Genomic DNA, 144,179 nt, shown 5'->3' on the forward strand with positions numbered 1-144,179 from the left:
AATTAGTCCTTCACCAAAAATATATCTCTCACACAGAGAGGGTCAGACATTCATGGATTCATAGATAGATAGATAGATAGATAGATAGATAGATAGATAGATAGATAGATAGATAGATAGATAGATAGATAGATAGATTTGACCACCACGCCTACTGATATGGACACGTGTTTCCAGGTCATAAATGAAACACAGTTAAGCATGTTCACACACACCCACTTGCCAACTGCCATCTCAGCACACACATATCTCGCATCCATCATGAAAGTCTCCTTACAAGAGTGGCTGTCATTTGCAAGTCAAAGGAATAATAAATTGGAAGTACCACTCCAATATACAGCATTTTGGGGGCTTGTGTCACCATTACGCTGAACTGCTAAACTATATCTCATCTGATCATATATACTATATAATATATTATCATAATTTTTCAATAATTTGAGTTCAATAATATGTTTTTCTTTTATCATAGTGTTCTTGGTAGTAATGTGCATATCAGCTGTTTCTTAAAGAATGACTAAACTTTGTAAACCTTGAAAAGCTTAGATAGATAGATAGATAGATAGATAGATAGATAGATAGATAGATAGATAGATAGTTGTTGTTGTTGTTGATAGTTGTACTGCAATATACTATATTTGAAGAGAGATAAGTGTCAGTGTGGAGTCCTGTTTCCTAAACAAGAAGTTGGCTATTTCCTGCAGCTGCAGCAGCTCACACCTCAGGCTGTTGGGAAACAAAGACGCAGCAGCAAAAGCGTGATGCTTTACTTCAGTGCCCAAGATCTTATCAGTAAAACAATAGCTTGCAGACATGGACACTTTATGGAGTCAGTCAGGTCAGAGTCAATAGAAACTCCAGACTCCTAAAGGACAAATATCACTCTTCCCCTAACTGATTTAAATACAATCTAAAAATGCCTAAACATCCCAGTCATTTACTGTAAGGTACCTACATGATCCCGGTAGGTTTGCTGAAGTTACAGGTCATGATGGATAAGCATCTTCGTGTGGAATTTCTCAGACAGAGATGTGTTTTGCTCACTTTGAGAGGAAACAGCTTGTGGAAGGAACAGAACCAAAACCCTTCCAAATGCAGGACATTGCGTATCCTAAAGGCCATTTACCTGCTTTAGGTGGCTATGTAAGATTCATATGACATTATAAAGTCATATTATATGATTATTTGGATAACAGTATATAGCTCTTTATATGTTCATTAATTAAACCCAACTTTATTTTTAAACTCTTGTTAATTACAAAACACACAAACATTAAAATCAATATGTTTAAATGTATGCCTATCCATGAATTCCAGAATATCCACATTTGTGAAGGCAAATCACTTCATATTTATTATAGAGTTTAACATTAGGATAAAACAGAATTTGTCATTGATGAAGAATGCATCATTCTGGTTGAAAAAGTTCTCACAGCAATATTCCGCATTGTGACTTTGACCTGTAATTTTATTGTTTTTCCATCATCATATTTCATGGATCATTTTGTGTCAGATTTACACCTAATTAGTTACAGTATTTAACATTCTATAAATGGGACATGGATAAATACAAATTTCCCTCTTTTCACAGGTGTATTAAAAATGTCCGAAAAATCTGCATGACTTTATACTTATACAATCAACAGCTGTGTAGTATTTATATGAATTTGAGGCTTCGCTTCATACAGATGAAACTTTACATGAACTTATTTATATTTCACTCATATCCCTTTGCCTTTCATTCGATCCCCGCAGCTTCATGGTGACAGTTTTCAGCGCTTTGCAGTCACTACGTTCTTCTATTGGTTAAACGATTTAGAGTTTAACGTTTCAACCAATGGGAGTGAGGGCTGATTAGAAGCTTTGGTCACAACGTCACATCCGACTCAAACAACGGCGCGCGGAATGTTTGTTCAGTTAGGTTGACTATCTGCTATCTTTCCTACATTTTAGTCGTTAATAAGTAATAATGGTGAAGTTAAGACAACCTGTTGGAACATTTGTGTGATTGTTTGTGCTTTTGAACAAAAGGCACCGTCTTGCATTTATGGTAAGAAGCTATCCAAATTAAACTACCATGCTAGCGTTTAATGTTTTAGCATATCATAACGTAGCAAACACACGCTAACGGCAGTTTTCTTTAGTCCAAACAGAAAGCAACTTTTTAAATAACAGCGGCTAGCGAAGCTATCGCATTAAACCTTACTGAACTACAACTAATTCACTCGGTCACGTTGTTGTTAAACTTTCAGTCGTCCAGACAGCTGTCCTGATCTCCTCCGGAGACTGTTGTCATCATGTCCCAGACCAACACTTCTCTCCTGGACGAGGTGATGCAATGGAGCCAGGAAACCTGTCGCCAGGAGCTGAAGTCTGTCCTGCCAAAACTCACTATATCCTCTCAAACGTGACATTATATCCTTATTTCAGTCTCACGGTTCACAGCTTTATACACATGGTTTCGGTTAGGAGAGTCCAGGGATATCCAATTCTTCTCAAGTTTTGGAATGTGCAAAAGATTGGAAACGCATAGAAAAAATAATAAGGATTAGGTCAGTATTTTAAAATACATATCTATAGAATGTGTGCCTAACATTACAAATCATTTTGAACACAAAAATACTAAAACCCTCTCTAGATTATAGAGTTTGGCCAATATTAAGTAAAACCTTGATGAAGCGGGGCAAACTTTTATGTTTTGCCCATGCTAATTTATCTAACTCTGTTATGTTGCCATCCTGACATTAGAAACGAAAGGGAATTGCTGTGTTAGGGTATTCCTTGACTGTTTCCACTCTTTGCAGCACAAATCAGAGAGTTGGGATGATCATATACGTAAGTTTCTTCATTGCAAAATTTGTAATTACAATATCCTTGTTTTGCGCTATGAGTAATGTTTGTGATTAAGTATGACTTATCTTAAAAAACATAACATCCCTACAGGTGTACTGAAGATTATTACAGACATGTTCCTTCCACATATTAATTTGTCAGAGCTGGAAGAGGAGTGCTTCTCCAAGATCTTACCAAAGGTAAACAGCATAATGATTGCTTGTTGTCTTTAGGACCTATTATGTGAATACCTTCACTAGCATTTGTTAAATAATGAGTGGCTGCAGGTTCTGTGAAGAGTCCTAAAATGAAATTATACTATCTAAACTCAAGGTCATTAAAGATCTTAAACAGCATAATATTCACTGATTTAAATACCAAATATAACATTTTAGGTGTTCAATTTATTTTGTTGTTTGTCTCTGTTTGAAGGGGTTGACATTCAATTCAACTCATTGATGACACCTTCACCTAGAGGGTTTTCTGCAAAATGGCTCACTAAATTTTTGCTTTTTCTTTTAGGATTGTTGATGGAAGTTTTACTGTGAATTACTGCTTCGTTCTCATTACTTTTCTTAAAAGTGTATTGATCCAGATTTGTTAACGTCTCTGCCTTTTTCTTAATATCTAATGTCTGCAGGCTGTGACAGTGTTTGAAAGCATGATGAAAGAAATCTCAGACCAAGTTGGACGACTGTCTAGTCAAAACACCGAACCGTGTGCCTTACTAAGGAACATTCTTCAGGTACTATTATTATTATTATTGCTGATTTAAGGCAGTGTATTTCAAAATGGTACAATTAGTACCTTAAAGGTTTAAGCTAAGTATGAGACACGTATGTTGTCTGAAAAAGGTCCTTCTCGCTTCTCTTCTAACCAATATTTTGACAAGAACCTGTGGTCTGTTTCAGGCGATGATGCAGATAATTGATGCACTATCCACTTGTGTGCGCTACGTTGGCTCATTCAATGATGCTCCTGACCTGGATGCGATCCGCTCGTTACCTACTTGTATCCTGAAAATCCTGAGGGAAACCTTTCAGCACTGCAAGGTCGGTCTGTTCAGTTCAATGGTGGCTGTAATGTGCATGTCGTGCAGTAATTGTTCTAATTATGGCTGAATATTTTGATTGGTATTTAGAACATTATTATAAATCATTACAATTAATAAGATTCTAATGTTTATTTCTCAGAATGAATTCTGAAGATAACTAAATAAGATAATGTCCGCATATCCTGTAGATAACCGGATGTGGTACATAAAATTAATGGTTTAAATTTTGTGATTAATTACATCATTTGTTGGAATAACAAATAATTACACACAGCTAATTCTTTAGGTATAACCATAAGTGATGTGATATTTGTGTATACTCATTATTTTAAAAATTGGTGAAGGTCTGATTAAAAAATACATTAATTACAAAGTCCAAGTTCCAAATTTTTTGGTCTCTTCCTCCATTGTCTTTATTACCAAAAGTCAGATCTAAGCTATCAACAGCACAAGACGTCATTAATTAAAAACTTGTGTGATAAGCATCCTAATGCAGCAGGAAACACAACCAGACGGGGATGCAAAGGAACATAAAACCCAGTTACAATGCAGTTTAAACTGATCTGCCTCTTTTCAGAAATCTAATACTTTTCATAACTCTAGTGAAAACCAAAAAAAAATGAAAATTAGATAAAGCAGACTCTGCATGTTGTCCACAGGAAAGTGAGGTGGTTTACTGCGGCCGTATGTCCCTGGTGGCTGACCTGCTGCAGGGACTCTTCAAGGAGGCATATTCCCTTCAGAAGGGTCTATTGGAGCTGCTGGACAGGATCTCCCTCGACAGCAGTGCCTCAGAGGAGGAGGTCTCTGACATTGTTACAGGTGTGTGTATGAATCCCTCTGTGTTTCGCTGCCATTCTTTTTGTTATTCAGCCTTTCCATTATTGTACTGGTATATCGTCTTTGCAGTTTTCAATTCACTGAACAATTTTTCATCTTCCTCAGTGATTCACAGCCTGCTGGATATCTGCTCTATTATCTCCAATTTGGACATAGCACTTCATGCAAACACATGGAAATTCCTCATAAAGTCAGTAGAGCAAACATTCTATGGTTTTGGTAATGTCATATTGTCGGTCATACTAGATGAATCAGTTTGTTATAATAGCATTGGTTACTGAGTGACTAAATGGTCATTACTCTGTTCAGACAGAGTCTGAAGTACCAGTCATTGGTGGAGGAACATCTGCATCATGGTGACATCAGTACCAGCCTTTGTGAAAACCTATTGGCCTCCTTCCACAACTGTGTGGAGCTGGCTGAACAGATAAAACATGCTGCTCTGCAGGTACATGATAAAACACATAGTATGAATAGCTTTTATAGCAGCATTTTATGTTTTTTTTTTTTTTTTTGTATTGAATGAGGATTTATTGCATGTTTTCTTTACTTTGAAAGTTTGTGAAATTTTAATGTTGGAGATTAAAGAGTATGAACATCTCGATATGATGCATGTAAATGTGATAACCCAGGTACAGTGCAATATATTTTTGTGTTCACTGACCTAAAACCAACTAGAATCACCACAGTGGGAGATATTTCTGTGCCAATTAGTACTTACTGTATCCTGTGTATAGAATGAATGAAATATATTTCCCGTGTTGTGCCCTTTTGTACTGTACAAAAAATGACTAGTGTTTATCAGTGTAAGGTCAAAGACTTCATCTTTGTCACTGTTTGTGTTAATGTTCTTTTGTCCTTTTTAAAGGAGGCAACACAAACCCCAGAATACAAGTTGTTCCAGAAAACTGCAAAGATGTGCAGATTTTTTGCCAACACACTGGTTCATTACATAAAGGTACCACAAGTTAGAATCTTTTTGCAGACCCTCTGGGCTCCATAAAAAAACTTTGTGCAATCTCTGTGAGTGCAAGACTATTTAAATCTACTTCAGAATACAAAGTACAAAGTGGAACTTACACCCTGTAATACTTTATTCTTTAAACAGGAATTCAAATTTTTTCTCACAAAATATTGTAGCTGCTTTCACAAAGTCTACCTCCAGATCATCAGGTATGTGTGGTTTCAGTGTGGTTTTAAGAAGCAGATTCATATTCATATTGATGAGTTTATCATTTGAGTTGACAATATGAAGCAGTGCAGAAACATAATCTCTGATGTGCCTGTTGCCTTTCAGTAAATTCCCTCCCAGCTTGTGTGCTCCAACACTGACTATGGCTCTGTCCGAGGAATTGAATGCAGCTGCTCTGGTTCCCATGGATGCCCTCTTGCTCCAGCTGTTGCCTTTAAGACCCTTCGCTGAAGTTGTCGTCCAGCAGGAGCTGCGTGAGTTTGAAGCTTGTCCTCTGCTTGCCCCTTTTCCCAGACACTGTGGCTGTGTTGATAGATGCTTTCCAGTTTCCTTTTGAGATGGGGAGAATATTATATAAACTCAGTGATTAGCTGTGTACCAATTCCATTAACCATGGTTAGACTATGAAGTATACAATATGTATAATGTTGTGGCAAATTTTGGCAGTGACACAGAAATAGGTGTTTATTGTAATTGCAACAGAGAAGAATAGCAGTAATATGATGGTGGATGTAAATTGAACTGTGGGTTTGGAACAGCATTGTCGGTTTCAAATTTGAAAACTTATCTAATAGGGCAATGTTAGCTAAATATTTTCTGCTTTTTTTTATCTCCTGTTAGGGTAACTATGTAACATCTGCTCAGTGACTACAGAAGAAAAAAGCTTCTTGGCACACTAACAGTAATTTTTAGGTTTGCATCCCCGTCATAATATGTCATAAAAAATTTAGTGATTTTAGTCTGCATGTTAATACTTTTTAATGCTGACAGTGTAATGTATACTTCATCTCATCATTCTTATTTGTCTTTGGGAAAAAGCTGACTGCATGTTTTTACTCAATAGAATGTTGACATCATGTTTTTAGCTGCAGACTGAAAGTTGTGCTTAAAAATATGCAGCATACAGTCTTAGAATGACCCCTGTCTGATTTGTCTCCAGGGTTAAGTCCTGAACATGAGCTTCCTCAGTGTCTTTTGCTGGTGAGTGTCCTGGGTCAGCTGGCCACCCAACCGGACGAGGTGCAGCAGCTTTGGTACACTGGCAGCCAGTTCTCAGAGGAGACACCAAGGTAATAAAAAGTTTTTTTTGGTTGCTGTCATTAACTACAATATTTTAAACATTTGGTGCTTCAAACTAGTTGCCAAGTTGGCAACCAGTTATAACCTTTTGGTTACTTAAGTTGTTTAACATCAATCAGTTATTGATGTTGATGGATTACTGATTTTTGTTTTAATTCACAGTGTAAATTTCAGTTTTCCTATTATACAGAATAAATAAAGTTCAGCTCCAACATGATAGTAGAGTTTTTTATAGTTAAGTAGATTGTTTAATTATTTAATCATAATAATGATATTATGTTATTAAAATAATATATATTTTTAATGATATTTAATAATAATTTTTATGACAATTACATCACACATGAACTAGCCTCAGCCTTTTAGATCACAGGTATTTAAAGTTACTGTGCCAATTTTCAAGTTCACAGGAACAGTGCGTCTTCAGCTTTAATGACTTTCTCTTTACACTGGCTTCATGTCTAAATACTTTTTTTCATCCCCTCTGTCTCCAGGCTTCCCCTCCACAAGGCCTTGTTCACTAGTTTCCGTCGTTGTTATTCTGAGCGTAAGGTACCGGTGCTCTTGCCAGGAGTGATGATGAAGGGTCAGGCCCAGGTCCAGGTCACTCTGCACCACCACATATGCGTACAGCTCTGTGCCAGTGTGGCTGGGCTTCCTCCAGTGTACTTTCCTGTGTTGGTGAGGTCTACACTCGTAACCATTTTATTCTGAAGAATGCTGCATTTATTGTAAGTAAGAAAGGTTGATGCCAGAACCACAGAGTAGCACATCTTTCAACCTATGGAAATAATTTTTTGCATCTTTCTTTAAAAGTAGTAATAATAGTAGATAAAACCCAGCAATTGTCATGTTGTGGTACACATGCTTTTGACAGAAACTGTCATTGGCCAGTGGAACCTGATTGGCAAGCCATCTCTCAAATAATCAAGAATGTTTGATACAATTAGGATTGTAGTTGTGGTGCTTTGAAACAGTGGGGGTCGCTTTTATCACAGCAGGGTCATGATGAAACTTATCAGGACAGTGTTTGAAAAGGTTTAAGGTATTTAATGATATGTTGGCATCACGTATACTATATATTCATAGTGGCAAATATTTTGTCAAGTTGCAGTGCATTAGCATTTGAAGACTGCATTTTCACATTATATGACAGCAATTTTCCCAGTATTAATTGTTTCGATGTTTTTATTTACTCATACTATAAACTTTAAAAATTGTCATGTTATGTGATCATGAATACTGGCCATTATGCGATCATGAGATTTTATTTTATTACTCTCAATCAGTGAAATAGACAACGGTATCAGAAGAAAACAGTATTAGTTAAAATTTTAAGTAACACATTGGCTGGATTGCAACTGTGGGGCCAGCCCTATAAACACAAATGTTGCTACTGACTGACCGACTGACCGACTGAGTGACCATTGGTCAGCCAAAGGCTATGTGACTGAGTGATAAGGTTACACCATTGGTTGGCTGCGTGAGTGCTGGAGTTCCCCCAGCTGTTGTTACTGAGTTGGTTGTTACTCTTTCAAAATGATTTGGCACGAAGAAGCAGTGTTGCACGCGCCTTATTGGTAGACTAACAAACTTTTTACATGCCTTTACTGACTTCTTTTTTTTTTTAAGCATCTAGTGCTAGTGAAAAATCTAGCGACGTACCTTAGGCACTTTTAAAAGAAGACAGTTGCACGCACTTTCCTTTGGGTACGAGGTCGAGCTTTCTCTCCACAGGAACACCTCTTGCAGATGGCACAGAAGCATAGATGTGAATGAGCTTCTAACTTTCTCTCTGAGTGATTATTTTACAATTAAATATACCCAAAATGACAGCACAACTGTTGTCTTTAACTTATGTGTTTGGTGATTTTGACGGACAATGCCATGGTTATAAGATCAGGATTTTAGCGGAAGCTTGGAAATGGCTTGTGAGTGACTGGGGCTTAACATGTAGTCTTAATGGACTATATTTCAGTCACTAAAATATGTAAATGAGAGCAGCTTTATTGGGAATTCTGCTGTATCAAAATACTGTACATGTGAGTAGGAGAGAAGCAAATGGATAAAGGGCTGAAACTGGCTGACACTAGGTAGAATGCACATACAGTGTGTTCCATCTACAGTATGTACTAGATTTTGCACTAATGTTTAGGTGCATTTTACACCATTCAAAGCAAATTATTCTTTCACTTTCGTTTTGTTTGTGTTTGTTAAATTACTTATTTAAAGAACTTGTTTTATCTGGCAACTGCATTTTCCTCTGTATATCCCCCACTCATGTCTTTCTGACTTCCCCTCTCCTTTATCTCCTTTTTTCAGGAGCGTTGTTTGTTTGATGCTGTCCTGCAGGCTGATACACAAACAGCTTTACTGGCAACAGATGTGTGGTGTTTTACAGCACGGTAAGGGTGACGATTATTCATCATGTCTAACTGTGGGTTTTCCTTGTAATAGTGTGAGTGGTCAGTATTTTTTGGCCAGTTCATTTACAAGTGGTCACATAAATAATTTTGCCCTTAAAATAAAAGCCGCTTTAGACTTCTTACAAATTCTCTTTCACCAAAGTATGGTTGGAAGCATTTTTACACATTTTTTCTGTGCTAAATTGAATCCACTGCTGATTTTGTCTTTGCTGTTTACAGATATGGGACGGCAGAACTTTGTCTACATCATGTCCTCCTCATTGCTCAGCTGGTGAGTAGAAACCATGAAAATACACAATGCAGTTGAGAGAATGCATTTTGTGGTCGCATATTATTTTAAACTTGAAAGACAACAATTGGCAATTAAGGACCTATTATCATTTTTAAAGAGGCCCAGTAAAACTTCATACTGTACACTAGTTTTATTGTGCATACATACAATGAGTTACAGGATCACATCCCAACTTTTTATCTTGGCTTCCACCATCTTGGTAGGTAGATACCATGAGATCATGGATGTTTTACCATGTCTGTGACCTCTTCCTGAACACTTTCTGAAGTAACTCTAAATTTCCTTTCCTTTCCTTTCCTTCTCTCTCTGGGGTTATGGATTAGTATGGAGTCCTCACTGTCTTGTGCGGCACCCCAAAAGAGGTGACAATTGGTCTTGTTGGACCTTGGGGACTGACACCTTTTCATAGCTTGTTTTCTCATAGCATCATCAGATTAAGCTGGATCCCACTGATTTCCATACATGTCCCTCTTCATCTTTCTTCTGCCCTGATGCACTGGTGATTTTACTCCTCCTGAGCCTTCACACTGTCCCTTACCTCCTCTCTGTTTCTCCCTCTTCTCCTTTAGGTGAAGACGTGCACCACTGAGTGTTACCAGTTGTTCCACATGGGCCTGCTGCTTAAACGCATGGTTTTCCTTATGACACAAAACCACCAGGTTAGAAAAACTGAAACTGAAATAATTTTTTTCTCAGCACTGTAATATGCTGAATGAAATAGTAATTTCTGTCACATATTTCAACGATTAAAAAATACTCACTGAAAATGTGTTGTAATCCAGTTCAAATCAGACAATTCCACTTCATTTAGTTTCCTTTTATTATTATAATTTTTGGGGCATTTTGGCTTTTATTAGGATGGCTACAGTGAGAGAGAGACTGCGTCTTTGTGGTATATGCTCTACCGAGGTTTTTAACAGTGCTTCCGGAAATTGGTGACGAAACAGCTAATCAGGATTACTTTCTCCAAGTCTGTGATTGGCTGGTTTTGTGGCACATTGTGATGCTGCGCAATGTCAAACGAGCGCACAGGCAGAGTTGAGTGAGCGTGCAGCACAGTTGAGCGTGCACGGACCAGTCATGTTGAGCGTAAGGGAGACAGTGTGAGCGAGTTGCAGGTATCCGGCAGCGCACAAAGCACAGATCTGTGAGACAACAACTGACTTAAACTGAGTGAGAGACATTAGTATTATACGACTACTTGGATAATAGCAAACGGAGAAATACAATTATTGAGTATACAATAGATTTTTGTTTGCTCAGGTTAAGTTATTCTTTGCTCATAAATATTTTCCCTTCAAAATAAAATTTGTGTTTGCAAAATGTATTTGTCTGCACTCAGAAAGTCCCACTGCGTGCTTAGGAATGAGGTACAAAAATAATGCCATACAAATTAAGATAAGTAGATGTAGATTAAGTAGATGATCTTGCTCAAGTTTTGTGATGATCATGATTTAGAGCAGAAGACCAGTTGAGCAAGGATGCAGTTGAATTAAGAGATTGACATGAAGAAAAAAAATTGACTGTTTTTGTTTGCTGCATGAACACTTTTAGAGGAGGAAAATCCAAATAAAAGTTATAAGATAAAATTAAGAATAACAATAATAGGAACAAAAACAATGGGGTTCTCACGCTGAACTGTAGAGGATCAGAAACATTATTTTTTTTAATTAATCGAAAGTGTTTGTTTTTCCAGATGGAGCTGGTGATGCATTTCCCACCCTCTGATGTGGAAAACTTACGAGTCTGGCGTCATGTCCTCCTCAGAGCTCTCTCTCAAGAAGCACGTCACCGCGTAGAGACAGACATCATTGGCCTTACTCAGAAAGCTCTGACCGACTGGCAGAATGCAGAGTACAAACTGGGACAAATGGACAAAGTGGTGAGGACTCCCTCAGATATTAGAATTTGAGATATTTACTACATGGTGTTAATATGTGTTCACCCTCCATTCTACTTCCGAATGTAACAAGTGAATTGTAGTGACTATGATATTGAATACATGGAGAGAAAGAAGCAGTACAAACATCAAGGGAAATGCTACGGCATAGTGCCTGACCTTGTGCACTGCAGAGAAAGTGGTTAAATGACAAATGACCACAACAAGTGATGACAAGAGTATGATAACCTTGTTCCCATGTACGGGAACAGATAAGATTGTTATTGGTGACCTTTCTCATTTGCTTGAATCATTATCTGGCATCTCTGAGAGCCAAAATTCTCAAATAGCTTTCCCACTGAGATGATTCTTTTTGTTCTTTAGAAGTGGCAGGGACCTTTTTTTTTTTAAGGTTTTATGTAAACAAACATATTGCATAGAGTCATCAGTTAATAGTTTTTGTTTTTTTCCACAATATGCATTTCTGCTCACCTTTTCATGATTTGACACTAATACAGTGTTTAGAGATCAGAATCAGGTTTAGGTTTTCACATATGAGGAATTTGCTTAGTTATTTTGGTGTATAACAATAAACATGGTACCTTAATTAGAAAAATAAAAAATAAATATAAATCAAGAATCATAAGTAGAAACATGAAGAGGAAACATGAAGATATAAAAAATATGTACAAATTGTTGTTCAAACCAACAAGCTGTAGTTTCGAGCAGAAAGGTACAGAATATTCAGTTGGCTTAGACCATAAAAGTTCATGTGCAAGTAGAAAAGTATCTGATAATGTCTTGCTGGATTTAGAATATGCCACTATAATGTTCCTGGTTTTATTTATACATGACACAAAAATAATCTGACCTTTTACCCACCTTTTAACAAGTCTTGTTAAAAAAACACAATCTTCAGCTTCAGGGTGTTCCAGTATATTTCACAGTATGTTAACAATGCAAGGAAAAAGGGTGGTGGAAATGAAAATCAAAAATAGGCAAAAATGTCATATTAACAAAGTCCCTCCTGTCTCCAGAATGTGGTGCTCTTATCCCTCCTAGTGGTGGTTCAAGGGCAGTCATCTCCTGAGGAGCAGTGTGTGTTGTCCGCAACGAGGATAGTCACACAGCTGTGGTTACGCATGAGTTCAGATCAGGTGAGCTCCAAGAACAGACACACACACACACAGACAGATGTAATGTAAATGCACAACTGTTATCACTGTAACCTGTCACACTCCAGGTGGAGAAGCACCCTGTGCTCCAGTGTACTCTGCAGCTGCTCCTGTACCTATCAGCCATACTAGTGAAAAACATGGAAACTCAAGTCATTTGTCAGGTATTCTGTTAGTTTTCACAGTTCACATTAAAAAGATAAAGAATGGACAATACTTCTGTTGACTGATGTGTGTGTGTGTGTGTCTCCCAGGCTCTGTTGTGCGTGGACGCTCTGGTATCTCAGAAGTGTGCAGATCAGCTGCTGCTGGCTGCTCTGGAGTTCCTGGCCTCCCTGGGGAAGATCTTTGTCCCTCCTGACAGCCAGGTACGGAAACCACACTTTTGCAGATGAGGATTTTACTGTTTAGTTCCTTGCACATCTTACTAATGGTTGCTCTAGGAAAATTATTCTACTGCTGTTCTTAATAGAAGTCTCTCTTAACAGTTTAAATGTTGCTGATTGCGTATTTTATTTGCCTAACAAAAATCATGTCTTCATTCCTTCATGGAGTAAAGACTTTTTTGTTGCCAAGTATGCAGCAGGAAACATCACTTTGGTTTCTTGCATCTAGTGATGTGTATTTGTCATTATTCTTCACAGTTCATACACTAGAGGAACAATCCATTGTATGAAGAAGTCAATCAGTAATAATCATCAGTTGAAACTGAATGTTTGAAAGTGAATTCTGAATTTCCTCACTTTGGAAGACTACAATGTAAATATATCCTCATAGTTTCTCATTCATACAAACTTCTTTGATCCTACAGAGTCAAATTCTACCGAGGCTGAGCAGCCTGTTTGGAGTCCTGCTGGCTGACAGATCTTGGCTGCTACATCAGCATGCCCTGGAGGCCTTCTCTCATTTTGCAGAGGTAGCTACTACTACTACTGTTTCAGATGCAGTACTGTATACTGTTGATGCCTTAGCATAATCTTAATGTGTTTCTGGTATTTAAGGTTACAAACCACGAGGAAGTCATTTCCCAGAGTTTGTGTGTTGAAGAAACAAAGACCAAGGTGGTGAATTATCTTAGCAAGGTAAGAGATGCTTTTATAATTATGATGAACGTCTACCTAAAATAAAACAGATACATTTGAATGAGACTGTTTTGTTGTAGACTGTGAATGCAAAGGAAGATGTGGAGTCACGGCTACAGAGGCTCAAGATGGAGACACCAGAGATTGAGCAACACAATGACAAGCTTGAAAACAACAAAGAAAATGTTTCGAACAAACAGGCGGCTGAGGTGGTTTCAGATTTAGAGGTTAGTAGCATCATTAAATCAACTTACAATTTATTCACAGGCTTTCTGAATATATATGCTCATGCACAGCCTTGCTACGCATGCTTACTGTCTAAGTCACTGAGTGGCTACTGTCCAGTATGAGTATGATAAAACTACCCACTTGAAAACTTGGAAATGCATAAAATGCACCAGGGTATTATTATTTTTCATCTGTATTTGATAATTGACAGAGACAGAACACTGGGAAAGAAAGAGGCGAATGAAATCCGATGAAGTTCCTGACCAGAAAGGAATTGGGTTCATCATGGTTACTATTGAGGTTAAAATTTGCAATGGGTCTTCATTGGAAGCGGCTTCTGGAAATTTCTATTTCACAGATGTAACATTTTAATATGTTGGTTGATGAAATGTCTGTTTTTTCAATCCCAATGTAAAATATTTTAGCAGCTCAGTAAAAACTTTACTGAGCAATCACAAAAGTTCCATAAAGTAGTTGTAGAATATTGTAAAAATATTTAACAAATAACTACTTAGTAAAAGTACTCTATCATTTTATGAAAAATCATGTTGTGTGAAAGAGGATTTAATTCATGAAAAGATGTTTTTGTTTTTTTCCTGCCTCTCAGCCATGTCCAAAGAGAGCTCGGCAGGAGACCAATACAGAGGAGGAATACAGCCGCTACATCCAGACAGCTGAGAGTGCTTTAAAAGCCCTTCAGGCTCTCACTGAGGGCGAAGCCAACATGAAAGCACCACCACAGTGGCTGCAATCCAGACTGCAGGAGCTGCAGACCCTCATAACCAACATCTGTACAGCCAGGCACATGATCTAGCAGCCCCAGTTTGTTTTCCAGGCCCAGATTTACTTTCTGTATCAAAAAACTATTTAATCAGTCTGGGATCTTGGAAGTCTGCAATACCTGTTGCTGCTACTGAAAATAGTTTCTTTTACTTTTTAAAACTGTCAGTCTTGATTTATGTAACTGTTTATTAAACTTGTTGGAATACAAAGCACTGATTTTTTTTTTTTTTTACTTGGATAACTTTTCACAGCATAGTTTGGGTAAAAAATGTCTTTATTGAGAACCCATACTGAGTCAGGCTTTTCTGTGGGCTTGCTTTGCTAAAGTCCATTACTGTATAGATCCAAGTACATAGTGTCAGTAGTCCTGAGTAACTGCAATCGCTTTATAGCTAATTTCTCATCAAACAGAACAGGGCCATATTTAGTACAGTAAAATCTTTATTTCACCAGCAACCAAAAAGCTACTAATAAATTAGGTAATTCCTATTCCACATTCATTCAAAGTGCAAGCCTTCTGTAAATCAAACCTAACACATTTTGGACAAGTTGCATCCTACCAAAAAGTGTCTTGATCATAATGCCAGTAGTGAAGTTGGCACATTTAGAAGAAAAAAAAAAAAAAAAAAGAAGCAGATGAAACAGGATGACATTCACCTCTGATTAAGATCCTCATTGATTTCTAGGTGACATAAATCATTTGGCAAACTATTAAAAGCGACTTCATTTGTCCAAGTCTGCCAATATCTGATAAGCAGCCAATCCTTCCATTTTAATGAACATACTGATAATAAATGTCCAGGGACCAAGAGAATAGGATTTAAAATGTTCTAGCCCATCCCTGTCATTATTATTCTTACTGCCTCATGCTGCTAAAAGAGCTGGAGCAGCAACCAGTTGGCTGTAATTTGGCGCTTCCAGAGGTCCAGTGATCAAGTCTTTTGCTCCAGATAAACCAGACGGATCAGTTGTCATCACCAGGCACTCTCATCCTCCCAGTTCAGGTCATCTCCATCTCCCCAGCCATCTGTTTCCATCTTTGAGAGAAAACGGAAAAAAAGTAAAGCATGAACAATCAGAGGTAAGTTTGTAAATGGAAAGAAACTCTTGGAAGCCTATTCAATCATTTAGAGCAGTGGTTCTCAAAGTTGGATACTTGAGGGGGTTCCTGGGGGTCCCCAGCAAAAGGTGGAATAATTTATTTTCACTTTAATTCCAATAGGTAAAATAATGGCAGAATGTATGGCTACCTTGGTATTGATCTTCCAAAGACTTTCTGTAATAAAGCATCTACAAGCAAAAATCTTATCAGATGGGGGTCCATGATCGAATTTGTGTCACGACAGAAAAGGTTCATTACATACATTAGGGTTTTTGGCTCGTATAACAATTCAAAGTGCTTCCAACAGTAAGCACTTTTATACTAAACGGATGTACATTCAGACAAAGGGGTGCTCTTCCTGACTAAACAAACGAGGGAATATCTATTTAATGCAGTGCTTCCCCACAAGGGGTTGCATGATTAATACTGGGGTAGCGAATAAGATGAAAGTAGAATTCCACTATGCAAATTATGATCCTGGATTTGTTCTTGAATCTCCAATATCAGAATAAAACAGAGGAGAGAAAAATTTGCAATTTGATTCACAACTTATAAACATGCACCCTATGGTGAGCGGTTGCAGCGGACATTGCTTCATATTTAGAGATCACGATGAAAAAAAGCTTTGGAACCTAATATTAAAAGAAATATTCTATCTTTCCTTATGTTGTATTTAAATACTTAAAGTCTGTTTAAAGTATTCAGGCACATTAATTTGCCCTTCTTCCACCTTCAAAACCAGATCCCATCAAAATCCCAGAGAACAAAATCTGAAAATGTCGCCCTTCATAACACCACACACACTCACCTCTGTCAGGTTGGCAGCTGCGAACTTGGCAGTGAGTGTTATGGTATCGATGGATGAGTCAACCTGCAGAGATTTATTGTTTACTGAGGACAATGCAGACAGTCCCGCATCGCTCACACTTTCTTCCAGTGGCAGCAGAGCTGGAGAAGACATCTTGATGTCCGGCACCATGTCAGCAAACAAATCCAGCTCTGGGTCCTGCTCTACCTTTTTCTTCACCTTAATTGTGAACTCCTCCCCTAAACCTCCTATCCCACCATTCTTTTGTGGCACTGTAGGTTTGGGGTTCGGGTCAAATGGACTGTGTGATTTCTCAGAGTCCCTCTCCTCTTGAGCCCAGCCATTGTCCCATGAGGAAGTGATCCTGCTCTGTGTGGATTGTCGCAATGTTGAGGTCAGCTTTAGGGGTTTAGAGGACCCCAATCTCAGTGCTTCAGGAGCATGTTTTACAGGTGACGTAGTACTGCCCCCTCTGGGTGGTGTGAGTATAGCTGGGTCTGATAAAGGAGCAGTAGGGGAAAGATCTGAGGTAGGTTCAGTGTCCTCAAAGTCGTCCCACGGCTCCTCCTCCATGTTCTGGTGTGAGTGTGGCTGTCTGCTTCTGCCTGGATCTATTCTTTCTGACGCCTGAATGTGGATCTGGACTGACTGTCCACCTCTGTTCTCGCTTTCTTCGGGGTCGCTCCAGTCAGGCCAGTCTTCCACGGGGCCTTCTAGTCTGTCTGGCTGCTCTGGGCTGTATGACAGTGGCTCCATCTCATTGTCCTGATGAAGGCTGTTCAAAGGAAGAGTCATCTGTCTACTCACATCTGAAACACACAAGAGAGAAAGCAGATGGAGCTTCAGGCACAATAATTCCAAACTGTTAATTAAAATAAGTAGTATGAAGGGTGGTGTCCTACCTGATTTTGGTGCCAGGGGGTAGCTTTTTGGCGTCTCCCTACTACCTGCTAAACTATTCATATTACCCAGGACCAAGCCTTCAGTCCCTGACGGTCTGGGGAATAAATTCAGGATTTTGGAAGGCTGGGCCAACTGAGGCGGGGAAACTCCAACAATATGGACAGGTGAAGCTAAAAAAAAAAAAAAATAGAGATTGTTGAGAAGTGACTAAATGTTGCCTTTAAAAAAAAAAAAAAAAAAACTTTCCCCATTCCATGAATTATGTGCCGAGTCTGCAGATCTTTTGCAACGACACACTTTACTACTTTTTATTTTTAAATACTTTTTTTTAATGCTTGGCTACTCAAGAGCATCTTGGTTATACAGTTGTTGTTAATGGCAAGTGTGATGTTCAATTTTTCAAATCCAGATTTTCTAGTTTGGACCAGCCCACTGGGAAAACCTGTTCCTTGAAGCAGTGAGGCGATCAATAAGACATCATTTGGCAGACGTAAACATTGTTACAATACGCCGATCCCAATGCTCTGTGCTTCCTCATGCTTTCAAATTATCCAAAATACTGCTGTAAGGGTTCTTCCTGCAGCTATATTAGTTTGACCATTAGTTTGACTACAGCATGGTTTGATCATTATATTGCTGAACATTTGCATAAACTTACTTGAGTTACAACTTCTATGATTTTCTGTTTACTACTGACAACTATTCTTAATAGCTTTTTTGATAAGTTGCAGGATCATAGAGCTTAGACTAGTAGGCTTCTATTCTAGTTCACCAATTTAAAATACCTAGACCAGCTGGGAAACAAATGTATTTCTTGCCACCTCAACAGCTGCCTCTGAACAAAACATCTGGCCAAAAACCTCAATGCATAAAACAGTAGCAAAGTTTTTGTAAAAACAACAGTAAAGTGTACACATTGCATATCAATATGTGCTGTGGCACAGTAAAATTCTGAGGAAGCATGACTGTATGAAGCTGAAATGTTTGTATTATATACAATATAATGTATCTACATACAGTTATTGCTATTCAAAGCATTATTGATACATCATCTTCCATTGTTATTGTCATTATTAGGACAGGGTTGCTTACTTTCAGGCGTGACCTCTGTAGACTTGGTGAAGTTGGGTGTGGTGCGTTTAAAGACCTTGGTTCTCTCTCCTCCAACCACCACTTGAGCTCCTAGCAAAGGCACCAACACTGCCAGGCTCTGCAGCGTCATGGCAACCAGAGAATCATTGGTGTCTCTCATTCCTAACAAAACCTGTAGCCACAGACAAACAAAGATATTATGTAACTAGAAGAGAATACTGACATTTATGTCCACCCAGCCCTTATTCACTTTTGCTTCCAGGTTGTATGCTAAACTGATCTAATCTCCTCCAGGCTCTAGCTCTTTAAGTAGTGTTCACACATGAGTAGTATCGATCCTCTCATCCAAGGAAAAAAGTGAATAATTTCCCAAAATGTCAAACTATTCCTTTAAAGTTAACTAAAATGTTCACCATTGATATCATAGTCAATGTTGTGCTACATTGTCAACATTTTGCCAACACTCCACCTGAGGCAGGATCTGGCTTTTGAGCTCATCGTGGGAGAAGAACTCAGCATAGATGTGGATGTGACCCAGTAGCACGACCCGCACGTGTTCCTCGTTGACCTTGAAGAGCTTGAGAAGCTGAGGAATCACATGTTTACGGTAAAGGGTCACAGACAGCAGGCATTCTTCACTGCTACCACCACCACTGGAATCTGTCAACACAAATTAGATAAAAAGCAACATCCAATTTCAGTTTTACACATCTTTCTCTTATTAGTTATTATTAGCAGATAGAGTCTAATAAAATGCCATCTTACCCTGCTTTGGCCTTAGAAGATGAGGAAGGAAGCTTTTGACAGCCATGGGTTCTGCAAAAACGAGAGAGTTGAGGAGTTTGGGAACAAGGCGTGCAGCTATCAGCTCTTCAGGGAGACTCTGGACCCGGTCTAAAAGAAACCTAAACAAAAAACCACAACCAGCATGTTAAGGGATCCTTGTCAAAATGAGGTCTAGTTAAAATGATGCATTATTTATTCAAAGGAATGTATGGGACACACTATATCAACTCCCCAATCGTAGTCATCCTCAACTGACAATGTTACACAATTGCATGAAAACAGGAAATTCTAAGAGACTTATATATAACTAAATGTCTAAAAGTGTGGATTACCTTGGTGAACAATATGATACTATATGATAACATGACACGCTATGTTTTGCATGAACACAATGCACATACAACAAAAGAGCACACTGAATAATTAGAAAAACGAAGAACAGCATATTGTTTCTCACTTGAAGAATTCATTCTTTTCTTCTTCCGTCTTCAACGTCAGGCTCTTGAGAAAATTCATCACTTCCAGGAAGTCATTCCTATTCATCGAAAAACACAGTTTGAAAATAAATAATTTTCAGTATGTTCTGGTGACAACAACAGTAAACATGATTACACAAACCTGAAAAAGTCATGAGTCAGCAGGGAGCTGAGTGGAGGTCGAGACAAGGGGTCAGAGTTCAGCAGGCCTGCCTGCAGGGTCTTCTTCAGGCTGTCAGACAGCTCCTGCGACACTGGAAACAATGAAGGAAAGAGAGGTGTGAACAAGTGTATGAGAAGGTACACCAATCAGCCATAACATTAAAACAGGTACCTGGTTTTAATGTTGTGGCTGATTGGTGTATATACAGGCAAAATTTGACAAGATGCAAGATAAGGTTTAAGGTCACAAGTTCATCTCTACTCACCATAGCCATTCAGGAGAGGGATAAGGGTCTCCACCATCGTTCCAAAAGAGTAACAGTCCCGAGAGTGAGCGTTTTTATCCTGAAGCATTTTAAAGTCCTCAACCTATGAACAACATGTTTCATGAGTAATGAAAACACAAGGGGAACTGATTCCATTTTTCCACCATTACTTTTTATCTGCCTACCTGCTCTTCTGGAGGAATACAGCTCGCCTCTCTCACATTCTGAATGCTTGTGAGAAACTGAGGAGATCAAGAAAACCAAAACATAAAACTGATATACGGGAAACTGAATATTTTTTAGGAAACAAAAAAGAAAAAAGAAAAAAAAGGATTCTTCGTAATAGATTTGTTTTAATTCTACCTCTTACCTCTGGAGTTGCTTCAGAGAACTTGCAGACAGTCTCCATCCCTCCCAGTTTCCAATGACCATCTTCACTGACATAGACAGATGAAATGCAGACATTGTTGTGGCTTGATTTGCCCTGGTGGAACAAGAAGATAGGTTAGGAGCCACACCAGATTGCTTATGACCAGAAACACGAAACAACAAACCTCAGCAGTCACTTTCAATAACTTTTATTCATGTTCATCTTTATTCGTGTTAAACCTGCTGGGTCGTCCAGCACCCACAGCAACTCTTTCATGCTTCTTTTTGCTCACCCTCTCGTGCAAAAAGACAAGTGCCTGCAGGAGGTCATAGATGCCTGCGCAGATTTCCTCTGGGGAGAGGCTGTCCAGCAGCAGCTCCAGGGGCTGCACACGTTCTGTCACTAGGTGGATGCCACCGTCCTGCACTGAGCAGGACAGGAAACGTAGCAGACAAGGGTGCCTCAAGGTCTTCAGGTGCTGCAGGAAATTAAAGCATTCATTTATTTCTCATTCAAAAATAAAGGTGAATGTCAGACAACTGGTGGAGAATCTACAAGTAGGAACTGATTATGCAGCTTCAGTGACAAAATCACTAATTTGCAACTTGAATCAAAAACAGACTGCTGGCAATGTAAAGCATAAAGCCATATTTTGGTGACTTTCTTCCTATACTGATGCAAAATGCTTTACCTGTATGAGGGAGTTCAACTTCTTTGTTTGCAATGTAATGTTAAGATGTTCCTTTCTGATAAATATTGCTTCACTACTGCAGCGGTATTCTGGTGTCCATTTGGAGTGGGCACTTGTATGTGTAAGACAAATCTACTACTACAACAACCACCACTACCACTACTACTACTACTACTACTACTACTACTACAACTACTACTGTAACACAGCTCCGGCCAGTGTGATATGGTAACAGGAGGAGGCTTCAGCCTTACTACCTTGGCAGCTTTGTTGACTTTGTCTTCATTGCCACGCTTGTGAACAAACACAGAAGCGGGCTTTCCATCCTGGAGCACCGCCGAGTACATAGTGAGTCCGGAGGGCAAGGTGAGGAGCGGTTTCTCCAGGATGCAGCTCCTCACCGCGCTGCTCTCCGCACCCATGGCCGCGCTCGTTCCCCGACCTGTAGGGTAATTTGAGGGGAGACAGGGGGACGTGAAACACGGCCAACCACGACATGTTGCAGTGCGAGGTTGTAAGCTCTTACACACACAGTTATAAGCTCTAGCTTTATCAATGAATACCTGTTTAACTGGACTGGACGTACCACCGCTTTGTGGCAAGTTAGCTGCAGCTGGTGTTGGTTGCCTTGCTGGCTAACCTCGGTGCTACGTTAGCCACCTGGTCATTGCTATCCTTGTCGCTCGCCCTTTCGCCTCCAAACAGTCATGCCAATCGCGATGTGGCACAAAATGTTTTTTTTTTTAACAAAATTATCAAACTGTTGTTAACAAAATTGCACAAGTTTATTCCTATTCACTGCTCGTCAAATCAACTATGCTAACGTGGAGCAAAAGCTGCGCTGTAAACACGGACCTTTCCGGTAAAAGACGAAACCACAGAACAGGGGACAGCATTACTTTAAAAAAGGCTAGAAGTGGACCATTGAAGCTGATTTTCTCATAGTTTTGGGAAAATACCATTACAGAGTGCTAGTTTCATAACACGTAAACATAAGATTTTACATTAATCTGCGTCATTTTACATTTTAAATTCTTATAAAACCAAATAGACCCCTGCTTTAAATCTAATGGTTGCAACCAGAGTGGTGCGAGACGACGCAGGTAAGGCTATGTGCGCGCTGAGGTGATTGTCATATGGTGACTGAAATGAAAATAGAAACTGTTGGAATCAGGCTAAGTAAACTTCCCGACAGCCTGTGCTGCCTGGGTGTTAGTAAATGTGAGTGTATGGTCCTTGTGTTGGGGTGACCAGTGTGACAGGGAGCTGTTAAAAAGCCCTACATTAAAAACCAAACCAGATGACACTTTTACCACTTTGCCCTGAAATTCATCTGGTGATTAAAGGGACAGTTCTTCAAATTCTGCAGTGGCAAAGAATTATATTTATTCCAATATGTAAACACCAGTGCAATATTACAGTTGAAAGCATGGTTGGATTACTGAATAGGCCCACCAGGCACAGGCTTAGGAGCCCAAAGAGACAGAGGGTCCCTGGCATGTCACACTTCACTTCACAGGAAGGGGCTTCATATGAAGGCTTGTTTTGAGTGTTTTTTGCATCATTGAACAAATGGTATAAACACTGTTTATCTTATGGAATTTTCTATTCTATTACATTAGTGTCATTTATCTATTATTGGTAAATGAGGTTGAGTTTCATGGCATGTGGTGGCACTCATGGCCACATGCCACATAGAAATGTAAAATATACAAAAGTGCATTTCAACTTTAAATGTTATATTTCGTATGTGTGTGTAGCCTGTCTAGGCTAGCCTACTGTATATTAATGAAGTAAACCATAACAACATTAATAAAAGCTATATTGATATTGATAATTAATTAGGCCTAGTGAATCAGTGCACTGAAATTTCAAGTTAAAGTTACATATATATTACATATACTGTATGAAAACAGTATGAAATATCAAAGAAATTATATATATATGAAATGCTGAACATGTTTTATCAGAAAGTGGTGGCCAGTGTACTCTTTTATGCAGCATAAAAGACAGCAGCATGTCCGACATGAACACATAGAGACTGGACAAGCTGGTAAAAAAGGCTGGGTCTGTGCTTGGCAGGAGTCTGGACTCACTCAGAACTGTTGTGGAGAGACACATGTAATGTAAGATGGAGGCCATCTTGGGCAATACCAAACCAACATCTCCACAACATTCTGTCAGGACAGAGAAGCAGCTACAGAAGCAAACGTCTCATCAGAACAGAGAGGTTCAGGAGATCCTTTGTTCCCACTGCCATCAGACTATACAACACCTCAGCCAAATGATGTGGACTAATCTAATTATTATTCTTTATTTATATAAACTTATTATTAATCTTATCAGCAATGAACTAATGGACCCATGAATTTCCCCAAGGGGATTATATATATATATATATATATATATATATATATATAGCATTTCTTTGCCTTTGAAAAGTACTACACTAACTGAGCACAAAACACAGCTGTTATCTCAACTGGTATCTCACTTAAGAAATCGCTCTTGGTTTCCTGTTCACCAGGAAACCGCTACATCTCATATTAAATATGGAAATGTTTTGATTCAGTAACAAAGAAACACCAACCATTTTCAGAGGAAGTGACGGTTTTGACAAGATGAGAAATAACCTTAGTAACTAACCAGCAGCAAAAAAAACCACACTCACTCAAGCTTTGTGTTGAGTGAGTTTTGTGCTGAGATCAGGAACCAGCATGGATGAGCTTGGTAAGACAACTTTTTATCAGTCTGTGTTTTACACTGTTGATTGTGTGAAATGGATCAGGGGGCAGACAGTGTTGTTAATTTGATCCTGCCAGTGCAATGTGCCACAATTTACAACTGACTCAGAAACTAGAAGTGAAATGAAGAAGTGATTATGGAATAAGATCAGAGTGCCTTACGTGTTCTGTGACTCTAATACAGTACACTCTAAGAGAAGTATTTACTGCACTTGGTGATACAGTGATGTAAGTAATTTAATTTGATTTAATAAGTAATGAAAGTAATGTCCTTCTTGTTACATGCTATCTCTTACTTTGGTTTTTCATTTAATTACTGACATTTTATCCAGGACTCTTAAAACTCTGATCTGAACAGATTATCAAGGCAAAATAAAGCTTAAACAAATTACAACAGATAAAAGATAGGACTCTATTGGTAATCTAAACTTATAACTTGTGTCTTACAAGAAATAAAACAATTTGTTTTAATTTCAAGATTCTGTAAAAGTATTTTTTTCTGAGATGTGAAGACTCAGAGAAGAAGAACCTGATTAGATTTGCAAAGACAAACGTGCTAAAAGTTAATAATTTTCCCTGTTCTTTTCAGCAGCCATGTTGTCTGCTTCCCCAGACACCCAAATACTTCAATATCTTCCTATTTTCTTATATGTGTGGGTTTACATTGTGAGGAGACTCGAATCTGGGTTTACATTTGTGAGTGTTACAACATTATTTCAAGTTTCACTTCTGCACCACGATGTTGCACCATCACTTCCTGAGGAAGCTGACTTGCATGAAGCAACCTCAAACCTTGATCTGTATATTAAGGCGCACTCTGTATCAGTTCACAGGAAATATTTCACTGCACTGTGTTACACATGCTCTGGTTAAGCAATAAACACCTAAAGAGAACACTGTGTTTTATTGGTTGTGTGAATACTGTACTGTATATGTCCGGATGAGTATTTATGTTCATATGTGTGGTTGCAAGATTTATGGCCTATGTCCTCCCACAGATTTGCTGTTGGAAGAGCTTGCCCTGAATCCAGCAGGTTCAGAGAGCGTCAATGAAAACAGGGGGAATGATACAGCTGATGGAGAGGTGAAGAAAAAACCACAATAATTTAATTTCAATCAACCAGTTGACAAGATAACATCTGCAGAAACAATGTTTTTCAGCAAATTAGATGATGACATTTATTTGTAATCTTAGCACATCAATCACTGAAACTCCAGTACATTTTGATTGCATGTCCGCAGGTACCAGGCGCAAGCTATGCTGGACTTATCAAGAATGAAAAAAGCTCAGTCTGCTCAAATGTCTACAGGTGAACCACACCCTGATCGACATTATCACTGAGTAAACAGCATAGAGGAAACAGAGGATACCGGAAATTAATATATTAATTAATATTTTGTGGTTGTTTTTTCACTTTTAAACCACATTAATACACACAAAGATCTTACTGCCTTATGTCTACTTTGAACTTTAATACCAGGACTATTTTTACTAGAATATTTCACAGATCTCATGTAAGAGCAGATTTAAAAATTGACTAGTTCTGTATGGTCTTTGTAGATTTTTGTCATTACTACTGTTTCAAGGGTTTTCTTAAAATTATAAAACCACATTACACAATGTTAAAAACATCATCAAGTACCTTGGGTTATGCTCAGAGACAGTTCAGTTGGGCAATACATACTGTCACAAATGTACCATTAATATGAATTAACAGTAGTCCTGTCTAATCTGCCTCTGGCTGGGATTTAGTGATCTGCCAGCTCCTGTGGCAGCTTCTTTGGAGCCTGACTCACCCACTAAGGAGCTGGACTCCATCTTGCAAGACCTGATGTGTCTGGGAGAGGGAGAAGAGGTCAGTACACTTTAAGTGCATGTCAAATGTTTCAAACATGAGTGAAGTGAACCAGGTTTAACAGCAGAGGGCAGTATTGTACTAATCTCAACATTGCACAGTCTCATGTAATATAATTTCAGTATAGGAGGTTCTTAAGCACTGACCCTTTTTTTCATATACCAGCTAAAAACAATAGATGTCTGTGTTTATTTGTATCATTTTTTAGATTCCATCGTCTTCAACGACCCCGCCACCACTTATACAAAAGCAGTCCATGAAAAGGAAAACAGAAGGTGGACAACAGGAGAACAAGGAGAGCAGCGGCAGCACGGCAGGTTCAGATACGAAGGCCTCGACCACGAGCAAGAAAACAGATGCTATAGATGACTTGCTCGGAGGGCTGAGCTTTGACTTGGAGAAGATTGGCGTACGCACCACGGCCAAGGGCCACTGTGCTTCCTGCAACAAATGCATTGTGGGAAAGGTACAGTAAGTCACATTAACAAATGGGCAAGCATTTTAAATACATGTATTGTAGATTTAGAAATCCGCGTAACAGAAAAGGATGTTTTTTTTTTGTTTTTTTTACATATCTTTCTTACAGGACAAAAAAAAAAAGAGAATTTAGCATTATTGTGTCAAATTGTGGCAATTTAGACAACATGCTGCTTGTTCTGTCATTTACTTTTGTTTTTCATCTCTGTTCTCCAGATGATCACAGCACTGGGTGAAGTGTGGCACCCTGAACACTTTGTGTGTGTGGTCTGTAAGACTGAGCTGGGCACCACAGGCTTCTTTGAGAGAGAGGGGCGACCGTACTGTGACAAAGACTACCATCACCTCTTTTCTCCTCGTTGTGCTTATTGCAAGGGGCCCATTGTGCAGGTGGGAAAGGAGCCATTCATTTACAATCATATCACGCTTATAGAGAGACAGAACAAAGATCTCTTATACCTAAATGCCTCACCAATTAAACTTCAGCTCTCCCTTTGTGTTTGGATTCATACACTAATTTGTTCTGTCATATATTACATCCATTAGTTTACACAATAATCCTTTGAAGACTGGATGATGACATACAGTAGTATGTAGTTAATTTTTCTAAAAGTATCCCACATGTCATCTTAATAAGTAAAACACAAAACCATATTGGGGTTCTGCAGACTGAGGTTTCCAAATGATGCAGACCAAGTCATTAATCAGAAACTAATACAGCTTCTCCTGTGATTCACTTTATGTGTTTTACAATCCGCATTTTTGTGCTTCCTGACATCTGAACATGTGAGATGAGAAAAACCATACTAATCCTCAAAGGAAGTAAAAGCATGATGTAATATTTCTATATCTGGCTGGTTTACCAGAACATTCTGACAGCCCTGGACCAGACCTGGCACCCCGAGCACTTCTTCTGTACACACTGTGGAGGGCTGTTTGGATCAGAAGGTGACAGGCTTGTGCATTAATTTCTCTCCACTGGAAAACCACAACTTCAACAAAATTTGCAAATGATTTAATGGTAACTTGCAATGTCTCCTACGTATCTTATACTTGTCCTAGGATTCCTAGAGAAGGATGGAAAGCCATATTGTTGCAAGGACTTCTACCACCTCTTTGCTCCAAAGTGCTCAGGCTGTGGGGAGTCAGTGAGGGAGAACTACCTGACTGCAGCCAATGGCACCTGGCATCCAGAGTGCTTCGTCTGCGCAGTGAGCCTCTTACCTCAGACCACACACACTGCTCTGGCTCGCACACAAGCCCGAGTATAAATGAGAAAGATACCCACACATTTGCTTTATTTGCAACATTTCGACCACAAGGCTGATGAAAACCGTATGCCTGATGAATACGATGCGGTTGAAATGATGCAAATAAATCAAGGAAACCATATTCCTCAGTGTGGGTATCTTTTACATTCTCTTCTAACCCACTTGTATTCAGCATCTGGTCAAAAATGTTTCAGTGTGCAGCCTGTCTTCTGCTTTACTTACATCAGATGCTCTGAGTAGATACAGTATGTTCTGATATTAGGCAGCAACTTCAACTTAGTATTTTAAAGTACCTAAAAAGTTATTCTTGCAGAAATACATTGCACATAAATCTGAACATGAAATACATAAAAATACACTGTTCTTATAAGCTACCGCTCAAAATTACAATTAACAGCATCACATAAAATATGGAATAAATATGAAATACATCCACCTAATTGTTACCGCAGTTATATGTCTCACCATTAGTCACCATTCTGTCTGTTAGCCTAAATCTATCTCCAGAGGGCAGGAAGTCAAACTCTCCACAAAGAAGTGGACACTCCAAAGTGGCCGAGCCTTTCTAATCAACCCCCTGCTTAAAATAAATGAGCATGTTCATACAGTCTAGCCCTTCTTGGTCACTCTCACTGAGCTGTGCTGCAGCCTTGTCTTGGCAATAGCAGAACCATACCATGAAATGTTTAAATATGATTACTCTTCTCAACCATACTTAAACCAGTAGGGTTTAGAAGAGAGTCATTAGCTTCCTACAAACCCCAAATGAGTTGAGGTTCCTCTGGAAGTAGAGTTGCTGCAGACTGCAATGGTATTCTCATCAAATGTCATAGTTTTTAGTGCTGTTATGTTTTGAGAAACAGTTGTCACCGACACTGAACAAAACAGGCCCTTAATTCTCACAGGCGACATTTTGATTTGTTGGACATGCTGGCCCACTGTCATGGCCTACTGGCTCATATGAATGGAACAGAGCCACCACTAATGTTAAGAGTTACACCTGTTCTTTTGCTGCCTTGACAAGTCAAGATGTCTGCCAAGAGAGATTTCTGTAACCATATGCAGCTTCACTTCTGTACAGATCCATTTAGTTTATATTCTAGCATTCATTAACAGATTGTTAACAGAAACACAGATTTAATTCTCTTATAGCTTTCCTTTAGTTACATAAAAAAAAGGCCATGTCAGTAATTTTGCAGCACTGTCATTAGATTATATAGCTATACTTTACATTACAGATGACCATTTTGCAGAGCATACCAGAGGATACGTTCCTTGTTAAATATGTTCACTAATTACCCACTCCAATTTTCATACAGTACTAAAGCCATGGTGTGCTTTGGAAAATAACCAACAGTAATATTGGTGTGCATGTGGCGAAATCATGAAAAATCACTGGTTTGGTCCTTTAAAAGCAAACTTCCTCTCCAAATTTGACACTATTATCCTTCCTTCTCTGTTACCGTCTCTAACCTTTTTTTTTTTTTTTAATCCTCCCTCCTGTCTTCCAACTTTTCCCACATCGTCTTTTCCCCATCTTCCTCCTCTGTCTCGATATGCAGGACTGTCTGAAGCCCTTCACTGATGGCTGTTTCATGGAGTTGGAAGGTCGACCCCTCTGCTCGGTGCACTTCCACTCCAGGCAGGGCACTCTGTGCGGCCACTGTAGTGAGCCCATCACGGGCCGCTGCATCTCTGCTCTCGATCGCAAGTTTCACCCCGAGCACTTCATGTGTGCGTTCTGTCTGCGGCAGCTCAGCCAAGGCATCTTCAAGGAGCAGAACGGGAAGCCGTACTGCTCGGCTTGCTTTAACAAACTCTTTGTGTGAGACATGAAGGACATAATGAACAAAAGATGCAACGGAAAAACAAATGAAATACTGCAGCACTGCCACTGTTGAGTTTATAATATCCTTGTCCATAGTATGAATGATATATCTAAATGACTATATTCAACTCTTACAGTACATTACATATCTGATCTGTTTTTACTTTGGTACAGATGAGCAATAAACCTTTCACTTTTTCAGTACATCATGGCCAAAGGTCAGCCGTCACTGTGATCTCTCAAAACACATTTTTGGACATAACTCACAAAATCATATGTTAATTTTGACACAATTTAACACAAATGTCTAATAGGTTACTTCACTTCATTGAGTGATGACCTTTTATATCCAAAGGGGGAAGTTGACCATATTTCCTGCAACTTTGCTGGTTGGCTGAAGCATACAATTGCAAGGCGGTAGGCGGTGCAAGTTATGAATATTGTCATGTGAAGTCCATTGCAGACTGTCCTATCACTTTGCCATCTGTACTGTGGCTGCAGACTGAAGTCGCTGATCTACTAGCTTAAACCTGGGCTGAAAAAGGTAAAGCCAGTGAGATAGCTCTTCAAGAAGGCCTAGGGCAATGATTTTTGGTTCCACCCAGTATTAATCAAAATGCGATTGGTTAATTCACCTGCCACTCTCTAAACAAACACATGCAACTATGGGGGCTTCAGGCCTTCTGTTTCGGTTATGAAGTCCTAACTAAAGTGTGAGCCAGCTATCCTTTTCTCTGCCTAGAGATAAAAACATCAACCAAAAAAAAGAAAAATCTGATTAGATAACTCTATGTTCATAGTTTTAGGACAGTAACCCTTTCATTTCTGAAGCAAAGATGAAGCTAAGATTTAAAAAAAAAAGCTGATATGTTTTACCTCCTCTGAAGGGATAGAAGGCCCTGACAGTTCACCACTGGATCCAGAAATGATGGATTACACAATTAAAAGCGTGTAATAAGGAATGTGATGTCAGTTACTAATAGATATGTAAAAATATCAATGGAAAATGCTGCCATTGTAACATAATTAATGACATGGTTGTAAAACACAAGGAAAATACCTATTTCCCATGAGAAAAATACTGAAGAAACGTTTTACATATGTGAACTTTGGAAGGGTCTAAAAGGTGTGTTGCTGACACTTGGTCTAGATTTTATGGGATTTCATACATCATGATCACATAAAATTTATAAACGGAGAAAGAAAAACACAGAGGTGCAGGTTTAATCCGTGGTTTCCATTAAGCTATCCTCGGTTTGCTGTAAGACTTGGCAGAGCAGGGATACTCTGGCAGTAAGGAGCAGTTTGTCAAGGGGCTTGTCTATGTGGCCTGATAGCTTGTATTGGCATGGAGCTGGACTGGCATGGCATTGGACGTGCCAACCTGAGTCTCTTCTTACTCTGACTGACCATTTGGCCCCTTGCATGCAGTGGATCCAGACAACCTCTGGATTCTCCACACAGGGTCCTTTATAGCAGCCTGTGGAAGATTAATGGAGGTGGTGAGGTGAACAAAGGTGGTTTCAGAGGTGAAGAGTTCCTTCGCATCGCAGCACCTCTTCAGCAGCTTACTCTGACTGTTGAGGGATGAATCAACCACAAAGTGCTGTAATGCTTTAGAGAAAAATTATTTTTGGTGATATACTGTACCTTACATGTCTGGGCAGGTTTTGTTGTTGCCTGCCATTATTTTGTTCACTCCCACTTGAAAACTAATAGTGTGGATGATATGTAAGGGTGAGATACTTGTAGCACAGTCCAGTTCACTTCCATTAGGAGAAAATGTTTTATCTGTGCAAATGTTTGTATTGTTGTCAGTTCTGCAGAATCTCATCATAACAAAATCTGTGTTTTACACCAATACATATTACAATTTTCAAACTGCACAAATTGCAAGAAGCTCTTAAATCCAACTCAAGCAGATGTATATGCATGACGCTACAGAATTCACAGTTCCCTTCATCCCTGCATACATGTTCCCCTTTTCTTGTTTTATGTGTCTGATTTTGCAGAAAGATCAAATCTCTCCCAAACCTTTTCTCAGTATTCATCTCTGTAGGAATAAGTTCAGTGTTCTTGCCAAAGTCAAAATGTATCTTATCAAACAGTATCTTATCATCAGATGAACACTGGCTACTTTTTGTTGGCCCTGTTGGCAGCTTTCCTCAGCTTTTCTTCAAGCCACTTAGACTTGCTATGTGAAGTTAGTGTGTAAGTGAGAACGGAGGTGGCCATTAATCACGCTGTCATCGCTGTCAGACAAGGCCTTTCATGGTCTCTACAGAATATGGACCTTGCATCATGGAACGAGTGTGAATGTATCGCGTTCAGTCAAGATCCAAGATCGTAAGTGTTTAATGATCTGAGGGCCTTGTGCCCAAATTCCTACTGAACTCAAAGACATACTGTAATATTAAATGTTAGATATGTTTAAACACGCATGAGAGATTTGCATTTTGTGTTCTGAGATACAAGAGGAAGTGAACTTTCCAGCATGAACCATTCACAGAACAACGACTTGGATGTGATCTGACACTTTGGCATGTTACACAGCTGTAAAATTCCACATCATCACGTGGCTTGAGGACTGATATGTTCATTCTAGTATTCTTTTTTTTTTTCTTTCTGCACCATTCACTGTCACAACTGTATGCTATTACGAGTGGACTTAGCTGCCAAAACTGTCTTATGAGTGGGAATACTTGGTTAATACTGTCTTTCCTATATGGCATCAAAGAGCCATAAACTAGCGGCTATAGTTTAAATTTAGATTTGTTAAAAATCTCAGACACACTCACCCTAGCTGTCTAGTGTAGGCCTATTTACTGAAATACAGACAACACCAGAGCTATACAAAGCCTTAAACAGAAAAGTAAAAAACAAAATTATGATCCATGGAAAGACATTCTGGCATTCACTGAAAAAATATGAGTGTTATCATATGGCTGGGTGAATGGGGAGGAAAAGCGTTCTCTGGCACGTAGTAAAAATGAGAAAACATGAAATGTGAGCGGGGGTCTTTTTAAAAGGGTGGCGAATAAAGGGCCGTCTGTGGAAAGCAGAGAGAGTGTAACTCAGGTGACATTTACAGCAGTGAAACAGAGTACGAACAGTCTGGGAGCGCACTGGGCCATGAGATGGCAGCTAGAGCTCAATGGGGGAGGGAAAGGGAGTGAGGAGTATATTGGGACATAATGGATACTGGTGCTGAGGGAGGCAGGGTGAGGAGGGCAGCGGTTGAGGAGTGTAGTTGCAAGAGTTACCCCTGCGTGACACTGAAACCCAACACTTACGTTCCTCTCCTGTAAAATGGCTGTGTCTGTTAGGCCACCCCTGATTGGGACGGTGGGGCGGCCTGTCCGGAGCCGTACAGCCCCACTGTGGGTCACACCTGGCTGGCCCTGCCCTGCCCTGTAAACCCAGCAGCTCACATCTGCATTGAACCCATAACTGTCAGATAGGTCTTATGTACAGACGGACTCATTAATCAGTACATTTACTTACACACAGACACATTGAAATGCCAGCTGGAGACAACTCCAGCTGCAAATCAGTCCTGACAATGTGAGATCACAGCTCTGGTAGGTGCAATAAAACGTGGATGGATCAGATTACTGTAACATCATTACTAGGCATTTCCAAGCATGTACTAATGAACTTAACAGGTCACTGCGTCTGTTAGGGATATAAGTGAATGCAGATACATTACTCTGAAACAAATCACATTTACTTATCACTTTAACTTAACAATATATGACTGACTTGGTGAATTTGTGACAGAATTTGGAGATGATATGTACTCATCATTTTTCACAGTTTGATCACTTGACATAGGAGTCAGGACAAATCTGGTGTAAAAAACTTGAAAAATCCATTCAAAGTCCATTTAAATTAGCTGAATGACTATATTAGTGGTAATATTTGATTTTATTTTGATGTAACAGCCAGTGATTTTGCCTTTTTTTTGACACTTCTGTACTTTTTTTTGCCATATGGGAAATATTGTTGATGTCAGTAATTACTGATATTTCCAAGTCAGAATAAAAACTAGGAGGCTAATGTAAACAATTTCTCTGACTCTGGTGCTCCTAATTATAGAACCCAGCATTAACACCTGTCATTTCCAGTGGCCATCTTTATGTGTGATTAAAGATTATTTGAGGATAATGGTAAGTTCATTGTCATGACTCTATTAACAGCTGTAAGTGCTTCAGTGTGACTGTGGGAAATGATTCATTTGAACATGTTTGCTGAATGTCTTAGCTACGTTATGACCCGTAGAAAAACTGTCATCATAAAACTAAACAGCAGAGGCGAGACCAGAAGTTCGCTGTGACTTGAAAAACCAGAACATTAAAACACTATGTGAAGAACTAAAGTCATCTGAGCTGGGAGGATCTCATGCATCCATCATTATTGGCTAAACATGTACATGCAAATTGCAGTGCTGGGCAATGCCTGTATGAAATAGAAGTGTTTCTGTGTGAGAGTTCAAATTAATGTGTTTTTAACAGCAAAGGAAAAGTGACAATTTCAACACCTCAGAAATTACTTCCACACAGAGAGAAGTTGAGCTGGTGGCTCCACTTTTGGGTGTGTTTGTCTTGGCGTTCTGCTGATGCTGAGTGCAGGTATCACACCTGATTCATGACTGGCCGCTCTGTCCAAAAGGAACCTCTTGTTGTCCTTGGCCGAACACTGAGTGCTGCTTGCTATCTCACACTCTCTCACACACACCAGTAGGCATATGAATGCGCACACGCAGCAATGCACGCACGCATGCACACACACACACACACACACACACACACTACAACACACAACAAACTTGTAAATACTATTTATGGATTTTCTATTTATGCTGTCATGGGTTAAGTCACAGTTACACAGTTACACGTACAAGCACAAAAACACATGAATACAAATAGCTTCACACACACACGTACAAATACGCACACATCAACACTAATCACTTCAAACACACGCATACTGTCTGTGAGTTTGGTCAACATGATCACACACACACACACGCAGATGCAAAACACATGCACACATAAAAATATAAATGCTATTTATGAGTTTGGTCTATGTCTCTTTTTACATATCTCTCTCTCTCTCTCTCTCTCTCTCTCACACACACACACACACACACACGCTCACACACACACACACACAGACACACACACACACACACACACACACACACACACACACACACACACACACACACACACACACACACACACACACACACACACACACACACACACACACACACACACACACACACACACACACCACCACCAAGAAAAATATGCTCTTCTTGGGTTTGGTTGCAACAAAGCATATCTGTGTGAGCATCACTGCCTTCTCTTTGTGCTCGCTGATCCTTAACCAAGTGAACTTAGGGTCTCCAGTTTTATCGGTTAAATGGAGTCAGCTCCCGAGGGGGACGCTATGGGAGGTTCAACTTCAAAACACTTCGTCTCCTGTTCGTCCACTGCACGTCTTTGTCTCATCTCCCTTACATCTCCTGCCAAGTCTCTCGGTTGGACCTCTGTGCACAACATGGAAAAACAAGGAGGAAGACGGGGGGAAAGAGAGCAGTTTATCTGGACCCTAATAACAGCACAGACCAAACTGGTTGAGATTATGAGAAAGATTTATAAGACAGTGAGCTCCTTCTGTATGCTAGCCTTTAGTGTCAAGAAGATAGATGGTTTCATTATGCTTCCTCATTGTGTCCATGTGTGGGTGTGCACTACAGTGTGCCAGAGCGGTACAGTCTGTGATATGTTCGAGGGGAACCATTGTTGCGATCGATGGAGCTCTTTGAGAAAATTAAACCCTTCTTGTAATTGTTTGAACATGTTTTGTGTGGTGGGCAAGCCTGTAATGATTTGGCCGAGTTTCTCGAGATCACAGGACACTGATTTCGAAAAGCTGAGGTTCAGACTGGGTTTTCTCAAGGGTTAAAATTGGGTTATGGATGGGAATTTGACACTGGATTGGAGGTTGAAATTGTTCAGACATGGATCTCTGTTGGTGCCTTGCATTGTTTGCACGGTAGATGGTTGCGAGCGGTAGCTCTTGGCTCAGCCTAGGTGGCAAGGCTGAGGCTTGGACCAGGGGTCAGACACTGAACAGAGTGACTCTGGGGCTGAGACAGGGCCAGTTGGGGATGTGGCTCTAATCCAGATCCATCGCCTCGGTAGTGGCCACAGCATGGATCATTATGAGATTTGTTTTAAAGCACGATGGTTAACCGCAATACGGCCCTGTTGCCTGAGAGCTGAATGGCCTCCTGGGTTTAGACAAACTCAAGGAGGTTTGTGGAGGGCTGGGAATCCCTGCGAGGAGCAGATCAGGGCAGGCTGCTTGATAAATCACAGCCACTGCAGGGGGAGGCCACAAGGGCGGCCTCTAGTCAAACCTTCAACAGGCCTGCTGGAAAACACTGAGAAACTTTGTGGCGAAGTAGACACACACACACACACACACACACACACACACACACACACACAGAGCAAAAGAGAGAGAGAGAGAGAGAGAAATGCCTATAATTGCAACGTAATGGATTTAATAGTTAAACACACTCACAAGCACACACGCAAATTTCATCCTGGCAACGCCACTTGGTTTTTATAGTAATTTCATTAACAGGTGTCCATTTTCCAGCACCTCAGCTCTGGTGTGTTTGACAGAACATCCATTTAAATTGGACTGAGAGGACTCAGGTTTGCCTCGCTGAAGGGTACATTAGCGGCTAGCTCCAAATCTTTGGATCAGAGGAGACATTTTTCTAATCACTAATCCCCCAGTACTTTCAGTGACACCCTGTTCCCACTAAACCCATTAACATGCAATCATAAGCCCTTGTCTGAGCCTAGGGCTCGTCCACAGCTATGTGATGATGGAGCTGGAGTTACTTCTTTGCATAAAAATGATTTGGTGTGCAGTAATTCAAAACCACCGCATTACTTTCGTCATAAAGAATACTTCTTCATTTTTATAATCCTGCAGCCTCAGTCATTCCTTTTCCATTCATCTGTAGAAGAAGTGGAGCCTTTTATAGAAAGTTGTCTCTAAGGATATACTGCAATCCAAAAAAGTTCTTCAAATGTAATATTTAATCTTAGAATCTCACTTCCTTTGAAACAGTGCAAACTCCCAGGCAACCGAATTACTTCTATAGCATGCAAATGCAGCTAAATTAGTTTTGAAATGTCAGTTTACCATATTTAAAATGTGGATTCATTAATCGAAACAAAATGGAGCTTCCCCCCTTTAATTTACTAGTAAATCATTTATTTTCTTTTTCTGCTAATTTTAAAGAAGAACGTTTGAATTTTGCTATCATTTTTCACAGAATGGGTTTATTTAGATATAAAAATGAATATAGTCTATTTTGTATTTGCTTAGCTTTATTTTTGATGGAGGTTAAGATATGTACCTTTTTGGTTACCCTTATATTATACTATCTGAAGATACACCAACTTGGCTCCCTTATTCATCTATTTATCTAAAAATTGTGCTGTATTTTATGATAAGACTATAGCAGATTCATGCTTGTATCCATTTTGTATCAGTCGTTCCTTCCCCAATACAGTGCTACCCAAGCATAAACTCATGTAGTTTTTTTTTTTAAACCAGATTTTATTTCCTTTATTTAAAACAGAATCACACTCTCTCTCTTTCTCTTTCTCTCTCTCTTTCTCACACAGCACAGTCACATGGCAACCAACAAAGCCAAGACAAACAGGAACTCCAGGATCATTCAGTCATTTTTATCAATATCTTCTTCACTTTCCTTCCCCCCGAATGATGTCTGGCTTCGGAAATGTTTCCACTAAACAGTTGAGTCTCCGTCAGGGCTTACGGCGGGATTAGAGCTCAAATTACTGACTCTGTGGCTCATTTACTCTCTGAATCCACGGTCTTCAAAACAAAAGTTGCATGTGGACATGTCCAGTGATATGATAATAGCATGAAATGAGAAACACATTTCAGGGCAGAAACTCTTTCCAGCCGAGAGGCTTTTATGTGTAACGTTTGATGTAACAACACATAGACGACGTGAAAGGCAAGAGCACAGGCAAAAGTAAAGATGTGCTGTACGTCTGAATGATCAGTGAGAGAAAGAAGCAGTAGCAACAGAATAAGATACAGTGGGATGAAACCAACGATCTCTGTGAGAACACAGGGGAAAACATGTAATGATGGAAGGTTGGAAGTAATATTATAGCAGTACAGGCAATAAGAGTTATAGTAGTAGTGGGCCAGCTGGTTGACAAAGGTGTATTTAATTACCTTCAATTACACTATTACTATTACATTTTTATTGGGCGGAACTGAAGAACCAACAACAAAAGAAATGTCAGATTAATATAATTTGGACTGTGGAGTGATTAATGATAGTGATTATATTTTCCCTTGTGAATGGTCTTTATATTCTTGTTTATCCAAATGGATTTTCTGTGTGTAAACAGTCTGTAACTCACAGTGCTTTTTACCCTCTCAACGGTCCTCTCTGACCATCTTCTTATTCAGGAAATTGTTCAGTAATTCTTGCTTTAATGAGAAAAATCTGAGAAAACTTTGGAATTGAATCAGACAACATTGCCACAAACCAGTAAGATCACAAATGGTAATTTTACTGTAGTTAGAATATCTGTCATGAGGTTCTAACCACTGACTAAACAACAGGGGGCTCATTTTGGTCACTGGTGTTGCGAAATATTTGGTTTTGGATCGGTCTGTTTGCTGAATAAGTGGTTTGCTGAAACCTGCATCACCCAGCTATTGTTATCTCCCTCTCCTGTCTGCCAAACCACACGACTGACAGCATGCCATGCCCCATTTAGCATCTTCTGAGACATTATCACTGTATGCAGCTAGATAGCTGGATAAGACACTGCTGGCTGACTCCAGTTATGACCTGCCCCCCCTGTACCACCACCACCACATCCAAACACTATGTTCCACAGGATGAGGGAGATGAGGGTATCAAGACATGTTGTGTGATATGGGCATCTGATATCCAGGAGTTTCAGACTGGCAGTAAACAATACACAAACATGAGCTCAGCGTGAACATAAATCTTCTTGCTTGCACAGAATACAATGCTACAGCAATAGCATAAAAAAGATACATAGTACGTGGTCTTTCTGCATTGTTTGATTTTGAATGGCTAGAAAACTTCAGAGTGCAAAATTCATTATAAAACTAGTTGCATGTGAGTGCAGGGGTAGGATAGTGTATGGATGATGGGAGTCAAAGATAAAATGGTCACAAACAGGGAGAAGGGAGGGAAAGAGAGACTTACAAGGGACAAAATCCAAACACCACTTCACAAGAACAGTAGACTCTGTATCCTGTGTGCTCAAATTACTTTGTAAATGCTACTCTGTCAACTTCATTTGGGAGCCTGCGATATCAAAACAGAACACAGTCATCGCTGGGCGTGTGCAGTGTGTTGAATGAGTGGCCGGTACATTGGCTCGGATGTGACTTTCAATCATGGTGGCGTGCCTCGACCCAGCAGACTGTGCTGGGCTCAGCTCCGGCTCATAAATCAAGTGACTGTCTCACTGAGTCGGCTGCAGAGATCTGAACTCCCCGGAGTGTAATGTATGCTTTAACCCTCTGCAGCGAGACCAGGCTGCTCTCGTCAGGCCTCTGTATAGCCACAGTGGTCAGCGGGGTCACCACCACCAATGGACTCATGTCTGAACTGTAGGTGACTGGTGTTTGTCAGTGAGGCAAAGAATGGATCACAGCTGAGTGAAAGAGCTTTAACATTTTGTACTGTTCTGTTTTCATTACTTTATTTTCACATATGATGGCTCTGAAAAAGAAAAACATATCCTTGTTATGTTTTGCAACAAATTAAAAAGTTGCTGAGGGTATTTAATAAATGTGGAAACTAGATTATCAGTGGCAGAAAAAGTCACATTGTTTGATTGATTCGCCGACATGAGGTTTTCAAAGTTCATATACTGCAAAATAAATGAAGGATTTCATCCAATACTAATGTGATTACTGGAAATTGCCTCAAAATGTCTATAAAAATGAGTGGATTTTTTCTTTTATTGCTCTGTGGATGGAAATATGGGTTGGATGTTCTATTACTCTGGTTAAAGTCTACAATATATCAACAATATTGGATAGACTGCTCTGAAATTTTGTGCAACCAATGGTTTCCTAGACAGTGTATCCTACTGTGATCCTGTGACTTTTTCCTTTTCATGAGGTTCACATTTGTAGATTTTGAGTGAAATGGATGGATTGCCCGTAACACTTGGTATAGACATCCAAATTCTCCCTCAGTCTCAGCTCAACTGTATTTTGTGATAAATAGCAAACATTAGCTAAAATGCTAAACTAAGATGGGAACACGGGAAACATAACACACTGCTGCGCATCAGCATATCAGTATTGTGATTGAAATCATGTTAGCATGCTCACGTTAGCACGGTTGCAGACCAGCGTCACCGCTCTTTCTATTTAATATTGAAGACATTATATTATTTTTGATTTTAGAAGAAAGATTATGTAGCAACTTACATTTTAAGTTGTATATACTACTCTGTCAGAGCTGACGATGAAAAACTGTGGCAACTGTAACTGAATCACTGAATCACTGACTTGCTGTTGCCATTAACATATTCTAACCCTAACACTAATGTTTAGGTACTTTAAGTAAAGATTAAGGGGAAAATGCTCACAGGTTACACTATGTAGGCCTATGTGTCCTCTGATACAGTTTGTATATTCATCTGTATTCCTCCCCCCATATTTTTGCCCTCCCTGGTGAGGCATTAAGCTTCCAGTTTACCCTCAACCCAGACCTGAGCATCAGAGCTCAGTCAGATTCAGGCTGTAATTCATCTTCTATGAGGCCAGGTGGAGACTGGAGGCTGTCATCGTGATGTTATTGATGGGTTGCACTCAAACCACAAGGAACTGAGCTGTACTCTCAGCCTGGTATGCTAAAACAAAACACATTCACACTGGGGCAGTCCTCGCTCCATTAGGTAATTATGCAAGAACCAATGTGAGACAATGTTTAACCTTGCCTGATGCACTGAAGTAGTTAATGCCAGGGTAAGTAGTTAGTGATATCATTATACACACGCACATGTCTTTTGGCAGCCCAAACACAGCTCCAGGCAAGAGCATAAATAAATGTAGAAATGAAAGGAGTGGCGAAGTAGGTGTATTTTCTTTTCTCAGTCTCTTACAGTAGATTACAGTATAAACCCTGACACATGTTCAGGATCAGCTGAAGAGGCAGAAAATTACCTCTCAGACCTTTCCTGGAGGGACTGTTTGTGTATTTGTCTCTGCTTGTGTGTATGTGTGTGTTTGTGTATTCAGTCATAAAGGTCATGCTGTTTAATGTGTTTCTGTTCTGTGTGTGTGTGTGTGTGTGTGTGTGTGTGTGTGTGTGTGTGTGTGTGTGTGTGTGTGTGTGTGCGTGCGTGTGTGTGTTTTACAGCTCAGTCATACAAGCTGCACTGTTTAATGTGTGTCTCTTCACCTACTATGCACGTTTTTGTGTGTATTTTGCCATGGAAGCCATGTTGTTTGACATGTCTCAACTGCGTGTGCATGTATGGATCTGTGTTTATATCAGTGAGTGTGTGTGTGTGTGTGTGTGTGTGTGTGTGTGTGTAGCAGTGTAGCGTGGTAGCGCAGCCTGCTTCTTGACAGGCTCTGGGCCTGTTGACAGCTCCTCTGCTCCCTGTCAAGCACGAGAACAGCTCTATGTGTGAGTGAAGAGTAGCTGTAGGAACAATGCCCAGAGAGCTGTGTGTGCACGTGTGTGTGTGTGTGTGTGTGTGTGTGTGTGTGTGTGTCTGTATCATTGTCCATGTGTGTCTCTATTCCTCTGTGTTTATAAGCCAGGTTGTTATTACAGAGACAGATCCTGAGAGCTTCCACCTCCACCTCCTCTGCCCTCTGTCTATAAACCATTAATTGTAGACACTTGAAAAACGCCCTTTAAAGCAATAAATTATGTCAGAGTCATCAATCAGACCTACTCATCTCCCTCGCTGACATTCCTGTGTCTCTTCATGTCAAGTGCTTTCCATCACCACCTTTTCCTTTTATGTTTCTTTTAATTTCCTTCTTCTCCCTGCTCACTATCTCCCCCGCCTCCCCACAGGTCTCATGTTTAGATGAATGTACATCCACACTGACACATGAACTTGAGTCTTTGGGTTTGTGGGAGCAGACCGGCCAAGTGTTAGAGAACCGCACATTGATCTTGAAAATAAACAGAGCTGAAAACCAAAGGAGATGTGGAGGAAAAAGACACAGAGACTCAGAAAAGAGCAGATGATGGAGAGGAAGCATGAAATGTCATATTGTGTTACCAAAACAACATTACATGCATAGTGGGGAAAAAAAAAAAAAAGGGCTTTCACATTATTCAGCCCCTCTCTCCCACGGCTTTACACTGGTTCTGACCTCACTGCTCAAGTCAAGTCCAGTTTTATTAATCTCAGACATCGAAGCGCTTTTATCTGTGAACTCATCATATGGTTCTCTTTGACAGGGCAGCTGAGTCAAGATGTCTGCCCTCCTCAGCCTATTTCTGTGAGTTTCAACTACAGGGCTGGAGCCCACTATGACCCAAACGAGGTCAATCAACAGGACAGGCATTTGAAGTGTTTTTTTTTAATACTTCTAAACACATGTTCGAGCCACATGTCTCACTGAAAGACCCGCTGATTTAAATCCAGAGACCGCAGCCGTTGTGTGCGGTGAAACACAGGTACACAATGTGTGGTATTTTGGACACCTGGTTTCACAGATGTGGGTAAGCAAAAGCTCGAGCCGATGACTTAACCGACCTCCTCAAACACAACTACATCCAACATCGGCCACAGCAGCTGAGGTACAATACCACCACAGACAGAGATGTGCTAGACATACACCAAATAAACGGATAAACGCAGGATAAACATGGTTAGAGTTTCAGTGCCACCAAACTGAACTCTCCACACCCAAGCCAACAGAGCCTGCGCTGACTCAGACACAAAGCCAGGCTCTGCTTTCTCTAGTGAGTCCTACAAACTCACATTACAGAAAAGGGGAAGAGAAACCGTGTAGGAAAACAATGTGGCCAGACAGTGGTTAAAGCAATGCTTCCCCATCTCTGTTGATATTTAAGCATGATATCTTTTTTACCAAGGCAAGCTTTGATGCCATGAATTTACTATACATGTGGCATAAAAGCCCCTTGGACAATAAGATAATCTTCAAAGAACCTCATTAGAGCAGATGACCGTCTTCAAAAGAAGGTCAAGTCCAAATCCCGATTTTTGTCGACTTAAAGAAGAGCTCATCTGATCCTTGAGGCTGGAATTCATGTGTGGTTCCTGCACACCAGTGCAGACCAGGGGCTTTGATTTAATGGTATCATAACACATGCTGTTTATGCCGTGTTCCCCAGTCAGCACAAAATACCTTATTTGGCACTGTCAGTCTCTTTTGAACCCCTGCATGGAAAAACCACAAACAGGATATTGACAATGAACATCAAAAGTATTATACGGACTAGCATTAGCCATATATATGCATCTGTTGTATTTCCATAATATTATGATATGATTACATCTATTGTCCAGTGCTCAGATTTGCAGTGGCGCCACTATGGTTGTTGAAATGACAAGAGGGGAAACATCATTATTCCTCCATTTCTTATTCTTTTACCATTGGAATAGGCAAAAGGTAGATCTGCTTAACAGCAGGAGGAGCCTTTTCACTCCTCCAGCTCTCCTGCTTTGGCTCTCAGTGGTAAATGGGGCAGAATGAGAGAGAAGATAGCAGGGGGAGTCCCAATATGGATAATACAATTACAAGCAATGCCAGTGATCAGTAGGAGAGAGCACAGTGCATCATGGGATGCCTCTGCCAGCCAAGCCTTTGATGTGAGAGCATTATAGGCTCTAGAAAACAAATACAAGATATGGCTGTCTGTGAAGAGGAATGGTAAGTATGTGTGTATTTGGGCAAAAAGAGCTAAAATAAACATTATGATCAAAACTGTTGTTTGACTAAAATCTAAGGATGGGAAACATATCTTGACAAAGCCCATAACAGGACTGTAACAAGACAAGCTTCCTTTAGAGTCATCTACAGGGGGCTGACGTATTAAAGGAAACCTCAACATGAAGTGTGCTTCCCAAAATGCTGAACTATTCATTTGATTTTGTCACCTGTCTGTGTATCTATAACTCTGAAATACATTAATCCTTTAAATCTCATATGTAGGACTCTGCTGCATTACATATATATTGTACTCATCCCTTGAGGGAACAGTGAGATTGACATTCAAAATGGCCATAACTGTTAACAGATATGTATGCAATACACAGTAAGGACCTGGTTGGGAAATCTGGGAATATAATGTCATTAAAATGGAAATGCTTCAGAAACCACCTGCTGCTGTTTGATTTGTTCCCAATAAAAGTCTTGCAGCTGCTGCTACAGAGATAAAGCCGTGCTCATTGGCTGGATGTCTGTGTTGTTATCTTTAACAGTTTAAAATTCCCATTTTAAAATAATAAAGTGTTTCTGATCTGATCCTGATCTTATAACCGCAACGTCATCTGATAGAATCACCATACACCTAAGTTAAAGACAAAGGTAGTGCTGCGATCTTTGGCTATATGTAATTGTAAAATGATTGCTTAGTGAGAAGTGACAGAATATCTTTCCTATTTTGTCTTTCACAAAGAGCACAGCCTCCATCCAGGATCCACACTAGTATTTCCTCACATAGTGAATGGGGCCTTAATTTACCTCAGGTGCAGAAGGTAACAGGCCTTTATCTCAGTCAGGCTTGTATTAGAGGCACCTCACACAACACAGTCCAGCCATGTAATAGGTTTAAGTCTCTAAATCTAGCAACCAATGCGCAAAATTAAACTAATAGAAACGGTTTGCGGCAATTCATTTTGAAGAAGTCAGGCCGATGGGTAAACTCAGTCACATGACAATCGGCTGACCTATGGTGGAAATGCGATCAGTCAGTCAGTCAGTCACGTACAGTCGGGATTATAGGTCTGGCCCCGCTGTTGTGGTCCAGCTGAAAAAAAAAAAAAAAAAAACTCATTGTGAGTGCTTTCCAGAAAAACAACCCTGACTGTGATCCCTGTCACTTTATCTCTTCCTCTCATCTTTCCCCACTTGCTGTTGCTCATTCTGGATGATGAAGATAGACAGATAGCGATCCACTGCATGTGTTGACACGCCATAGGGGGACGTCACTGTGGAGTCCGTGGCAAAGACAACTTAATACAGACCTGTTGTTGTCGGTAAACACCATCTAAATCCGTGTGCGCATGTTCCTCAAAAACACTGGCTGAAACGCTCAGTCTCATCTCCAGCTGTTTTATGTGACTGGGTTTAACTGATTCCCTCCCTCTTTCTGGCTTCCTTTGACATATTCCACCTCGCTAACATTATTCTCCTCCTCTACCACTTCCCATACTTTCCTTTTACCTCCTTTTTTCCCAGGACATCCGGAAAGGGAAACCACAATAACATTTCACCAGAGACTCAGTCAATATTATTCCTTGATATCTTCAAAGTGGGACAGAGGATATTGGAGCCTGCACAAGAGACGAGTGGAGATAGAGGAGGGAGTGTGTGTGTGTAGTCCAGCTGAGAGCAGAGACAACAGACAGAGGCAGAGAGAGAGAGAGAGAGACAGAGGCAGAGAGAGAGAGAGAGAGAGAGAGAGAGAGAGAGAGGGAGAGGAGGAAAGCGCTCAGTGTGGCCTTCGCAGTCGGTCCGTGAAGTATGACAGCCTGAAGCTACGAGCCACTCCTTCATATCCATCAAACTCACATTGTCTTTGAAGCACTGTCCTGCCCTCAAGTCAACCACCTCTCTCTGTCCTTCTTACCTTTGTCCACACTGTGCATAATCTTAATTCTTCTTCACACCACTAGGGGTCCCTGTGTACATAATAAACAAATGCATATATTGTATTCCCAGCCCCAGTCACTACTTTCCCCTGACAGTAATAGCTCAGTGGATGTATAAGAATATTTCCTTTTCATGTGGTGTAGTAGCAGGGGTAGTAGTTGTAATAGAAGTAGTACCTCTGTCATTACATACTAATTCACGAGTAATGATGCCGGTGTATAGGCTGTGAGTTAATGCTGGGGTTTTGCAGGAGGACTTCTGCACAACATCAGACAGACAAGCAGCCGTGGAGCCACGAGGACAAGCAGACACAGGATCCTTCGAGCTGCAGGGGCAACAAACGTTAACAAGGTCTCTTCACTCTCTCTTTTCCTACTCCCTCCCCACCTTCTGTGCTCTTTTGTCTGCCTGTGCATATAGGATACATACTGTGCATAACGGACACGTTCAAGAAAAAATATGCAAAGTCAGTGGAAGCGGTGGAAAGCATTGATACTGGCAGGGTTTTGCTGCTTGATGGACTTTGTTTAACATTTAAAAAAAAATACCTTTTTCTCTCAACCCACGCCCTTTCTATTCTCCTGCCTCCCTCTTCTTCTTTCTCTCTCTCTCTCTCTTTCTCTAATGCCTCCCCAGATGTGCGTTCTGTAAGTGAGCGTTTCTGTGGTGTCCTAACAGAACATTAACTTTAAAGTCTTCTTTCGTCCCCAGCTATATGTGCGCTATGCTGTAAGCGCTGGCCCCCGTCCAGGAATCTCCTGCAGCCAGCCGCTCATAAGCCACTTCTTACCGGCCAAGAATGTGAAAAGCTCCTTCAAAGAGAAGCCTTCTGCAAGGTGTGGTTAAAGCTGGTACCTGAGTCCACAGGTGGCCATATTAGAGCAGATGAAACCGCTAACTGAAATCCCACACCTGTCTCATAACAAGAGCCACAAAGGGGAGAAACAGAGCATCAAGGATAAAAAGATTAGATTACATCAACATGGTTCTATTGTGTTATTCCTTTATGCCTTCACGCATCTAAAAGCATCTGAGGCTGAATTCAAGCAGGAAGCTGTGCATAAAACAAAGAGATATTGACTTTTCTTGATGAATGGCAGTCAAGCAGTCAGAGTCAAGGGTGAAAGGGCAGAGGCGTCAGAGTTTTACAACGTGAAACTGTGTTAAAAAACACACGCTGATCAAAGACACTCAGCACAAACGCCCAATCTGCCATCATCTGAATGGAAAATACAATGAGCGCACAGGGACAGTCGGCGGCTGACAGAGCTGCCCAGTAACAGAAGTGAGCGCAGAGTGGTGAGAAGAGGAGTGGAGAGGAGGGGAGAACATGGCCAAGGACAAAGAGTTGCTTGTCCGAGGTCTGTCTGCCCCTGGCCTGCAGGGAGGGGCCCGGTGCCACTTGTTTGAGGGGTCTCCATGATAAATTTCCCACTACTTGACTCTGTCACACTGTCTGCCACTTGGACAATAACTGAGGTCATAGCTGAGTAGTGGAGCGCTGACATGGCGGCCTGCACAGAGAGGGGCCACTTTTTCTCATCACAAGCGTTTATTTCAGATCCGCCTGCTCCACATCAGCACATCTTAAGAAGAGTGCTGGGCTGAAAATAAATAAAACACTTCTCACAGTTGTCTTTACTCTGACTTGTTTATTTGTGACCATTAATCATGCGTGACCCTCATACTATGTACTGCCGCAGGGTTGTTAAACAGAGATGGACAGAGACAAATGTAATCCCACTGAAGAGGAAGCACATGACAACATTTGAAAAATTGTTCATATACATCTTTGGAATGACTCTGCTGAAAACCCAAACAAAACAAAAGTCTGACCTGCCAGCACCGAGTTTGCCACCTGCCCTCCAGGCTCTGCATTATCGGTGACAGTACAGGAACTAGGTTTTAGAGCTTTCACACACATGCCACAGCAAAGAAGTGAATTTTATACATGACCAAACTCAGCCTATACCCACAACTAGCCTTCCATCTGCTAAGGAAGACCGTGCAATGCAGTTAAAAGAGTCAGAGAAAGCTATAAAGATGATGTTGAGTTAAGATTTTTGTTTTTGATTTTGACATCTCGAAGCTGCTGGGGAACAAGAAGTGACACCACAGAAATCCCTGCAGTAGCCGAAATATAATAAATACAAGTACAGTATCAATTAACAAATTGATCTGTGGTTTTCATTAAAAAACTAATTAAAATATGATTCCAGAATTGAACATGTCAGATATTCTAGCATAAGACATTACCGTATAGGTCTCAAGCCTTCTGCTACTATAGGATAAAAAAAACGAGCATCCAGAATGAGCAAACTTCCAAACGCGAACGTTATGAGAGCACTCACTCACCACCCTGCGCTCTCTTTGGTTCTGTTTTGTGGGGCTTTACTCACGCAAACCTGTCATCCCTCCCTGAACCTGCGCTCCCTCCTCTCAGGGGTGTGTGCGTGTGTGTGTGTGTATGTTGAATGTGTATGTTGAGCGTTTTAGGGTGGTGGAGTAGGTGGGTTGTGGTGGGGGTGGTGGGTGGTGGGTACTCAAATCGTCCCACCTCCCTCTCTCCCAGTCAAGACGCTCCAAACTTGCGGAGCGCACCGCGGAAACTCTCCAAAAGAGTTTTCAGCCCCTGCTTCAGGACTGCTCCGAGTTGCAAGGACACAGGAAACGTTTGTGAAACAGCCGAACCAAAGAAGTGGAGAGAGTCGGGAATGGGGAAGAGGCGGAATGGTCCTCCAGCCGAGCGACACATGTGAGCCCAGAGGCCACCGGTAACGTTTTCTTTTTTTTTTTTTTTTTTTATTTAAAGGAAGACGGAGAAAGGGGCAGTGAGAAGAGAGCATAAAGGAGAGAGATAAAAAAAAAAAAAAGTCTCCAGGAAGGTGACTGTCACAAGTGTCCACATACACCTCGACACGATGATCTGCCTGCCGGGATTCAGCTGGGTCTTCCTGAGCGCTCTCTTGCACACTGTGGCACCCTGGGGCGCACAGCGACCGGACAGACCGAGGCAGTGCGACGCACCAAAGTCGGTGAGTCGCGCTGGGGCACTTTATCAAGCCAACATACCTGACATAACTGTTTACGCATATTGGAGCACAAAACGGCATTTGCTGCGATATGAGCCCGTGCGACAGTTTGTTACTCAGCCTGCAGATCTGACAGAGGACAGTGACACTTGATGTCAAAGTTTTCCTCAAGTGTTATTTCACCTTTATAACGGTTAAAGTCATAATAATGACGTAGCCTACAGTTGTACTTATTTTATTTTTTATTTATTTTTTGGGGTGGGGAGTAACGGTATAAATGTATCATGAAAGTAAAATGTGATTATTATAAGGTCAAAGGTTACGACCATTTCAACATTTGAATGGCTTTTATTATTACCTGATAAACTGATGTGCAATATGATGAAAGGATGATAAAAGTTGGAATGAAATTGGGAATGTAAATGTAATATTAACAGGATAATGTAAATTACTGTCTAGAATGTAGGCTATAATAATAATAATAATAATAATAATAATAGTGAAATTTCTGTAGTAGTAATAATATAGACTGAGTTCAGGGATCTAACGCCAAACGTGACGGTTCTGGTATTTCTGAAGTCGCTCAGAAAATCCGCAGCTTCCATGAGACCCGGGCCTTAGAAATCAAAGGTGTTTGCCAAGAGAAATCTTTAGCGCTCGCCAACTTTATGGCTGTTTCTATGACAAACGCAAGTGGGGAACACCCACGGGTGACTTGACTTCATTTGGAAAAGTTTCTGACCTTTCAGAAGTGATCGTGTTTCAGCGCAACACACGGCCCATTAAAGCACTTATCGGGCATATTGGTAAAATTATGGATGTGGGTTGAGCTCGTACCGTGAGGAAGTGCAGCGGCGCAGAGCAGCCAGTCACAAACTCCAGTTCAATTATAAGGTGTCTGCCGGTCCGTCTGCCTCCCACTGTGAATGCACGTGACGGAAAGAAAAGAATTTAATCAAAATCATCACTGCAAACATGATATCCAACACGCCTCTCTGTGGAGAAAAAGAAATCACGACAGAATCAAATATATGACCTCTGCAACCGGAGGGCTTTAAAAATGACACTTGGCCGTCCTGCCCGTGAGCGTGCACGTTACTGAGGTGGTCATTTAGGAGTCGTTTAGAGATCACAGGCTTGTGTTTCATTAGTGCGTTACGTCCTACGTGCGGATAACGGATCTGTGGTCAGAGATCACAGAAGGCTTCGTGCTCCTCCGCTTCATGTGATTTGTAATGCGTCAGTACAGTGGTCTCTGTTTTCTGTTAAGAGTAATTTTCCCCATAAAAAGGAGTCGAGGCTCTCCAGAAAAGACCACGCAGCTTTAGCTTTAGACTCTCTCCTCAGGACGCAGACAGGCACACTTTCCATGTCGAGAAGTCTCTTCATTCATGGGGAGGCCTAAGCGAATATTTGCACATTAAGGAATGACCAAATGCTACACATTAAAAAAGAAAAAAAAATGCTCTTAAAGTTTCCTTGTCTCACAAATATGATGAAGAATGCACTAATGCATCTTGTGCCGTCCAAAACATTCCACGCCCCCCTGCAGGGTCGGCCCGGACCCGGCCAATGTGAAAATTCAATTAGAAACTTTGGAATAGTTCAAACATGTCAGTGTATCTGCAAGAGCTGAACGTTGCTCTGAAATTAAATATAGCACTTTTGATTTATTTTGTCTAGAAGGAGACTGTGCCAGAATTTGCTGTATGTTCTCTGCAGTTAATTATGATGATAACAGAACATCCCACAAGAAGACTTCACTGGCTTTTGGCAGCTATTTGAAAAGCGTTGGCAGTGTGCAATATAATTGGAACACAGCTGAGGGAAATCTTGATTAAATTTTAGACGTAAACATTTTCTAAGAATAACTTTATTTTACAGTAATGGACTTCATCCCTCAAATGCCTGATTACACCGTGTCTCAGAAGCCAGAAGTTTGATATTGTTTATAAAAGCTAATTCTTTTTTTTTTCATATTTGAATAATGCCAACATCAAAGTCATAGCACATGCACAGCACATTTTCAGAGCGCCTAACAAGAACCATATTTTAAATGCAATAGAGCCCTATGTTCATTTAAAGTGGCTGTGATTATTTCATTTCCATTGTGACATTGTTTTGTGTAAAGATAACCACCATAGACAAACACTTCCTGTAATATAAACCATAGAGGACAGAAACTGTGTTGTACTTTAGGCTGTCAGCACCACATCTCCCTGCCTGGTGTAAAAAAAAAAAAATCACAAACAATAGTATCACAGCGGGGTCAGATCGGAGAGCAGGTTTCTTTCAGCTTTTGGCTTTTATGAGCTCCAGTGCAGTATATTTGCACTGCAGCCTTCAAAATGCTTCCCAGGCCGAAAGAGGCTTTGGCAACCGAGGTATGCACCTCAACAATACCCGGGGGTCTGTTTACAGCCCAGAAGGCCCCTCTATAAACTGCCTGCCTGCACCACAGCAGCAAGCCCTCGCAGCACAGCCCCGAGCTGCCGTCATCTCAAAATGGTATTTCAATCTTTAACTTGTTGACCCGAGCCTATGAGCCAGTAAACCACAATAGAGGAAAAATGTGTCAGCATTACTTTTAAGGCAAGTTGAATTGCTCCAACATGATGACTCTGGTATTTTTGTTTCCTTTTGCTCTCAAAATCTTAACCTTCATCTTTTATTTTCTTTCCGCTTCTCCTGCCTCTGACTCTTCCACAGCAAAGTGACATGAACTCCTTCCTGTGGAGAGTAAAGCGTGCGCCTCCTCATCCACCGTCTTACTTATTTGGTACCATCCACGTTCCCTACACACGAGTCTGGGACTTTATCCCCAACAGCTCCAAGCAGGCTTTCCACAACAGCCCCAACGTTTTCTTTGAGCTAGACCTCACCGACCCTCTCACCATCTCCAAGCTGACTAGCTGCCAGCTCCTCCCCCACGGGGAGAACCTCCAGATGCTGCTACCTCGGGACCTGTACCGCCGCCTTAAACGCCACCTGGACTACGTCAAACACATGATGCCTTACTGGATGACCGCTGACCAGCGTGGCCGCGGCTTGTATGCTGACTATCTGTTCAACGCCATTGCGGGGAACTGGGAGAGGAAAAGGCCAGTGTGGGTGATGCTGATGGTCAACTCGCTGACGGAGTGGGATGTCCGGTCCAGGGGGACGCCGGTGCTGGACCTGTTCTTGGCTCAAGAAGCAGAGAGGATGAGAAAGACAACCGGGGCAGTGGAGCGGGTCGAGGAGCAGTGTCACCCCCTCAATGGGCTCAACTTCTCTCAGGTAAGAGGAATAATCTAAACACGGTTTTTCCCCCTCATTCTAGCATCTGATTCCCTGTGTGTACACAGCTGGAAGAGCTGGAGAAATTACAAGGGCAAGCCAGGCCTAGAGGGGGCATGAGAAGATCCTAAGATTGTGTATCCTGTATCCCTCTGTTTGTAGTAAAGTAGCTCGGAAGGCAAGCAAGTAGGGCTCTATAATCCACTGTGAAAGTTGAGTGTATGTGCACAGATTTTGGGTGTTGCACTGTCCCTGAAAGAAACAGTCAGAGAATGCGGGAGAAGACAATATGAGGAGAAAAAAGGGTGATTAAAACTTGTCTGCTGGAGACAGCTTTATGGTTATGGATGTCCCTCCACCTCACTAAACAAACACACTCACACAGCTGAAATGCAAAGAGAGTCTCAGGCTGAGCAATGCACATTCAGAAGAGATAAGAGAAGGCGAGAAGAGCAGCGAGCTCTCTCTCTTTCATGAATGCAGACTGTCTGTCTGGCTCTCTGTGGAAACACAGGTGTCTCACCGTAATCAGAGACTGAAAGAGGAACTAAATAACTTAATTATTTGATGAGCAAAACATGGGGAGTGTATCCATCTTTAACTTCTCGTATCATGATAAAGAAATGATGGGAACATGAGTCTATTTAAAGAATTCAATCAGTTGGAGGTCACCTAAGTTGGAGGCTGGAGCGCATTTTTCAAACCGCGGGAGGTCCCAGTAAAAATCTGTGATGAGCAAGGGGAGGATGCTCTGTTCTAATACAACCTTTGATCAACATGACGGAGGAAAAAACATCTCAGTATGCGTGTGTATTCATAACACAACACATGTGCTTTGCATGCACGGCACGCCACACACGAAGGCACGCTGTAAGCATGCAAAGCTCCATACATGCACATTGGGAGTGCAGTGCAACAGAATCTGTGAAGACTTAAGCCTCCATGTGACAGGTCGGAGGGCTCCGGGGCTAATTTGAGAGGCAGTGGGCTCCTAGCCTCTCCTCTTTCATCAACACCTCCTAACTACGCTGTCAAAGTCGCACTGCTTGCCCTGCACATGCCTGAGAGCTTTTCTGCCCCTAGAAATAAGCTCAGCAAGGCACACTGTGCTTCTCAGTAATGAAGAGGATAAGTGGTAATGCTGTTAGCAGGGCTTTGCAGCTTTTGAAGACTGTTGTGTCCTGTACATTTTCCCATTCTTTATTATTAAGGGATTCATGTCTCTTGTTTTTATCGTCTTTGAAACAGTATCAGTCTAACTGACCCAATGCTGGCAGACACAGCCCCTAAAAACAACACTGTTTTAAATTACACTGTAAAAGAGTGTGGTAGCAGAAGTGTCCAACTTTAGAAAACAGTGTTTATGTTTCTGGAGAACTTCTGTTTGACTTATCCTCATAATCTATTGCGAAAAACACAGGCAGAATTCACAGAATTTACAGTGGACAGTAAAACTTTTACAAGACAGGTGTTCAAATTCAGATAAGAGTTTTATTGTCAAGGTAATTTGGTTAAAATTGGATCATGGATAAGTTGAATTTCACCCCAACAAAGCACAAGCATCACGGGACTTCTGAGCTTCCAACCCCCTAGTTTCCAGATATGTATGAGAACAATTCAGAACTGAACTGAAACTGACATGGAAACCATTATTCTCAATTATAATAATTTGTGATTTAATCTGAACACTATGGTTGATTGGATCCCTCCACGCTTGACTGTAACGGCGATGAGGTCAGAAAAGGATGGATAGACAAAGAGAAAATGCGTGGGTGGGAATCAAAAGAAAGAGAAATGATACACTGGAGAGAGAAAGGCAGAGATAGAGACTGACCGGGGGAACAGGAAAAGTGCAAAGGCAGCCGTGGGGTTGAGAAAGCAGGGAGACTGATGTGTATCGTCTCACCGCTAACGCTAATCTGAAACATGAGCAATTCTGAGTCGGAGATCTGAGTTGGGAAAGGTTCCAAGCCCACGTAGCCTGTTATTTGTTCCCAATAAAAAGTAGCTGCTTAGAATATCCTGTAACTTTGCACTTTCAAACATGAGCGCTGGTGATTCATCATCTATCACATTGTGGATTTGTCAGAGGCACCTGGCAGTGGCTCGTCTTGAGGCACTGGGTTGTCCAGCTCCACAAGTTGTTGCCAGGGGAACCTGTGACTTCAGAGGATGTTGTTTTTAGACAAAAAGTGCTACAGCAAATACATCATCCTGTGTGGGATAGGAGAGGGCGCAGCGGGTGCAGGGATGCTCTGTTTGTAGTGGTGAGGTTGGTGGGAGCGTAGGAGGGATGGAGAGACGTTAAGTGTGCCAGAGCCCTCTTTAGACCATTGTGGTCTAATGAGACCTCTGTCTGTCTGAGATCTCTTTATAGTCTCTTTAGATCCCAGAGAGGTGTGGATGTCTCTGTGAGAGGGAGGTTAGAGACTGTGGAAACAAAGGCGGGTCATGATGCATGGTTCTTCTCCACTTCTGTGGAGTCCAATGGAGGTTGACAGATGGGCGGGCCGGCTAGTACCAAGAGGGTAAAACTAAAGCGCCCAGAGTCAATATCACCTATTACACTTCCTTTTCCCTCAAGGGCGGATTGCTAAATTACCATCACAATTTGTCAAGTAAATGTATAAATAATGACTCATAAGATGAAAAGTGCTTTCTGCTGTGGCCTGCAGCGAAGGCCTGTGTAACGATCTCAGCAGCCTCAGCATCACACTGGTACAGCGTACCGGTGGTGCACAGTATCAAACCATAGTGGCTTATTTCCACCTAGATACTGTATATTGTTGGAACTAAGATGTGGAACAAAAATGGCTTTAGTGCAACTAACTACTTTTGGGAAACTCGAGGGTGGCTCCAGCCTGTGGGCCTCTCTCACCCTCACCAAATAAACACCCATATTTATTTTCCCTGGGTCGCATTGCAGCCGAGGCCACTGGCCCATGTCGGAGAGAAATTACATCATATCGGTGGCGCCTGTCTCCTGAGCAGAGGTCAAAGGTCACGGTGGGAGGTGGTAGTGGAGCCGCGGTGCAGCAGAGCGGTAAGGAGACTGGCAGTCTGCTAGGGTCAGTCTGGGCACTGCTGAGCAGCCAGGCAGGCAGCGCCCAATCTGATAGAGTACCTGGCTCCACCTCTGACCAGGCTGGGTTTCCATCAGCTCGGGCTACTTGTGTGAGAGTGTGTGTGTGTGTGTGTGTGTGAGAGCGAGCGAGAGAGAGAGAGAGAGAGAGAGAGAAGGAGAGAGAGAAAAAAAAGGCTGACTGTCAGTACACCTCAGTGTTGTCACCTCAGGGCTGGAGAGGGAACTGGGTAAGGGCTTTTAAGGGATGGGAGTTTGGTAGGTGACAGAATCCGGTTTCCTCTCAGCAGGAGACTGTCCTCCTCCCCTCCTGGTGAGGAGGAGCCTTGTTTACAGCTTCACTGACAGTCTGATGCATCTATTTCCACCGGGGCAGCTCCTGTGCCATCCTTCTGCTAGAGAAGGTGTTGGGCTCAGGCTTTCCGTTGCGCTGACACAGCAGCCTCACATGCGCTGTGATCACAGTGGAGTGCTCATGTATCACAACAAGGTATTTACTGATGGTATGAAAATGTGATGACTGTTGTTAGGATAGCAACCACTTAGTTTTCACATAGTGACCATAAAGTGAAGCTTTAAACTTAGACCAACACAGTCTGTGTTTTCAATAAGTAAGTATTACTTTGTACGAGATCCAGTTTGATTTGTATTTGTGTTTGGTTTTCTAATTCAGATTGGACCTCATAAAGTAAATGGTCCTAGGACAAATGGGTGATTTGAAAATGATTTTAAAACAGTAAAAGTAAAATACAGTGCGTATCCAGGAGGAATGTTTTTCTCTGTCCAGATCCAGAGCTTTCTGGCTGTGCGTGGCAGTTACTTGATGAGCATTTATGGTAAGCAGCAAACGGGCCCAGAGTAGTGAATGTCTCCAAAGGCTGGGCGAACGGTTGCTAAGAGAAATTAAATCAAAATAAGATTCTCATGCGTCGTATCAAATCATGCAGAATACTTTGTGTTCCTTGGACCGTGTTCACCTAAACAGGACATCTTTAAAGGGAGGAATTAAGTAACATCCAACCTTACCCATATCCAAATATTTACATTCCGTGACGGGTGTGTAAGTTTGGGTTTGAAGGGATGTGTTGGCCACAGCGTCTGACTGATGGAAAAAGCGATTCTGTGTCTGCACTCCGCTCCTCTTTTCTCTGACCTTCTCATTCCTTTTGGATTTCTCCTCGGCTCCTCTTGCTCCCTATCTTTCTCGCTGACATGTCCCAAGGCTCTGGTTGTCTCATTGCTAACCCATTGCTCATCTGCACACATACACATCAACACACACACATACACACACACACTGAGTGGAAAAAGAGGTGGAGGAAGAGGAGGGGAAGGGGAGGAGGAGATTACCTTTAAAGTGTGCTGGCGACGTGTATCCGCTCTTTAAGCGTGACATCTGAGGGTGTTTCACATCTAAGCCATAATTACCTGTGCAAATATGTGGAAAACTGTGAGGCAACACGTATCAGGTCGATCATCTGGTCCCGTCGGCAGGCAGACGGCAGTCCCACTGTTGCACTAATGACTTAATAGGCCCCTTAATGACCAAATAGCCTGCTGCCATCCAGAAGCACTTAGACAATTATGTGCTGGCCAGAACACTGCAGGCTGACGGCGAGATGGAGGGAGGTGAAGGGGCTAGATATGGACTCTGAGAAAACAGGGGCACCGTGCACTTGGCATCTGTATAAATCACAGTTTCCTTTACAAAAAAAAAAAGAAGCCGTGATTGAGTTTGATAGCAGGCAGCAGACAAAAGTTGATGGAAGAATAGTACAAAGTGGCTGGAAGAAATGTTCCGTCAAAAGTAAGTGCCACAATTTTAGTGTTTTCTTAACTGGAAAAACTCAAGTCAGCTCCACTTTCTCCACTTACTTCCACTTACTCATTTATTCAAAGTTGAAAGTGGCAAGTTCACCAACTAGTAAATCATGCAGGCATGGTGTTAAACTTTGAACTGTGAAAAACTTAACTAATCAACAGCGATTTATTAACTCGCTCCTCTGTGCTCCTCTATAAACTCTGTGCATTGTCGCCACTCGGTGAATCCGACAGAGGTCACGTCCCTTCTCACTCTTGAGTACCTGAGAGCAAGGAGGTAATGACTCCACCACATTGTCACTGTGCTGAGCGCCGCTGAGGCAGCGAGTAAAGCGTGGCAGGTCGGAGAGCTCTTCCATACTTCAGTGCTCAGCGTGCCAAATCCTTCCCTCGTTCCATCGCCCACATTCTCCCTTTGGTGGAGAAAATAAGCGATCCTTTCTGCTTAAATTGTAACAGCCTCGCGTCACACTGTGGATCCATCTGCACTCTCCACTCTTCTTCCTCTTCTTCTTCTCCTTCAAATGACGACCAAAGCTGCTGAGCCCACGCCTACACATACATTCACTTACACGGCACTGTTTCTGTATAATTATTTTGTCATCCCAACAGTGGAAATTGCAGTAAATCGAATGGGGGTTGAGCGTGTTTTCCTCCCAAAGACACACACACACACACACACACACACACACACACACACACACACACATTATACACACATTATATTTCTACAATACATATTTGCTCATCACAACAAGGGAAACTGCAGTAAATTGTACAGGGCTGGAGGTTGTTTTCTATGGGAAGGGCAGGTAGTTTCCAGGAAGGCTGAGGTTAATCTCAGGTTGTCTGGGCCAGAGGCTGATTGATCACAGACAGGAATGTGACTGACTGATTTCCTCAGAGACCCACTTGGCCCCTCTGGAATGTTGTTGTCTTTTGGGACGTTGTTGTTTTATAACCTTTGTTTAACCAGGTTAGCCGAGCGGAAACCACTGGATCACTGAGCGTATCTGCGATGTAACGAGTGCGCTGCCGAAGTTTCGTGGTCACATCCTTCACCAGTATGTTTTATCCAACTTTAACTTTGAGATGGGGCTGGAATGTAGAACAACAGTTTTTAGTTTGTAAATACCTGAGAAGCACTTTTGGTGGTCATTGTATCAGGTGTTCACACAGTATTTTTTGCCGGTGGGAACGCAGCCTTTAACCTTTATCTGTCTATTATCTATCTATTATGAAATAATTCTTCCAAATTAAGAGGCAAGATACGTCATATATAGCGGCCCTCAGAAAGACACGTGTAAGTGTTTTCTATCCATCTGCAAATTGCAATTGCAAAAATAAAGGTTTTCTTGACATGACACAGCTATAGTCAAGGTTCAGGCACAGTGTGGCTAAGTTTAGGAAATGATTGTTATCACGGTTAAAAGAAATTAACGTTGACTGTTGGTAGGCAACAGGAAATGAACAGGAGACTCCCGTGTCAAAGTCCAATATTTCGTTGATCCATCCGACTACCCCGACCTGCTGCCGCTGCAGATGTTATGGCTCCGAGAGCAGTGTCATACTGTTTCCAACTGTGGGAGATATCTGTGGTGCTGCACCCAGTTGTTCATATGAAAAGTTAAAAGAAATATTTGTGTAAAGACTGACAAAAAAAAAAGACAGCTTAAGAGAAGAAGTTCAAACCCTGGCTCCTTTTTCAAGTCAACTCTCCAATCACAATGTGAAGTGGGTTTGAATGTTAGATTGTCGGCTTTTGTGAAGGTCTGAAGCTATTCAACAATCCAACAAGCAATTCTGATGAAACATACTGGCAGCTTTAGTCTGCTTCCAAACATGTACTGCTTTAAGTGTGTGATCATATGTTGTTCAACCACAGGAGAGCTGTAGCAAGAATTTTACCCATAAGCAGACATGGACAATTGGGGCTAAATAGGACAAGTATAGTAGCGGTAGAATAATAATGCACTGATTTCTGTCCACACCATTTATATTTAAAATCACAGAGGAGCCCATTTTTAACTGCACAACAGCCATAAATCATTTAATTAACATGGGCCATGAGATGGAACCCGACAAGTAACCAGACAGTGTGGTGTATCCGTATCACCCAGTGTGGTGGACATGGAAAAAAGATTGCCAGTACGCCGCGGCATGCGGAATTCCATGTCAGACGCTCGGTGGTGCGAGATGAACTCAGCGTCTCAGACTGCCTGTGACATCAGACACACACACTACCACACCTCTCACACACCACAGGCCAACAGTCATAAATAGGTGCCAGTAGAGAACAACTGCATGTGTGTGTGTGTGTGTGTGTGTGTGTGTGTGTGGAGCAAGGCTTGTCTGGGATTAGGTAGCATTAGCAGAGCCCTCTCACTGAACCTGGTTTTAATGTGACCCATGCGTCTTCTCTGCCCTGTCCCCATAATACACAACCCAGTGGACCACTTCAGCTCTGCTTACACCCTGCCCCTACACCTCTCACCTTTCTATACCCCCTTTTTCCAAAAGCACACATGTTCATGCTCATTTTCACTCTCACACCATTTGTTTGCATTATCCTGCAAGTCAAATAATAATGTTTTAGGTTTGGTTTTTATGTTTATTTATCCAGTCAGACTTCTAGGGAACATGTACGTCACTTTTTTGGCAATATTGTGAGTCACCCATTAGTGCATATTCACACTTGGATCTATCCTGGATGATAACACTTTGATTCTACTACCGGTCTCACATAGAAAGGGGTGATTAAGAAGGAAGGTGTTTTTTTTTTTACGATTTAACAATCTGCCACTGAGTTGCACTACTTGTAAGAGTCTAAATAGGTTCAGTAGAACTGGGCACTTGCCATAGTCTGCAATAACGTACTCAAAATTCAGCTTAAAACTTCAGCCCAAATTCAAATTTTATAAACCTGTCTGGTTGTTCATTTAGTTTAAGTGAGGCTCGTGTGTGAAGAGACACATGCCCTTCGTCAGGAAGGAGTTGATAGTCTTGTTTGGCCTTGTAAACCACTGATGTCATGCTTGTAAGAACTCACAAGAACTAAGGCCAATAGCTGTTTTTTTGCTGCTACAGACTGAGTGTGCATTTGCACAACTCAGTCCCAAAGTCCCTGACTGAAGTGAAAACTGCCAGTTGTAGCTCTTGAAACAAGGCTGCACTCGTAAACTTTATTAGGGAGTGCATAAATCCTGTCATTTCCCCCCCCCCCCCCCCCGCACGCCTCTGCGCAATCGGGTACAGCGACGCCCTTCACACACCTCTCCATCTAAGAGTGCCTCTTAGTTGAAGCAGAAAAAAAAAGAAAAAAAAGGCAGACAGACAAACCCGCAGAGAGACAGGCAGGCAAGAAGTGAAGTAGGCAGTCAGAGAGTGAAGTGTAGCACTGAGGAACGTTGGGCAAACGGACAGGCAGGAGGGGAAGCAGACAAGCAGGCGGCCAGGAAAGCAAGACAAGACAGCAGGTAGAGAGACATGGAAGCAGGAGACAGGCTGTAGTACCATTAGCAAGATGTCAGACGCACATGCTCTGGTACCAGTTCACACAGTTTTACAGGGACTGAGGTAAGTGAAAGCACAAACACAGAACTTCACAGGTCAAAGCGAGCTGAGTCACCAATTTGAAAAATGTTACCGCCTGTTCTCAGTGACTCTCCTCTGCACTACAGCCTTGTTCCGCCCCTGTGACAAATAACAGGGGGATCTATTTTGTGTCTGCATGTATGGGTCTGTCTTTTTCAAGCACAATATGGTGGTACATTCGCATGTATTCAGCTTTTCCAAATGCCATACCACCTCAGTCTGGATTAGACCGGCGAAGTGTTGGACAATTATTTAAAAACTGACCCCAAACCAGCAGCTGACCACCTGGATTGGCAACAGGCCTCGTGTTACTGAAGCCTTCATCAAAATCCTTCAGCCCCTGGTCTATAAATGTGTTTTACCTCGGTGTGCCCTCAGTAGCTCAGGGGATTTCAGGCATTTGTGCATTCAGGCCTCTGTTTCACCTTTCAAATCAGAGTTCCCAGAACCTTCTCTGAGCCAGAGCGACTGAGGGGGCTGGTTGCTCTGTCCTTACCCTCTGGATGACCCCACCCCCCTGGCTAGAGCCCCAGTAGCCCCATCCACAACCCCCCCCACCCCCCCACCCCCACCCCGCCCCCGCATTGCTGCTGAACATGACTTTTTCAGGTCCTTGTAATGACACAGGCCTGAGTCAATTAGTCTTTGCAAATTTAGTTTTAACAAGATAAGCGGTTTAGCGAATACATAGAAGGATGGAGATTATTTCTATTCTTTTTTTTTTTTTTACTGTATCAGGACGGTGAGGGAAAGGACACTAACGTAATGCCCAAATGCTTTACTGAACTCTTTGGCACGGTTTCTAATGTCCCTATGTGAAAATTCCTGTTCATTTGGCACATAAAAGGGATAAAAATAATGATAAAATTGGCTGCCCTGTTGTTGACGTATGACCTGGTCAATCCTTACCACGAGAGAAAGGACCAAAAGAAAAAAGAAAAGAAAGGGGGATTATGAGAAAGAGAAGTGGAGGAACAGGGACAGGAGCTGGGCGCAGGGGGAAGAAGCAGAAAAGCCCCCCAACAGCACTAAGGCAAAAGGGGAAAGAGAGGAGAGGAAAATAAAGTTGTTCAATTCGGTGGTACTGGAGTGAGCAGAAGCAACAATAACACAGGAAACCTTTCACTTTCTCCACTCGACAGTTTCCCCTGTGCCAAAATAATAAAGACAACAATGAAATAAAGGATGCTTCTGTAAAGTTTCTCTCCCTCCTCTCCTTTTGGTTGGTGTGAGTTTTTTCCTCCTGCTGCTCACTCACATCATGGTCAATTTCACCTGTCATTCACCAGTGCAGTTTTTCCAACACAGTTCTTCTACCTCTCCCAAGGCATACACTCTCTTGGCATCCGCTGGAACAGTTTAAATATAATATCAAACATATGGCAGAGTTTATGGAACGTAAATGAGATGAGAAATCAAATTTACTTAGAGAGTCGTAGTGGGACCGTGGTCTCTGAGGGGTGCCGTTGTTTAGGGAGAGCCTAAATGATGGGCAGCTGTAATTGCAGCCACAAACTGAGTGGGAGAGCTGGAGATGGAGGGGATGGGCTAAGTGAGAGAGCCAGGAGGAGAGCGAGAATGGGGGAGAAGGTTCACGGGGGAGAAAAAAAAAGGGGGTAAGGAGGTGGAGAAGCTGAGAAAGAGGGGCTCTCAGTGGGTGGCTCTTTTCTCTTTTCTTTTTTTTTTTCTTCCTTCTCTCTTGTGGGTGTGCATCATGTGACGATGTGTAATTGGCCTGCGGTCACACCAGAGTTGTGCAAACAGATTAGCAGGGAAACATGTCAGCCTGAGGGGCTGCTGAGGTGAATGTGTGTGTTGTGTGAATCACAGATGTGGGATTGTGTGGGAAACGGTTTGATGGAGTAAAACCTATATTAATGGTGAACAGGTGGGGCAGTTGACTTTGTCGCAGACAAATTTGTTGTCGTGGGCGCGAGCGGGGAATATCCACAGCTCATGTCTTTATGCGCAGTTACACATGCAGATTGAATACAGTCACATTCATCCAAACACAGATTTTCAATGCTTCATTTACATTCAAGAAATTAAATTATATTTGCACTCTACTCACATATTCCAGAGGTTCAGTGTGGTTTGAGGACACTTGAGGATACAAATCTTGGTTTCTTCCATAGAGCCTGGCTATAGCTACTGCACCACTGCACACACTGAACAGATGTTGATTGTGTGATCTGCCTGGTAATTCTAAAACCAAATGTGTAGCTCACACACACTTACGAACCAAAGTATGCTTTTATTTCCACATCATGTGGGTGTTAATAGAATTTTAAAGGAGCAGTTTGACATATTTGGAAATCCGCTTATTCACTTTCTTGACGAGATGGATGCCACTTTCATGTCCGCTATACACCTAGCAGCCAGTTAGCTTAGCTTAGCTCAGAGACTGGAAACAATGGAAATAGTTAACCTGGCTCACTAATTAACACAATATATGTAGTTTGTTTAATCCATACAAACATACAAGTGTAAAAAAGACAGTTTATGATTTTACGGGAGGGGTACCTGACTATTTTTTGTTTGGGAGCAGTGACTTCCTGAGTGGGGTAGAGCAGAGTGTCCACTGGTTTCCTGGCAACTGGTCACAAATATGTGTATTTACCTTTAAGGGAATTCAGAAACCAAAAACAAAAATCACTATGAAAATAGTCAAACTGAACATTTATTAGTGACACAACAATAGCAATCCACAACTTCATCGCAAAGATGTAACGATCAGTCTTTAAATAAGAGAAAGAAACCGTCTCACGAAGATAAAATGCAGTACCACACCACCACCTCAGCTAATATTTGCCCTGAACCCACCGATGCTGCACAAGTGAACATTCCTGGAGCTGAGCTGAGGAGACAGGCAATCAGAGAGTGTCGGGAAGAATAAGAGCCAGAAAGAAATGTACATACTGTACGAGCATTCAGATATGTGAGTTTAACTTGGCTGAAGAAAGTCGGTGTGTAAGCAGACACAGTTATTGGTTTCTGATGCCCCTGTCAGCTCTGTGCCAGACCACCTGCCTTCGGGTAAGAACAGCATCCCATAATAAACCACCCAATGTGGATGGCAACCATATTTTGCCCCCGAACTTCAACCCCTATATTGCCAGGTCTTTTACTGTTAAAAAGAGCCTTTCATTTCCAGCTGGTGTCTCATTCAGACAAATGCACGTTTATGATATTTTCTAGCACATGATAAATATATTGGAATCACATTTTAGTTGCTTTCCTGGTACCACTTTTCAAATAAAGCAACTTTTATAAAGGTTTTGTAACTGATGGCTTTATTAATTATTAATAAATGATTTACACACAGATATGATACACATATTATTAAATTAAGTCTGACCTAATCTTTTGGAGGGTATTATCATTACCTGTTTATGACTGATTTATCATAATGGTGCCAATTTGCCAAACTTTAAGGCCTCAAATTGTAGCCCACAGCTAACTCCCTGACTGCAAGGCAACATTATACAGTGGGTATACAGGGTACACTTGTCTGGATTTTGTCCGAGGGAGGGCCCACAGTCTATTAAAAACATATCAAATGATGAACTGAAGAAAATGTTTTTATTTTTTATATCAAATATGTGTGGTCCAAAATTGAGTTCATCTTGCAAATGACTTTTTAAGAGGGAACTTTTCCGCTGGTTTCGTCTGGCTGTATTCATAGTGGAAATTGACTTTATAGTGATGGTGTGTCCGGCAGTGAAGGGCTCCACAGAGATGTTTCCGTGCCACTGGTCTATAACGGATGTGGCCCTCGACATCCCATGTCACGCTGCAACTTTACAGAATCTGATAATATGAAAAATATGGACTGGGTGCAGTGTGAGCCAAGCCATGTTCTGGATCGCCATGAACAAATCCCATGTTTTTGATAGATTTTTCTGCTGTTGATTCTCCCAGGTAATAGTGTCAACGCCTCAGGCAGTTGACAGAGGCCTGACAGACAGACGGTGCAGGCGTGCGTGCCATTGTTGACAGCCAAAAGCTAGATCTTAGTGAAAAGCTCATGGAGAGAGAGAGAGTATTGGAATGGAAACACAAGTCTATTTTATCAGCTTGCCAAAATGCAAAGGGGAGAGTGCATGAGAGACACAGAGAAAGAGAGACGGAGAGAGAGGCCAGGCCCCCTCAAAGCCTCTGTAGTCAGCTCTGGTGACGGCCAACCCAAGCACTTGAGAGCAGTGTGAATGGCTTTTTAATGCCTGCTAACAGCCGGGGTATTTAGTGGGATGGGGGGTGGGGGGGTGGATGAAGGGATATGCTGAATGATGGCAGGTTTGGAGAAAGGATGAGAGTGACGACAATGTTTGGACATGAGGTCCCAGATGACCACAACTGCAACACCGCTGCCCTCGCTACGGGCTCTACGCGGCTGCAGGTCTCAAGTGCAGTCTGGGTTTCATGCTGTTAATGATCACATTTTTAAAAGTTGCGGTCTTTTTTTCTGACTCCAATCTCATTTATCTTGGTCATGTCTCAGTATTTTTCTTGAGGTCTTGTTATTTTGCCTGAGACTGACACAAATTAAGTCTCAATTATGTGGAAATAGCAGGGGTAATTGCCTTTATTGCTCTACTATCTATAGATGAATGTCCAGCTGGCTACTGATTATACACTCGCTCAAATTGGAATTATATGATGTTGAGAAATGCTATCCAATACAAGTATAATACAAAGTCCCATATACTATCAATAACAAGCCTGACAAATTTGCACCCTTTTGTGGCAGTGGTCAGAGGCAAGGCATTGGCTTGTCTTGGCCTTGACTTGGACTTCACTCTTGTTTGGTCTTGGCCTTGATCATGACTCCAGCACTGATTTAAATTTTCCTACTGCTGCCTCAAGACAAAACCTATTCAGCACAATAAAGCTGCGTGAAACCTAATGAGGTTGTAAATGTGTCTGTAGGTTAAAAGAGTGAAATTATAAAAAAATAAAATAAAAAAATTACATTCACTGCTTCGTCTGTTGACCCATTTCTGGAGAGTTCAATCTGAGTTCAGTGAATATCAGGGATTTGAAGAACTGGGGGGAAAAGCTGCATGTGTGTGTGTGTGTGTGTGTGTGTGTGTGTGTGTGTGTGTGTGTGTGTGTGTTTGTCCCTACATTATGCTATTTGTGCTTCTATATACAAGAGCAGATGAGTGCGGAATCTCCCTGGAAGAAACGGATTTATAAAAAGATATGACCTTTGACCTAGACTAATATATTTCTATCATAAAAAATGGTGGGCTAGCTCACAAATAATACAGTGTGTAATACGTGTGTTCTGTCACCCGCTGCATGTAATAGATTAGTTTTGTGCTGCGTTGCCAAAGGAGTGAGTTATGCCAAATAAAAGGAGTCTATCGCTGCTGTTGAAGAAAGCAAACTAGCGTGTCCAAAAGGTTTCAATAAATGAGTACTTATTCTTTGACTGAACAACAAAGGATTTTGTAAATCATTTCATTGGCTTCAGTGTCATAAAACTCATATGTAATGAATAGCTATGCACTCTATATCAGTCCAAATTTAAAAAAAAAAAGAAGAGGGAAGTAAGAAAAACCACAGAGAGCCAGAATCCATTTTTATCATGTTTATCAGAGGAGGAATACTAATGTAAGAAACTGGTCAGGTCATATTAACCACATAAACTTCACTATCTTACTTCAACCCGGCTGCTGTTTACACAAAACGGCCCTGGACTCTAACAAAAAGCTGGAAGGCTCCCTGGAAACCATGGGAAGAGAAGATGAGAATGATGAGGAGGGGAAAGAGACAGAGACATAAAACAGGGGGTGGTGAAAGAGGAGAAGGAAAACAAACAGAGAAATTAAAAGGCGCCTTTATGATTTCATATTTCACAAAGAGAATAAAACAGAGACTCCTGAAGCTTGTTTGAACCGCCTACTGGCTTGCTCATATACAGTATATAGCACTGGACAGTACGAGATGTCTAGTTAACTGCTTAATTCACTTTACTTGAGTATTTTGTGCGTTATTTTACTTTTATATGTTCTCTTTTAAAGACTTATTTCTATTCAAATGTTTTTAAAGCATTTACTTTCACTCATGTATGGTAGGGAGTGCTACCTGGCATTTACTAAAGCAGTCAGTCTTGGCTCTAATACTAACCATCCCCAAAGCTTGGCAAAAAAATTTAATAAGTTATCGTGAAATGTTCGCTAGGACCACACCACATCAGGTAACTCATTCGTTTGTGGAATTTTGCACAGACAGGTTGCCTTAAAATGAATTGGGAAAACAGAAATTTTATTCAAGTAAAACACTTCTGTCCTCATTCCTTCCTTCCCTTCAAATCTGATGTGGTGTGCTGCCAGAACGGAGAGACCAAACCCTGAATCGCTGAATCCCCACAGCCCCTGAACCGCTCAACCCGGTGGCACCAAATGTGCTGTTTAAGCTGCTCCTCCTCACACCTCACCTACACCCACACCCACACCCAAACCACACACCTCAGGGACGGACGGATTATTTGTCAAAACCATCAGCAGGTTCTATGAAGAAAAAAAAGAAAAAAAGAAAAAAAAGATTCAGAAAGTGTGGAGTCTGGTTTAAGTCTGCAAGATGTTCCTGGAATCCCATCCGTCTTCACTTGGGCTAACCTGGGATTTTTGGTAGGGAGGGAAGTTTGGGAGGCGTTTTCGGGCATCTATGTTGAAATATAGGACGGAGGGAACAAACTGAAGCAATTTTCTCACTTTTCTTATTTAAAAAAGAAAAGAAAAAAATGCTTATCTTGGATCGGTTGCTGCCGTCAGTGCACCAGTGATTGTGGATGAAATCATTTTGAAGGATGTCTGCATTGGGTTCAGCTTTTCTCGGGCAGCACTGCCCACCCAGGAGGACTTGCTGATCTGGCTCTTGTAAAAAGCGACTCTATACCACTTTCTCTCCCAGAGAAACACAAATAAATTCCTTTTAATCAGCCATGGGTTCTTCAGGGGCTCATTTGGAAGGAATGTAATTGAAACTTAAGGTAACATTATTCATAAGGTAAATGTGCTTTGGTAAGCCTGATTTCTTTCTCCCCCCAGCTGGCCTTTGATATACCCGAGGGTGATCTCGCAGCGGTTTAGATGAAGACATAATTATTTCGAGGCGGCATGGAGATGGGCTTTGAAACAGGTTTAGGAACACTCTCTGCGAATCGTAAATCTCACGCAGCCCGGGAAATATTTCAACAAATGATTAAATACGAATTCACCGACATTATGAGAGGTCCTTGGCTTTCACTTCCTGTCTGTCTTCTTTCCTTCTTGTTCGCTGCTTTCCTCTCTTTGTTGGCTTCTGTCGCTCTCTGGAAGTGCTGAGGGGGGAAAAGGTCCTGAGTTCAGCTCCTCTGAAAGGGGATCCAAACCGCGTGCTAACGAGAATGCCAAGCCTAACAGGGACTGACAGCTCATCGCACTGAGAACTGCTGTGTGTATATATGTGTGTGTGAGGGTTGGGGGTTGGTGCCAAATATCTGTGTGCATTTATTATGAGATGGCAAACATCCCTGGCTGGGCTTAATAACTCACATATTCTTTCACACGCATGCGTGCAGGAATGCACCCACATAAACACACTTAAAAATTAAAGTTAAATTGCACACAATCACACACGTACACTAGGGATCGGAATTGAAAAGTTTTCATTGATACCAATGCCATTATCGATTCAGCTTTTTGGTCCGATTCTTTATCGATTCCCCTTAACGATTCCTGATCAATTCACTGTGCGAAAAAAGTAGGCCTAATGTAAACATAAGCCGATCGGCTATGACTGCAGCTTTATTATTAATTAGCTGCGTCTGGCCCATTCAAACAGGTTCCCCCATATTTCCTTTTAGAAATGTTTATCTATACTATAGCTTGGCTGAATATGTGATGGTTATTATATAGTGAGAGGTTGCATCCATATTGTCCAGTAGACCCAGCTTTTAAATTATTATTATTATTATTATTATTTTTAATTCAATACCAGTTAACGAGGTCGATGGACGCAGGGGTGCGACATTTCTTTTAACATCTTTGTGATAATATGACAAAGTAAAATGGTTTGAATGTTTTCAGAATCTGTAGAGTCTCCACTTCCTGGTTCATATTCTCGCAAGATCGTACGTGACTCACAGAGGCCAATAAACAACAGCGTCTGGTGGAAGCAGAGTCTCCGACAGCACTTAAATACTTAAAAAACTATTACAAAATTTCCTTTTCGACATTTATTATTATACATTACTATTTTAGGAAGCTAATACTTTGGTAAAACATCAGTAAAGGTTTGTTTTAACAGGAGATGTGAATTATCTTTATATGCAAGTACGTTTAAAGTTTACATTTTTTAATTTTAATAGACCTCAGAGGGTTAATGTCAATCCATTATGCATTAGTCCAGAGATGTAACTAAACCTTGACTGTGGGACTAGATCATCATTGTCTTGTTTTTAAAATGATGTGCGCCATATATAGAGGTTGCTGCTGGAAAGTTCGGGTTTCATTATAAGCTCGGGGGCATACGATTCCGATGGTCCAGACAATTTGGAGCCATTTTTCGATTCCCATCCTTACGACACACACACTGATCAGATGCATGAAAACTCAAGGATAGGTCTACATGTGTTAACCCCCACCACCCCATTACCCCACCTAACTCCATCATGGCCATAACCGTCAGCTTTCTCCGCTTGTCTGTCTGGGTTCAGATGAAAAGCAGATGGGTCAGAGGGTAGAGAAAGAGAAACATGAAGAAGAATAAAACGGGTGTAAAGTCAGATGGAGGCTAAGGGGTCAGAGTTAGACAGGGGAGACAAAAACATGGGGAAAAGAAATTGTCCAGAAAGAAAGAGAGAGCTACAGAGAAAGTGAGAGAGAGAGACAGAGAGAGAGAGAGAGAGAGAGAGAGAATGACAGAGAGTGAGATGGCGATAAAGACAGCCGAGGGGTCAGGCTGGGAGCGAGGGAACAGTCGGCCATTTTCAGATGAAAGGAATCCAACCAATCCCTTCAATGATAAACATGTGTCTGTGTCACCCATCCCAGGACTCTGCTCTATTTATGCATGCGTGCGTGTGTGTGTGTGTGTGTGTGTGTTAGTGTGAGATGGTGTGTGTGTGTGTGTGCGTGCGTTTTTACAGACAGTCTGACTCCTGACACTGACAGTGCAGATGATGATATACACTTACACACCGACACCTCGTCCACCATTTTGGCAACGGCAGGGGGAAGCGTAGCGCATGAGTGTTAACTGACACAAGCCATCGCACTCTCAACACAGCACTGGAGCCAGATAAGAAAACACTGCATCTCCTCTACTCTGTACTCCTCTCTTCTTCTTCAGTCCTGTCCTCACCTACCTCCTCACCTGCCTGCTCACTTACACCTCCCGGGGAGCAGACAAAATAAAGTGAACACTTTACGAATCATGAACCTCGACGTATCTAAATCACAATGACAATCAGTTAAATGTTGCTTTAGCCCCCTAACCTCATCGTCTAATAGAAAAAATTATGGTCATGGACAACTCATTTCCAACAAGTCCTCAAAATTAAACAACAAAATATGTCCCCACCCCCAGTCCTTTAGACTAGAGGGCTTTGTCAGTTGAATGTAATATATTGCACAGATACGTATGTATTATTACGAAATATATATATATACGTTAAAGGTCAGGGGAACATCATGGTCTTGGTTAACTAATGAAAAAGTCAGCGCTGTGGTGAAGCGCAAGATGGGACGCTTTGGCTTTTTCAGTGTTCAACCAAAACAATGATCTCTCTCTCTCTAACCTTAAACATGTGTTTTATGGGACACGTTCACATTACAGGCTTCAATGCTCAATTCAGGTTTTTTTTTCTTTTTTAGTCAGATTTAATGTTTTTGTGTTGTTGGTTCAGATTCATGTTTTTAAATAACATGTATCCAGCTCCGGTGCACGCGCACACACAGTGTGAGAGATTAACATGGATGACATTGCTGTGCTAGCAATCATGTCCAGGATTATTTGTTGTGGATACAAGACATACGAAGAGGATGAGAACAAGAAGACGACAAAAGGCAAAAACCATAGTGTCTCTCCTCCTTGTCTGTTTTTTCCGGACTGCTAGGTGCCGACACTGAATGATGATGATGATGTGTGCACATATGCAGAGAAGTGAGACAAAAAAAAAAAAAACGGATTCAGATCCTGACGTCTCTGACAGCAATGTCATAGCCAAAGATTGGATATGAATCAGAATCTGTTGTTGTTCACTTTTGTTAAAAAAAAATCAGATCTGAGACTTAGAGACTTGGAGGCAAAAAAACAGCCTCACAACATGAGAAACGTACAATGTAATCCCAGTCTTCACTATCACAGTCCTGTGCTTTTTGTCTGGGCTTCCTCTGATTTATTGAGTGAATTTGCAGGATCTTTTTTTTTTTCCACCGATGCACCTGTGTAGATGATTTGGCTTCATTGGAGCTTTCTTAGTTGGCTCACATTGCTTTATAAACTCAGAGCAACACGAGCCAATATCACAATAATAAAAGCTTGGATTTCCAGATTTGTTTTATAGCTGACAAACGCAACTGGCGTTCAACTTCATGTGACCCACACTTGTAGGAGTGTTTGCTTTTCGAGATCAAGAAACTTCAGCTTTAAATTTCTTTTTTTTTTAAATTAAGTTTACATCAGTTTGTCTATCAACTGCACTTAACCTCCCCTTTTTCCTCTTCTGCTTTCTCCTCTCCTCACCAGTCCTCTTTATCCTCTCCTCTGCACCACTCAGTCAGCCATTCAGGGACCTCTGCAGTAAAAGTCTCAGAGGTTGAGAGAAGGGCCTCTGTGGCTCTCTGTTGACTCACCCACCTTCTTGGAGCGTTGCCATGGCCACTGCCAGACTGGCCTGAAATGAACCAGGTTGGGGTGTAGATGGTGGGGGTGGGGAGGATGAAGAGAGAGAGAGAGAGAGAGAGAGAGAGAGAGAGAGAGAGCAGGGGGTCAGGGAAGGAGAGGAAATGAGGTGGAGAGAAAGAGGATGGTGACTCGAGCAGAAGAGGAAGAACGGAGAGGGAGAGTTTTGTTTGGGCGGGGTAAACATTCTTGAGCTTGTTCCTGTTGTTCAGAAGGTAACTGCAGACATCAGTGTGTGTCTGTGGGATTTTTTTTTTCATCTTTTACTTCCCACATGTGTTTGTATGTGTATGCATGTTTATACCAGTGTTTGTTTAATTGTGTGTTACTTCCTTTATGGTATTTTCACAACAATGGCTGTGGTGGACAGGGTATTTATTTGTTGGAGCTGCAGAGCACAATCACTCTTTTTTTTCCCATTCTTCTGTTGTAACCCTGAACTGTGTAAAGTCGTCTGTCAGAAAGCCCCTCCGTGTGTGTGTGTGTGTGTGTGTGTGTGTGTGTGTGTGTGTGTGTGTGTGTGTGTGTATGTGTGTGTGTGTAGCCATTAAAACCACGGCTACTCACCCATAACCACACTTTGACGACTGGGTCACTGGCACACACTCATGCATGCAAGAGAACACATAAACACTCACACACACACACACACACACACACTCATACACACTCAAACAGACTGTGGCACCGCTTGATGTGGCTCCATTTCTACTCAATGGACTTTGGCAGATATTGTTTCAGTGACCCTCGACTTGATAACATCATGTCTGAGTGTGTGTTAGTGTGTGTGTGTGTGTGTGTGTCTGTGTGTGTATGACACATAACCATCTCATTTTAAGAGACACACTGGAGCCTCAGCCTTGAATTCAGCACTTAATTAACCCATGAAAAAGCCGATGTGTAGCTGGTACTAAATCAACAGTGATCTAGTAAAATCCCTTGTGTTAATTAAGATAGGCTTTGGCCCAGCGGGGGGTGTGGTAAGATGGGGAAAGCTCTCGCCTGTTGAGACAGTGACACCAGTAATACACATATAGCTGAATAGACAGGGGTATAGTGAAGCAATTCTTCTTTAAAGGCCATGATAGTGCGACAGATTAGGCTCAGGCCAGCAGTTCGGTGGAACACTGGTCTGTTTTAAAGCTCTGAGAGAGGGTATATCATCTCTTACAATAAAAACTAAATAAACAGCTCTGGAAACTCACAGCAGTTTTGATAGGAAATTGTTTCCTCTGTGGTGAGACTTGGCCCATTACTCTGAGGTGTGTGTGTGTGTGTGTGTGTGTGTGTGTGTGTGTGTGTGTGTGTGTGTGTGTGTGTGTGTGTGTGTTTGTGCTTGTGTGGATGTGAGACTGTGAGAATGTGTTTGTTTGTGTGTCTGTGGCTCCAGAGCCGGGCAGACAGTTGGTCTGCAGTGATCAAGAGAGAGATAACGCGAAGGTTAGGCCAGGGTCACAAAGAAGCAAGTGTGTGAGTTTGAGGGGGGGAGTTGTGTGTGTGTGTGTGTGTGTGTGTTTGTGTGTGTGTTTATGGCCGCTCTCCTCATATGAAGTGTGTTGTAGTTCCCCATTTAGTTGTCCAACTCAAATTTGGAACTTCACCTGTCCAAATTGCAATTCTGCACTTTCAGTTTAACAGTAAAGTTCTGTTTCTAACATTAAGCCCAAAGGCCTGGTCACATAATTAAAACATATCACCAATGTAGCACATTTGAAATGGTGAAGTATCGCCGCGGATGACGTCAGAGGACAGTACTGATCTTTGAAGGGACACAGAACCAGTCCATACTGGAGGAAGCTAGCATACCGTATTCACTTTGTTGCACCATTCACTTTTATTTAACCTCGTCTGTGTCAGAGTAGTTCCACTCTTCCACTTTCTGGTTAAGAAAAAGTACATGAGTAGTGTCTCCTTTTCCAAAATTGGACAAGGAGAAACTACTGTCCCATTTTCAAGCTGAGTGTCCCGAGTCCCGTCAAAACGTAATCCGCACCTACACACACTTTCATGGTGTTCTTTCCCACTCGTTTTTACCTAACTCAATATAAAAACATAAATAATGCACCAATGTGTCAGAATTCAACACTGATTGGTCTGTATGTGTGTCAATCAATCAATGTGTCATCAATGGCTGTTGTTAGCCCATGAGTCATACACAAGCATCATAGGCTATGATGCTGGTGGCTCTTTCTGACAGAACCTGTCGGTATGTTAACAGTTAGCTACCGAACACACATGCTGTGACGTTAATCATGTACTTCCATACTTATACTTGGTATTTTGAGTCCATAAGTGCATTCACATTGACTACTATGACAACATGCAGTGCAGTATCAGTACCCGGATGACCAAAAAGTTGTGTGTGAAATTATTTATGCTCCTCACCCTCAACGGTCGCCATCTTGGCTCGGTAACACAACGGGAGGGACCACCAACGTGTTTTCAAACTTGTGAAAAACGGTAACTGAGGAACACAAAGAAAACAGAACACATAATTATACTAGACGCTAGTTTAAATAGTCTAGTTGTACAGAAATTCATGCACATATAAAACAAAATACTTTACTGAACTCTGCAACTCATTATTTTTTCTGAGGTTTTATTCTTTGCCTTCCAGTGAAGACAAACTGCAGGAGTTGTAATCTTGTTTATCCAGTACTCCTCCCGTCTGCTTCAGCATTCCTCTCCATCGGTGTGGCCTGTTTGATGATTTGTGGCCCATTTAAAGCCACAATCCTGTGATCTGCTGGTCGGGTTGACCACAAACCCTCAGCACGGCTGACTAAGTCTGCCCTTGAGCCGCTGTGGGCCGCCCAAACACGCACACCAACACACTCAGTCTCTTGCACACGTATAAGCCAGGAAAAAAAAAAAAAGCATAGATGTACTGTACATAGACAGATGTACGTCCCCACATACAGTATGTACAACTCACACCTACTGCACACACACACACACACACACACACTCTCAAACACTGAATTATGGGTCTTTCCCACAGGCTGATCCCCTCTGTCAGAAGCCTGTGCTGAGCTGTGGTCCAAACCCAATGTTTTCCTTAATAGAGGGTACGGGTGCTAAAACTATTAGAGGCAGCAATCATAGTCTTAATCATATTGGATTTCTTCATGCCAAGCACTTTCCCTGGGAGACTACAAGGCTGCGAACGCTGGGTGGTTGGAGACTGGATGAATATGTATGTGAATGTCTGTGCCTCACAAAAAAAGCAAGAAAGACAGAAAAAAAAAAAGAAAGGGTTTACTGTATGTGCTGATAAAAGTATACCATCTTTTTGCATGTGAGGACATCTAAAGCTAAACAAACTTCTTAAAAACACTTTTCATTTCATGCTGAAGGAAATACCGTGTGCTTCAGAGAGGGGCAAAGACACATAAACATATAAATAAATACATTTAGAATATTTTACATCTTTTAACTGTTTGTTTGTTGTAAACTGTGGTTCAGTTGTGGGGATCCAAACACCGAAAGGTCTTTGTGTCTTAAAGACTGAAGGTCTTGAAACCTACAGTAACAGCACCAGGGTCCTGAGCACAAGGGTAATAAAGAGATAGAAGAACAGCCAAGAATATGACAGAGAAAAATAAAACTGGTCGTAGAAATATGTGTCACAGATTCATGTGCGCACCAGACGTGGTGAAATTTAATTCCCTGTTTGCGCAGTGCTTGAATTATTACATTAGCTCCTGTTGGATGGCCCACACAAACACACACACACACACACACATACATACACACACACACACACACACACACACACACACACACACACACACACACACACACACACACACGTATGCACAGTTTATGCATGCAGCAGCCAAACAAACAAGCAAAGAGAGAACGAGCTCAATCATTGTCATCCAGATCTCTCTCCCTCCGCTACCATCCTCTGACTTTCTCAATTTCTCTCTCTCTCTCTCTCTCTCTCTCTCTCTCACACATCCACCTACCCACACACACACATATGCATAAACACACAAAATGAATCAAGGTTGTAAATAAATTAAGGAGATTGTAAAAACATTCTCTAAGCGTTGGCCTAGGCTCAAATCAACAGAGCTAAGCGCTTAAACTACAGATTTATGAAATAATGAGAGTCTTATGAGAGCAGTTAAATGCCTCGTCTCTGATGTGACAGCCAGCACCGCTCCCAGTCAAGGCCAGCTCGAGGAAGAGCTACTAATCTATGGCTAGCTTTACTGTAACCCCTCCACCACATGCCACCAAGGCTCTGCCTTCCACCTCCAAACCACCGGCAGCATGAAGGAGTTATTTCCCATATCCTATCTCTGGGCTCTCCCTCGCTTTCACCCCCTCCCATGTGGTGCCTCTGTGAATGTTTCTTGTCTGTTTGTTTGTCTGTTTTGCTCTGTCTCTATGTTGGCTTCGTTGCCTCTTCCTCTGGCCTCTCGCACAGACGCACAATTGCCGGTTTCCCTCCGTCTCTGTCTCTCACAGACAAACACAAGCAAACGCACTTCAGCACTTACACAAATGCATGTTTTCTCTAAGCCTCTTTCCTCTAACATTGATTAATTGCTTTGATGTTGTAGGCAGACTCATTTATGGGCTGCTCGTAAACATGATTAATTCCTCCTCAGTTCAATATTCAGCATGGGCCTGATGTCTGCTTTAACTGTCAGTGTAAACAGGACACATTAATTAATTACAATATGGCAAGGCAAAAACTTCTGAAACACAGCAATTAAGAGTTTTGGAAGCCTGCCGGCTGATGTTCTAACTTCATAAATCTATTATGATAATCTTGACCATTAAACACGGTCTGCTCAAGGGAAGTTGCGTTTATTCAGTAGTCAAAGGTCAGAGGTCACCTGATAGATGTTTTAAATGTATCCGTGCTATTATACGTTTCTGATGAGTAAGGGCCAGGTTGTGCTCCAACAGATCGAGTCCGAACGACAACCGATCACGTCAGAAATCAAAAGCGATCGTAGTTGTTGTAAGCGACCACACCGGAAGGTTGAGTGGAAAGCTGGCCGCCGTAGAGTGGGAAGAGTCTCTCCTGGAAGACATTCGCAGAGTTGCAGTTTTCACATGAAAAATGACAGAAAAACTTGTGTCAAAAGACAGTAGCGCACGCAGACGTTGGATCGTCAGTTTTTCGAGGTTACAGAAGTGGTTGGACACGGCCACCCTAGTCCGACGACTGAAAGGCGCGCGGGGGGGGGGGGGGGGGGGGGGGGGGGTTCCGAAGCTATTCAACTGTTCGACAAGCACTTCTGAAGAAGCATGCTGGCAGCTTAACACAAGGAATCCTTAGAATAGCACCTCCTTAAACCTCATTTCCAGTTTTACACACCCACTTTCCTCCCTAACACCTTTTTTCCTCGGCTGTCATCTTGTGTTTCATTTGACTTTTTTCTTCTTTAGTTTGGTCTCCATCACCAGCTGAGCTTTCACTTCTCTGTGAAGGCTGTTGGCCGCTACTTAAAGGCCCGTGTGGGAACGTTGGAGTTTTGTGTGAGCGTGTGATATCGCTCCCTGTGAATAGTCCACACACTGTGGAAGTGGATTAAGAAGTGTTCAACTGTACCAAGATTTCTCCAGTCAGTCTGTCCAGCACATGAAACCCTGTAGACTGACTCTGACTTTGTTTGCTCTTCATCTGCTTTTCATTTACACAGCCACACTTTTCATTTACACAGAAAGAGAGAAAGACACGGAGAAAAAAGAGAGATGGCTGGAGAGTTTTCATGACGTCTGTGATCAGGCCAGAGCAGCATATAAAGGTCGTCTCATACAGTATGTGAATGTTTGTTTGTGTATGACAAACAATTCAGAGCAGGTTTTATCATATCATTTTGAATTTACGAAAAGGTAATTACATCTATTTACGATCTACTCAGTAGTAATTAGTTACATCACACGTTACTATACATTGCCTTCCATTACACAGACCAGCTCTGAAAAGGTGCTTTCTAACAACCACAAAGTCACCCACTCTTTACATTTTCTGTATCTACCACATGGAGAAATAGAAACCAAGCACTCAGACTCTGCAGGGTTCACACACCCTCCAACTGTGAACAAAACCCAGGTGATTCCTGGATGTAGTTTTGTCAGGAGGCTGGCTAGCCAGATAAGAAGAAAGTATATAAAAAAAACAAAAAAAAAACAACAACTTAGGAGTGTCTGGAAGATGCATTCCTCCTCTCTTGGCTCAGGTTGCACAGAGACAAATTTACACACATGACACTTAAAATTACGATGGACTGAATGTGATATGGCAGGAGGTTTATCTTCCTCTCATTACTGTAAGAAAAGACTCAGCCAATAAATATTTTCCAACTCTAAAAATACTTTTCTGTCTGTCAAATGCATCAGAGATCTCTCTGGTGGTCCCACAGTTGTTAAGTGCTGGCATTCCTTGGTTGGCAATAGTTGGGGAAGGTTGCACACATTTGTGTATGTTTGTGTGTCCCTCTCCACGCTTCATCTAAGGCAGCTTGTTCTCATTGGGGAGACGATTTGGCCTTCGCTTCCTCATTGATGTGCTGACAGAACGTTTTGAGATGACAGAGCAGCGTGACCCTCACTCACAGATTTCCAAAGCCATGAAAACTCTCATTTAGCACTCACACAGATACACTGCTTCCTTACAGTCTTTTTTTTTTTTTTTGTGCCTGAAAGGTTTACATTACGATCTTGCTCTGTCTCTGTTTTTCTGCAGGCTGAATACACTTGCATGAAATTGAACATTTCTCCTGCTGATTTGCCGTGAAATGGTGTGCTTGTGTGGGATTATGCCGCGTTAGCTTCAGCATCGAGGCTAATAGAGCCGTGACTGAGGAGAGGAGAGGAGGAAGTTTGGTCCACTTCCTCCTCCTTCTGCTGCTCCAGTCTACTAGACAGTCATAGCACTGTGCAATTTGGACAAGCTCTGTAGTTAAGACAGACACATATGGAAACACAAACACACACAGTATCCACATGCGTGCACGTGCGCACACAAGCACTGGGTTACAAGTGCACGCTCACACGGAGAGAGCACGTGTGGACGAAGTGGAGCGCAGGAAGGAGGAAGGACATGAAAGCTAAATAAACAGAGATCAGTGACAGTTGTGGAAGGAGAGCCGCCATCAAATGAAAGAAAAGAGAGAACATGAGGGGGGGGGGGGGGTGGCTGGGAGAGGGATGAAGGGATGTTGCTGAACTGTATAATCTAGAGATTTGTCACTGAGAGCACATAACCTGGGCGGGGAAAAGGGAGGAAGGCTGGCGATTGAGGGTTTGGGAATTGATGGAAGATGAAGAGACATGAGTTGTTTTTGGAGGCACGGGGACAGGCCAGAGGATGGAGGGGCTTTGGGAGGATGAAGAGGAGAGATGGTGGAGGACAAAACTGGCCAGATGGGCTCCAGACCTGTTAGATAGTAGGAGGAGGAGGAGGAGGAGGTGAGGTGCACTAGGTCTGCTTCCTTCTCTCTTCTCTCTACCTCTTGTGGTTAACTGCAAACATCTGGCCTTTTGTCAGACTTCTTTACATTATGCCTCCTGCTGTGTCTCTTCCAAATCTTTTCTCTTTCTCCCTCTTTTCTTCTTTATGTCATCTCTTTAACTCCCCCCCTCCTCCTCCTGCATTTACCTTCTACTCCTCTACTGAAATGCACCACTGAAGCACAAATGCATAACACACAGCCTTTAACTCATACATAAAACCCTCTTAATCATATTCCTTTCATATGAAAATATGCTTTTTTATAGCTATGATCTGCTGCATTACACTCTATGCTACTAAAGTGTCTGCTTCCCTACAGGGGAAATCAAATCTGCCTGTCAAATTGTGCAAACAAGAACAATTCAGTCTTGGATGCTTGCTGAGGTGCACACACTAACCTGAACTGAAATAGTGATTTACTCAAGGAAAAATCAGTTTGACTCAGCTTGGCATGACATCATTTGAATATACTCTGAATGATGTGTGCTGCATGCATGCTAGATGTGCATGCACACACACACACACACACACACACACACACACACACACACACACACACACACACACACACACACACACACACACATACAAACCTCTGCAAGGATTCCTCTCTTTAAAAGGAATGAATTCAGTCACCTGGACCAGCTCCTACTAACTGTTTAGACACTTGCTGTTTCTCAATCTGGATCCGGTTTTTCCTCCATTACACAATTTATGTTCATGCAGGAGATTATGTGCTGCTCTCGTGTTTCAGCCGGACCTCAGATGTGGACTTTACAAAGGACAAATCATTCTTTGGGAATTATTCTGTCTAAAGCCATTAGTCCAACCAAAGCAGGCTGAGGGAGATAAGAGAGAGTGGTCAGGCCCTGGTTTGAGGCAGAGGAGGCATGTTTTAAGCATAGACGGCTGTTTCTGACTGCTCCTTTCTCATGCCGCAGAGAAGACGCAGCTCATCTGGTTTGGATAGCATCACACATCATAATGGGAGCTGGATAAATCCAATGGAATTCAATGAGAATTTTTCCTTTGGAAAAAAAAAAAGCAGGCTGTGAAATGTGTTAGGATCAGTGGAGGCCATGATGTTAGTGGTGGACTACGACTTGAGGGGGCGGGGGTTAGAGTGACCTGATCTTGGCTAGATTTTAGCAAGGCCTTTAATCTTATTTTCAACTGTGTGTCAGGCAGGGTTAAAACAACAGATGGAATCTGATGGATCTGCTGGTGGGTGAGATCATTTAATTTGCTTCATGTGAAATTTTTTTCAGTTATAATTTTGATTTTTAAACGTCATTGATCTATGCACAAGGAGGGCAACATTTTATTTACATCAAAACTGCATTTATTTATAGTTTTTGGCTACTAAAGGCAGTGCACACACTGAATGTAAAATTCAATATTTGTTCTGTTTTTGGTCTCCACAAACACTAGAGGGAAATTTGTGGCTCTTTAGCTGCTAAATGCTCCAGTATCTTCACTAACTTGTCGCTAATTTCATCTGTCTGATGTTTGGTGCCTAAGCAGGTAGCATACTGTGGGCTTTTAGAGCTTTATATTTTTTTGTTTGTTTTTTTTGCCATAAAACTAAAACAATGCTGAAAGATGCTAAACCACTCTGCAGTGCTGAGGGAAACTGGAGAGTCAGATTGCAATTATCAGTGGGCTGACCGCTATGAGCAACCCCTTTCACATTATGCACTGTTATTTGAGACATAGTTAATGTAAAAAAAATGTGATTAGTGCAGCTTTAATTTAATTAACCTTTGTTATTACAAATCTTGTTCTCACATGTATTGAGTCCAGACAGCAAACAGGTGAACTCCTCTCCACATTTATATATCTATTATTCCTGTAATGTTCGGCTGTGTTGTTCTGCTCACATATTTACACATGCTTATTCCTGTTCAACAGCTCTTTGATTTTGAAAGAAAAACAAAAGTTAGCACAATTTCCCTCTATAATTTTCCACCACTCTTTCACACCCCACACCTTTTGCTTGTGGGCATCCACAGTGAGGGACCAGCTGTGTGCTTTTTCAATGCGGATCAAGTGATACTTTATTATTTTCTCTGTTTTCTGGGGAGGCAGGAAAGCTGGGATGACTGGCGCAGCGGCAGCACTGCCAAGTCAAACAGCAGGGTTTATTTGTGGACAAGTGTAGGGAGAGCCGGGGCGACACCCACCCTCCCGATTCACTGGACACTCTTATTAGGGGGAGAGTCAGGAGGCTCATGGGGACTGAAGGAGTGTGTATACAGTGTGTGTATGTATGGGTGCCTCCAGGTCTGGTTTTATTGGGGGGGGGGGGCGATGACGGCAAAGAAAGAGAGAAGAGACAGCAGAGAAGGGAGGACAGTAGTGGAGGTGGAGAGAATGAACTTTTGTCAGAGGAAGGAAGGATACGAAAAATACAAGGAGAGGGTGGAAGTTTAGAGGATTTTTACTGAGCTAAGAGAGGGATATCTCCCATCATTAGACCTTCACCCCCTGCCTCAGAGAGGAAATAAGACAGGACGGAAGGAGGAAGGAGGGGTAAGAATAGGAGGCTTTCTGTGGAGGCTGGCTAGCAGCAGGCCTCTGCTACTGGGATTGTCCCCGTGGTAATCCCTGGATTTCCTAGGCTGAGACAGGAGGTAGACCAGGCAGGGTGAGAGACTTAGTGAGACAGAGAGAGAGAGAATGAGAGAAGACAGAAAGGAAGTGGGAAGAGAAAGAGAGGCAGAGACAAAAGAGAAACAATATTCAAAACACTGGCGCCGTCTTTAGTGGAACTGAAATGTCTTCTCTTTCATTTTCTGCAATATGTGGTTTCTGTACAGGTATTGCTCAAAGAGGAATGTGATGTGTGTAATCATTAGCGTGTGTGCTTATGGGTGACTGTATATGTGTTTTTGAGCGTGCATGCTTGTGTGTGTGTGTGTGTGTGTGTACTGTGGGTATTAACAGGGATAAAGATTTGGAAGAAAGTAAGGCTCTGGCTTGCTGCAGCTCATGCCAGATGTGATGAGTTGAAAGTGCTGCTTACCTTCAAATGGGCAAATGAAACAAAAGGCGCTGAAGGGCTGTAAAACTATTTTGGCAATGCTCTGACGTCAGGGGTCACATTTGAGGCATTTTTATGCTTGAATGTTGCCCTTGACGGGTTACATGATTCCCTTGTAGTAAAAAAGTCTCGAGGACCGTTGTTGATAAAGCCGTAGGAGACAACAGTGAAGCTATCACGTGAGACTGTCCAGACAACTTTGATGTTGTCTTGTGTGACACCATCGTTCCATCCTAATGTATTCAAGGTGCTTTTCGGAGCAAGAATGGACTCAAAGATCAGACAACAGCAGGCTTTTAAAATACCAGTGCCACTCCTCCATGCACATTCAAGCATGAAGTCATACTGAGATAGTATAGGTTAAAAGAAAATGGACACAAGGGTGTTTTTTTTTTTTTTTATGAATTCCTTTAAGCTTCTCTACTGTGTCCACGAAGGGGAAAGTACACTCACACAAATTGGTGTCCACCCTTTTTTGGGGGTTGCTCTGTGGGGAACAGGGATGAGATATCGCACTTCTCCTATTCTTGGGTTGCCCTGGATGTTATTTCAACTCCTTACCTCCTTCCCTGCGGTCACCCCGCGGTGCTGTGAACCCAATCCCCTCTAGTCGTCTGTAGCCGGAGCCCAAGGGAGACGCCGGCTCGGCCCAGAGGAACCCAGCAGTGCGTGTCCTGGGTCAGGGGTCTACCTCTTCTCTTTTTCAGGCGATGAAACACAAGCGGCTCTCAGGGACACAAGAGCAGTCGAGGGGAACACACCACCCTGAAACTGTTTAGACCAGAGATAAAGACAGAGAGAAAGAGCTGAATTGTAATTCTAGATGGATTTGCTGTATTTAAAAGGACTACAAAAATTGTTACATCTCAATTTATTAATGATAAATTAATTAAAGAGGTAATCCACTGATTTTACACATCAAAGTCTATTGGTGAAAAAAGTTGTATAAAGTCTTTTGTGGTTCCAGAGGGTCACTTGATCTCTGACTGAACTGTCAGCGGTCAAATTGCACTGTGGGTAATGTAGGCGCCGGATTTTTACAAGGAAGAAAAATCAGTGGAACAAAAAGATGATATCTCTGGTTCTGCTTAGGGCTGTCAGGATATCAGATTTTCACTGCACGATTACCGTGGCCAAGAGAATGTACCAGTAATAAATACTGCTATCAGTGAAATTCATCTTTAACTTTGTTTATTGTGTGCTTTGTGTCTTTTTTGTCAAATAAATTAGACTCAAATATGAGTGCGGGGAGGTGGAGAGAGAGTCTGTACAAAAACATATAGGCAACCAGATGAACTGATCTGCCATCACGATATTATTATATGTGTATTATTAACACAATATCAACATTTCATTTCGGTTATTGTCAACACCAGTGTATCATGAAACCCCCGTTTCTTCTGCTTCAGTTTGAAAACTTTTATTTTTTTCTAAAACTGTCCATCATAAGTCCAACAGTGTTATAGAACTTCAATGTTCAATGCTGTACTTTTTAATTTTTAATAGGTCTTGCTGTGAACACCATAAACACAGCTCCATGTTTTCAGTAATTGATAGCTTTTATTTAATCTTTACTCTTTTTTTTTTGTTTTAAATCAAGACCACACTCCCTATAAACCCTGTTTCTTTCTGTCATAACGATAATGTTGGAGCATATCCCTCCTCTCTCGGTTGCATGTGTGCTTGTTTAGAATAGAAAGAACAAGGATAAAACCAAATAATAGCACTTTACTTGTCCCATATTGTTATAAACTATGAGAAATTCAGCCTCCTTAGCAGTAAAAAAAACTAACTGTTGTGTGCAGTAAAGTTGTGGTTTTCAACCTGGGAGCCAGGACTGAGATAAGACAGAATAAGAAGGTGAAAAAAAGAGTTCTGCTTCTAACATTTATCTGTTATTTTTACTGACTTTTCCAATATGTGAGATACTGGATCGTTTTAACTTTACACTTTCAGAGGGGAAAATGAGGGATTGCACAAACGGAACCAGTCACAAACCAAAAAGGTTGGCAAATAGTGCAGAAAAGCAATCAGGCTCATTTCCTGTGGCAGCCACTGTGATGATAAGAAATGAGATGATGAAACCTTAAACTGAAGCCATCGTAGCCACTTTCCCCAGTTTCCAAACATAGGAAAATACATGGACAGACAAACTGAGAGAAATGCAGTAGAGCAGGGAAAAGATGGAAATGTGTGAAGGAGGAAAACTGACGCTGGCAGGCTCCACCAGGGTTTCCTTCACCTGCCTGGTTATACCCACTCATTTCCCATGCCAGGCCTGTGCCCATACACCAAACCCAAACTCTCCACCAAACAAAAACAGAAGAATCACCTCCATCTGTGCAACACATGCTGCTCTCCTGCAGAACAAGGCTTTATTTGTCTTATACCATTCTTTCACACTCTCTGCTTTTTGTTCTCTGCGCCTTCCTCATACCATTACTCCTCCCTTCCTTTGTTCTTTCTTTATTCACTTTTTGGAAAAGGGGAATAGTGTCTCATTGTTTCACCACAGCTGAGGTAGAAGAAGTCAGTAATGAAAATTATTTAAAGGGTGGACATGAGGGAGTGAAACAGATTGAAACAGACAGGACAGGCGTGTGACAGTGTTTCGTTTTTCTTGATCTGTGCGTTAACTGGTGGTGTTGATGATGTGTGCTGTCTTTCGATTTCTTTTACAGACTCAAATCTTTTCAAGTAAATAATAATTCTGTGTATTAGATTTTCTCTTCTTTGCCAGAGTTCAATGTTTGGCCTCCACAGTTTGACACTTCCTCCTGTTGTATCACAGCCTGAAAGCCCTTTCGCTTGATCCATCACTCACATTCTCCGATTCAGAGCTAAGGAGGAATAATAGGGGAGTGATATAGTCGACAAGAGCGAGCTCTCTGAGTTCCAGCACCTTGTCATCGGCACCTACTCATTACATGCTTCAGACCTGTAAAACCTTCAAACAAGCTAACACTGCTGCTAGCTAACAGCCAGGATTTAATGCACTTCAAGGTCAATTGCTGCAACACACACACATGTTGATAAATGACATTTTCACTCTGAAACATAAAAGATCTCTCTGATTTTTTAAAATGTTTTTTATGCTGTTCCCTCTCCCGCCCGGCCCCGGCTTTCTGTTTTCTTTCCAACACTCGCTAATGAATTTTTGGAGTGCTGCGCTCAGTTCGAAGGATCCAAGACCATCCGTGTGCTCTGCTCCTTCCAGCTTTTGTTCTTATAAAGCTTTTATTTAATTAAAATGGGAGTTTCTCACGCACGTATTAGAGAAGACAAGAAAAAAAAAAGAGAGGAGAGACCTACAGTAGTTAACTACGTGGTGAACAGAGTCTGTCAAAGTGAGTGGACCACTTCAGCATGAGAACACCCACTCAGTCAGTCAACACATGCACGCACGCACACACACAATTTACATTTATGCATATACTTGCAAGCGCGCACACACACACACACACACACATACAAACACAGGGAATGTTTGCATTTTTCCTCTCTCTCCCTCTTTCTCTCCCGCAGTGATTGACATGCGCACTCATTCAGCCCAGCACAAACTCAGGCACCATGGTTACAGCTGCAGAGATGTTCTTTCCCCGGGAGACGGACAATATTGAAATAACAACTCCCTTAACAACATAACCAACCAACCACACACACCCACACACACACACACACACAGACACACACACGCTTCTTACCCTACATCCTTGAATGCACTCACTCTCCCTTCTGTCCTGTCTGGTGCAGTTTGCCATGTTAACGGAAACTACTGAAGCTGGCTGCATTACAAAAAGCCTGGCAGGTGTGTGTGCTCTGCCAGCTCTGGACCCTGACTCTGCCCAGGGCGTGCTCTGGTGTTTTTCTTGGAAAAACCCTCAAAATGTGGCAAAGAAGTCTATGGGTCAAGGACTTGAGGTGGTGGGAACTTACTGGCGCAGAATCAGCATCTGCAGAAGCAGAAGTAGCAGGTATTAGCCTCTCTGGGCCTGGCATCACACCTCGACATTACCTGGAGTTTAGAGCAATAAAAGAATCTCATGTGAGATGGAAATAGAAACTGAAATGAGGTATAGTGTCATTAGTGAACCAGCAGGGGGGCTTCTGGATTTGGGAAGTCTGGTGCTGAGATATGAGCTGAGAAAAGTCATATTTTTTCAGGACTGAACTGGTCACAGGTTTGATCGAGACCTATTCCTGGATTATGCGCCTCTGGCAGGGCGACAGCCCGGCGCTGAGCAGAGCAGAAACATATACTGGATGAAACATGTCAAAGAGAATAAATAAGATCAGCCTCAGTTCTTGGTTGTACAGTGGGAGGAAGGGCCATGGATCCGGAGCTGGCAGAGAGATGAGACGAGGATGGAGAGTCTTGGAGTGAAAGTGGAGAAAAAGCACAGGAAGAGAAAAATACAGACAAGAAAGAGGGATAATGAGAGAGTTATATATGCCGTTAGCTCATCAGTTGTCACTTTGCGTTATGAAAAAAACACACACTAAAGCTAGAGAGCTCACAAGACTGGTTAGCAAACATAATGACCTCAGAGAGAGGGAGAGAGAGAGGGAGAGTCACGAAGTTGAGCTTAGAGCTTGGTTGTGATTATCCCAGCGTAGAGGTTACCTGGAGTTGAAGCATTCAATATGCACGATATGGGCATTTATGATTGCGAAAACATAACTTAATTGCGTGAATTACGACCCAGACATCGGCCTCAATCAGTTGTGCAGCTGTATCGGCCTTAAGCTGCTCCACAAATCATGTGGGCCAGGATGCTGACGTTCTCCCTGCAGTATTTTCCGAAGCTCTAGTCAGGTTTCTTGGTAATTGGGATCATAGGCATGGATCGGTGTGGTTTGAAGATATGATGAGCTGAGTCACTTGTTCTAATCAAGTAAACTGAAACTGTCTTACTGGGTGCAATGTAGACCTGTGTGAAATCTGCTGTAGTTCCACACAAAGAAAGAGAGAAAAAAAATGCACACACACACACACACACACACACACACACACATTTTCCTCTTCAAACACACCTCTGGTTCCTGTAAGAGAGCTTAATAGTGATTGACAACTTGGTCCCAGTTTCTAGGCCAGTCAGAGGTGGCGTGGGATTGTAGAGGGCGGGAGCTGGGAGGTTAACCCCTGGTGTCTAGGACAGCTGTGGAGTCGTTGGGCTGGCTGGCGGCTGCACACTATAAATTCCCTCTAAAGAGGGTTTACTTTTGATTTTAATGGGCGCCGTAAATTTACGACGCCCTGGTCCCGGTGAAAGAGAAAGGAGGGTTATTTTGAAAGCGTCTCTCTCTCTCTCTTTCACTCTCTCTCTCTTTACCTCCCTCTCCTTCCTCCCCTGTTCTCTCCCTCGTTCCCTGAGGAAAGTCAGTGGAGTGTTGCCATGTCTTTTGTGGTCTGCTTTTACCTGTAGTCAGCCTGTATGGAAAGTGTATGAAAATATCCTGTAAGAATTGAAAATGCTGTGGAAGAACTTATATTTCTCCGACACTCAGCATAACGCCTTCATTGTATATTAAGGTCACATTATATTTTTAAGGGGGAACACTGGCCGTGCTTGCACCCCCCCACCCCTTCATTGCAAAATCCTCTCAAGCACACAGCAGAGAAAACTTAGTTTGTGGATGCAGAATCTAACAGCACCTCTCCTGTCTTCTCTCTCTCTCTGCAGGTGCTGTTTGCTTTGAACCAGACACTGCTGCAGCATGAGGGCGTTCGAGCAGGCAGCCTGCAGGGCTCCTACACCACCGAGGACCTCATTACACACTACAACTGTGGTGACCTCAGCTCCATTATCTTCAACCATGACACCTCACAGGTTGGTCTCCTCCCTTACATTTTACATCCCAAAATGAAAAAAATATATATATTCATTATCTATTCACCCTTCCATCAGCTGAGGCAGTTCTGAGCTTATTTATATGTAGCATCCTGCCACAATATCAACATTGACCACCACATATCGATTTTCTTTTCTTTTTTACTATTGTAAATGGGTAAAATCTTATTTCATTGTAGAACTGTACCCAGCAGATTGATTCGCTCAGCCCCTCCTTGCAATACAGAGAGTGAAACGCTACCTAGAAAACACACGTGGGAAAGCTGAACAGTCTGACCATGAATGGGTTGAGGTTGGCTTTCATTCATAAAACAATGTTCACTCAAATACTTGAGTCCAACTTATAGTCTGCTGTGATTCTGTGACCAGACCTGACGCATTGATAAAAAAATATATATATCATGGAGAAATCTCTGGGTGCAATATAAAATTACATTTTCTTATATATATTTATCATTTTTCAGGGCTAACCCCGTTCTGAGTGTTTTAGTCTGTCACAAGGAAAATGTTGTTTTTGATGCTTTTTCAGTTTGCAAAGAATAAAATTATGGGACTGGGAGCAATTTTTTTCTCATTTAGTTTTGTTTTCAGGAACAAAAGAATGGTCAAGTCTCCAACACAGTACAATATTCACACAAAATAATGGCTACAAAGTAACAGCTACCTCAGTCCAAAAACATCTGTAACGGTGTTCAAAAACCCAAGTCTGTCAGACCCTCGATTTGAGTTGGCAACCACTTCATACCCACTTTTCTGCCATTACGCTATCGTCACCTCAAACTTTTCGGCTTGCACATCACTTCCACAAAACTGCACATTGCCATATTAATCCCTCTCAACCTCAAGTTACTTGATAGTCTGACACTTTAATAGCCCTGGACTCAGCTGTAAATACACCAACTGACCTCCTCCAACTTTGTGTTTCCTAACATAGCCTGTGCTCCGTCAGTGATGGCCTGGTCATCCGTCTTCACACCCAGCTCTGCAAACTGTTGAAAGGCCATTCAATATATAGTACAAACACTCACACACGCAGACACGCATGTGGTATAGACACCACATTCAGTAGCTCTCACTCCACTCTCCACTCTTGAATTCAGAATTACTTGAAAAGCCCTCTCCATAAGTCAATTATGCTGTGTCAACCTCCCTCACTGATCCTTAAGTCCCATTAAACCTAACACACCATGTAACCTCAACTCACCGCTCAGCTGCAGAGATTCCACATCATCCACACCAAAGACACACACAGTAAGAAAAGCGTACACGCAAAAGTTCAGGTCAGACAACTCATCGTGGCCTTGACATATTTCCCCTTTTTTTTCGTCTTTCTCTCTCTCCGTCTGTGTCTATCCAGCTCTTGCTCTCCAGGGGCCACGAAGAGCTTGTTAGCCACAGTTTCACCTGCAGTCACGGCTACAGTTGTCTCCTGCATGAACGCTTTAAATCATACCAGTTCGCCCCCGCTCCTCATGTCATAATAACATGTATTAACATTCCCCAGCACATGCTAGAGCAATCAGACGCCCAACTCTGACGCCTGCTCCTGTAGCCTGGTGATCTATAGCAGGTTTGTGTGTGTGTGTGTGTGTGTGTGTGTGTGAGTGAGAGAGAGAGAGAGTGTGAGAGAGTGAACCTTCAGGGCTGTAAAAGAGCAGGTGGTTTTTGATAGATAGGACCTAATCCAGAAGAGGCCTCCAACACCCCTGATGCTCTCCCAGCTCAATCTTCATCATATTAGAAATGATGGGCCCCAGAGCGGCCCAGCAGAACGGTGCAAGGCGGGTAGATGCACTTCAACACACAACTGGTCCCAAATCCATCAGGGACACAAAGTCATAGTGAGACACAGAGGGAACTAGATAGATAGAGAAGACGGAAGCTAAAGGCAGTAAAAAAAAAAAAAAGAAGAAGAAGTAGATAAATAAAAAAAAATAAAAAAAAACATTTAAGGAAAGTTAAATGCAGAGAGATTTAAATTCGGAGTAAATACTGTATTATTCTGTTCTTTGCACATGAATTGACCATATTCACTCAATTATTCCTCATATCATGTGGTAAATCCTTGGTGCTTCTATGGTTTGATGCTAAGAGGAGGGAAAGGAAAGGAAAGGAAAGGAAAGGAAAGGAAAGGAAAGGAAAGGAAAGGATGGTAGAAGAAAAGAAATAGAAATAGAAAACAAAAAGGGACTGATAAGAAAATGTGAAGAAAAGACAATAGAAAAAAAATAGAAAGGAAAACAAAACTAAACTAAATACAAAGGAAATAGTTAAATGGGAAAGAAAAGAAAGGGAAGTATAAGAAAGGAGAACATAAAAGGAGAAAAAAGAACTTCAAACAGCCAAATCAAAGAGAAAGAAAAGAAGAGAAAATTGCTGGCAGGACAGACTGACTGAGAAAGTGAGAGCAGAGCAGTACCAGTAGTGAGGAAGGGAGGAAATAGCTTGCTGTCACTCTTCATTTCCTGCATAGGTTGGGATAGAGAGCAGCTAATGGCCTTTCCTGTGATAACTTATCTGCATTTACCGCTCCACTCCCACTTTGACCCCACTCCGACCGAACACTTTTGTCTCTCGTCATGACACACTCACGCTATCCTCACTCATCAGAGCGACAATGAAGCGCTCCTTCCCCACCTCTCCCACTCCTTCAACTTATTCACTCACATTCAGGATGAAAGTTCTGTCACTCTGGATGAACCTCGGTCATTCACCCTGAAAAAACACAGACAATACAAGGCTTCAGGCGACAGATATCTGTGTGAATGCGGCTCTCAGTTACTGTGCGGAGGAGCAGACAAGTGAGTAATGTTGGCTTATGTCATACAAAGCATTTGGATTTGATCAGATCTTGACATTAACAACCACCAACCTGCCAAATGTGAATAAAAATGAACTGTAATTGGAAGCATCCTTATGTTACATATATGCACATACAGTTATTGTGAATGTGTAACTGAGCACTCCTTTAACACTGTCCAACTCCCAAGGGAGCTAAAATAAAAAAATACAGATGCAGCAGAACCAGAGATTTCTTTTGGGGGGGGAAGCAAATTCCTCTTCCTTGTCAAAACATGGTGCCTACATTACCCACAATGCAACTTTTGCTAGTTGCAGCTAATGTATCCTTGAGCTGCCTGCTCTAAGCAGAGATGAAAAGCCAGCTACAGAGGTCTGGTACACTTACTTCCTTCTAACTCCACACCTCCAGATTTGTTTCATTTCGAACTTGCAGTCTTCAGCCCCGATGCTACCTTAGCTGACATCACACGAGGCAATTTACCAGATTTCATGCACAAACGGCTTTAGAACTGTTTTTATATACGCAGTTAATACTCCCCAAGAGTAATCACACTTTGACGTGCAAAATCTGTGGAGTCCCCCTTTTAACGCACATCACAAACGAATCGAATAAATATCCAGTGTAAGTGTGATTTAGAACCTTTCAGCTATTATATGAAACAGACTGAGAGAGCAGCAGAGTGAGTGAGAGAAGATGTGTCAGATATAGATTTCAGATGGATGCTGGGATGCTGGAGAGCAGCAGCTTGTTCACATGTGCTACAGTAAGTGAAAGCTGGGTACGCTCAGGTTTGCTGTGAACTCTTGCCTGTACAAGAGTGGAAGAAGGTAACAGAAGTCAGGGACAGAGGCAGAGATCCTTCAGAAACATTAATGGCTCAGTTTCAGTGATGAAAAATGCAGAGCGTGAAAGGCAGTGAAGCACCCTCCTTGTAGCTGGTGCACCAATTCCCTCTGAAACTCTTTGTGCATAATATCGAGCTTTTACAAATCCCAAAGATTTAACATCAGTTCACATCAAGAGCTTGGAATTATGTGGTTTTAGGGAAAGGAAATATGGATTTCATATGTTGGAGGAGATGTGATGAAATAAATGTGATTGTGGTTTTAGTATTAGACTTTTGTGTGTGCTATATATGCTGATTTTCAGGAAGTAAGTGGTGGCAAAAAAAACCCATGGCTGTAATAAGTTTTTAATGATCTTACTATTCCATGGTAATTAGCCAAAAAGGGCTAATGGATTATAACTAATAATAAGAAAAAAATCACAACATAGAAATTACAATACAAGGAAAAGAATTTCAGCACCACAGGGGGGAAGGGGTGAAATGGTTGCACGCTGGTGTACTGGGATTTTACCTATCTTCTATAATTCATATTTTATTGCATATTTAATACACCACCTGTCAAAACTTGACTTTTTCTCACCATTCTGATATCACTATACAGTACTACTTCCTGTAGTACAGTATTGTTCTAATCACGCATCGGAGGGTGTAGTAACACAGTTTGTAAGTCATCTGCATTAACTTTCAGGGCTTCGTTTACCTGGAAAGCCGTGCGTTAACCAATTTCTGAATTCCTGAAGAAAGCCTGTTTTCTTGGGCAGTTTACTTCTTACGTTTGTACCGTTTAAGGTTATTCACTGGACTTGAACTGCTTAAATTTCAATAAAAACTGGAAAAATGGGGCTATTCTAAAACTTTTGACTGGGTGTATATCAAGAGAAAGAGCCAGAAAAGTCAAATATAGGTACAGTGATACCCTGGGAAGAAGTGAAACAGCTGAGGACAGAGAAATAGAGACAGAAGTGTGTATGCTTCGTTGTGTTTCTGAATTGGACAGCTAAGACCCCGGTGCCAAACCCCCGCTAGCCCACCGCCGATCCCCGCTCATCCTCGCAGATTAACAGCCTGTTGAATCCAGTGATTCAGCCAAGAGTGGAACAGAGCCAGTGTGGCCTGTCTCTGCACTGTCAGGCTCTTAATAAATCACACAGCAATTAAACACACATTCACACACTCACACTCATGGATATACTGTACTTGCACGTGCACACATGTACTTGCCTTCACATATACTAACTCGTCACCGCGCGCACACACACTCACACATGACAAAGTGCAAGAACAGCCTGCATACTCACACACACACACACACACACACACACACACACACACACACACACACACACACACACACACACACACACGGTGTTGACACCTTTCTCCTCCCTCTCTATCCCCCATTCTTGATGCTTCCTCATTTACAAACCAGCCTGTTGAGCCATTTTCTGTCAAGCTGTCACATCACAAACACCCTTGGTTGCCAGGTCTCACACTCACACGGGCACACTCACATACCAGTTTGCCACCAACACCCTCATTCCATCCTCTCCTTTCTTTCCATCTCCATTCTTTCTTTCTTTCTTTCTTTCTTTCCATCTCCCTTTTTTAACGCTTTCTCTTTCTTTCCTCCTTCCTTTCTTTCTTTCTGTGTTCGATGTTCATTTAAAATGATGACTCCACCTTTATTCTGCTATGGATTTTTACCATAAAGGTTTTTAAATTATAATTTTCTCTCCATCTTTCTCCTTCTCTCAGCTGCCTCACTTCATCAACAGCTCTCTGCCAGCTCACGACCGCATGACGGCCCAGCAGATTGACAGCTACTTCCGCCGGGAGCTCATCTACAAACGCAACGAGCGAATGGCTCGCCGAGTGTCCGCCCTGCTGCAGCGAAATCCTAACCAGACGTATTTTTTTGCTTTTGGTGCAGGTAAGGGACTCTGAAATACATGACGGATGTGTAGGAACTGGTTCAATTTCTCGCCCTGGGACACTTTGAAAGGCTACATTAGCTGACCTTTGACCTGCTGGTTAGGGGATTTCTCTCTAACTCCAGGCAAAGCAACATGAGAAGCCATCAGAGCAGCAACTCTAGCCTGAATCTCTATTTTGCATTAAATGAGGTCTTTCCAAACACATCCTGATTGGAGCTGAGAGTGAGTGTTTGCATGTAATTGTGAAGTGAAAGAGAGATCAGGTTTGCTTTGGTCTGGAAAACTGATTCTGTCAGCGCTAATACGTGTTTATGGTGAATAATTTGCTCTCTTTTGTGTTTGAAAGCAAAACTGGAGAAAAAGCAGGACAATGATCATGTACAATGGTTCCCAGATCTCTGGCATGAACAAAATTGTGTTGTGCAGACACGCAGACACACACAAACACACACACACACACACACACACACACACACACACACACACACACACACACACACACACACACACAGAAGTCTCAATTACAGCCAACTCCCACCTCAGAAATGAAGAAACCATGAGCTGTTTGTTTCAATTAGCATTCCTGGCTAATGCTGCTAATGTTTCCTGAATGGTGTAGTGTGTCCTGAGGGAAGTGTGTGCGTGTGTGTGTGTGTGTACATCGACATACGCACACATGTAAGTGTGTTTGCCCACAAAAACAGGTGGTGGGTGGGTGTCTGTGCGTATGTTTACTGTACGACTGTGTGTCTGTGTTTGAGCATCTGAAAATGGGTGGTACCGCCTCCAGGGTGCACGTGTGTGTGTGTGTGTTTGTGTGTGAGAGAGAGAGAGAGAGAGCGCATGCAAGTGTGTGTGCCACAGTGTATGATTAATGCTGAATGCCTGGTTCCTTCCTCTGAGCATTTTTCGCTCCCTCTGCTCTTTGTGCTGTTTGGACAAGGCCACTGTTGCACCATCCAGCTTCCATGTGTGTGTCTGAGCATTTGAAGGTAGTATATGTACTACGACTGTTATGGAGGTATATATTCATGCAATGATACTTTAAAAAAAAACAAAAAAACACGGATGTTTCACTGAGGTGTTCATAGACGAAGAAAGAAGTGCTGATGACACGTTCTTCTCCTATTACACGCTGTGTTTATGAAACAATGAAAATAATGGGAACGCTCGGAAAGCCAACAAACCCAGTCCAACTCCTTCAGCTAAAAAAGGCATTGAGGAGTTGGAGTGGAGGCGAACGAGGCAGTGAAAAAAAAAAAAAACAGCCATGTTTCCTATTACAAGCTGAATAAGGGATGATATGAGATCACCATTTTTTTCTAAAACAATAAGATTGACAAAGAGGCTATTTTTTGTGCTTTTGTCGAAAATATCTAGTACTATATTTAAGAGGTGTTAACATTATTATTGTCTTGTGGTATATTTGATCATTTGCAGGACAGCATATGTATAATTTGTATATGAAGGCCAAGTTAAAGCTTTGATGCAGTACTGAGAGGTTCAAACAAAAGCACAGAGGGCAGTAAACATTAAATTGAACTTGTGAGTTACATGATTAAATAACTGAATCCTGCTGGATGAAGACAGCGAAAGAAAGCGAATACATTTCTCTTAACACTGCTGAGACCTGTGTGTCTAAATTCCCTTTCAAACGTAGGTAGTTTTACTGGGCAGATCCTGAATGTGAATATGTATACAGTGACTGTTTGAATGTGTGGAATGGCAGTGTTGAGAAAAAGGATGGGTGTGCAGCCAAGAAATCCTGTGGATAAACATGTGACTGTGTATGCGGCTGAGTCTCAGACTTTGCCAGCTTACATTACGCAGACTACCAACAGCTCCTAACAACAAAGTTTTACTTGGAATAGATAGTGATATGATGGTATGCAACAGTGTTCAAAGCCCATATACATTAAACTGACATTTGTCATCCTTCACTGCTTATTACATCGTCTTGTGAATTTGTGTCACTTAAGGAAATTGAAGTGAACCAGCAGGGACTTGTTTAGCCTAATAAGACAGGCACATTTTACCATTAAAATCCACTCTCATGCAGCCTCGTGTTTTCCAGGTTGGCCTGCTTTAAAATGTTTGCCCTTCAGTAAAGCAGCTGTGTGTTAGCTTCCCCCCGTGTGTCCAACCTGGCCTGGATAGACGGGGAGGTGAACATGTGTGTCAGGTCACCTACAGGCTGCAGCGTTGTGTGAGAGAGAGCTGACAGCTGGTGTGAAGTGATAAGAACCATTACAGTTATAGCCTGCTACGTGCATACACACATGCACACACACACATGCATATATTTGGATTCATACTTAAACATGCATAGAGAACTTGTGCACATGTATGAGCATACTTTATAACTAGATAAACAAACACGTTGAATCACACACATACAGTAAACACAGAAGTCTCAGTAAAGGCCTGGCGAAGGCAGAGCAGATATAGCAGTCGATGAGGGCCACATTTATGCGCTTGAAGGAGAAGGGGAAATTCATGCTGCATGTAGATTCGACTTTACGCTCACAATCTGCATGTAATTAGCGTCTGATTTACTACAGCAGCAGCTAATTATGCACGTAGTTACCGGGGCTGCCTTCTCGGTTCATACAAGGAGAACTTTGAAGCTCGAGAAAGAAATCAAAAACTAGTGACGTTAAAATAGAAATACTCATTAATTACAGTATCTTGAGGGAATTTTAAAACTACTAAGCCTGCATTAAACTATTACAGAATATTACTGATCAAATAATGTTTACTTTTAGAGATTTGTTAAAGTAGTTCAGTGGAAGTCATTACACATACTTCCAAGAAAATTAAAGAGAAAGTCATTGAAACTATCGTCATAGTGTGGTATCTGCACAATAAATTCAAAGTTCAAATTTAATAGCCACACAGTTATAACTTGTAACTAATTCATTGCAGATCTGTATCAATACAGATTTTGAACTACTAACTTTTTCACCACAACTGTTCCCTAGAACAGGCTTATGCCTACTGTATTTTTATAGTGATAGTAAATCCAACGTAACATCTGTCTACCACACTTGTCATGTCCCCTTCCATTACTTTCAATAACTCCTGTAAAGTCATACACATTAAGGAATGCACTTCAGATGACAAACTCCAGGCTGTTGTGTCTGTTTGATAAATGCCATGCATGTCTCTAGATGCAGATTTACTAAAAACAATACGCAAAAAGGCTTAATAAATCGGGCTTAATAAAGTCTCTCCTACGCTGCAATCACAAAGCTCCTCTCTTATTCTGTCTTTGGGACGCTGACTCATGTCTTTACGGTCCTGTAACTGTCCCTGCTGGTCCCACTTTCCCATTGGCCGTAACCAGCCATGAAATTTTATCATCCAGTGATGCCAGGATGTATTAAGTGACGGCCTGGACTCCCAGAAATCTGACTGTGCTCACATTGCTCTTGAAGATTTTCTGGGAGTAGCTCTGGAATCGAGCAGGCTGATTCAGTACTGCTCAAAGTGTGATTACAATCTGACCAGAAATGCATATTTTGAGTAATGAAGAGAAATAAAAAGGACTGGAGGTGTGAGGGTTCAGATTATCCAGACATATTTTAAAATAAATACAACCTGGGGAGATGTATTACAGCCATTTGCAGACCAAATGTGGGCGTTTAATAATGTGATCACATAAAATCCAATCTTTATGGTCAGATCTCAAAAATCACATTAACATGACGTGTGTAACTGCAGGCACATGGGCTCATGGTATATGGCTTATTCACGTGAACAGTAAAATGGAATAATCATAAGGTTGGACTTGAGAGGTTTTGGGCCCTGGCACTGTGTCTGACAGGCTCACGAACTCTCTGTTACTATAACCCCTCAGTTTGTGTGCCTTTTTATGTCTGTGTCAAGTGGCTGTTTTTGTGTTTATCAGGTTGCATTTCTTCCATGCAACAGATAAATATTAATGGCCCCTCTAGCTGCCTTTGCCTTGGACCCCTCACTTCCAGTCTGAACCTTGTCCAGAGTGTCGAAGGAAAACAGGACTGTCGGGAAAGAGCCGGGGCAGCACTCAGGTCAAGGCCCTCTAGAGTTACCGATGTCGTAGTCTGATCCAGGAATTTTTTTCACAGGGTAATTAAACTATACGACGTGTGTATAAAGTGGTTCAGGCAGGAAATCCATCTCGGCTCAGCTCAGCACCTTACTTCCCAGCCTCCCCCTTTCCTCTCAGTGTACACCTACACTTTCCTGTAGCATAAGTACTTTTATGTGCAAAATGTATGCTTTTGTCCTCGTTAAAGCAGTTTCTTTGTCTTTTTCTGGGCCCCCTTTTCTTCCATCCTGCAAACATCTGCATGCACACACACGTGCTGTAACAGAGTTATTTTCTTCACTTTCACCAACAGGTTATTAATACAAATTACAGAGGTAAAAAGAGCTCCAGCAGGTATAATCGAATTACTACAGACAGTATAAAAGAGACTGACTGAGCAGTATTACTCTCTCACTGGAGCCTGCTGTTGAGCCAAGATTTTATGATATCGATGGTCTACAGCAGCAACTCAGTCAACAGTCATATTTCAGTCAGTAATTCAGAATGTATTCTGAATGGCTGAATTCTTATGCACTGAGCTTGTATTACTGTACTTTTACGATTCAGTAGTAGTTCCATATTTAGGTTTATACTTTGAGGCCCAGAAAAATGTAATTCAAGGTTCAGTCTCACTGCTCTTGTCACTTTTTCCAAGCGGCAATTTCTTCTTGCAAAAGAAGCTCTCAAAAATTGAAAAACACAGTGTATGCTACCAGCTTAGCAACAAACGAAAGACAAAGATAGCGATTAGCTTGTGAGGAAAGTTAGCAGCTAAAAGCACAGATATTCTTCCCAGGAGCTGGAGCTAAAAGGAGACTGAATATCAAATATCACTGACATTTGTTAAGTTACCAGAAACATGACATCGAATACATGTTTTTCTGTTTGCTGGATGTATTTGTTACATGTTACAAATTTACAAGGTGATAGGGTTATGTCTGTCAGCTCGTTTCATCCTACACCAAGAGAAAAGACAAAGAAAAAATTAAACCAGCTTTAAATTTACAGTTTGACATAAGCTCATTCATTTTCTTACTAAGAGATTGACAAGAAGATCTATACCGCTCATGTCTGCCTGTTAAATATGAAGCTACAGCCACTAAGCTAGAGCAGTGGAAAGACCGGAAACAAGGGGAAAATGTCAAACCATTTCTTTTTGGCTGAAGTGAGTAACACTGTGTCACTAAGTGAACATACAGTATATCAAAAAATTTATACGCGGCTTTTCCCCACTCTTTCCCCTCTGTCTCCTCACAGTCTCTCATCCTGTTCCTGAATGCCACTGTGGTAACTGCTGTTCACTATTACTACTAAGTATTATGTAATGGAGACCAATCAGAGACACCCACTGTAGCATGACGTAGCGTTCCTCGCGAGGCCAAGTGAACGCATCACAATTTCCCCTTGGACAGAATGACACAGCAACACCAGATGATAGCAGTAAAGGGAAAAACATGCTGGCAGGCACTTTGTACACACATTGGACACTTGTTCTGTTGCTATTGTAAACAGATGCAATACTCAATGTACTTTTTTTTCCATCAATCTCTCACCATAATATGAATTCTCTGTCGCTCTCTCTCTCTCTCTCTCTATCTCCCCCTAAACACACACAAACAAATTAAAGTAGTCATTTTTACACACAGGGTTATCATTTGTGCTGAAGAGTGGGGCAGTGCTGCGAGGGTAGGCAGTGTGTTGTTGGAGCTCTGTGGTGTGCTTCAGCAGGTTTTCATTTGCCAGTTCTCTGGCAGGCGCTGCCTGCTCTTATTGAAAACATCCCATGGAATTTCCTGACGCTGCCACGGCCTAGACACCACTTCGCACACATACACACTCGCACGTGTGTTTGTGTATGTTTGCGACACAAAGTCATATGATCCGTAGAGATATTTATCGCCAAAAAGAGTAGTTACTGTCAGAAATACACTTGTACTATTGTTTGTTTTGAAGTCTGAGCCACTTCGGATCTCTTTGCTGAAAGCTGATTTTTGTGCGTATGTGCTGCTGCGCAGGCCCATAATGGTCCATTGTGCAGGCAGAGCAGGACCATGTGTTTTGCAGTCGTTTGTGGTGTTGTGGTGTTGAAGTGATGACTGAGGGAGAGAGCCTGCCTGGCGCGCATGTCACTTTGTCTCTGTGGCTCTTCTCTTAGAGCATATCTGCTTTTCTCAGCTCTTTTCTGTCCATCGGTCCTTTTCCTGCCTGTCTGTCTGCCTCCGCCCGCCTGCAGTCCAGTCTGTCTTTAGCTCTACTTCCACTCTTTCTACCTGTCTTGCTTGCCAGTCGGTTTGTTTTAAGATGCTACGCTCTATCTGTCCTCTCCATCTGGTGCTGTCTCGCCTTTATTAAACTGACGCCATCCCTCGCTTCTGTCTAGCTGTGTCTCTTCTGCTTCATGCCGTCTTCCCCTTCACACATACAGAGTAGAAACATTTTATGAAATCTAGGAGATACCGTGTGTGCACCATGTGTTGTCCTCTGCCCGGCACAGAAGACAGATAGAGAGGGAATGATAGAGAGATGCTTTCCAACTGACAGTTTTGGCTTAGCACACATTTAAATTTATTTTTAACAGGAGTGAGGATTGGCCTAGAAGCCAGTGTTGTCTGCTGCAGGGTGATAGTATGTGTGTCACCGCATAGCATTTAGTTCTTTGGTCCACTCATACGTGCATTTAATTGCTTAATTTAGTAACTATGTTGTAAAAGTTTCATCAAACACACAAAGGTGTATTTCTACATGTTTTTGCCTCTTAAAAAGTTCTTCCAGTGCACTGCAACGTCAGTATATCTGCTTCTACAGTTTTGTGTACAACAATTATGCAAAAATTATCTTGACAATTATTTGTTTACTTTAAAACAAATAATTTTTAGCAGGTTGCACTATCTCAGAACAAGACTATGTTTCATTGTGTACAAGTATTTGAAAAATTGAAAAAGGAAAGTTAGGCCTAACATTATAGCTTCATTAAATGTCATGCAAAGAAACATTTAGTTTTGAATGCCTAATGCACATAGTGTACACTGTATACTGTACACCCAAATCCCTTGGATTATAGATATAATGCATATAGACTGTACTGTAAAGCAAATTCACAACGCATTTAACAAATTTGTAAAGCACCCGAAACCCCAAAAAGTCTTTCTTTCTAATTGTGCCATGTAGTAGTTTATTGACAGCAATAATTCTACTGGTTCTACTGTACATGACATTCTCTTCTAACTTCTAACTATAACTTTTCTTTTAAAATGGCAGAGTCATCTGTTTTATATATACTCTCACTATTCGTAAAACTATTTCAAAAACACAAATAAGCAAAATAAGTTTGTTTCTGCATCATATGAGCAAAACTGACTTGGGATATTTCTTCACATACCTTTCAACTACTGTAGCAACAGAATTAGCACCAGTGTGATCCCCATGTAAGGTTATGTCGTCGTCTAAATGTTCAGGAATGTAACTTTTTGAGTTTCGTGGAAATCGTCTTATGGTAACTCTTAGCTTAACTGGTTGGGTTCTTTGCTCTAATTAAATCAGTACAGCTCATTAGCTTGTTCAAAGATTACACACTTCATTAGCAAGTGAAAGAACATCTCATAGCTTATTTAGAGCCAATAAGCTTAATGCTACATTTCATAAACACATGGATGCTTCAGTCTTGCTCGCTTTGATCTTTTGAGCTTTTAAATTGGCCGACATGCACACGACAGAAAGTATGTGGACTAAAGAATACAATAATACAAAGGTTCACTTCTTGGGACCCATGGCAACGCTGGTTTTCCTGCTCGCTGGTTAATTGCATTCACCTGTTGTCCCAGGTGTAAATCATGTCCTGATTAAATGACAAGAATGAAAACCAGCTGGCTTCAGGGCCCTGAGAAACGCCTGCTGTGAAACACTGGTTTCTGCCAGACATGGACACACAATCCAGAATACACATACACACACACACACACACACACACACACATACATACTGTAGGCTGCATGCACATTCACATGGCGTACCTGAGCTCATGCCTGCTGGGCAGCATGTCTGTGTCATGTACGTCAGCAACACACATACACACCACCACACTGACACATGCGCCCAAATGGAAATCTCTATGTGTCTTTTTCTTGACTGCAACTTCAACTGAAGGGTGGAGGAGAGGAAATGAACTGAGGATGCAAGGATGAGATGAGAACGATAAAGACCCCCATGAGACAGAGCTCAGTGAAGATACCATGGCTTCTTCCATCATGCGTGTGTGTGTGTGTGTGTGTGTCCATAAGAAAGGACGCTTTCTCCACTAGATGACCAGCTGCTCCCTATACTCCTCTTGTCCCTGGCAGGGAGAGACGACACAGACCACAGCTGACTGGAATAAAAACACACAATGGGGGTAATTTTCACTTAATGTTGTTAGCTTCACTGTAGCTCAGCTCACCTCCCTTCCTGTCTATATTTCTTTGAGCCTTTGTATTCCTCCTCCACCACTACTTTCTCTTTCCCTCTCAGTGCCTCTGTGTTTTTTCCCTCACCTCACCTGCTTTCTTCACTTTCTTTCTGCCCACCAGGAGAGCTTAACAGACTGCCTCAGCAAGCTCACACAGTCTAAATATTTAAACGTGGGGAATCACTTTAAAGCTTCTAACGCTGAAACCACTGAGCCCTCCCTCCAGCCTTTCTGACATGGACCGGTGTCAGGCCCACCGCATGCAGCAGTCGGCCTCTGGATATGGACCCCCCCCACCCCACCCCCCAACTCTCTTGATCTCTGTATTTGACCAGAACGTCAACCACAGCCTGGACGCGAACAGCCCCGTCAACAGCTGTCACTCATAACACCTCAGTGTGGTGCAGGGAGACAGACAGACGTCGTAACGCATGCATAGGAAGTGAAGTCATAATAGAGATGAGGAATGAGTGAGAGATGTGTGTGTGTGGGGGTGGGGGGGTGTGGATGCCAGATTGCCATTATTCCCTTTCTACAAACCCAGAGCTGGGCTGAGAGGAGGAATTTACCATCCTGCCTTTTTTTTTTTTTTTTACACATCAAGTGAAAGTGTTTTCAAGGCAGTGGTTCAACTATTTCTGAACCGCCGTGGGTAGTTGTTTCTCTGGCTTCGCTCTGTTAATCCAAAGGCTGCTGTGCGATTTATAGAGGGATCCCGGTACTGTAAAACTGTAAATGGAAATGCACAGCAAGGCGCGGGGATGCTGGGCTTATTAAAATCTTTGCTGCATTACTCATGTGTTGTGGAGGAGGAAAGAGTAGTAGTGCTTCGCAGGATAAGTCAGAGAGACACTTTCCCCTATAAAACACATACAATTACAAATGGCACTTAACGGCAGACAACACACACTGGTTGGCACATTAGCAGAAGGCAAATTTAAAGAAAAACCTTAATAAATGAATTAAATCATAACAAATGCGGAAGGCCTGAGGGGTCACTGAACGGTTTGATGAGAATGAAAAATATGTGAATCATAGATTATGGCATTTGTAGTCACCAGATCTCAACCCAAATGACTGGACGTTATAAGCGCCATCCCACTTACAGTTGCTAGGTCCGTTAAGCTTCCTCACATGAGACAAACTGTACACCGTTTACGGTATAGCAAATATCACTCAACATTCACAGTCATTTTTAAATCAGTGGGTCTCCAAGTTCACACAGAGGTACACACAGCAGGCTTCTTATATCATCTAACTACCGCAGATTCTGTTGGCTTAAAAAAAATGATCGTCGATAGCAGATTTTATCAGCTGCAGCATGCTAGCATAAGCTGATGCTAACGCCTGTACAGGTTGAAAACTGCGTCTCCGACTGATCGACCTGATGACTTCATTTTAAAAATAACGTTTTAAATATATGGCTACACATGGCCTGAGGCTAAAGCTGCAAGTACCAGGATGGTAGTCAGCATCTTCACTGAAAAAAGTTGAAAATGTAAAGGGAAGGACGGTTACTTTATACTCTGATAAAGTAACATCCCATAGGGCGAATATTTAAGTCCTGAACAGTTTTTTTTTTTCTCAATATAACCTGTGACCCCACAAAACACTGTGTTTAGCTAAAAACACGTTCCTTGCCTTTAGAAAAAATGCTAAGTTACTGCTGTATGTATTAAGATAGTTAGCTTTGCACTGTTGCAGCTTGCGTTAGAGCACACAAACACACTGTTTAATTCATACTGTACACTTTTATCCTTGTTTTTTTTTTTTTTTCTTAAACTAAAAAGACAAATATGGTAAAGTCAACAACTGTGGGAGATTTTGGACCAACATGTGAGCCAGCGTTCTCAACCACCATCATCAAAACATCAGATGAGGGAATATCTTTTGGAGGAATGATGTTCATCACTTTAGAGTTGAGTTCATAGACTCGATGAATCAATGCAAATGAGTGCTGAAGCGGTGCTAATGGCTCAGGGTGGTCCAACACCTTACATGTTAGGTTTTCCTTTAATTTGTCACCCATTTGACACCTACATGCTTAGTCACACACATGGTGATGAGAGAAATTTTCCCCCCATCATCTCAGTCTACGTGCACACTCAGACTGGAACACGTTTCATAACGTTTCAAAAACAAATCTAAAGAGGAACACGCCCTTGACAACTATAAAGTAGTGGGTTAGATTTTCATTTTTCCTCTCTCTCTTCACCGGGTTTCTCTCTCATCACCGTGTCCTCTGCCTTTCTCTCTGTTTTCCCTCATCCCCGCATCTCTCTTTCATCTGTTGTTCGAATGGCTCGGAGGCAACAGCTTGTGTTTGTTTGGACCATGATGTAGCAACAGTGCGCAGCACGCATTCCGGCTGGGTGGAGGGTGTACGTCAATGCAAACCTCCTCGCCCTCCGGTCACACTCTCCCTCTATCCTCCCTCTCTTTCTTCATCTCCAGTCCCTCCCTCAATCCGCACTCAGTGTCTGTCTATCCTTTTTGTCTCCCTCCCACTTTGTATTCACTACCATTAAATTGTCTTTATATTCTCTCCTCCCTCTTATATTCCCTCGATCTTTTTTAGTGTTTGTGCAATTTTCATATGAGGTGGTCTGCTTGCAAGCCATGTGGGATTTTTTTTAAACCACTAGTGCATATCAGTTAATCCACTGTTTACGCTATGTAATTGCAAACACATTTGTTTGTACAAAAACTGAAAAATAACAAAATTTTCTTCCTGTGTGCTCTTTTTCCATTTTGGATGAATCTCCCGTGCTAGACTGCTAACTGGGTTTCCATTTCCCTCTCTCTTCCTGCTCCACCACTAGCTTCTCTTTGCATTTTGAAAGTTGTCCAGAGGGATGTAGAACGGAAAGGAAAGAGGGATGGATGTATAGAGAAAGGAGACAGAAAGGGAGGGGCGAGGAGACTGAAGCCTGCGATGGATAGAGGGAAAGGGAGGCAGAGAGATAGAAGAAGGAGCACAGGCCAAGGCTCAGCGTGAGAGAAGAGGTGCTGACATGGCCCGAGTCAAGCGTGGGTGGCAACCGGGGAGACATGCTGCAACACCTCTTTTTTTGCAACACACACAAGTGCGTTCACACACAAACTTTCGCAGAGAGCGAAGAGAGGAAAAATTGACAGACTAAAGACAAACAAAGAGAGAGTGGAATACAGAAACACAGTGACACCCAGACAACCAAAGATGGTATAAGAGGACATGGCTGTGGTAAGTCTGGAAAGATAAGAGATAGTCTGGAGACAAGAGGTGAGTAAACGGTAAACAATGACAGACAGAGGGAGAAGTGGAGTACATTAAGTAGCTACTGTAAGTGGAAATCAGGGATGGAAAGGTTATTAAACGGAGAGTAACTGGGTCATTAACTCTGCTCTCTGGAGTCAGGAGGGGAAACACCCTGTAAGGTAGTATACACACTGCAGAAAGTCCCGGTTGCTCCCACATCATTATTATTTCACTTCTTTTTGTTTGTTTTTTGTAAAAGGAAAGAAAATATTGAAGGATTATCTGCTTTATTATACTGATGACAGCAGACTGGCAAGAAAAAAAAAAAACATTGTTGGGTGATTTTATGTGGTTTGAAGCCACAAGACCACAAGTAAGGTTGCTTCTGTTTTAGCCTGAGACACAGATCAGTTGGTAGATTAAACAAAGTGATATAAATGATTATGAAGATTGAAGCTGTCCTCCAGTACAATTCTACAAATTAACTATAAGCAGGGTTTGAGTATGTAGTTCACACTGGAAGATAATGATTAAATACGCTCAGAAAAGTCAGTTCGCATACTTAAAAATGCTTGAAATTTGAGTGCACGGTTCAAGCACACTGTGCAATCAACCCTATCTCCTTGAAATGACATACATATTTGCCAAATATATATTAAGGAAAACGTAATGGCTGGCTGGATTATGTTCAATAGGAAGTGGCATGTTTTATCAAGGGGTCGAGGTGATGAAGCTGTGAGGAGGTTGTTGAGGTTGGGGGTGGTGAGCACACACAGCAGGGCTTAAACACAGGAGATCGGGTTTAGCGTCCTGAGTCCAGCACGTGGTTAGGTTTAGGCAACACACTCTTTAAATAAACGTCAATAACTAAGTAAACAGTCTTTATTTATTTCTGTATTTAACCAAGACCATGATCTTTCCCTAACCCTTAACCAAGAGCTCTGAGTGCCACAACATAACCATAAAAAACGTTAATCGTGGAAAAAGAGGAGCTGCTCACAGCTGCAAAACATCAAAACAATTTGCAGATGGTGGTGATATAGCTCTAAGAAGACTTTGGAAAAGAAACAATAAGTATTAAATCTTTGCAATAACACTTTGCTCCCTCTATATTAAGCTTAATTGGCAGTGGCATTCCAAAGTCATGGTGTCCTTTTTCTACTGCGGTCTTTTAGTAGGAAAGAGAAAAGTAGAGTATAGTACATTCTGTTAGTATGCAGTATGGCATTTGAACACGCCGCCATATTTTTCTTTGCTCATGATGACACCCATTATTCCTCTTATATTCATTTTAGATAAACCTTAACACCTGATGATTATATGAGAAAATATAACTGCTTTTTTTTTGTACAAAAAAAGGTCACAGATTACTTCTGTAAGTAACTATAACTAAGACTTTTACACACAGCAGCAGCATGTTTTACAGTGTGCTACCAGTGCGGCCAGCCTACGTGCGCTACATGCAGCAGGGGAGCGTTTAGGAGTCAGCTGACCTCTCATTACATCTTGGTTAATGGAGCTGTTTGTTGGGCCTGCTCTCTGCTTCAGAAGCACCACACTGTTTACTGTCTGGATACTCCACAAACAAACACACTAGCCCAGACTCCCACACACACACATACACACACACACACACACACACACACACACACACACACACACACACACACACACACACACACACACACACACACACACACACACACACACACACACACAATCATCCATATGGAAAGAGCTATTACCTCTGTACTCAATCACTCACCCACACACAGGGATGAACCACAAAAATACACAGAACTAAACAATACACACGCCACTGTTGTCAGATGAAAAGCTAGTGATTAAACTTTTTTCCAAAATACCAGATTTTGGGAACCTCAGAAAAAACATCTTTGTTTGTTTGACAAATTGGGCCAAGTCATGGAGAACCATGCAATCCCGCAATTTAAGTTCAAACAGAAAAGTTACCAAAGTTTAAGAAGGGGCGGTTTTCATCGTGAGAATGACAGAATGAGGGTGCACATGTGCAAAAAGTGCATGTTTGTCTGCAGGATATTCGTGGCATTTTTAGCCTTGTGTTGCAGACTAAAGTACAGTAAGTTGTTTAAAGAGTGGGTGCATGTTTACAGGATCCTGGAAACAACAAGTGGAGTTTGTACTGAAAGGAATACTCAGCAGATTGAACGTTTGGAGAACGTCAAATTTACAGCAGGTGTGTCTCAGAAATGAAAACCATGTGGTCGTCTGCTGGCGCTGAAGGAAAACTGCAATTTCATCATACAAACAAACAAACACGCACACGCACACACACATGCTGCTCTGTCTGTGTGTGTTAGTCATGACAGCAGAGCAGAGGAAATCAAGTCAGCACATCAAACAGTCAGCTTGACCTCACACCCGGCGGACACACAGGAGATGTTCTTCTCTGCCCCAGGCCCCCAGAAATTAATGAAATAGCTGCTTGACACAGATATGAGGGTGGTTGAATCTGTCAGCATGCAGTCGCTGCATGAGCTGACTTTGGCCCCAGCGTCTCTGCCAGAGAGAAAGGGATGAAAGAAAGAGAGAAGAATGTTAGAGAGACAGGGGAGAGAGGAAGAATTATGCAGGCATTTGTGTAGTGCGACTTTTTGGTGTGTATTCAGCAGTATAAAAAAAAACACTTTCGAAGGAAAAAAAAAAAAATCAGTTTTAAACTGATGATGGCACATGAAGTTTCCAGTGCTGCCATGAATGTCTGTACCAAAGTTCCTGGCAATCTGTCTAACAACTGTAGAAATATTTAACTCTCAACCAAGGTGGTGGACTGACTGACAGACTGACCGGCAGTACCATCCAAAGAGCATTTATTAGAGCAATATTTTTCACATTAAAGGGATCTCATTTGAACCCTTTTCCTTTTGTTGCATGGAGAAGATAAAGAAAAACAAACTTTGGTTTCTTGTATTATCTAATGTTTCAGTTAAGTACCATAACCCTGGAAAAGCTCTTAAGGAAACAAGGATAAGGAATATGTCCTCACTTCTGCTCTTGTGAGGATATTTAGTCTATGTAAATATAGAAAAACAACACACACACACACACACACACACACACACACACAATACATACACCCACCTTCACCCAGTCAAAACCTCACACTCTCCCCTCTGTGTAATCCCATCTGATCTTGCCGACACTGTTGTTAGAAGCCTCCTCTCACTCCGCAGCCTATCCCAGCACTGCCTTTGAACTCGGCTGCCAAGAAAGTGTAACACCGCGTGCCTTTTTCTTTGACTTTCAGGAATGATCAGGAACATTATAATGATAAAATTGGGGGGGGGGGCAGAGCTGAGTGGGAGCAGAGGGTCCTGACAAAAAGCAAGCAAGAGGCTCGATATATTGTCAACGTGTTGTTAATAAACTGCGGGAGAGAGCTGAGGTGTGTGAGTGTTTGAATTCCTCTGTGTGTATGTGTGTGCAAATTTTTGCATGTGCAGGTTTGTGTATATGTGTGAGCACAAATATGAATTCTTCTGTTAGGACGTGATGTCAGGGTACATTACAGCTTATTGCTGGGTTGAGTGACGCGCAGGATTATCGGCTGATGGGAGAAATAAAAAAAAAAAAACTGCTTTCATCAGTGTGGTGCTGCGGCCCACATGTTTGATGTTAGACTGAAGGAATCATATACAAGGTGAAGGAAAGGAAGAGAGGGGTGGAGGGCGGGCGGGAGGTTGAGTGCCCACAATATGGAGTCATTACAGAGCAACAAGTGGCTCCAGTAGATGAAGAGTGAACTTGCATGTGAACAGTCCCTTATTTTACAGATCCTCATTCTTTCTCCTGTCACTGCCACAATCTATAAGTATCCCCACTCCTTGGGGGTAAAAACATCCTCTTTGGGGGGGGGGGTTTAGTCTTCAGCATTTCCAGTGTTGAAGATCATACGTCCAAAGAAATAGAAATAGAGACTATTTGGAGTCTATCTTGGGTTCCATCACACCTCGTGAGTATGTAAAGTATGTTGTGAGCATGAAAGTGTTAGGAGATGTGTGTTTTTTTGTATGAGGATGATGAAAACAGAAAGATAAATATGTTAAGCCACCACCAATGAACCAAATTCCACTAAAAACCACATAAGTCAACCACATGGTGGCGATAGAGGAAAAGTCAAAGGATCACCAAAGAGTCATTGGGATTCATCCTGAGGGAATCGTGAACGTCTGAACAAAATTTCATGGCTTGGTTGTTGCGATATCGCAGTCTAGACTATAGCCGTCCCCAGGGCCACACCTCTACCTAAAAAGACTGCAAGGAAGATTAAGTTGCTCATTTTCACATAAAAAATATTTTTCTATGAAACGCAATCCGGATTGTAACTTCTCAAAAAGACAAAGCCTGAGCCCAGCAAAAACTTGTTTCAGCTCGCTCGTGCTTCTCTTACATCCGTCATGACCTTTGTCTCGTTGTGTCTTTGCTTTGTCTACTGTCAGGTCACTTCCTGGGGAACCACAGTGTGCTGGACATCCTCAGGCAGGAGGGCTACGAGATCGAACACATGCCCTCTGATCACCAAGAGCCGGCCACAGAGTGAGTAAGCAGGGAAGAGGGAACTGTGACAGATGATGGAGCGTGTCATTCGATCAGAGTTCTGTGGTTACGTAGAAACAAAACAAAAATCCGTTATTGAAAAAAGAGCAAAAGTTACTCTTTAGAAAGTTGTTCAAAAGAGTTGACAATGTATATTATTTTAATTTGGGGGATGAATAATTGCAGTGTAATTAAATCATCATCGAGCGCTGGATGATTCCAGGTATGTAGGTCATCAGTCACAGGTTACACTTTGAAACCAAACCATGAGAGTCTTCTAACCTGACAAGATAATGAACGGAAAAAGACAAGGAGGGTGTGATTATGTACTAGCATCAGACTGATAATGTTATGGTAATACGGACTGTGACAGATTCTGTCCAAAATGTGCTCTGTTCCAAACAAAGCTAAGCTATGCAGGAATCCTTTGATAGCTCATCAACTCCCTCACCTTCCTCCTTTGCTCCCTCCCTCCCTCCCTCCCTACCTACCTCCCTACCTCCCTACCTGCCAACGGGCAAGCTGTCAGTGGTGGTTCTGTCTGTTCTCAGCAGCCACTGGTACCACAGTCAACACAAACACAAACACACACTTATTTGTGTATGCACGGTGAGTGGAGTGATGCACAATGCCAAGGAGCAGGGCTGCAGGGTTGCACACACGCAAACTCGCACACCTCACACAGAGGTTTGGCTTCCATCCTGCAGCATTTCTTCACAAAAACCTTCTACAATCCCTCTTTATATCACACTGTGTGTATGTGTGTGTGTGTGTGTGTGTGTGTGTGTGTGTGTGTACCCTTTGGCACAGAGCGGCTCCCCTCTCACCTAGGGGGTTGATCCATGGGCCCATAAAATAGTAACAACAGCCACTTGAATCAGGGTGAAAATGGAAAAACAAGGCACAACAAGGGGAATCTCTTTAAAAACCGTAAAAACATCCCCAGCCCTCCATCCAGCCGAGGCTTTTACAAACTTCTCGCTGCAAATTACAGCTGTAAACGTAGCCTCCCTATCTCCCTCCGCCCTGTGTGCAGAGCTGTGGGCTTCAGCCAGTGGTTCTGGTTTTAAAAGCTGACAAGTGGACTGACATACTGCGGTCACAAAACACTCGTGTATGCCGCACACACACACACACACTACCACACGACCACACACTTAAACGTGTGCATGCACGCAGACACTTTTAGCTCCCTGATACAAGGTGATGTGACAGGCGAGGAAAAACACCACAAGATTGCTTTGCATGAGAGGTGTTTATGAAAGCTTTTAGCCTCAGACCTGGAGGGTTTGGACCCGACTGGCAAAAGGTCTTAAAGAGTGATTATATGACTGACTGACGGAGCAGACTACAGCTGGGTTTGGCTCCACAGTAGCTTGACCACAGGCCTGGAGCTATCATCACCCTAACCAAGCCATCAAAACCTGGATGGGGGTTTCTGAGGCCTGCAGCAGAAGTGCAGACCATCAAATTTATGATGACTGTAAAGACAAAGCTAATTATGATTAAGCTGTGGAAATGATGACTAAAACAATCCATCATATGCTTTGTAATTTGAAAATTTGACATCATGTTACTGTACTTTTTTTTTACGTTCTAGTGCTTGTTTCGGTGTACATGGTGTGTGTGTAGTCGGTTCTTTGTGTTGTTCCACCTTGAAACACAAAGTCAAGAGCAGAGAAAGTATGAGTAACGGGTGGAAGAAAGAGGAGCGTGGCAAAAGTTTTCAAGGAGAGAGCGGTGATTCTGGGTGGTCTGCTGTGGACAGATGTCAGTTTTGACGCAGCTGTACGGTCACAAGAGTTACAACTTCCTATAATGTTGCCTGCTGGGTATTTCTGCCACTCAGTGCAGTGTTTATAGAGCAAGGCATCCTATGTGGTGTTCGTGTCTTTGATTGAGTTTAGGGGTTGTAAGTGGAAAGAAATACAGTGGTCAGAAACCACAAACAATAATATTAACTGGCTGCAAGTTTGAAGGAAAAGTGAAACAGGCCCTGAGACACAAGAATCCTTATTTTTCATTTATAGGTCATAGGTTTCAGTGATACCTTTAAACACAACTAGGATTTATATGGTCAAAAAAAAATCACAAGTGGGACTTTTAATGAGTATAAACTGACTTCATATCCTTTCCATCCCGTCTTCTGCCTCCTCCAGGAATAAAGCAGCTGAAGAGCCTGCAGCAGGGTCCAGCGAGGAGAGCACAGACACTAGCACGGCATCTCCCACCAGCTGGCAGACCAGTCCATCAGAGACGGAGCTGGAGGAGGAGGACCCAGAAAACATCCCTGGACTCGGAGATGATGAGCTGCCGCACATTCTGCTCCCCGACAGCCTGAGCCAGCTGGAGGAGTTTGGGCGACACAAACGGCCCCGCAAAGCTCACCGCGGCCACGGGAGACCTCGCCTCTTCAGTGACCTGTGGGTTCGCATCGGGGATTGGTGAGATATCTATTACGACCAGCTGATTTTCAGCTCTATGAAGTTACTTAAGATATTGCTATTTGTCAGAGGAAGAGAAAGACCATTACACCTACAATATGTGAGAGGGCTTGTATAAAAAGTGACAAACATATGTTTGGCAACTCTTTTTGGCACATAATTCAGCTCATATGGTCATAATAAGTCATCATGGACCATTATAGAAGGATGTAAAGACCTTTAGAGAAACCACTCTATCAGTTTTTCATGTAGAGTAACTAGAGTAAACTGAAGTTGCACTGCTAAACATGTTTTGACAATAACACTTCTACAGTCATACCAATGACTTCCTTGTCAGAGGTCAAAATGCGTGAAAAATGCCAATTACAAATTCCAATGGCCCAAGGTGGCGTCTTCAAATTTCCTGTTTTCCTGCATCAATCATTTCAATGTGTTGAAAGCTAAATACTGATTTTTTTTTTTTGTTGTGTGTCCTTTCTCCAGCACTACCCCACCACCGAATGTGAGGATAATCAATGGCTATGTGACTGTGGAGCCTCCGCTGACCCATCAAGAGCAGCGCAGACTCATCGAGATCCAGGCCACTGAGCAGCACCCCGGTCCACCTTCCCCCACTTCGCCTACTCCCAGCTCAGCTCAGCCAGCCTCAGTCCACAGCACTCTCACACTGTCCTGTCTTTTAGCCTGGATGTTATCACACATGCTGCTTACCTCCTGACCACAAGACAGCGTTATCTCACAGACAAACACTCAGACACTACTGCGTCCATACCAGAGCAGTGGAATGTACCTGATAAACAAGGAATGACCATCAGCACATGCAGACGAGAGATGGAGGAATGTTTTAGTCAGGACATGACATCCTGAGGTGGGACAATCCTGCTGTGAGCCTCCACCACAGGGAGGGCTCAGCTCCAGCCTGCCCAAATGCCAAGTCTCAAAACATGTGGAATAAGCTCTCAGCCACGACACAAGCAGTGAACGGATTGTGTTGGACTGTACAGGGTGGAGTCTTCAAACCTCATGAAAGTATTAAGATAGAATAACACATAGCACAATGAATACTTGTAACTTTGAAGAGTTTGTGTGGTGGAGTCTTCTACTTAATAAAAACTGTAATACTGTATAGATAAATAAGACTGACATTAATAATGAAAATAGAACATACTAATAACAGCTATAACTCTGTGATAAATGAGTTGAATGCATACAGTCAAACAGTACTGTGTAGGAGGTGGAGCACTCAGTTGCCACTTTTGTAAATTGTGCATTTTGTTCATAAAGAAATATTGTATATTTATTATTTCTGGAAGAAAAGAGTATATTTTCTTGCTTTTTGAGGAAAAATGAAAAAATAAACTTTGAAAACTAATGAAGTGTTCAAGACTTCTTTCTTTCCGGTGGTGAGATCACGGGTTGAAGTTTATGACCAAGTCCTGGAAGCAAAATAGAATAAATCAAAAGGAGCCTCATAAAGGGAACCAGCAGTGTCGAAAGGCAGATCCCCCTGTCTGTGTGCTCCCTATGTACATTCCTATTATTTGTAAAAAAAATCAAACACATTTTAATGTAAGTGTAAGTAAGTGGAATCCATTTAATTAATTAATTATGTGTTTTTTGACAGAGCAGTGCGCATTCATGAACCCAAGGGTAAATGTGCTGATGTTTAGAGATGTGAGACATTTCAAGTATGCAGATTATAAAATGTATATATATTATATAAAACTGTAATGCTTTTATCAACTGTAAACAAGAATAGGTCAAAACTTAGTATGGTTAGTAAATGGCTGGACCGCATATCAATATGCAAAATTGAGGATGTAGTTGAAAACTGTTGCACAACTGACATCATTCTGTCATATTTGCATTCTACCTATAGTGTCAGCTGGTTTCAGCTCTTTATCTGTTTGCCTTTCTCCTACTCTCTGTGCTCACATATACAGTATTTTAATACAGCCGAATTCCCAATGAAGCTGTTCTCATTTATGTGTTTTTCTGTTCATGTTGTCAGACAATGGAACAAGTTTGAAATACTGACTGAAACACGGCCCATTAAGACTAAATGTAACATGCCAAGCCATTTCCAAGCTGCTGCTCTGCACTGCTAAAATCCTGATTTTTTAACCACGACATCGTCTGACAAAATCACCAAACACTTTGTGCCAGTTCATTTTGAATCAATGGTCAATAGGGAAACTCCAACTCAGTCATGTGGCATTCGGCTGACCGGTGGTGGAACTATGTTTACTCATTCAGTCAGCGACATGGCCCCCGCTGTTGCACTCCAGCCAAAATGTGAGATAAACAACTCTTATAGTAAATACCCATTAATGATATACTGCAAACATAACCTGCAAGGTAACAGCATTTAAGGTGAACAGAGGTGCAGAAGGGAAACAGCTGTGCAACAGGTAATGTCAATCTGCCATCTGCTGGCTGAAACTAAAAAAAAACAAAACAAAAAAAACAGGGAAACTGACACCACTCACCCTGTCACCAGTATGCATTTGATGGCTGCATGATTGTGAGTAACTCAACAAATGTTAATCAGGGTAATACACGAAACAATTCAAATCATCAGACTTCAGAAAAAGTGTGAAGAAAATACACAAATAAAGATGGATTGATGGAAAACGTGTACAGAAAGTTGAGGAGGTCATGATGATCTCATTATCTATGTAGTTAGAAGAAAATGCTGGTTAGTTAGAGGACAATACTCTGCATGACTTCATGCTGTATCTGGTCTTTCACAAAGCTTTTTGAAATTATTTTTGCTGCACTGCGCTAAGCATGATGGAACTAAAATTTAGAGTTTACTTTCTAATAAGCTCCACAAAGATGTAAAGAGCACAAGTACAATATTTTCCCTTTCGGTTGAAAGCAAGTCACTCAACAAGGCAGAAACTTCTCAAAGGAAGCGTTACCAACAAATTAATTAACTGTAAGCACATATTAAAGGCTCAGTCTGTAACTATTCACCGAATGAAAATCAAAGCCAAGTTGAACAACACACTGAAAGTAAACATGGATAATGGTCTCTGATTGTAATTTTTAAATTGACATAAATTATACAGTGATGTAACTTGAAATGAATTTGAATTTCCCCAGACTCATTGCCAACAATAGTGAGAAACATATTTTGAACTACACAGTCTCCAGGTTGTAGAATCAGCTCAGGGGTGTAGCAGCAAGTCGCAGTTTACGATTTGGCAGGAAAGGAAAGATGAATACTCTCCAGTCTTTTAACAGGTATCATCGAGCTGCTGTTGTGCAAGACACTTAACCCCTGAGTTGCTCCAGCTGAACTACTTAAAGGCCAAAAGCAAAATATTTTGGTTGTATAGCATAAATCAGTCTGTTTGAATATAAATTATTATCTACAATTATAGTGTCCCTATCATCTACCATACAAAAAAAATGTACGTTCTCCTGTGTTATTCTAAGACACACTGGTCCTCCGTGGCTGCATGCACCGCTGTAGTTAATACTTCTGCCACTAAATGGTGCTAGAGTCACATGATAATTTCAGCACCAACACAAGCTGCACAAAGCACTGCTTTTGAAATACTGTTTAAAGGCCCCATGACTGGAGCCTGAGGACATGCACACAGACAGGTACGCGCTTTTTCTTGGATATTATATTTGTATTTCGATTGTCTATATAAAGATGTTTCAACCAAAACAAAAATCATAATAAAAACTTCAAGTGATAATTCATCCTGTAAATGTTTAATTGAGCATTTTAAGCCAGTAAAACTGGACCTATGGTTCTGATTCAAGCTTAGAGGTCCACGCATTCTAGTGAGAATAATGACAAAAAAATATAGACAAAAGTATATTTACAAATATAACATAGATGTTCTTAATTTACACATAAAAAGAAATTTCTCTTAAACTGACCACATCTCTGATTTTGTGATGTTCAACTGACATCCCAATCAGGTTATCTATGTAGCAAACAAAATAAAGGATTAAGTATTATTTTGCATTTATAAGAAAATGTAAGTTATGTTTAACATTATGTATTTTATGCAAATTCAGTTCACATTTCTGAACACCTTCTTTTTTTAAATCTAATGTCCCATTACGTAATAACTCATAATAAAATGTAAGTAATGCTACGGCTTGTTTAGTCACTTTTAGGATTATGATTCTGTTTACCTAAATCATTCAAATGTATCAATCTTTTTTTTTTTTAATCAATTCATTTTAAACACTGTAAGTTAAGAGTTAAGGTTAAATAAAAAATGAATTTTATTGAATGCAGTGTGTGGCTGTGAGATATAATATTGCACAAAATAATAAAATTATTAAAGATCGGTATCAATAATTTAAAAGAGAAGAGCAAATAAATGGAACCAAACCCACAGATAAAACACTTTTCACAGAATGAACTAATTTATTGATGTGACAGTATTAATCACGACAAGCGAAGTGAAATAAGGCAAATGTGAAGGTTAACTCTAACGGGCGCCTGTATAGTACAGTATGTTTAATTTCAATATAGCTTTAAAGTGGCAATGCTAAGATGCCTAAACCTCTTGATGTGTTTTAATTAAATGCTTCTAATTAATACTAATTTGACAGTATAAATAATTATGGAGCAAATTTTAACTATACACTTATGTTTCAGGAGAGCCTTCCCCTCTTAAACGGTGAAGAGCAAGTTTTTTAGAACAAACAGCTTTTTCGCCCCTTAAGCCAAGACAGGACAATATTTGCCTTAGCTAGAATACCATTTTCCCTGGGCTTTGGGGTGTTGTTTGAGGGAGTGGGGGCCTTGACAGGGCGCTCTGAGGGCTGACCCTCCCTTTGCCGGGGACACGCCGCCAGCCGCATATAAATAAAAGATTACAGTGGAAAATCAATTTCTGAGCAAACTCATTAAAAATGCCCCTCACCTTAAATGATTCCCATTTCCTTCCATTCAACCTGTTAACGGCTAGCTGTCCCTGAGACCGACCACCCTACCCCCACATCCCCACCACCGCCACCTCATCCTACCCTTCCCTCCCACCTCTTTTCCCTCCATCCTTCCTTTGCCCTGTTGCTCTCCCCTGGTGGTAATTACTTGCACAAGTCGTTTTTTGCCCTTTGATTTGCACCGTTTCACAAATGAAGGTTAAGTTTGTTTAACCGTGGTGGATTTGCCAGTCATGTTAAAGCATATAATGTGGCAGGTCCTTGGTTTCTCCATACACCTCCGGCACCCCCCTGGTAGGCCCCCACCCCCTGCATCTCCTTCCCTGTTGGCCTGGGCGCGTTGGGGAGAGTGAGAGATGGGGGGGCGGGGGTGGGGGCTCCAAGGTTAAGGCTTACCGGGCCTGAGGAAGCCTGCAGTGGATCAGGCTTCAGACCCATTGACTTGACTGAAAGGAGACCAGGAAGTTGTAAAAATAACCTCTGGTAAAAGGATTAAGAATCAAACTGCTGTGTTTGCCCTGAGAGGACGTGGGGGTGATCTCCACAAGACGCAAAAAAAGATGGGGAGGAAGAAACAGGAGCAAGATAAGTGATTATTCATTAAGATTTCTCCAAGGTCTTGGACCTTGAAGCTACCTCTATTGACATAAATATTCTCCTCTGCAATGTATACGACACACGTGGCGTTGTGAATTGCTGACAAAAAAAAAAGAAACGCACATTGCCACAAAGACACACAAGTGTTGCAGTGTTTTCACATTTCAGGATCGTAGCCTCATCTTTGATCAATACCTCACAGAGAGTGAAAGTCACCGGAGCCAAGGTGAACATCGATCTCAGGCAGCTGGAGCTGTTAAGAGCATTTCAAGTGTGTGTTGCTTTGATTATTGAGCTGCAGCTCGCACACTGATCACAGCGATAGTGCACACAGGAGTTTGATGGCAAAAGATGACAAAAGATGACTCGATGAAAGATGACTTTCACATTAACGGCAACGCATTGTTGTCCCTCGGTTCATCAGATCTATTGTAGCATCACGTGCGCCCTAAATGCCACCTAAGGAGCAGTGGTTTTGTCTGGTTGTTGCTGAAGGATGTTTACAAAATGTCTTTTTTTTTTTTTTTTTAAACTGGATCTGTAATTATGTGTTGCAGGGTATGTCAGTCTACTATAACCATGTCCTGTGTGGTGAATGTTATCCCATATTTCACAGAGAGCTTGATTGTCTGTCTAGCTGAGGGGAACCATAAAGCTCTTTGGGAAGACAAAAGTGTGTTTAGCCCCGGGGCAGATAGCTCCTCTCCCTTTAGATAATCCTGCTGATAGTGGAGGCAGAGCGGTGCTGTTTGGTGAGCTCTGCTAACTCGCAGCTCCTCCGTGTTTGTGTTGGTTGAGACATTATTCTCTCCTATTGTCCGAGTCCCCTTGAAGATGTGTGGCTTTGAGCCACAGGACTGAGCCCTGTGGCCTTATGGTGCCCTAACACAGGTCAGGTGCAAGTCTCCAAGGCCAAACAGAGTCTGGTGAAGGTATATCAAAGCTCCCTTCATAATAAAGGGGTCAGATTAGACTGTGTAGTTTTGATTTGGTTCATTTTCATTCACTGTGTAAATAAGCCTCTTCTTGATAATTAAAACTTAATTAGACATGAAACAAGGGACAATGATTAAAGAATAACGCTGGTGTTATTTTAGTTTTTCATTTTTATCAACCCCCAGAAGATAACAAAACCTACAATTCATTTCTGTCAATTATTGTACTAGCAAGTATTGTTTGTGTTGCCACAGTTAAGCTTATAACTGAACCTGTCATATAACTCTGATGTCATCCAGAAAACTAACAAAACATTTCAGAAAAAAAAAAAGAAAGGGCCATACTGTTGCACATGGCCAGTGTTGGTTAATCTAAAACAAGTCAGCAACTGCATTCCCGATCCCTGGCAGACATCGCAGAGTGTGCTCGGGGACACAGCTCTAAGTTTACACTGCTTTAGTTTGAAGAGCCGAGAGAAATAAACTATGCCGACTGTCGTCTTTGTACTGAGGCAATATGCATGCATGCCACTTTTATGTGTTTTTAGTAGTTTATGTTTCTACGGCAGAGACGCATAAATTACATCAGGCTGTGGATACAACACTTTTTACTAGAATATAATTCTTGTTAGTTGCTATCTTTTTGTGCACCGGACTTATTGTTAATTAAAAAGAATTAAATAAACCCATCTCCATCTCTGAAGGTTGTTACGACTATATTCAATCTGTGTACTGTCACAAATATAAACTGCACAAATGCTAGGAATAAACTTGTAATTGAAGTAAGAGAAAGTAAACACAGATATGTTGCAGTATTTGTTCTATATTCTCAACATACAGTAAAGCAAAATAGTTTGTTTTTGAGTGCAGAGGTAGAAGGAGTGAATGTGTACCAAGGAGAGTAAAGTAGGTACAAAGGAGAGAGGAATACCATGTGTGCTTGTGTCTCCATGTGTATATGTGCGCGTATGTGTGTGTGTGTCCTTGTGTGTGTATTGAGGGATGGTGGTGAGAGTGTTGTGTTTCACAGTTTTTTGCCATGATGCACTGCTTTATTATTCTGCACAAGGGGCACTTCACATGCGGAATGGGTTCTCTTTGATATCGACAGCAGCTTGAGGGAGAGAGTGCACTCAAAAACAGGCGCGGGCGAATTTATTCTGGGAAAAAAACAGATAGTTGTGTACTTCCCTGGCAGTGGTTGCCGCACATGCGAAGAGCCAACCGCTTTGATGCTCCAGCGGTGACACTCCACACGCTAATGAAATATGGTAATTACAGCCACATGAAAGCCCTCCTAGACAGTGCTGGAGAAAGGGTATAAAAAACAAATATGACTTTATCCAAAGATATCCACTGTGATTAATTCTCCTTTTCATAAACATATATTTTATGCCGTTCACTTCCTACAAAGCAGTGTGGGCCATCAGTTGACCCAGGAACTGGCGAGGGGGAAAGGTCTGCTGATTAAGAACCCTATTGTTCCCTTTCAGTAGAAGACCCTGTCTGCTGGAGAACACATGATGGAGGAGTGTGAAAAAAAGACCTCCAAAGAGAGTGCTCTCTGTGCTGCTCTAACTTAGGGCCTTTTCTTTGCAGCAGCAGATTTTTTTTTTTTTTTTTCCTGATTTGAAATTCCCCCAATCTGGACTGTAAAACGAACTCCACAGCACCGACACTTGGCTCTGTCGAACACTTCAGACGTCCAATTGGTGAAAAAAAAAAGACACGATAACTTGATTGTTGGAGGTAAGAGATTTAAAAGAAGGTATTATGTTTAAAGTTTACACAATGGAAATTTGAGCAATATGCCTGCATTTTCCAGTCAAGCTTCAACAGTAACAGATATTACACAGAGAAACAAATCAAAGTTCACAAGGGAAGGACCACAACTTTATATAGTCACTTACTTTTTTTTCTTTTCTTTTCTTTTTTTTTTGAAAAAGGAAATGGTTGTATGATTGCGCTGGAAGGCGGAGACAGGATGGTGAATTTGGCAGCAGGTCTGTTGAAGATGAATGGGAGACTCCAGGTTACTCCTTGGAGTCCTGTAGGAGTAAGATGGAGAGATACAGTAGTGGGGGAGGAGAGCTGGTGCGGAGGAGAGATACACCACAGTTACAACACTACCACTACAGAGGTGCACGCAATGAAGGCAACACGTGTACACTGCCATGTATGTCAATGATGTGTCCGAGATTTTTTTTATGGCTAAATCAGAGTGGTGTGGGTTTTCTTAAGCTGTAGCCCAAGTTCACTTTGCACATATTCAAGTCATGATGGACACATGTTTGACTATTAGTTGCAGTGACGCGAAGCAATGCCTGTCACCGAGGAGGAGGACGAGGCAAAGAGAAGGAGAATGGATACAAGGGGTGGAAGAGACCATGTGTTTGACCATCAGTGTTTGCTCACAGTCAGACAGTCAGTCAGCCCCCCAACCCCGACACACACACACACACACACACACACACACACACACACACACACACACATAAACGCACTTTCGCCATGCTGACCCACACTCCCAAGGGATAGAACTAGAGGTCAGGGAGAAGGTGGAGGTCAAATGGGCTCTGATAAATTCTGCTAATAGGACGGTGTGTGTGTGTGTGTGTATTTTTGTCCACGTCTGAATAGGGGGTTGTGGGGGTCTGACCAGCTAACTGGGGCTAAAAGCTAAGTGAACAAACATACAGAGATGCACTGCGCTGATCCACATGAGCGCAAGATACACACACATACTCAAACTCATGCACGCCGTATGCATGCATGCACACTCTTTAAGGTCAGAGCACAGGGTGAGAATGTTAAATGGCCAAGCTGGGGACATCAAATATTTTCCTACCCATCACTATCAGCAAATCACCTGCCTCAAATCTTGGGCTGTGTGTGTGTGGAAGGAGAGGTTGGGCGCGAGCAACATAGCTGATGAAACTACTGAGACAACTTGGCTTTATTAGAGCACACACTGTGACAGACAGACAGACATACAGACATGCAGGCAGACAGACAGATAGGCGGGGTGTGTGTGTGTGTGTGTGTGTGTGTGTGTGTGTGTGGGCGCCAGCAGTCGTGGCACAGCAGACAGACAGATGTAGTTTTCGGGTGCACACCGTGGCCGCTCAGATAGGAGCTCATTCCCACCCTGTGTTTGTAATACCCCCAGCTCCTTTTATCGCTCTCCTCCAGGTGTATCTAGGTAACTCCAAGGCCAGGCCGCTCTTAAAACCACGACAGTCAAGGTAACAGGTAATTGCGGAATGGTACTCGTAAAACAGCCTGTTTGCTTACAGCTGAACTCCGCCCCGCCACCAAACTTGGAGAGACAGGAAGAGAAAGCTTATAGGATGAGGCCACATGGCGTGGTATATCTCTTGCTTGTTTTTTTTGTTCTCCCCTGTTTTATTCCACCTTCACCATTTTTTCCCAACTTAAATTATATTCTGTCTTCATACCAGCACTATGTCTCTCGCTTCGTTTTTAGTTTTCAGCCTTTAATTTGACTGATTCTAATTTTTTTAATTTATTTTTTTATTCCCCTTTCTGTTTCTCAATGTCTTTTTCTCTGACTCTCCCCCTTCTGCGCCCATATTTCTCTGACTTTATGAGTAACTCTGGCTCCCTCCCTCTTTTAATGTTTGATTCCAGGTGATAAGAGAAGACTGAGAGATGAGTCTGACTGCACCGGTTGATGTGGTCAAAGGTCAGAGGCTGTGCTGGGGAGTGAGGGGCCGGCTGCAGTCAGTCAGTCAGTCCAAGCCCAGACTGGACCGCGTTCAGCTTTCAGGCCATGAATTGTGGATGGTGGCCCTTAGCCAAGCTGTCTGCACACAGGCCAGGAAAACATACATATTGAAGCAATTCTCCATATCTGCCTGAAGAGTCATTATCTGACAATCTATCAAGATATTGATCAAGAGTTTGTATATATCTACTGTCACATGTACTTACCCTCTGAACAGCGATAAGATTACCTCTTCCCTTTGCACAAAGGCCAATAAACACAAATAAGTGCAACACACCCACACCCATACACGCACTCACACAAACGCATGCGTGTGAACTACTGCACGTAGATTCTACTGTATGTACATTTGGACGTTCACTCAAATAAAAAAACCCTGCATACAGGCAAGCATGTAGAGTACACATGAATGCATGTAACCTCTCACACACACATATTGTAGAGTTTACTGTCAAACACAGTCACAGTTCATCTCCTCACTTTCAACAATCACTTGTTTGTTTCAGACCACAAACAAACAACACACTCCCCCACATAGTGGCCATTGACACAGACAGCAACTGAACTCTCCACCGGCTCTTTGCTTCACCCTCTCTTGCTCTCCATCTTTTGCTCTCTTGTCCTCCGCAGCCCTTCTCCCTCTTTGTCCCTCTCCTTCTCTCTCTCTGGCTCCCTCTCTCTCTCTCTTTCGCTCGGTTTTCATCTGATTTCATTCCTCGCCCGGCTCCGGCCATTATAAATTCATTGTATGCTGTCGTGGCTGATTGAAGTGATGGGCTGATTCCTCAGAGCTTCCTGCCTGATGGAGGGTGCTATAGCAAATAGCCCAATGGGTCTGTTTAGATAACACTGACCTCTTGCAAACCATCGCCACGTCTGCTGTGAGTGAGCTTTGTGGGACTCGATGTCATCCCTGAGTGGAAAGTGGGATAGAAAAAAGCGAAACGGATGAAATAAAAAAAAAAACAGTTATTGAGTTAAAGAAAGAGGGAATGTGTTCGAAAGATGAAAAGAAAGAAAAGAGAAGGAAAGATAGGGATGAGGGGTGAGAGAGGGGGAGTAAAGGGGAGATCTCGGGTGGGCAATGATTTGAAGCGTATTGTAACTCCCACCTGCCCTCTCCATGAACAAAAGTGTTAGTCATCATCAGGGTGAATTGTGAGGGGAGACAAGGGGCGGCTTCGTTGGTCCCCCTGATCTGCATTCTGCCCATGGGGTTACCAGGGTAACGAGTACAGTACACCGAGGGGTGAGGAGGGTGAGGGGGGCATGGAGAGGGCACTCACCCTTTTCCTTGGAAATGGATATTCATGCCTTTGTTCTGCAGGGGTTACAATCGTGTTGATTAGGGGAAAAAAAAATTTTGTTTAAACGGCCCGCCTTTGCCACTGGCCTCAGACATCATGGGGCCGACAGGGCTTCACCTGGCCAACAGATCAGCATTCAAACACCAGTGTTCATTAAAAACAGGAAGATAATGGAAAGCACATTAATAACCAGCGAATGCAAACCATACATTTATCCTGGCAAAATAACACATAAGATGAGGTGATCAGGGGGTGGCATGATTTCTTCCTTCCCCCCCGCCAACAGGCCATTGACCTTGTCTGTCTGTCTGTCTGTCTGTCTGTTTGCCTGTCCACCCTCTGTGTATTCATTTATGTGTTTACATGTCTGTCCAGAAGCTCCAGCCTTCTCTGTTGCTCAAAGATAGCCTAAACATTTCCTCAGTCTACATAATATCTCTCTTTTCTGATACATATAAATTCGTTATTTTCTGTGATATATATATATATATATATATATATATATATATGTGTGTGTGTGTGTGTGTGTACTGGTAGTCACTGGTAGTCACCCTGCAAGTGTGTGTGTGTGTGTGTGTGTGTGTGTGTGTAGCATGTATCTATGTCTGTATCTGCGGCCTTGTGTTTAAGTACCCACTTTATGATCCACATCAGAACACACATAGTCCATCTTTAAGTGTGCATTGAAAATAATGGTCCTCGGCGTTATGCAACTCTTTGCACACTCACCGCCTGTTTTGAAAGTTACGGGGGTCAATATTGTGGCTCATCTTTAAAAGCTGTGGGCTGTAAAACATCATTGTAACTCCCTCATGTGACAAGATGTTTTACAATCACACCATTAAAGGCCATTGGGAGAGCATGGGCCATATAGGCTAGAGGAGGGTAGGCAGCAGCCATCTCTTTCTCTCCTGACGCAGCACTGAAATCAGGGCATTCCTCATTGCTAGGAGTGCAGCTGCCCTGAAATAATGTTGTTCTTTAATTAAACTATCTCTGCTGTGCAGCGTAAAGGAGCGGGGGAGAAGGCACAGGGCTATGGTCAGCTTGGGCAAATGGCTCAATGTGAATACATGCAAACAGTGCATTGTGGGTTCTGGCAGTGGTGTGTGTGTGTGTGCATTTGGAAGAACTAGAAGAGTGTGCATTAATAATGTGTGTCTGCGTCTAAGTGAGTGTGTGTCTGCGTCTGAATGTGTGTGTGTGTGTGTGTGTGTGTGCACTTTCCAGACCGTTCGCCAATTAAAACAACCCTCCAACTCAGTCAAAACATGAAACTGAATCTTGCAATCGCAGTTATGAATCAACCATCAGAGCTCATTACAGGAATCAGGTGATCAGCCTCTGAAGCAGCTTCAACTCGCAAGATTAAAAACCTGGAACCTGAATCGTGCAGAACCCAGGACTGAGGTCTCACCACATTGTGAAATAACATAAACATACTGCATATGCATTATTATTCCGAGCCTGTATGGACACCGAAGATAAGCTGAGTGATTTTTAGATATTTCACATAATATTTTTTCTGCATAGTGTAGGCCCACTGTTTGTTTTAAACAGGCTATCTACTGTTTGCAAGAGTAGATATTTGAGCACTGAGCCCAAAAGTCAACTAAAAAACAATTAGTCTGCAATTTTCCCCAGTACTTTTATCTTCCTTGAATGAAATTGCTTTACACTCATTGCTTATGCTTGGTGATAATATTATTGTTTATGTATTAACCTACATCTGTCACTCTTGCAGAAATCAACTTAAAATCTGTTTATGAATGTTGATCCACGGGCTTACACTGTTAATGCTACCTTACCTTCCACTACCAAAAATACCGCAAAAGCAAAACAGTCAAACGTAAATCAAATGGAGGGGGATTAATTCACATGTTGAGATTCATGAGGACTTTCAGTAGGACTCTGTGTCAGGGTGATCGCCTGATAGGCTGCGGCTCGGTAACTTAAGCCGTCAGTTTCTGCCGGCTATAATTTCTCTCAGCTCAAGTAGCGGTAGGTCAGACCGACTCCTGCTGAGCTTCGAGAGGAATAATTCCGCTATCTCCGTGTTGATCCGTGTCCTGCGGTTTCATCCAGCCGGCCTCAGGCATCTGCTGCCTGACAGAAAGTTGGCGCACAGACCACAGTCCGGTTTACACTTAGGAACACTGAGACAAAAAAAAAGAAGAAGAAGAAAGGCCACCGCAAGGTTCTCCGTCACTGCTCAAACAACAACTAAATTGTTAAATGGCTTGTAGTCCGATATGTAGGCCTACTGTTGAGAGTGGAGTATGGATAATAAATCACTCTGCTACTGTTCATGCAGGTAGGGTTGACCTGCTGTTACAGTCCAGCTGATGGGCTGTGATTTAGGAGGCTGCAGGGCCTGCACTTCTTCCTGCAGTCGCTAGGAGGAGGTGTGAATGAAGACACAGGACTGAGCACTGCAAAGTCAGCCTCAGATCACTGAAGGGTGTTCAATGATCCAGCAACACAAAGTATAGAGAGGAGAGAAAAAGCAGGACAACTTAATGTAGCAGGACAGATAGATAGCTACCCCTAGATAGATAGATAGATAGATAGATAGATAGATAGATAGATAGATAGATAGATAGATAGATAGATAGATAGATAGATAGACCTTTATGCCTTTTTAAAGTTTAGCCATGTGAGGAAAAGTGTCTGCAGAAAATAAATCAGAGTTATGGAGAGTGTTTTTTTTTTTTTAGCAAAAGGACCAAGAGAGAAAAATGTCATTTAGGATTCAAGATTTCCATTTGGACGCCTGAAAGAGATTTAGCGCCAATTGTCCTGCTGGTCATCTCACTCGATAGAATGCAAATGTGGAGGTCTATAGGGCCTGGTGCGGGAAAGCCATTGATTTGAGATGAATACAGTGGCTACTCTCAGGCCCTTCACAGTTATTAGGACTAATAGAGAAACATGAAATAGTGAGAGAGAGAAGCACGGATCCGCACAAATGCTCTAAATAGCTGGCTACTCCACAGGCCTCTCGGAGAGTTTGGCTTGCAATTTGCATTCCTTTGTGTGACAACTTGTAATCCTCCCCTCAGCATGCCAAGAAACACACAACAGATTTATTGTCCCAGTCAACAAATCGTTTAGGTCATCCCAAACCTATTACTGCCTAATGCAGCGGGAGCCCCCCCACCCCCCCAACCTCATGTAACGCCTCGTCTCAACCACCGGAGGCTTGCAAACACAGACCCTGCACGGCCCGGGGCCCCACGGCTCCACCGCTTTGTTGGCCCCCCGGTCTATTCAGACTCGATGTACTTCTGGAGCTTTACGCCTTCTCTGAGCAGCTTGGGGGGGGTGGGCAGAAAAACCAATGGCTGCGGCTCATGCAGTCTGGTGTCTGGACAGCAGAGCTAAACGGACATTAGGCTTTCCACTACTGCAGGCCCACACAGGCTGCACTCACAGTTTCACACATCCAGAGTGAAAATTTGTGAAAAACGCGTGTTTGTCACTGAAGAATAAATTCAAATCACATCCACCCTGTCAGATCTAAGCCAAACTTTAGACTTGGTTTTACCCTGAAACTGCTATAAAAAATAACACATTTAATTTTTAAATAGCAGCCTATAGGCTAAATAAAAATATGAGACACAAAACAAAAAAGGTAAGGTGGTAATTTACTATTTTTATCAAACATCCGTGGGATATCAAATATTGTCTAAGATTGTTGTCTATAGTTTTCTTTGTCTTGTTTATTTTTATTTTTTTCAGTGGGCAGTAGTAGCATAAGAAAACCATCACGCGTCATATTGTTTTTGGACAATATGACTTAAGCATGACAGTTGTTTGGTCCTGTTATTATATTTGATGGAGCGCAACCACATCCTCGTGTGTGTGAAGGAAAACCATTACGCTGTATTTTTGCTTGTCTGGGACTAACTGACTGACTGACTGACTGACTGACTGACTGACTGACTGCTTTGTTGTGGGAAAGATGTTTTTTTGTGTTTTTTTTTATTCTATTTTTAGATAGATAGATAGATAGATAGATAGATAGATAGATAGATAGATAGATAGATAGATAGATAGATAGATAGATTAAAGGCACTTTTAAATTTCCACCATCACTTAAGACAGGAAAGCAGATGCTACCGAACAGAACTGAATTGAGTTATTGAGCTGAATTAAACTGAACTGAATTCATATGAATTGGACTTGGACTAAAAGACAGATAATGAAAGAGTGAGAGGAGCGACAGAAAGAGAGACCACAGCCCATCTGTGTGTCTCGGCCTCGCACCGCAGGACTCAAACGCGGGTCAGCCCAGAGAGAAAGGGAGAAGGGGGAAGGATCTCTCCCCCACCAGTCATCTTCCCACAAACTCAACGGGCCTTTGATTCGTTTGTTTGGACACACACATTCATGTCTAATTGTTGTTTTTCTTTTATAGTGTACCCCACAAGGCGCGCATGCATCATGCAGGACAGGCAGCGCATATGGCATCAGTACTCCTCTGAAACCACACTAAACAGCTCTGCGCGGGGCCAGCGTCTCCCGTTGCATGCAGAGCAGCAGGCCCGGGCTTGTGGCACAACAAGCCTCATTCTCATTCTCTTTCTCTCTCTCTCTCTCTCTCTCTCTCTCTCTCTCTCCCTCTCCATGGAGATCAACACAGCCATAATTATAACGGAAGTCAGTGTCCGTTTTAGCATCAGTGAAGAAGGACCCTGAAGACATGTAACAAGCCGCCCAGTCACGCATTCATTCTCAAAATCGTAATTTTGTTTAAGATTGAAAGTATCGCAAAAGCAGTTGATTGAGTTTATCAGAAGCCAAATCACTCGTTTCTGGGACAAGTCCATTTAAACTGTGAATCCAGTGGGATGGTCACCACAGTTAAATCTAAACTTATGAAAAGTGAAGGGCCTAAGAATGAGAAAAGTCTGTGTGAGTCTCTAACTGTGCAATGACACTTACTCTGATACACTAATGACATGTGAGGGACTGAAGGTAAATTACAGCTATCAGGCTGCCTTTAATTGTCTGCCTGCTGCCAGGCTGCACAGCCCCCTCCCCTCCTCATCCATTTGTCATAACTTCACTCCTGCATTCAGTATCTCTCCTGCCAACAAAGGCTGATCCGACTACATTTAACACCCATTTCAAGGTCCAGCGCAGGCCGGATTTCATTCATTTTTTTTTATTATGCCCTAATCCGTTTTTATCCTAATTTAAGCGTCAATCGTTGTATTACAGAAAAACGACATTATGCAGGTGAGTGACGGGGTTAAGAAAATAATTCTCCATCATTGTAGCAAGCGCACAACAGCATGAAAGCTGAAACACATGTTCTCCATTTCAACAGTCACTGACGCTGCAATAGAGACAGCCTATGTACACACACATAGCCTACACATGCATATACATGTACATATATGTGCATGTAGCTACATATATTACATATTACATAATTCTTAAACACTTCTTAATTTGACTTAATGATGACATGATTATCTTGAAATATTTTTTTTTCCAGTTAAAATGATGGTGGATTAAGTGATAATGAAAAGACGTGAGATTATTTATCTAAATACATTAAATACATTTATAAATGTAAGCAAATGGACAAAATGAAAATGTGCGAATACAAAATAATGCAAACAAAATAATTTTGGTCGTTAACTTGTTATTGTTGTTGTTATTCATCATGTTGTATGTATTAAATAATCAAGTGGCCCATGCCAAAAATATATAGCCAACACATTTTATTTTCCATCGACCAGAATGAGCTACACGACGGTGCAGTCGAGCTCCGTTCAAGTGACGCGTTGATATGAACTTATTTTGTCAAATTTAATTTTATATCTCGGTGAGCGTCAAGGCCAACGAAGCCTGGCTTTGGGGGGATGTTAGTATAGTTGTGCTTGGCAGAGAAAGCTGCCATTTTTCAGGATCTCGTGTTACAAAGAACAGCTACTTCTGTGAGTTTATTTCATTTTTAAATATCATTTCTCAGCAGAATCTCCACAATGTGGCAAATGTTACTATAAACACCACAGCGCTTATTACAAATATTCAAATTCACACCAGCATTGGAGAGTGTCCTCTTTGCTTCCAGGGACAAGGAAAAAAAAAAAAAAAAAAAAAAAACTACACATGCTATGCCTTGTATTTTTATATGAAACATTTAAGAGAAATAAAGTAAAAAAATAAATAAATAAATTTAAAAAACCACGGCCACAAAATATTTTAAAATCATTTAAAACGTAAATCATACACTGTTCATCTCAACCTGATGAGTAAAGCCCGGCTAAATGAAAGAGCTCGGAAGGAAAGCGTCTTTATTCGGAGGAACTGAAGGCCTAAATTAAATACGTCTCCCTCGAGGCAGAAGTGAAGCCAGAATGACCTAAGCGACGTGATTTCGTCTGAATACATTTGTCTGGCCACACGGCTCCTTGCACACATGCCCTTGGTTAGGTCGTCTCCTTCTGCGAGACTTCCCACAGATTCTCCGCGTAACTCAATCTGTCGGCAATCAATACGCTGCCCAGAGCCTATTGAATAAATACATTATTCAATTATTTGGAAAACTCCGCAGTGCGCAGACTCTTTTTTTTCCCCCATCAGACGAGGAAATGTAATGCAGAAATAGAACTAGATTTGGCATCCTCTCTGCAGTCCTCCAAATGTTATAAAAAGAGATTAATCCAGGATTTTGTGTTTTATTTTAGCAGACTTTTGGCACTATTTTACAACACTATATCACTAAACATGGCAAGTTACAATACTGCAACACTGCCAGAGGAGTAGGTACAGTCTAGTGTGGTGGTATCAGAGAAGCAGGTGTTTTTTCTTGGTTGTTGGAGGGTCCCACCATGGGCTTAAAGAACACCGTCATCCCGAGTCCCCCTTTCTGCAGCCCTGCTTCACCTCTCCTCTCCTCTCTCCTGGACGGCCTGCTGCTCTCCGCTCCCTCCCTCTTCTTGGGCCTTTGATCAAAGCTGGCCTCGCTGCCACAGCTGCCCATCAGGGGGCTCCTCACCCTCACCTACAACAACACTGCCTGCTGGGCGTCCCTCTCTGATGCACACACATGGGTGCAAACACGCAGCGACACCCCCCCCCCACCCCCCCCACACACACACATCAAGCCCCCCCACACATTTATCTCCAAGGAAACAGCCAAGGTATAAGTTGTAAACTCAAGAAATGTGAATCATTTTTGCATGTATGTTTGAGTGTGTGCGTGTGTGTGAACTACAGAGGAGAAACAACAAGCATATGTGAGAACGAATGAGAGGCAACAGGCCTTTGTGCGCGTTTCTCTGCGTGTGTCAGTGTGCTGAGGTTTGCACATGGGTTCACAAATTCACACAGGTTCATACGTGTTTTTGCCAAGTGAAAGAGACAGGGAATATTATCCAGAGTGCATGCTATGCTTCAACTGAGCAAACACATTATGCGCTGGGAGCTGCATTTTCAACATACAAACAGACACCAGAACAAACAAGCACCACAGCTTGCTTACATGTGTACAACTGTACTTAGTTCCACCTGTAAGCTTTTATCTGCAGGTCTGGTGCCCAAGTTACTTCCTCTTCTGTACTTGACCTCAAAACTCCTCTCATTTGGCATGTGCACCCCCAATTACAGACAGAAGAAACACTTTGGTCTGTCTTCCAGAGGCACTGAGAGCATTCCAGTACCGAATTTTTATAAACTCTTATGTTTTACTCATCATCGCGGCAAATGTTTGTTGACTTCTCTTCTTTGTCTTTCGTGATGGAGAGTTGTTGTTTCTCTTTGAAAATCCACTGTTCTTCTCCAGAACTGGAAGTAATCCTGTTGAAACATCTGGTGATGACTCAGGCTGCATATCAGATACACATCACATGTGATTCATTATCCTGAGGTTGGCCTGTCCCGGGCAAATTGGACTTTGTATATTTTCAGACAGACCCATACATATACATGGGACCCGGCTGTGATGACACATCGGCCCGATGAAAGTGTTTCCAGTGTTTGTGTCCCAGTTCAAAGGGGCTGATGGGTACCTCCGCTGGTGATGTGACACAGGAAGCACCTTGGGCCAATCCTCTCCACCCTCACCTGTTCCCCCAAACCCCCATCATCCTGTAACCCCCCTCCCTTCCCTTCAACACCGGGGTCAATTAACTAATTAAGTGCCAATTAAAGCATTAACTGCTTCCCGGAGGTTGTGAGGTAGCACTGGGGAGGGACGTGGAGCAAGTGGCCACGGGGCTGAACCAGAACAAGTTCAAAAGGGGGTTTTATTTCCTAAAACACAATGACAAAGCAGAAGGTTTGCCGCTGTGGGGAGAGTGGATGACTTCAGCATATTTAACATGGCCTCATTTGTGGCGAAATAAAACACAGATCTTTTCCAGCCATTAAATGGTGCTTTGTCTTCAGACAAATTGCCTTGAGTCATGAGCTAATTATGACTTAAAATGCATATGCTCAATCAATGAATAAAGGAATGAAGTATTCTGTTATAATGTTGTATATTAATTCATTATAAAAAAAGAAAAAGAAAAGTTAAACCAGCATTTTTGCATACACCTGCCACATATAGATAAAAAATAATCACTGCATGCCATTCATATAGCTGTCTACATGGATGTATGGCGTAGTCCTGCAGGTGCTGGGTGGGTGGATATTACCACATAAGACAAAGTTTAGACAAAGTTTCTGAAAGTAGATTAAGCATACTTATCTTCCTGATACCATCAGTTATTCTGACTGAGTAGCCCTCAGCCCAGCTGGCACTACACGCAGGTTAAAATACGCAATAAGAATTAGTTCTGAATATTTGACCTGAGTCTGCCTGAGTTATCCCTCGCATAGACAAAACTACTGTTAACACCTCTGGCTCTGTGCTGAATAGTGTTCTCTGTGTGTGTGTGTGTGCCTGTTTTTTTTCTTTTTTTTTCTCTCCCACAGACCCCTGCTGCTAGCCTGGACCGTGCTTAAACTTTCAACGGTCAAAGTTTAAAGGCGAACTGAGAGTCAGTGAGGTAAAAAGCACAAAAGGTGATATCAATGTCCTCTACAGAGGGATGAAAGTGCAGGATGAAGGGCGGATACATAAGTAGCAGTGCATGTTCATGGAAAGCTTAAATGTCTCCCTTGTACAGTTCAGGTCAATTTGCTTTCAGTTTGTCCAGTTTAATGTGTAATTTAAAACTGCAGTTCATTAAATGACAACTTGAACCTAATCCTGAATCACTTCCTTATAGATTAGTGCTGCAATTTTATGCTTATTTTCAACTTACATTTTCAAGAAAACCTACTTCTTAGGTTTGACTTAGAAGCGAAATACACTTTTCTGCCTTGCAAAGGGGATACCGCCTCCAAGAAAATGACTTCCTGCTTGCGAAAGCCATGTCCAAATCCTGTCTGTTACCTATACGTCCCTCAGAGCAGCTGTGATCCAACTTCACTCGTAGGCCTGCTCCCAGCGAGCATGTGTAAGGCTTGGCCCTGGCCCTGCTCGCTCCCCACAGGCCCAGTTATTGGACGTTTTTCCTCCACATTTAGGACCAACAGGCTGTGTCCCTGGCTTCCCCTCACACTGTGTTTACCCAGGCCGGACGCCACCTCCCTTTCAGCAGGTTCACATGGAGTTCTGGGGTTTCAACTGGCCGAGTGACGCCTGTGTCAAGAAATCACATCATCATGACACGGCAGAGAGAGGGTAGCGAGAAGCAACATCACTGCTGTCGTAAAGAGCGAGGCAGCTAAATGCAGACCGCTCTTAACTTTCCATTCAGTGGGCAAACAGGCAGCTTCACAGGAGACGGGTGGGAGGAATTCAGGGAAAGAGGCAGCCAGCGAGAAGGGAGCAGATGAAAAGGATCAGAGTAAAAATATTGTCTGAGACTGTGGTAACTAAATGATGCAATTCTTGCTGAGTGAGTAGGTTAAGCTTTAAGATGTAATCTATCTCACCTTTTAGGCATTTTAGCAAGACAGAGGATAATTAATGTGAGGCAAAAGTTTTCATAAGCTCTGTGGCTTCCAAGGCATTCATGCAAGTGTTATGTGAGCCAGGAGGAGAGAGAAAAAGACACCATGGGAGTGAAGACTGTGAGGAGGAGTGACACAGAAAGGAGGAAGACAAGGAGTCGGGTGGAATGTCCAAGAAAAGACGAGACAACAACCCAACACAAGTGACTCCAACTGTTACACATTATCATCCCTTTGCATGGCCAGAAATCCCTGCAATGCACACAAGCACGCACAGATATACACACACAAACGGACAATCCGAGGAATGCTGACAGCAACTGCTCCTTTCGCGCCTTCAGCGTTGAGAGGGAATCTGAGGAATGGTACCGTTAGGAATTTAAGATATCTAAAGCAATTTTTCACTTTCCTCCTAGTGAAGGAATTTAAGCTCTTACTGTTTTGTGAAAGCACTCAACATCTGAGACTCATTCATCAACTAACACAGCCCGCAAGGACAAATGGCTCTGCTTCTATACGCAGGAATACGGCAGGTTGCAGGTTAACACTTAAACCAGGAGCCTTTTTTATGAAATATCACACTCTTCCTTCGTCTCTATCTTTCTCTATCTCACATCCCTCCTTTGCTGAATGTTTCTTCTGGCACTCGGCTCCCCTGTCTGTGTGCATCAACAAACACAAGAGGAGGAACCAGCAACTGTATTAACAGATGGCCAGAGTCAATAAAACACACACAAATCAAGTGTTGGACACATCTGTTGTACGTGGAGCGGACTAATCTTTCTGTGCAGCTCGACGGGAGTGATGGAATCACAGCAGCTCGGCCAGATTACAGGGGACAGGGCAGATCACCCAGGGGACAGCAGGCAGCTTTGTAATGGATCGCAGGAATGGAGATAAAGCCCGATGGAGGCCAGGGGGGACATGTTTCAGTCAGATAAAGTCAGTAGCATGGATAAGAGCCAGGAAAAAAATGTCCTATCATGTGTCTGTTAGCACACTGTTGAGAAACTTCTTCTTTTTTTTTTTAAGTGTGTATTGAGCCATTATTTAACCGGCTATGTCACATTGCATTTTTCTTCTTACAAGGAGCACTGAGAAAGACAACAGCATCACAGACAGTTACAGGTGACGTCTCTGACAACATATCACTAGGAGTGGGTGATATGGATTAAATCTTCTATCAAGCTGTATATTGTGATACAGTGAACTTCCTGGAAACCCCTCATAAACCCAGAGATTAATAATCTGTTTTTGGCTAATCCAATGAAGTACTTGGCAAATCAAGCTATTTCATCACTTTGATGCAACAATCACGTAAATCCATTATTGCCATCAAACAGTCCTGCTAATGAAATTTTCCATACCGCTCTCCTACAACCAGACACCTTAAAAGGAGTGCTGCCTCGGCACAAATGGTACAAGCAAAATGTTTTGACGGTTGACAGATTTCTGTCATCTCACGGGATGTATCATCATATCACCCAACCCTACATTAAACACTAAATATATTAAAACACGCAACCAGTTTGCTGCTGATCTGTCTCACTTAAGAAATTTCTAGTGCAGCAATGCTATGTTTAAAAACCCAAACGAAGTTACAGTTGCTGATTAATTAGGCTCATACAGTCCTAATGGCTATGTCAAGTCTGTTGAACTATTTGGGACAACCAGCTCACCAACTGTGTGACAGAGTGAAGTATTCTAGCTGCCGGTTGCAGCTGATAAAATATACAGGAAAGACGGTGATTAAGAGAAGGGAGAGAGAGAGAAACATGAGGAATGAGGGGAAGGTATGAGGAGGAGAGTGAAGACATCAAGTCTTACTGGTAGATCTAATTTAGATACGACAGTTTTAAAAAAAAAAAAAATCATTGTGGTTCACCAAATCTTTGTATTTAATATCTAAAGAATATGGGATGCATCAAATTCTGATAAATATCTGTATTTTACATCTATTAACATCCGCAGGGTTATTATTCTGTGGGAAAGTTGACGATGTAATCTGTTAATTTGTCACCTTAACGCAGTGCACAACCCTGGCAGCCATTGCTGCTGACTGGAAAGTCAAACATTACCAGTGAGATTTAATTGGGAGTAAGCCATTATGGAAAGGCCAGCACTGCAGTGACTGGAGAGATGCGACAGTGCACGGAGGGTCTTGCTGCTGCCGGTGATTAGAGGCAAGGTTAATGCTGTTCAATGTTAATCCTTACATTTGTCTGAAAACATATCAAACAAAAATGTACAGCAAAAATGGAATACCGATGAGCCTGCTGAAAAATAATGAGCACCAAACATCAAACAGATGTAATCAGGTGAGGTCGATAAGCATTCAAGCTCGGTTAATTCCCAACAAATTATCTAATCCAGATGTTGCACTCTTAGTGTAAACACAGTGCCCTGCAGAATCATAAAACAAATAAGCATGAAAAAGGTTTAAAGTTTCAAACAGAGCCTAACCCCGAACCGAGACCTTTCCACTGAAAAAAAAGAAAAAGAAAAATCCACACCACACAATCCCCCCTTGCTGCCTTCTTGAAACAGGAAAATGTAAATATGGTAATATTTAGCACGTGTTTTAAAACAGATCAGTTTTCTCAAGCAGGGAGAAGCACAGAGAGAGAGAGAGAGAGAGAGAGAGAGAGAGAGAGAGAGAGAGAGAAGAGAGAGAGAGAGAGAGAGAGAGAGAGGCAGCAGACGGGGAGGAAAAGAAATGAAAAAACTGGCCCACACACGATAGAAGGCCTCCCCAGATTTGTGTGTGTGTTCCAGTCTGTGCGATGTGGACAGGCTGCGGCTTCCTCTGTTTGCACACAGTTCCACCAAGAGCTCTGGCCCGGTGCTGATGGCCTCGACGCACTCCAAAACACCAAACTGGATCTGTCACACTGTGAGTCTAGAGAGTCAACAACAACTTAACAATAGGAAAACACCACTCCAATGGGTCATATCATCCATCTGTACGCCGCAGCCATTTTTCATAGAGGAAAAATAGGAGATGGAAGATAAAGTAGGGGGGAAGAGAGAGAGAGAGAGAGAGAAAGGGAGAGAGAGCAGAGGGAGGAACAGAAATGGAAACATGCTGGACATATGGATGTGTTTAAGGACCACCAGGGAAGGGAAACTTGTGCATTTTCGCATAAACCCCGATAAACTCCAAATATGTAATTACACGGGGTTTAGGGCTTGTCTGTTGCCGATTCATTCAGGAATTTCTGGTTACGTCTCTCTGAGAGTTCGGGTGTAACAGGGCTCTTTATCGTTCTCAAGTGGCGGATCTGCACAGCTTTAGTGCGGCCAAGCCTTCCACACACTCACACTCACACACACACACACACACACACACACACACACACACACACACACACACACACACACACACACACACACACACACACACACACACACACACACACACACACACAGCCCTGGACCTGCTCAGTGTGAGAGTGCCATTGTCCCCCCACCTATTTAACAAGGCGGTATGTGAAAGAAGAAAGCAGTCAAAAGAAATACCTCCAACTACATAAAAAAGGCAAAGGAGTGGGACCCTCGTAAAATACCTGCAGCACGTTTAAAGATTTCATCACGTCGCAATATTTATAGTTCTTCGATTCCTTGTCAGTGTTTGTAGCCAATTTGTTGTGCTCCAATAAATAGACTGGCCTATTTATCAGCAGACCACATGGCAGCCATTTATGGCGCCTAACAAGAGGCAGATGTGTTTTGTATATGTTTTCACATTCAGGTTTGACGCGCTGACAGCCCGAGACAGATAGCTGAGATGTACAACCTCTGTCCTGACTGCATGATCGGCTGTAAACATCAGCTCTGATTAGAGCGTGGAAAACACAAACATGCTTCTATGGCCATCCCTGAGCCTTATTTGCCTTCCCATGACAAAGGTCTTTGATTCATACACAGGCTGCGTCACTTTGACTGCAAGCAAGACATGCACTGAGGGAGTGTGCAACTTTTCTGCTGCGTGTGAGGCCTGCGCATGTGTGTATGTGTGTGTGTGTGATGTCTATTCCTGAGTGTAAACACAAACTGTGCCTTATGTGTGTACATTTAGAAGTGTCTATTTCTTTGTACTTCCTTGTGCTGTGTGTGTGTACGTAATACGTGTGTGTGTGTGTCTGAGTGTTGCCAATTATCCCAGCTATAAATACAAGATCCCCATCCGTCACTGAGTTTCTGGGTGGCTGCAGCGCCGCCATAATTGGTTTCAGATGGTCGCGCGGATCTGTCTCTCTCTGCTGCAGCGCCATCACACTGCCTGTGTGTGAGAGAAAGCCGCAGGGGAGAGCGAGGTGGAGTGAGGAAAAAAAAAGAAAAAAAAGATGAGTGACAGGGGTGAATAAATACAGGGCCAGCACAGGAATAAACAAGCACACACTAAATGTTTCTTTTGTCCTGAAACTCTCCTCAGTCTGTAATTGGTGAGCTGGGGGGAGAAAGGAGAATTTAACTTGTTAACTCCATAGGTGTCCATGGTTTTGTAACTTGTGTTTTCATTTTGATGTGATTTATTCAAATCAGATGAGGTTTTCGAGACAGGATTTTTGGGTCAGATGTGATATACATGTTGACATAATAGTTACCAATTAAGAATTCATATGGAAACAGAAAATCAAATATTTTCTGCTCATGCCAGCTTGACGTTAACACAAAAATGTAATTATCATTTTAAAACAAATCATTTAAAAGACACTTTCAATAGCTGTTAAATTGTTTGTTGTATCAAACAGTAGCTATTAGATTACCACTATCTATTTTTTTAGGTAGATTTTAATTTACTCATCCACTTATTTACAGCAGCGTGACTTGGCTCATCATGGCAATTTTGCTTAGTTGTATTTATTTGATGTGATGTTACTTAAGGATTTAGTTGAACTAGGCTTATGTGCTGTTTCTCTATCTGGTCCCGAAGGACTCCTGATCAATAAACATATTAACGATAAATTAGCAGACTAGGCCTATCGATCAACAAAGCACAGGAGACTGTGACAGCTGTTAAGTAGCTCAGTCTGAATAAGGGTTGGATCAAAGAGGAATTACAGGCAACCAAAGCGATGTATTGTGCCTCTAAATTCAAAGGACTATTGGCAGAAATATAAATTAGGTTGAGGTAGTGGCAAATAAAAGGGAATGAGTAGATGTGACCTTCAGTTGGCAATTAAACAACATTCATTTAAACAAATAAAAATAAATTTAATAAAAGCAAATACAATTTCAATGAAACCCTTTCTTTCTTTCTTTTTATTCATTTAAGGTTCTGTGGGAAAACACAAATACACACTCTGACCACATTACTGTGTATTATCAGTTAAAAAAATCTGCGCCTCATAGGTTAAATATCTAAGAGTCTATTAATGAAGCCTAGTACATTTAAGGCTTTCATTAAGAAAATGATTAACAGAAGATGTTGGCTTTCTCTCTAGTGCAGTTACCCCTGCCTGCTGTGTGTTAATGTTTATGCTCCCATGTAAAAAAAGCCTACTGGTGTCGATTCACAGCAGATTGGTTCCACCCTTAACAAACTTCACTTTACATACAACAGAACTTGGAAAAACCACATCCAGATTAAAAAAAAGAAAAAAAAAAACATGAGAAAATTACCTTCATTATGACTCTTCATGTGTTCAAATGTTCACACGCAAATTTTCACACTACTCCCATAATCTTCTTCATCCGTGTTGGCCTGGGCTACCTGTTTTCATCATGGCCGTGGGAAAGCAGTTAGAGATGCAGTGTGTGTTTTTTTTCTCTCTCTCTCTCTCTTTGGTTCGTGTTAATGTGGAGGCGGCTCACCAATTATTACAGACGTTTCTAGTCGGCAAAGCCAAGAGCCTGCGGACACACAGGAATCCTCCACCACTATAAATCCATTGAATCCCTCTCATTAGAGCACGAGCCTCATTGCTGCAAGGCGGGACGCGGAGCACGGGCACGTGCTATTTCTCACATCGGGTGTCGCCCTACCCTCGTGCGCTCCCTCCGCACCACAGTCATTACGGGCTTGCTGTGGCTCTAATTGCCTCACTTTGTTGACAACAAACACAACAGCATAACAACAACACACGCCACGCTCATTTTAATGCCAGTGGCGGAAGTTTCACACAGGTAAACTAATCATTTACAAGTTAAAGTCCTGCCTTTAAAGTGAAAGTAAAAGTAGTAAATTGCAGGCTGCTGAGTCAAAAGTTGAGTTCTCAACTCAAACAAGCATCATTATCGCATCATCATTACACTGTTATTACTTTTGCATTAATGGGTAAGTAGCCTATACTTTTACTGTTCAGTAGTTTATTAAAGTTGACCGCATTATATAAGCTATGTTTTCTATGTAAAAAATATTCACTGACTATAGCTGTCAAAACAATGATTGAATAAAAAGTTTATATTTCTCTGAACTGCAGTGCAGTAGAAGTATCAAGTGGCATGAACTGGAAATACTCAAGTAAAAGTACAAGTCTGTCAAGTATAGCACTTAATTACTTAATATATACCACTAAACTTTGACCCCCACAGATACTGCCAAATATTTATTAATCCATCCATCCATCCATCCATCCATCCATCCATCCATCCATCCATCCATCCATCCAACCCTTTGCTCATATTTCGCAGCATGCATTTGGGGAGATAAATACAGCAGTTTTTATTATCAATTTGATAAATACTGTACCTATCCAACTGTGGGCTAGATGACGCATTCAGGGGACCTATAACTGAAAGTATTTCTTTACAAGCCGCAATCTTAGTAAGGTCCAATTCAGTGGAAAACTATTTTACAATATTATTCTATTTCCTATAATATAGTGTGACACGCTCTTATTTTTTATTGTTCAACTGGAAAGCAACTGAAAAAGGAAGCTGAAATAACAAACCCCATATTTTGGCCAGGGCAAATTTATAGCAATCCAAAACATCCAACAGGATTGGTACCCCATTTTAAATAGGAAAAGTAAGTTGTTTCTATAATACAGTGCAGCCCAAAACGTGATTTATACACGGATCCATAAATCACTGTGACATTTTCAACTGTGTCAGCTGAATCCTGTTTTTCACGGTGTACTCTACACTCTCTGTCAACAAGTGATACATCTGTGTCAGAGCGGATTAAGATATCGGAGCCATGCAAGTTGGTCTTGAGAGCGAAAATGTGGATTTTTGTATTTAACAACTGGAGGAGATGGAGAAAGAGTGCAGACAAGAGACAGGGGGAGTTCAAGTGGAAGAAAACGAGAGGAGAAATACCTTACAGGAGCGAGGGAGACGTTGCAGGAAGATGGAGAGGTGGTGAGCAACGTGAAAGGAGGAAGACAGGGAGGTGAAGGAGAGGACAGCAGGCACTCATCAGTAGGGGAGCCGAGAGGGTGCGGGGCAACAGTGTGGAGAGCGGGGCCCTTGTGTAAATGGAGATGCATTAAACCTTTGCTAACCTGGATCGCCCAATATAAAATATTTATATATGCTATTGTGTGATGGAGCGCTGGACTGAGTAGAGCCTTAATTTGTTTTTCTCCAGGGTAAATTAATTCCCTCCCCATCATCAGCAGAGTGAACCCGTGGTGATTACTGCTCGGTCTCTCTCTGGCCCCTCATGCAACAACTTGAGAGATTTTAATGGTCAAAGTCCACCTTACAATTATACTTGATCTGCTCCATACATTTCCACAGATTAAAGGTGAAGCAGAGACACTTGAGGGAGATGAACGTTGATCCCTCGCTGCCTTGTCTCCTCTCCTTTCTTTTTTCTACCCCCCCATCGCTCCTTTCTTTCTTAACCCTCTTTTCGGTCTCATCTTTGGTGTTCATAATGAAAACCATTCAAAACAACACACTCACCATTGGAACATAACTGATTTGACAAGTGCAGACAGTCAGTTGTTTACCCTTTAGCCCTTTAGATGCAGGCTACAACATTGTGCCAAGTGGGCATTTACATGGAAAAATGTAGATCATTATTAACAGTGTATATATACGCAGTGCAGAACGCAACTGGATGTACAAACAGGAACAACAGACTGGAGACAAGGCAACATCTGTGTATGCTAACCTTATGTAAAACACATAGTCAAAGGGCAGACAGTGTGAACAACATTTGGAGCCCAGAACAGATTGACACTGATTGTCATGCTATTACAGGCAAATAGCAACACTTGGTCGTCAGTCGACAGGGCATAATCATGTGTGACTAACAGTGATGGAGAGGGCGCTACAAAGGGAAGGCGAGATGGTGGAGGTACAGGCTCTTTGTCTCCCCTGCCATCTTCCTCGTCTCTGAGTAGCCTGGAAGGGCGAAGTGACGGGGGGTGATAAAAAGATGGAAGCCACTCAAAGTTCAAGGCAGCGATGCCCTTTCATCTGTTTCAAGACAATCATGTTGGGTTCTACATGTACATTACTGCAAACTACCAATCTTTGCTTCTTACAGAAAGGAAAGGAAGGGAGTAGTGAAGAGGTGGTGGCAAAACAAACTCCTGCAGAACCCTGTTCTGTTGTTACTTTGGTGGTTTTGGTTCTGGAAAAATAAGTCAAAAATACGTCAAAGAGCACATTGTTGTCACTTCATTTATGCCTCGTCTCCTAGAAATTATGCTTATATACTATTAATATGCAACCATTAATACATACAGTACTGTAATGTCACCTTTTTTCTATTAGAGGGTCTGTACTACAATCTTGGTTGCTATGGCCACTGCCAATGAAGATTTGGCAGATGTATCGTCACAGCTATGCTAGAGATACACATTGAACTACGGTCCACGGTAAGTGACATGTGAGTGACCTTTGTGGAGACAGAGGTCACTAACATGGCATTGCAGACATTAGACCTACAGGGGCAGATCTCACACAGTCTGTGTATTTTAGACACTTAGGTAGCACTTAAGACTGTCTCAGTCCTCACAGTGTACGTATCACATACTTATGTCAAGCTCAGTGAAGTAATCCACATTCTTGCACACTCATATCTCACAAGCAGAGCGAGAAGAACCAGTGGTGATTCAGCAACATGCTTTAGTCAGTCAGGCGGACAGCAGGTCAGCCAGGGAGCCAGTCAGTCCACCACAGCCGATGTAGTCATTGTCTTGTCCTTCAGCGTTTCATATGCATTTCCTCAGCACTGGTGGGCCACCGCAGCCAGAAAATTACCAGCGCTAAGCCCAATTTCCTCTCATATGGCAAGTAAGTATAGGGTCAACGTTAAGAGCTGTTTTGATGCTGCTACATGCTCCAGAACCACAACTGGAACTGATGGACAATTAACCTTAACTGTAATTAAGCCCAGCCAGCACTGCTGCTGAACTGTCATTGGAGAAGTATGCTGTCCTGTGCCACTCATTCTGATGAAAGCCCGGTAGAAGCTATTTTAAACCCTGCAAAGAATTTTTTTTTTTTGTTGTTGCTCTGAGCAAGATTCGTGTTCCGTCTTTTGATCTTTCAGTCAGTCACCAGGCTCATCTGATAATCAGTCAGAAGCCAGTCAACCAGCAAGCGGGGAGTCAGCCAGTGCATGAGAGCGGCAGTCAGACAGGACACAGAGTTAAAGCACAAAGCTGGTCCTGCCACGCAGTCTGATAACGTATGCATTACACCCTTACAGTGCAGCAGCAGCCCGTGGTTTAATGAACGTAATCCGAGCTCCCTGTTAAACAAACAAGCTGAACTTGTGAAGAAAACCTCCACATCACCCTTTTTTCATCTCTCATTAAAATCGTCCGGACCTACAGTCAGACCAGACTCGGTGGCCGCCTTCCCTTTCTTTAATCTTTCAATTATAGTTACTGTTGCTATTCTGCATATTTTCGTAAGGAAACATTAGAAGTTGTTGCTGATGGGTTTTGCCCTTAGCGACAATGCGGATGAATGACCTAACTGATTCATCTTGACACCAATACGGAAGGAAAAGACTGTCTGATATAAAGATTACAGATAAATGATATGCACTTTTCACTTTATGTCTGTGTATCGCCTATAACCCTCCTCTTTTTACTCTGCCCCTTTCTATTTCAACCCATTTTCCAGTAGAGAACATCGAAGAGTTTTGGAGCCTTTTTTGAAAAAAAAAAAAAAAAAAAAAAGCTTTCCTGGCTACACTTACTGCCTTTAAACTACAGTGTGACATTTGATTCACACAAGTAGACAGAAAACAATGGCTCACTTTTTCATGGTCAAACTGGAAATCATCTCCGAAATCTTGCATTTTCACCATCCTAATACCCTGAGAGTTTACAGTTGACTTTACACTAGTTATGAGGAAAAAAGAGAAGATGTTGCAGGGATAAACAGAGGGAAAGAAAATGATAGCCGCAGACAGAACCTACAGCAAGATCATTTTTTAGTTTAAGGAACAGAGGGAAAGGGGAGTGACCGTCTGGCTCTGTAGACTGTAATGGGAAAAAGTAAGACTCACCCTGTCCTCCTCACCCGCCCCCTTACTGTGTGCTTTGCCCCAGCTGCCTATCAAAAACTAATATCCTCAAATTTGACGCTGGTGTTGTCCTTTGAAATTAGAAAGAATCTGTGTCTAATGCAATAAGCCAAACCTGGCTGCTGTGAACTCTAACCTCCTTCCCCTGATCTCCATCTCCCCCGTCCTCCTCCTCTTTATCCTCCA

General features: G+C 42.0%; 4 protein-coding genes across 5 annotated transcripts; 3 read left to right on the forward strand and 1 right to left on the reverse strand.

Annotated features, from left to right (window-relative positions):
* Positions 1–1,880: 1,880 nt before the first annotated feature.
* firrm (fignl1 interacting regulator of recombination and mitosis) lies at positions 1,881–15,072 on the forward strand. Its single transcript, XM_056378305.1, has 25 exons — positions 1,881–2,050; positions 2,253–2,393; positions 2,796–2,835; positions 2,944–3,032; positions 3,473–3,577; positions 3,744–3,884; positions 4,546–4,708; positions 4,832–4,916; positions 5,036–5,174; positions 5,595–5,684; positions 5,835–5,899; positions 6,024–6,172; positions 6,859–6,988; positions 7,493–7,679; positions 9,321–9,403; positions 9,644–9,695; positions 10,286–10,375; positions 11,413–11,598; positions 12,633–12,752; positions 12,839–12,934; positions 13,025–13,138; positions 13,582–13,686; positions 13,772–13,852; positions 13,933–14,079; positions 14,688–15,072. Exons 2-25 carry the CDS (start codon positions 2,298–2,300, stop codon positions 14,892–14,894), a joined length of 2,760 nt encoding a protein of 919 aa, XP_056234280.1. The 5' UTR covers positions 1,881–2,050; positions 2,253–2,297; the 3' UTR covers positions 14,895–15,072.
* Positions 15,073–15,458: 386 nt separating this feature from the next.
* scyl3 (SCY1-like, kinase-like 3) lies at positions 15,459–22,389 on the reverse strand. Of its 2 annotated transcripts, none has more exons than XM_056378307.1 (14): positions 22,106–22,389; positions 21,777–21,961; positions 21,121–21,306; positions 20,829–20,942; positions 20,644–20,700; positions 20,459–20,561; positions 20,173–20,284; positions 20,012–20,089; positions 19,534–19,673; positions 19,238–19,428; positions 18,769–18,940; positions 17,676–17,846; positions 16,774–17,582; positions 15,459–15,900 (listed from the first exon to the last, which is right to left on the reverse strand). In XM_056378307.1, exons 2-14 carry the CDS (start codon positions 21,939–21,941, stop codon positions 15,838–15,840), a joined length of 2,361 nt encoding a protein of 786 aa, XP_056234282.1. In that variant the 5' UTR covers positions 21,942–21,961; positions 22,106–22,389; the 3' UTR covers positions 15,459–15,837. The 2 variants fall into 2 exon arrangements, with proteins under 2 accessions (XP_056234282.1, XP_056234281.1); XM_056378306.1 differs by having other exon boundaries at positions 22,083–22,389.
* A 1,671-nt stretch (positions 22,390–24,060) lies between these two features.
* lpxn (leupaxin) lies at positions 24,061–30,456 on the forward strand. Its single transcript, XM_056378309.1, has 9 exons — positions 24,061–24,249; positions 25,262–25,347; positions 25,506–25,573; positions 26,017–26,119; positions 26,328–26,585; positions 26,813–26,986; positions 27,463–27,544; positions 27,659–27,807; positions 29,430–30,456. Exons 1-9 carry the CDS (start codon positions 24,237–24,239, stop codon positions 29,694–29,696), a joined length of 1,200 nt encoding a protein of 399 aa, XP_056234284.1. The 5' UTR covers positions 24,061–24,236; the 3' UTR covers positions 29,697–30,456.
* A 17,695-nt stretch (positions 30,457–48,151) lies between these two features.
* Positions 48,152–113,442, forward strand: trabd2b (TraB domain containing 2B). The gene is made up of 7 exons (XM_056379229.1): positions 48,152–48,678; positions 51,385–51,954; positions 87,555–87,701; positions 93,128–93,302; positions 109,536–109,632; positions 111,792–112,076; positions 112,560–113,442. The coding sequence occupies exons 1-7, from the start codon at positions 48,565–48,567 to the stop codon at positions 112,792–112,794; spliced, it is 1,623 nt and encodes a 540-aa protein (XP_056235204.1). The 5' UTR covers positions 48,152–48,564; the 3' UTR covers positions 112,795–113,442.
* The last annotated feature ends 30,737 nt before the right edge of the window (positions 113,443–144,179 follow it).

This window comes from Seriola aureovittata, chromosome 6 (assembly GCF_021018895.1).
Source record: "Seriola aureovittata isolate HTS-2021-v1 ecotype China chromosome 6, ASM2101889v1, whole genome shotgun sequence".
Classification (NCBI taxonomy): domain Eukaryota; kingdom Metazoa; phylum Chordata; class Actinopteri; order Carangiformes; family Carangidae; genus Seriola; species Seriola aureovittata.

Excerpts from the sequence above, each read along its gene's own strand:
- trabd2b (XM_056379229.1), top strand. The coding sequence starts at position 48,565 with ATGATCTGCCTGCCGGGATTCAGCTGGGTCTTCCTGAGCGCTCTCTTG. Across the intron at positions 51,955-87,554 it reads ATGGGCTCAACTTCTCTCAG|GTGCTGTTTGCTTTGAACCA; the intron begins GTAAGAGGAATA and ends CTCTCTCTGCAG. Across the intron at positions 109,633-111,791 it reads CACCAAGAGCCGGCCACAGA|GAATAAAGCAGCTGAAGAGC; the intron begins GTGAGTAAGCAG and ends TGCCTCCTCCAG.
- firrm (XM_056378305.1), top strand. The coding sequence starts at position 2,298 with ATGTCCCAGACCAACACTTCTCTCCTGGACGAGGTGATGCAATGGAGC. Across the intron at positions 4,709-4,831 it reads GGTCTCTGACATTGTTACAG|TGATTCACAGCCTGCTGGAT; the intron begins GTGTGTGTATGA and ends CATCTTCCTCAG. Across the intron at positions 9,696-10,285 it reads TCCTCCTCATTGCTCAGCTG|GTGAAGACGTGCACCACTGA; the intron begins GTGAGTAGAAAC and ends CTTCTCCTTTAG.
- lpxn (XM_056378309.1), top strand. Across the intron at positions 25,348-25,505 it reads ATGATACAGCTGATGGAGAG|GTACCAGGCGCAAGCTATGC; the intron begins GTGAAGAAAAAA and ends GCATGTCCGCAG. Across the intron at positions 27,808-29,429 it reads CAGAGTGCTTCGTCTGCGCA|GACTGTCTGAAGCCCTTCAC; the intron begins GTGAGCCTCTTA and ends CTCGATATGCAG.
- scyl3 (XM_056378307.1), bottom strand. The coding sequence starts at position 21,941 with ATGGGTGCGGAGAGCAGCGCGGTGAGGAGCTGCATCCTGGAGAAACCG. Across the intron at positions 20,701-20,828 it reads TCTCTGAAGCAACTCCAGAG|TTTCTCACAAGCATTCAGAA; the intron begins GTAAGAGGTAGA and ends TGATCTCCTCAG. Across the intron at positions 20,090-20,172 it reads CTGACTCATGACTTTTTCAG|GAATGACTTCCTGGAAGTGA; the intron begins GTTTGTGTAATC and ends TTCGATGAATAG.